Here is a 116550-nt window from a genome sequence, read left to right on the forward strand (position 1 = left end):
CCCCTTCACACTGAACACAATTTTATCTCTCATCCTCTTTTGGATCTAGTTAAAGAGGGCAGGGCTCCTGCAGCTTGAACTGTTGTGATGAAGAGGGAATTTCTCCAGATGCTGCATGCCTACAAATGACACCTGCTGGAATTTCCTTTTCTATACAACTGTTAAAGATACAGGAGCCCTGCCCTCCTTTCCATATGGTCACCCTATCAGACTGCAATAGTTGGGTTCTTTTAAATTCTCGCACGGACATTCGTACATATTTTCCTGCACATTCTCCCAAATGTACGCATCAGTTGTGTACATCTTTGAGATGTATGCATTATTTGCCCATTGATTAAAGCATCTTTGGCAGGATCTACACTACTGCTTTAAAGTGCTTTATAACAGTTTTATAGCGCTTTAAAGCAGTTAAAGCGCTTTATAACTGTTATAAAGTGCTTTAAAGGAGTAGTGTAGATCCAGCCTTTGTGTGCATTTTTTCATGCACATTTTTCTAATGTTTGCATACTGTCAAAAGCATTTGGGTGTTGGAGGGTTGCAAACTCCGAAATGTACGACTTCAAATACAGATTCAGCCCAACTGAGTATGTCCTAATCAAAAACAAACTGAAACTAATTTCTTGTATATCCCTATTTCCTGCCTGCCTGCCTGCCTGCCTGCCTGCCTGCAAATAGTATACAGCCTATTTTGCAAAATGCAAAAGTGCTCTTTTCGGATTCAAAGCAATAGCAACACAAGTGAGTAGAAGTCTACAGATTTAATAACTAACAGGCTAAAGGAGATTACATTTAATAAGCAGAGTAGAGCAAGATAGCTAGCATCTCCAATCTGTTATCAGAAGCCACATGAAAGCAACAGCAGTTGATTACGCAGCACCTCCACAGTCCCTGTCTCCGTTGAAACTCCCTCCCCCTTCCACTCTCTCTAGTGGAACTTTGGAACTTATACCTGCTCTCTCCAGGGACAACATGCAGTTCTGTACAGCACCTTAATTGATAGCACCTGTAGCCTAAGTCTAGGGTGACCCTGTGGAAAGGAGGACAGGGTTCCTGTATCTTTAACAGGGGCATAGAAAACGGAATTTCAGCAGGTATCATTTGTATGCAGAAAGAGAAAGGAAACCCCAGATAACGAGTGATTTATTATTGCCAATAATAAATCCTTTCAGACACACAACCCCTGGTTCCACCCCATGCCTTTTGGCTTTTTTGCTCACTAGTTGTTTGTATGCATGCAGCACCTGGTGAAATTCCCTCTTCATCGCAACAGTTAAAGCTGCAGGAGCCCTACCCTCTTTCTGTATCTGGTCACTCGAGCTAAAGAGGGCAAGGCTCGTGCAGCTTTAACTGTTGCGATGAAGAGGGAATTTCACCTGGTGCTGCATGCATACAATTGACACTTGCTGAAATTCCCTTTTCTATGCAACTGTTAAAATTACAGGAGCCCTGTCCTCCTTTTCATATGGTCACCCTAGATGTTGGATTTCAGCCTGGTTATGTGTTTTGGCACCACAGTTCCCCATAAGAAACTTTTTTTAGTTTCTCCAGAACCATCAAAAATAGGGAAGTGAAATTAACAAGGCTCTTTATAAGTATAAATATAAATCAAGGATATCTGTTGTGGTGTTCATGCCTGACATATGTCTTTCCTAGGCTGTAACGCAATTATCTTCTTGAGTAGCTAAAATATTTTCTCCTGCGGAAACATTACTTAGAAAGAATATAGTAGGGTGACCATATGAAAAGGAGGACAGGGCTCCTGTATCTTTAACTGTTGTATTGGAAAGGAAATTTCAGCAGGTGTCATTTGTATATATGGGGAAACTGGTGACATTTCCCCTACATCACAACAGTTAAAGTTGCAGGTGCCCTGCCCTCTTTTAAATCTGGTCACTCTAGTGTAGCTCCTGCACCTTTAACTGCATGATGAAGTGGGAATTTCACCAGGTTCTCCATATCTACAAATGACACCTGCTGAAATTCCCTTTTCTATGCAACTGTTAAAGATACAGGAGCCCTGTCCTCCTTTTCATATGATCACCCTAAAATATAGACTACAAAAATGTGTGGACACTTGTGGGGTGTGTGTGTGAATACATCCTGTGTCCACATCCCATTCTTTCTCTTACACACATTCTAACACTCCCTCCTTTCACTCCTGCCCTCTGTACCAACAGCTTCATTGGATCTGCAAGCCTGCTGTGCTCAGAGTTCGTTTGTTGTTTTCTTTCAGAGCAACTGGAATGTTCATCAACATTCCGTAACTCCTCAGCATCTGAATCAGAGACGAGGAAGTCCTTACAGCTAAAAGCTATGGAGGACTCAAAGACAGACACTTTGCCTCCCTTTTTTTGGTCATGTTTATCAGTTTTTATAAGGAAAATTATATGTGGTCAAGAGGGCAGGGCTCCTGCTGCTTAAACTCTTTTGATGAAGAGGGAATTTCACCAGGTGCTGCATGCATGCAATTCATTCACAGAATACAACGTAGGGTGCCAACAATTATCTTCTTCCAATATCTGTTTTTAGGAAGAGGGAATTTCACAGATGCTGCATGCATACAAATGACGCTTGATGAAATTTCCTTTTCTGTACAACTATTAAAGATGCAGGAGCCCTGTCCTCCTTTCCATACGGTCAACCTAGATCATTTAGTGGTTTTGGGTAGGGTGACCATATGAAAAGGTGGACAGGGCTCCTGTATCTTTAACAGTTGCATAGAAAAGGGAATTTCAGCAGGTGTTATTTGTATATATGGAGAAAATGATGAAATCCCCTCTTCATCACAACAGTTAAAGTGCAAGAGCTATACTAGAGTGACCAGATTGAAAAGAGGGCAGGGCACCTGCAGCTTTAACTGTTGTGATGAAGAGGGGAATTTCACCAGGTTCTCCATATGTACAAATGACACCTGCTGAAATTACCTTTTAAAGATACAGGAGCCCTGACCTCCTTTTCATAAGGTCACCCTATGCTGTTTGTCATGCAACTTTTAGAGGTAGAGAAGTCTTGACAGAAGAAAAGAAAAATGGCAACCTGACAGTCAGAAATCGCTTCATTCTGTGACACACTTGACATCTCCCCTTTAGCTGAGAGGTGTGGTGATTAGGTGGCCAAGAAGGGTTTTGGTTCGGGAGCCAGGCTTTTTCTTTGCCTTGTACTTCTGGATCTATGAGGAAACGGACGGAATAAGTGGGGGATTTCCCTTGTGCCGCCTCAGCTATTTAACTGGCAGGGCGAAAGACACACTCCAGAGAGAGTCTGGCAGGCACAGCAGGCAGAAGTGAGCATCCTGCCTTTCTCTGCCATCCATCTGCTCTCTGCTACAAAAAACATGGCACTCTCCAGAGTCCTCCCTCTGCTCCTTTGCATGGGGGTGGTGAGCGGATTCCGTCCCAACCACGAATCGGGGGGCATTGCTCCATCCGACTTCACAGATGCCGACATCACGGAAATGGGTGCGCTGCGGGCCGTGGCCTGGTACATGGAGAAGAACCCCTTGCCCGGAAAACTTCCCATGAGCCCAGGACAGCTAGAAAATATGACACCGCTGAATGCCACTGGGCTCTTCAAGGCCTATTTCCAAGGTAGGAGATGTGAAGAACAGGGCTCTGTTCTTCCAGGCCTCCCTACAGGGATGTTGTAGAAACGAGGGTCTAGTGTCTGTGGCCTCCCTCGCAGGGCTGTTAGTGGCTGGCAGCAGACTCATATATTCTAAAAACCACAGGGACTTGTTGCTAGGGAGACTGTCCTTGACTGGGAACGGCCAAGCCTGTTTGCAATCACCACCTGGTCCTTGTTATCAGAAATCGTTGGAACAGGCCAGAGGCTCAAGGCCACAGCTAATTGAAAAGATTAATCACAGCTATTCTGGTGGGAACTGTCCTCTGGTTGGGACGGAGCCGGAAGGAGCAGCAGAGCCCATTTGGCTGAGGGCATAAGATGAGTTGGCAACCTGAATCATTGGTCTCCTGGGAAACCTCAAGGCATGTTAGGCATTATAAGAAAAGGAATTGAGAATAAAACAACCAGTATCATACTGCCCTTTTACAAATCTATGGTGCGACCACACTAGGGTGACCATATGAAAAGGAGGACAGGGCTCCTGTATCTTTAACAGTTGCATAGTAAAGGGAATTTCTGCAGTTGTCATTTGTACATATGGAGAACCTGGTGAAATCCCCTCTTCATCACAACAGTTAAAGTGCAAGAGCTATACTAGAGTGACCAGATTTAAAAGAGGGCAGGGCACCTGCAGCTTTAAATGTTGTGATGAAGAGGAAATTTCACCAGGTTCTCCGTATATACAAATGACACCTGCAGAAATTCCCTTTTCAATACAACTGTTAAAGATACAGGAGCCCTGGCCTCCTTTTCATATGGTCATCCTAGACTACACTTAGAATACTGTGTACAATTCTGGTCACCACACCTAAAAAAGGATATTATAGAGCTGGAAAAAGTGCAGAAAAGGGCAACTCAAATGATTAAGGGGCTGGAGCATCTCCCCTATGAGGGAAGGTTACATCAACTGGGACTGTTTAGCTTGGGGGAAAAGGAGGCTAAGGGGAGACATGATAGAGGTGTACAAAATGATGCATGGTATGGAGAATGGGGATAGCGAGACATTTTTCTCCCTCTCTCAAAATACTAGAACCTGGGATTATCCCATGAAACTGGTGGGAGATCCAGGACAAATAAAAGGAAGTACTTTTTCCACACAGCGTATACTTAAATTATGGAACTCAGTACCACAAGATGTAGTGATGGCCACCAATCTGTATGGCTTTAAAAGGGGGTTGGATAAATTCCTGGAGGCGAAAGCTATCAATGGCTACTAGCCCTGATGGTTGTGTGTTATCTCCAGTATTCGAGGTAATAAGCCTGTGTGCACCAGTTGCTGGGGAACATGGGTGGGAGGGTGCTGTTGCACCCTGTCCTGCTTATTCATCCCTGGCCGATGGCTGCTTGGCCCCTGTGTGAACAGAGTGCTGGACTAGATGGACCCTTGGTCTGATCCAGCAGGGCTCTTCTTATGTTCTTATGAGGGTGCGTGCTGGAGCTGGGGACCCCTGCGTGGCAATGTATTAGCGCAGGCAGCCAGGATTTCTTGTTTTTGTTCGGTTGCAATTGGTGAACAGCTCTTCCTTTTACCCTGCACTCTGTTTTATTGTACTTTTATTGCAGCACTAAATTTGTCCCAGTCATTCCTTTTACCGACTTAGTTTTAACCCTTTTACCTCCCTTCCTTTCTGCCTTTAATAAACTGCTCTACAGCCTTAAATTGGTATGGTTTACTTCAGAGTATCTCCTGGTTCTAAGTCCTGGTGGCTGGCTGGGTGAATGGTTGGGCTTTGCCTGGCTTACCTGGTAGGGAGGGCGTATGGACTGCACTCTTCCTTCACAGGAGATAGAAGACCGTAGCTCAAGGTAGGAGATAGAAGACCGTAGCTTTGCATGCAGAAGGTCCTAGATTCAATCCCTTGCATCTCCAGGTAGAGTTGGAAAAAATCCTACTGCTGCCAACCAGTGCCGACAATACCGGGTGAGATGAACCAATGGTCTGACTCAGTATAAGGCAGCTTCCTGGCTCCACGTGGCTACTAGACTCTTCCTTCCTCCCGGAGGGAACTACTTTCAGCATTTCCCCCTGCTAGAGATCTGATGCTATGCTCAAGGCCATTGCTCGCATCCTTGCGCTACAGTGGTCTGCAGTCCCCGACATTTATTTATTTATTTATTTATTATTATTACATTTGTATCTCACATTTTTCCTTTTTCAAGGAACCCCATGTGTCTTATAAGGTCCTCCTCCTCTCCATTTTTTATCCTCCCAACAACCCTGTGAGGTAGGTTAGGCTGAGATTCAGTCACTGGCCCAAAGTCACCCAATGGGTTTCAATGGCCGAGTGGGGATTAGAACCTGGATCACCTGAGTCCCAGTACAGCACTCTAATCACTACATTGACTCTCTAACATTATCTCTATCATCTGCTCTAACACACTAGACCTCACTGCCCCTCCTGTTGGACCTGGCTGTCACGGCTCTGAGCCTGAGTTTTCGCCCATTAACACCTGTTAGTCAATTAATAATAATCATTGCCAACTCCAGCCGGGTCTAGCCCTACCATTAGGCCGAGAGAGGTAGCTGCACTGGTGCCAGAAGCTGGGAGAAGAGCAGGGAAGCAATATCAACTTACTGGAGGGCAGAGGTGTGGGTGTGTCACACAGCCTGCTCTGTGCCCCATAAGATATCCTGCTGCCCTCTGGTGCAATGGGAGATGCTGTTTTGTCAATCAATCAATCTTTATTTACAGTCAACAGGCCATTATTATAGCATATAGGTATACAAATGTTAATAAAAATACATGATGGTAAAAGGAATGGATACACAATCTGTAAAAATGCTAATCAGTCAGTTTAAAATTATTATTATTATTATTATTATTTATATAGCACCATCAATGTACATGGTGCTGTACAGATTATACACAGTAAATAGCAAGACCCTGCCGCATAGGCTTACAATCTAATAAAGTTGTAGTAAACAATAAGGAGGGAAAGAGAATGCAAACAGGCACAGGGAAGTGTAAACAGGCACCGGGTAGGGTGAAGCTAACAGTATAGAGTCAGAACAAACTCAATATTTAAAAGCTATAGGAAAAAGAAAAGTTTTTAGCTGAGTTTTAAAAGCTGTGATTGAGTTGGTAGTTCTCAAGTGTTCTGGAAGAGCGTTCCAGGCGTAAGGGGCAGCAGAAGAAAAAGGACGAAGCCGAGTAAGGGAAGTGGAGGTCCTTGGGCAGGCGAGAAGCATGGCCTCAGAGGAGCGGAGAGCACGAGCGGGGCGATAGTGTGAGATGAGAGATGAGAGATAGGCAGGAGCTAGACCGTGAAAAGCTTTGAAGGTCAGCAGGAGAAGTTTATATTGGATTCTGGAGTGAATTGGGAGCCAATGAAGAGATTTCAGAAGTGGAGTGATCAATAATGATCAAACATCCATGAGTGGTCAAAAAAAGGTTCCGTCGGCTTCTGCATGTGGAATTTGGGGTGCCATCTTGTCCTTTGCCTCAGGCAGCAAAATCTCTTAGGCTGGCCCTGCAACTTCTCCCACTATAGCCACCTCTGCCCATTAAAACCCATTAAACCCTCAGCCCAGAGAAGACTTGGGTATTGTTCGATACTCCTAGAAGGCTTTGGATTCCTGTAAGGCTTTTGTGCTGCTCAGTCTTCCCACCCTGCTATTCCCCCGCAATCAGTCTTTAAGAATGGGCGTTCCTTGGGGCCAGGGGCCACTTTTGTATCATTGTACGTGCAACTCTGAGGGTTCTATCATCTTAACCACCTGAGCGCTCCATTATTTCCTTGCACAGCTGACGTCTCTCCCAATCGATTGATCAAAGCCCTTCAGGAAATTATCGATGGGAATAACCAAGTGGAGATCCACCACAGGGAGGACAGCAGCTTCTTCTTCTACTGCGAAGAGATTACCAAAAGTAAGGGGTACTGTGCCTTTTTTTTTTTTTTAGGGAAGGTATATGGTGCCGTGCTTCGGGTTCAATGTGGGGCCGAGCGTAAGACACGAATGAAAGTGGGTGACACAGCTTGTCAGTGATGGGCTAGGGCGGTAGCGGTGCTACTGTGATGCGGCAAAAGCAACAAAGAGTCCCGTGGTACTGTGGCGATACCCACCTCTTAGCATAGGTGCCTCCATTTTCTAAAGGAAGCTATGAAGTAGCCATTATACACCAGGCGAAGTGTCACGTACCCGAGGGCGTTTTCAAGGGTGTCTTTTTGTATCTGTCTTATCTAACTAAAACAATGGCCTCAGCTCCAGGCAGAAAGTTAGCTTACTGTAACTTACTGTGAGCAAAGGGATTGTTTAGCAAAAGATAAGAAGGCTCTAGTGTTATGTTCTGATTGGTTAATACTGCTACAGGGCACTGCCCCTTTCAGGCTTCAAATGCTGAGCTGAATTTCCTATTCTCTGTCTGACTGCTCGCCTTTCAAGAGACTCAGATCTTGATTATAATCAATACAGCGCTTTTGAACCCTCTGTCGCTGGAAGTGTGGAGTCGTGCTTGGGGGCTGAATTGGATCTCGTCCCTAAGGGCAAAGAAGTTGTCTAACACACCTTTCTGTCCCTTAGTTTGTATGTCTAGTGAGTGTGGAATGTTCCACTGTGATGCAGTGAGAGGGGGGAGGGAGGAGTATAAATAGGTTGGCTGAGGAGATTGTGAGTTAGTTTTAGGCGGTTGTTCGTTTGGTTTGAGCGGGAGTTTTAGTCTAGCTTGTGCTTCGTGAGGGTGTTTGGTGTGAGGAGTGAGAATTTTAAGGGACTTGGGATTGTTGTTCTGAATATAAAAATTGAACTAAATTGAAATACTAAAGAATTGTTAAATTTCAATAAACTTTACTTTGTGTTCTGTTACCACAAACCACGTGTCAGCTCGGAGTTACTGCTTGCTATATTGCACAGTGTAAAAACATCTAAAAATACACCTGCTGTTCAGTATCTCAGTAATAGAACCTATTTGCCAAAACCCTTTACCTTGTTCCCTCACATATAAGGGAGAGGTTGTGTTGTTTTTTACCCTTTCCTCAGGCTTTTCAAGAGGTAGCGCTTGGCTTGAGAGGGGCGTGCTAGGCAAGGCCTTCTGTATAAGGTCGGTGCCATCGCAGGTACTTTTAAGGCTAACAAATTAATCAGCATTCGCTTTCGCGGGCAACAGTCCACTTCATCAAATGCATGACGGCTACCAATGGCTACTATCCCTGATAGTTGGGTGCTACCTCCAGTATCGGAGGCAGTAAGCCTGTGTGCACCAGTTGCTGGGGAACATGGGTGGGAGAGTGCCGTTGCACCATGTCCTGCTTAGTGGGTCCCTGGTCAACAGCTGGTTGGCCACTGTGTGAACAGAGTGCTGGACTAGATGGACCCTTGGTCTGATCCAGCAGGGCTCTTCTTATATTCTTAAGAAGTGTTATCCTGAGTTGGCAGTCTTCTTCCTCGCACACTTCCCCCACACTAGAGGCCTTCAAGAGGCAGCTGGACAGCCATCTGTCAGGGATGCTTTAGGGTGGATTCCTGCATTGAGCAGGGGGTTGGACTCGATGGCCTTGTAGGCCCCTTCCACCTCTGCGATTCTATGATTCTACGATCCTCCCCACTCACCAAAACACCCCCTTTCCTCCCTCTCCGAGATTGGGCTCCTGACCTCGAAGAAGCAACCGGTGCAGTCCTTTCCATGCCTGCTGTGAAGGGGAGGGGGTTAGATTCTGGATTTCCCTCCCGCCGAGGTCGGACCACTGTCTCCAACCTTGGATCTGTGAATCTGAAGTATCCCATGGCCCCCCAGAAGCTGTCTAGGGGCCATAGGATTGCTCCCCTTTATACTAATACGTCTGTTACATCCTGCTTTCCCCCTCCAATGCTGACACCCAAAGTAGCTAACAAGTTACAAAACTTTAAAAACAATAAAAAGCAAAATAACAGTAATGACATCACCAGGCTAGAAAAGGAATTTGTAGAACTAAGGCCTTCATCACACCTACCCATTTCCCTCAAATTATCCCATAGAGTATGAAAGCTGTAGTTGTTGTTTTTTAGCCACCTGTGTAGGGAGAGGGGGAGGGAGAGGAAGAAAACTTTGCGCCCGCTAGACGATCTCTTTACAGGGAGGGTGGGGGTGACAAGGCAGAGACGCTCCCTCAGGGCCCCTCTGCTTTTCTGTGTGCGTTTTTATTTGAGAATAAGCACACGCTCACACACACCCCACACACTAGCAAACGCAACTTGAAAAGAGCTTAGTATTTCTGTGACTGGCAAGGGATAGAGGATCGAGCTGTTAGCCTCTTTACTCGAAAGTAAGCGCCTTCCTGAGTGCCAGAACGCTTACTTTTCAGTATGGAGGGCTCCGCGCGGCAATCGCTTGGGAGCTGCAGAGGGAGGCGGCTGGTATTGCTTTTAAAGATGCTAAGTTATATAGTGAAGTACAGTCCACCACCATTAAAGGCATCATTGATGCTCTTGTCATCCTCCTGCACCCAGTGACTGCTCGGAGAACAACAAAAGATTTGCTCTTAAAGGGGTACTAAAATACGATGCTTCTTTGGGCTAAGAAGCACAATTAAAGCAGGACGCCTGGGAGTGCTTCACAGTCAAAGTAGATTATAAGCTGGAAAACTTCGGAGTCCTCTGCAAGCAATTCGCAGTGCTTGCACAGTATAACGCTGGTGTGATGAAGCTCTAATACTTGAAATCAAAACTTGGCAAGCCTGCAGCCATTCCCCCCGCCCTCCCCCTTTGGATTAGAAGGAGGCATGGATTGGGATCTGACCTGGAATTTCTCATGTTACAAATTAAGCATTTGGGGGGAAGGATGGAGAAGCTGATACGAACGGGTTGTTCTCTACTATTGATTCCCAGGTATTCAACAACTGCGAAACCTGAGGGACTCTGTGCTATCTGGCCTGAAAGGCCACGTGAACTCATCCGCTTTGGAATCGGCTCGCCTCAGCGCGGGAAAAGCCCTCCACGTGCTCCAGCAATTCTACAGCAACACCAACTGGGTTGAACTGGGAAATGGTCACCCTTACGAATACCTGTGTAAGTCATGATAAAACACGGAATAGACTTTGGTTTTCTATGGTGATTCTCAGCTTTCCCTATAAGTAGAGTAATCCCCTTGTAAATTATTATTGCTTACAGAAAGCCAGGGAGGGGTCTGGAAATAAAAAGGCATGTGTGTTGCAGGGGAGGGAGGCTGTCTTGACGTCTTCTTTGCCCTAAAGGTGGCTCCGAATCTACATGGCGATGGTGAGATGATGCGGCCACAGATTTGAAGCCACCCCGGGGTAAAGAGCTGAAGATGCATGGCTGAAAAGTCGGGGACTTACCTAGACTTTCCCAGCCAGAGTGAGGGCAGCCTGGCTCTTCTGCCGGACTGTCCTCGCTCAGGAGCTGCTCTGTAGCCGCTCCAGCAGTGTTCCTGGAGAATAGCGACCCCGCCGATTGATCGCCTTCTGCCAGAGCAGGGGGCTGGGCAGTGAGAGGAATGGCCACCGGAACTCCCTGCACTGCCTTGCCATAAGGAGAAGACTTTAGGATACTAGATAATTTTCTTCCCTCCTCCTCCTCCTCCTCCTCCTCCTCCTTGTCCTACATCTTTTCTTGTCTCAGGGAGGGATGGAGGAGGGGGCAGATGACCGCCATAAACCCTGTGCTTGCTTCTTGGTGTTGGGATTATCTAGGGTGACCATATGGAAAGGAGGACAGAGCTCCGGTTTCTTTAACATTTGCATAGAAAAGGGAATTTCAGCAACACCTGGTGAAACTCCCTCTTCATCACAACAGTTAAAGCTGAAGAAGCCCTGTCCTCTTTTGTATCTGGTCATGAGGGCAGGGCTCCTGCAGCTGTTGTGATAAAGAGGGAGTTCCACCAGATGCTACATGCATACAAATGACACCTGTTGAAATTACCCATTCAATACAACTGTTAAATATACAGGAGCCCTGTCCTCCTTTCCATAGGGTCACCCTCTTTCTCCATTTTATGTGCTCTACAGTAAACACAACCAGTCCTGCTTTTCCTGCCGCCCCTGCCTCTAAGGCAACCTGTCGTGACTGCATCAGAGAATCAGGGTAAGGATATCTCAATCTAATACCCTAATCCAGGGGTGGGCAACCTTTTTTCTCTCAGGGGCCGCATTCCCTTCTGGGTAATATCTCAGGGGCCGCATGTCAGTGGTGAGCAGAGCCAAAGCCCAGTAGTGGACAGGCTCACCGCCAAAAGTGCTTCTCTCCAGCCCTTCTCTCCTTTCTACCATTCTCTTATCTCTCTCTTTCTGACAACCAGTTTTTCTCTCTCTCCTTCCTTCACATGCAGCGGGCTGCCAGAAGGGATGTCAGATAAATCTGGTTAGGGGGGTAGAGCACCGTCAAGCTTTCGGCGGCTTGTCCCCTCCCCCAGACTTCCGCCAAGATGTTCCACAGTGGCCTGGTTCAGTAGTCCAACACATCTGGAGCGCCCCAGGTTGAGGAAGGTTGCACAAATGCAACTGGATTTGGGGTGCTGCAAAAATTCATCAAACCCCAAAAGGGCCAGATTTCCTGGTGGCGGACATCCCTAGCTGCCAGGGAGGGAACTTCTCGCTATTGCCAGAATGCTGTACTGATCACATGCAGAGGGATATACTGGCTCTCAACTATTCAGAGAGAGGGAGACAGAGATCTGGTGTTCAGTTCCAGATCTAACCAGATTCTTCTTCTTATATTAATTATTAAATGTGGTTTGGGATGAGAGATCTTAGTCCCGAGCAATCCCACGGAACATTAATCCCAAGGCAGCGCATTTACCAACTTCAAAATTCTTTGTTTCATAGGGACCGGTACTTGTGTGATGGAAACATACTAACGAATGACTTGCTCACGAGTGGATACAAAGTATCACGAACATGCAGGATGAAACGAAGAGGTAAGACCAGTGATGATATTTGCCATTGGTTACGTTGTTGTTTTTAAAGGGGGGGGTTATGAATACATAGAGGATAAATCTAGCAGTGGACTGGAGACCAGACAGTCAACTTCTGTGTTCCCTGTGGGACTCAATCTGACTTGTACATGCTGAGGATAAACAGGGTCTAAATATCATAATGTCAAGGCCAGCCCTACTATTAGGCAAAGTAAGGCAGCCATATCAAGTAGTTGACTTCGGGTGTCAGAAAAGAGCAGCAAATGGTTAGTTATTTTCATAGAATCATAGAATAGCAGAGTTGGAAGGGGCCTACAAGGCCATCGAGTCCAACCCCCTGCTCAATGCAGGAATCCACCCTAAAGCATCCCTGACAGATGGTTGTCCAGCTGCCTCTTGAAGGCCTCTAGTGTGGGAGAGCCCACAACCTCACCAGGCAACTGATTCCATTGTCGTACTGCTCTAACAGTCAGGAAGTTTTATTTTTTATTTTTATTATTGTATTTTTACTGCCAGGGAGAGGGATTTGTGGGATTTTCTGTCTCAGATGTCAAAATACCTTGAGTGGCCTTAGGTACTGTGCGCTTTGACTGGGAGTGGGGTTTCATTCCCTGCTCTGCCTCAGGAAGCAAAATGTAGGGTGACCATATGAAAAGGAGGGCAAGTCTCCCGTGTCTTTAATAGTTGTCTAGAAAAGGGAACTTCAGCAGGTGTCACTTCTTTGCCCGCAGCACCTGGTGAAATTCCCTCTTCATCACAACAGTCAAAGCTGCAGGAGCCCTGCCCTCTTTTGTATCTGGTCACACTAGGCAGGGAGTTTACAGCTTTGACTGTTGTGATGAAGAGGGAATTTCACCAGGTGCTACAGGCATATAAATGACACCTGCTGAAATTCCCTTTTCTAGACAACTGTTAAAGATACAGGAGCTCCTGTCCTCCTTTTCATATGGTCACTCTATTAAATGGCCCTCGCAGTTGCAAATCTCATACTGAAATGAGCCATTGCTTTGGTCCAGCCCAGCAATTCATGTGCATACTCCAGAGGGGGCAGAAGGTAGATCTCTACATGTTTAGACTTCAATTCCCATAACCCCCTACCAGCATGGCCAAAGGTGAAGAATGCTGGGAGCTGAAGTCCAAAATATCTGGAGATCTTCCTTCTGCCCACCTCTGGTCTACAACTTTCTCTTTCCTCTGTTTTTTTCTGCAGGCAAATGTGGACATGGGGGGTTATATGATCCCACCCAAGATTTCCCTCCCACTGGTGGCATCAACAAAGAGACCTCTAGCCCTCTGCTCTCCCCGCACTATCGCTTTCATTCGCAAGCAGCTAAACTAGCCATACAAGCTACAAGGGACTTCTTTGTTGGAGTTGGTAAGTCCACAGCCTGATCCCTGCAGTATCTGAGTTTTGATGACTTGCTGCAGAAACCTACTCTGGGAATGGACCTATTGATCTTGTCCTCTCTACTCGTACCAGCTAGGGCAGCCTTCTCCAACCTGATGCCCTCCAGATGTGTTGAACTCCAAGTCCCATCATTTCCAGTCAACATGACCAGAGACCGGAAATGATGGGAGGTACAGTACAATGTATCAGCCTGAGACCAGATTTGGGAAGGGTGGTTTAGAACTTCTAGACAACAGCCATTAACACACCTAAAAACTTTGTTCTTTTGCCTGTAAAAGCAAGATGACCTGTTGCCAATTACAACAATCTGAGATGCAGTATGCCACAGTATAGATATAACCTGATGTTGCTCTGTATTTGTGCAGGATTTGGCCTTCTTAGCAAGATGGGTCGCGATACTTTCCAGAAGTTCTTCAACTTGGACGGCTATTCCCTCACCTTTGTAATAGACACAACTGGCAGCATGTCAGATGACATCAACCAAGTCAAAACCACATGCATCCAACTCCTCCGGGAATATTCTGGGTCCCCTGATGTACCTTTTAATTACATTCTTGTGCCCTTCAATGATCCAGGTGAGGAGGCAACAGAAAAAAATTCAGTTCTTTCTAGACTAGTCTATTTAAACGGGAATCACCGTCCATCATCTATTCAGTTCTTATGCAGAATCCAAACAATGTCATGGCTGATTATGTATTTTAAGAATAGCTTACCAGTGAGGGGGGATGTAGCAGGGTGCAGCTCTGAGAACATTTTTTTTCAGAGCAGGGAACATGATATCATGTGCTGGAAATGCCAGGATAACTGATGTGCCTCCATGCTCTGGGAAGTGATGGGAATTATTTAGTATTGATACCTCCTGCTAGAAAGGCAGGTAGCAAACGCAAAACAAAAAGCAGAAAAAGAATGAGTATTTACAAGTCCCACATGCCTACAAGGCTAAAAAAGGAGCCCACACCCTTCTTTAGTGAAGAAAAGGTAAAATAGTTTACTCGCAGTATTCTTGCATAAAAATGCAGGTGCAGTGTATAGTTTCAAACAGAGTTTTTCAGTCTATTTTGTGTTCTATAACATGGCAGGAGCAAGACAGCAAACACAACTACTCTCAGCAGTCGAGGGGGGAGGTAGGGAAGGAGCAAAAGAAAACAATCACAGGAAAACACACTGTAGGCTATAGAGATCCTATACCCCCAAATTCCCATGAATTAACTAACTTCAACAGCGCCCTCTTCCTGTAACTTGCAGACAAGGTTGCAATATTCCCAACAAGAAGTGCATGAGATGATAACAAGGCTTTCACGTTTTACTACATATGTCAAACTAGCATAAAGGAAGCTAGATGGAGGAAATGATAAAGTTGGGAATGGATGCTTCTCTCCTTTCCTTTGATGGGATTCCTACTTCATCACAGTAGTTTAGTCTTTGCAAGATTGTAGTAGTTTTTGCAAGATTGATTTGCATTTCTAATTCAAAGCTAAAGGTTGCATTTCAGATGGTGGAAACTCTTTGGTTAAACCTCCATGTATTAAAGTTATGCAGTCAGAAATAAGCACCCCTGTTTTCAGTGGAGCTTACTCCCAGGCAACTATGCACAGGGTTGCAGTTATGCCCTGTGAACTTTACTGTGGGCTTTGATTAATGGTTTGCTTGGGATGTCCATGTTTTATGATGGAGTTTTCAACTCCACTGTTTGCTCCTTTGAGTATTAGATGCATGACTATGAATTCTCCTTGAGGGCAAAGCTATGGGAATGATGATCTCCTGCATTTCAACATTTACCACTAAACCACTGCAGCTTCCAAATAAAACAATATAATGCAAAGTAAAATACATGATAAAACAGGGTAACAGCAGCACAGATAGCTCAACAGGAAGTTAGCACTACTAAAGCCAAAAATAAATATTCTTATTTATTTTTATTTATTTAAAATTATTTTTAGGGTACCTTTAAGGGTTGAACCCTCTCAAGGTGGTATATTACTGAAATGCTCCCTAATTGTGTGTTAATTACTCTGTTATTTTCCTGTTAGGCAGAGTGTTTTTGTTTAGTTTCCTCTTCGCAGCCAAAACAATTGCTCATTTTATTTTATTTTCATCTGTTTCTTTATGTATTAAATTGGAGTGTTGTAATTGCTCTGGAAAGTCCCATCTCCAACAAAGAACAGAAGCTGACTAATTATGTGAACCGCCCAGAGAGCCTCGGCTATTGGGTGGTATAGAAATGCAATAAATAAATAAAAGTGCCAGTTGTCCCTATTGTACAGGAAGCAATTACAGGGGCAGAACTCACAAGAAGGAAGCTTCTAATTAAAGTTACAGTTGCAAGGGTCCAATATTGAACAGGACGTACTTTCAAATTAACTTCATCGCAAGATCATGGGCATGGATATTGCTGGATAAGTCCACACTTGAATTTGCACAAATTTAATTGAATAAACACCATGTAGATTTACGCAAACTAAGCCAGCCTTCTTATCTCTGTGACAGCTAAGAATGCTATTTTTTATTTGTGGTATGTGTTTTTTAAAAACCTGTTCTTATCCACTTGAAGCCCTGAGATGTGGCAGGATAGAAATGGAACTAATTCCCAGGGAGAGCAATCCTGTGGCTCCTGGAGAACGTCCCAAGGACCACGGGATCCTTTGAATTCCTGCCTCTGAGGCTACAGACACTGCAATGATCTCAGAGGGGGACTCCGGAATCCTCCCCTTCCGTCTCATAGCCTCTGCATTTTGAGGTTGCAAAAATTGCCTCGGAGGATCTTGGAGAAGTCTGAAAAAGGACATTGCGGTAGACAGGGAGAGAAGGGGAGAGGATTCCAGAGTCTCCCTTCTGAGGCCATTGCAGTGTCTGCAGTGTCTGCAACCCTCCAGCCCCAGCCCCACCAGCACGCCTCTCCTAGATGGGATCAGATACCCATCTAGAGGGAAAACAAGAACAAAGGAGAATGGGGAGGTTGAAATGGCCTCCATCACTCCTCCCACCCTGCCAGCAGCAGCCCTGGCAAGGCAGCAGACACTCGGAAGCTTTTGAGATCGGAGGCTTCAGTCCGACAAGGGTGCAACCCGTACAATTGTGCCCTAAATAGAGTATTTCCATAGGTTCCATAGGCATTACCCCACCGTTCTGTTCCCTTAGATATGTCTGACTTTGTATGTCTAGCAAGTGCAGAATGTTGGACTGAGTGGGTGTGGCTGATGATGCTGTGAAAGGGGAGGGAATATAAATGGGGGAGTCTAGAGCAGGGGTGGGTTGGTTAGTTGGTTGGGAGTGGGGAGTGTCAGTTAGGATTGTCAGTGGTGTGGCGAGTGAAAGGAGATAAGGAGAGACTTAAGATTACTGTTTTTTATTAAAACTTGTAGATTAAGCAGGTTAACTTGAATTTGAAGTAACTAAGATCTGTTAAACAAAAATAAACTATTTTGTTTTATTACCTCAAACCACAAGGGAATTTACATGTCGTACTGAAGGCGCTCGCGTGCGCCTCCAGTGCGCCCTCAAAACGATGGTGTGTAAACGGAGAAAGAAGAGACGGCGGAGGAGGAGGAGGAGGCTGGGGAACCGGCCGCATCCTTGCCGCCGCCGCCTCCCCACCGGCCTCCTGCTGCCGGGTTAAGAGCCACCCAGGTCAGAGAGCTCGGCGGAAGCGGAAGCCGAGCTCTCCGACCCGGGTGGCTCTTACCCCGGCAGCAGGAGGCCAGCGGGGAGGCAGCGGTGGCAAGGACGCGGCCGGTTCCCCAGCCGCCTCTTCCTCCATCTCTTCTTTCTCCGTCTACACCATCGTTTTGAGGGCGCACTGGAGGCGCACGCGAGCGCCTTCAGTACGACGTGTAGATTCCCTCCCAGTGTCTGCTTGGCTTTATCACCTGCTCTACAGTTACTGTTGTAAACACCTTATATATAACCTTCAGCTTATTACATACACAGTAAAACCTTTTCAGATTGTAGCCTTTACCCTCTCATATGAGGGAAAGGTTGTGTTTTACTCTACCCTCAGGTTGTTCAAGTGGTGGCACTTGGCTTGAGGAGGGTTTGTGTGCGACAAGCAGGGCTGGGCAGAGGGGGGGCAGTGGGGGCAGTTGGCATGGGCCTACTTTTTTGAGGGGGCCTACTCCAAGTCCCCCTGGTAGATGCAAAGATGTCTTATATACATCTTGAATAAAAGTGCTTGCCATTACCTTTTTTATAAATCGTTCTAGTTCATGTGTATTTAGAACTGATTAAAAAATACTTAATGAGCAGTTTGAAATAGCGCCTACATTTCCCATCTGGCCCGGGCCTACTACCAGCTTTCCCGGCCCTGGTGACAAGGCCTGGTGTGCGAGGCCTGTGTCGTGACATTATGTCTGCGTATGCAGCTTTCGGTTGTATGTTCATGTCTTCACGGCTCAGCCCCCTACTCATATATCTCCCTGCAGTTGTTGGCCCAGTGCAAAAGACTCGTAACGTGGATGAGATTGAGTCCTATATCTCTAACCTCAGAGCGACTGGTGGAGGTGACTGTCCGGAGATGTCATTATCCGGCCTGAAGTTGGCTCTGCAAGAGAGCTTGCCAAGGTAATGACTTAACCCTTTCTGCCCTGACGTCCCGATATGCCTCCCATGACCTTTTCTCCTCCTGTCCTACCATGTGGCGTTAATGACCCAAAAGTCAGCCGCTCTCTTAAATCTCTCTGCCAAATCTCCCACCATTGGCATGATTCTCTGCCCACTGCCAAGTTTTAGACTTTATGTTCCTTGGGGCAGGGACCTTCCACTCCCCACCTTTTTCTCTTCACGCTGTAAAGCGCTATGTACATTGATGCTGTATGGATAGCAATGAATTCTACTGAGCTGTGTCACATCCAGTGTCACTCCAACCATCACCCTAACCCCTTTCTGCCTTCTCCAGATCCAAGATCTTCACCTTTACTGATGCTGGAGCTAAAGATGCATCGATGAAGGATGAAGTCAAACTCCTGATTGATTCCTCTGGGTCTGAGGTGAACAGCATCCTCACAGGATATTGTGACAGCCGGAAACGCAGAAGTATGTAACTACTGGCAGCGAAGCTGACCTTGATCAAAAGAACATGAGGCAGAAAATGAGATGAGCGATGGGTTGATTCTTATGCAATGCAGGGAGAAACAGTAGCTGCTGAAAACAACCTCCCTTCAGCCTGTCATCAGCCTTGTAAAAAAGTCTTATTTAAACAGGGCTCCACATTTCTTGAAAAAATAATGGAGTCTAATGAAGGGATTTTTAGATCTTTGTACCTGTTTAAAAAGGGGGGCTTTCACATGCAAAATTATGTAAATATGACATAATTATCTTAGACCAGTCCATTCATATGCAAAATTATACAAATTTGACATTGTTTTAACAGGTCTTTTCTGTTCTCAGTGACAGACAGAGGCGCTAACGCATGGATAGCACCAGCTCCTCTTTTGCATACCACCCAGAGAACTTTGGCTATTGTGTGGTATAGAAACATAATAAATAGATAAAATAAAAATAAAAACGGATCTAAGAAGAGTCCATTTAGTTTAGCAAAGATATGGGTGAAACTTGTTCAGGTTCTGAGTTTTCCACTGCTACGCTTGTTCTGTCCCCATTCCATGCAAGCTTTTTACCCCCCTCACACAGAAATTCAAACTTATTTTGGGGTGCATATTGTAAATGTATGGATTTTTTAATTTTGTATGCATGCATCCATTGACTAAAACATGTTTGTTTATTGCATTTTTATACCGCCCAATAGCCGAATCTTTGTGTGCATTTTGGGGAATATTTGCATTTTTCTTTATGGATTTCTGAAATGTGTGTTGAACACATCTCAAGATCGGAAATGGATATCTGACTGCATTTGGGCCTGCACTCAGTTCCTGGTGGTGTTAAATTGTGCAATCTTGCCTTAAAGTGCAAACCCAGTACAATTCTCACCAATCCTTAAACAGCATCCATTTTTTATTTTTTATTTCATTAGCCAGACAGATGCTCTCAGGAAGCCTATAGAGAGGGCATGATGTCAAATCAGCTGGTCACCCTAGGCGAGCAGAAATTCCAAGCATGTATAATTGAGGAACGTACCACTGTACTTAAGAGCTTGTGAACTGAGTAGGAGAGCAAAGCCACAGAGATTCTGAATAGCTGTTGCTAAAACAGCAAAAAAAAAATTGCCTTTCCTGATGTGAATGCAAGAGTAGAGAGGAACAGGTTTCAAGGGAGAGAGAAAAAATCCCCACTTAATCTTCACAGGTACTTCTAAGGAAGAGCCGGAGGCTTCTGGGAGAAGTTACGCTAACCTCTACGAAGAACTAGCTGCTTATTCCGGTGGCTACTATGCGAGGACTACAAAAAGCCAGCTCAGCCAGATCCTGGGCATAATGGAGCTCTCCCTGAATGCTGCCCCTGTTAGGGTGGCCCTTGCGCGTCTGGATGGGACGCAGTTCCCCTTCCCGGTGGATGAGACCCTCACAGAAATCACTGTCTCAGTCAAGCATCTAAGCTCCTCTGCATTCACCATGACTGTGCTGCAGCCTTCAGGTAGGGGGCGCTGCAATACAGGGTCTCTGTAGATGGGGGGCGGGAATGGCATTTCATTACCGTGGCGCTCTTCCTGGTTCTCTTCCACGTTTGAAATGAGCACAATTACACAGAGAAGAGAGCAGAGGCCACGTGGCCTGTAGATTTCAACGGGACAGTGCTAGGGTGACCATATGAAAAGGAGGACAGGGCTCCTGTATCTTTAACAGTAATGTAGAAAAAGGAATTTCAGCAGGTGTCAATTGAAGAGGGTGAAATTCCCTTTTCATCTAGGGTGACCAACTGTCAGGATTTCCCCGGATTTGTCCTGGTTTTTGTTCTTTCCATGGTGTCAGGAGGGATTTTCTATAATTTTCAATAATGTCCTGGAATGACACACCTTCCTCTTTAAGGCTGCCATTAGCATGGCAGGAGGGAGTGACATGCTTTCTTGAGGCACATCATTCCCCCACCCCGAGCTCCAATTGAGGTCTTAAAGGGGAAAGTGGGTCATTCGTGGACGTTATAGAAAAGGCCCCAATTGGAGTGGATGGTGGTGGTGCAGAATGAAATCCTTTCCCCTCCTCCACTCCAATCGGGTTCTTTAAGGTGGCGGGGGAATAACGTACTTTCTGCAGGACTCAGAAAGCTGCTTCCCCACACACACACTAGGTGTCCTCTTTTTTGGTTTCCCAAATATGGTCACCCTATTTCATCACAACAGTTAAAGCTACACTAGCTATAGGAGAGTGACCAGATACAAAAGAGGGCAGGGCTTCTGCAGCTTTAACTGTTGTGATGAAGAGGGAATTTCACCCACTTCAATTGACACCTGCTGAAATTCCCTTTTCTACATTACTGTTCAAGATACAGGAGCCCTGTCCTCCTTTTCATATGGTCACCCTAGACAGTGCCCTCTAACAGGCATTTTATCGCGCAACGTCAGAAGAGTCGGGTTTGCTGAGGTTTATTTTGTGATGGTAAAACTGGGAGAAGGAGCAGGAGGCTGACGTCGTCGCCAAAAGGAACTGCGAACATCCGTGAGTAGCCGGTAATGAGCGTGTGATAAATCGCTCATTTTCAGAAGATTTCAGAGAGCAGAGTAGTGTGAGCACTGCAGGTAGATAGTGGGAGAGCGCAGCCGGTCTATTTTGCCAGCTCGTCCTCTATTCTCCCTGCAGCTCTGTCTCCCTTTGTGTCCTCCCGTTACGGCAGGGGCCCCCGTGGCTTCCACTCACAGCGTGATCAACACGGACAGCCACAAGATTGTGAAGGTGTCTCCTATCACGGAACGGGGTTCGTGGAGTGTGTCTGTGTCTCCCAGTGGCTCCTATGAGGTGGAAATCGGAGGCAAGAGCTTGCTTGATTTTTCCTACCAGATAATGGAAAATCAGGACGAATACGTTCTTCCTGTCCAGGGACGACCAGTGAGAGGTATGTTTCTGGGGTGCGAAGCAGCCACCTGGAGGGCGGAGCTACATACGATGTGTGCTGCGTAAAAGAAAAGCCCAATTTTATAGGGAAAAAGTACCCACTGGAGTAACAGTGGGTATAAAATTACTATTTGATTACGGCCCCATTCAGACGACATGCTAAACCATGCTGCTTAACCACAAAATGGTTAACAGAATGCATTAACCTTAATTTGTGAACCGCCCAGGGAGCTTCAGCTATTGGGCGTTATAAAAATGCAATCAATCAATCCAATCGATTTACCACGTTATCTGAACGTGGAATGTGGAAATGTGAGCCAGCCTCCCCTCCCCTGGCTCCCTCGAGTTGTATTGGGCTACAAGTCCCATCAACCCCTGCTAGCAGCTGGCCGGAGATAATGGGAGTTGTTGTTCAACACAACTTGAGTGTGCTGGATTGGGGAAGACCGTGCTGGCAGGGGATGATGGATCCTATAATCCAACCCATCTGCAGGACACCGGTTTGGGGAAGGCTGGGTTGCACTGTGACCATTTTGTAACATAATTCCGCAAACGTTGAGAACCTGCCAGTACATATCAGTCGGTTGTGGCATGGCATGAGTTTCCGTTTGTGTTGCGTTTACACCTGTTCACTCATTAAGGGTGCGATCCTACGGTTTGCTCCCTGATGATCATAAGCCCCGATCCTGGAGGCTTATGACCATCCTATGCAGGATGAGAGGAGAGGCGGAGGTGATCTTCACCTTCACATCCTCCCACCCTACATTTTCCACAAGACCAGCTGGAAGGTGTTTCAGAAGGCAACCAGGATGATCAGGGGTCTGGAAACAAAGCCCTATGAAGAGAGACTGAAAGAACTGGGCATGTTTAGCCTGGAGAAGAGAAGATTGAGGGGAGACTCAAATACTTAAAAGGTTGTCACACAGAGGAGGGCCAGGATCTCTTCTCGCTCCTCCCAGAGTGCAAGACACGGAATAATAGACTCAAGTTAAAATAAGCCAGATTCCAGCTGGACATCAGGAAAAACTTCCTGACTGTTAGAGCAGTACGACAATGGAAGCAGTTACCTAGGGAGGTTGTGGCCTCTCCCACACTAGAGGCCTTCAAGAGGCAGCTGGACAAGCATCTGTCAGGGATGCTTTAGGGTGGATTCCTGCATTGAGCAGGGGGTCAGACTCGATGGCCTTGTAGGCCCCTTCCAACTCTGCTATTCTATGATTCTATGAAGGGGAGAGGGAGGAGGCTGGAGAAGTCTCCAGATAGCTCCCCAGTTTTCTCCCCTCGCAGTCCACCAGAAGGACCCCTTTCCCCCTCTCGATGTCATTTTTCTGACCTCGGAGGCCAGCCAGCACAATTCTTCCACACCATCTGCAGGGGGTTGGAGTGCCGATTCCCCCCTCAGAGCTGTGAATCCGAAGTATCCCATTGGCCCTTCAGACACTGTCTAGGGGCCATAGGATTGCCCCCTCTGTTTGTTCCATCCCATTTCCACATTCATCAGTGATTATCTATCTAATGCATAAGTGCAAAAGCTAGTAAATAACTAAGGCATAATCTACACCAAGCAGAATATTGCACCATAAAAGCAGTGTATAAGAGGCAGGAGCCACACTACTGCTCTATAGCGGTATTGAAGTGCACTGACAACTGTTGGGGCCCATGGACACATACCTTATACCTCTTTCATGCCGCTATATCCTGCTTGGTGTGGCTCCTGCCTTTTATATATTGCTTTCATTCTGCTTTCATAGTTCAGTATCCTGCTTGGTGTAGATTAGGCCTAACTTCAGTTCGCACATTGGCCTAGGGCCTAATCTACACCAAGCAGGATATTCCACTATGAAAGCGGTATGAAAGGGGGATATAAAAGGCAGGAGCCACACTACTGCTTTATAGCGGTATTGAAGTGTACTGACAACTGTTGGGGCCCATGGACACAAACCAAATACAGCTTTCATAGTGCAATATCCTGCTTGGTGTAGATCTGGCCCAGGAGGTGCAGTTCCTGCTGGAATTCACAAGAGATTCAATTCTTGAAGCATCCCTGCTTTCCTGTGGGACTCTTTTCTATCACCTGCTACCTGGGAGATTTCTAACTTAAGGTGTCCAAAAGGTTGGATCGGGGACCTTCTGCAATCATCGCAGGTCCTCTACCACTGAACTGTGGCCCATTTCCTCTCCTCCAGTTTACGAACCACTCTGAGTCTGATCGCCTGGATGAAGGTGGTATTTTTACTCGCCACAGGTGACCAGAGGCAAGTGGCTCTTCTTACGCCTTTGCTCTGCTGCTCATGAAACTACAGCAGAGGTAACGGAATGACTAAACATAATATATAGAAAAACATGCTCATTTCCAGACTCTTAAAAACACTCCAAAGAAGCTTGAAATGGACCCATACGTCCCAGAAGGGAAAGCCCAGGAGCTCAGGAGCATTGGGAGGATGTTGATAAAGGGAGAATGCAGGCCAGGGAATTCCAGGCGTGCCCGGCTAACTTTGGTCCATCTTTGCCAGGCTCAAACTACACCGTCTCCATGAAGCTGATGGGGGATGCTGGCGGTGTTCAGCTCCAGCGCTTGGTCTCCATTTCTGAACTAGGGACCCCCATAGACTCCATCGCTCTGAACCAAATCTTTGATGCCCTCGGCAACCTCTTGGCCATTGCTCCTGTTTACTTGTATGCCCCGGTACGTGCCAATTCCTGCATTCACTTGCCATAGCAGGGATGCAGAACCTCTTTCAACCGAAGGGCCAAATTCCATTTCAGAGAAGCTCTTGGGGGCCGCATTCCGCTAGCGGGGTGGAGCTAAAGGCAAAAAGGGTGTGGCCAAAACTACCAGCATATTATCAAGTGCTTACTGCCAATAACTAAGCCTCAGGAGAGGCGTTGCAACCTTTTAGAAAGGGGTGGGGGGGGACCTGTATAAAAACCAGGAAACTATCCCATGATTGGTGTTTGGGAGGAAGTGGGTGGGGCCAGAGGAAGGGGCGGGGCTAGCTGGGAAACCCCAGAGGACCAGATTTGGCCCCTGAGTCTGAGGTTCTGCATTCCTGCACTATAGAATGGTGTCGGGTGCAGCTTACCAGTATCTGTGGATGGGGCAAAACCTTTTCCTTTATCTCTACGGGCGTTTGGTCTTTGCCTTCAGAGGATGGGCACAAACTTCTGCCTGTGTCCAAGGAGCCATGATCCACGTCTCAGCAAGACCAGAGTCGTCGTTCCATGTCCAGCTGAATAGAGCGCATTCGCTTATGTCTGGAGGAAAAGGAGTTGCACTCTGGTTTTGTGTGGTTTTCATATGCGATATTTAATGTTCATGATGTAAATGGAAAATATTTTTAATTATTACATTTTAATGTAGCTGTAGTTGTTGTTGATAATAATGACGTCATCATTAACAGTGTGGTGTAGTTGCTAAAGTGTTGGACTGGGAGTCGGGAGATCCAGGTTCTAGTCACCACTCAGCCACGGAAAACCACTGGGTGACTCTGGGCCAGTCACAGACTCTCAGCCCAACCTACCTCACAGGGTCGTTGTGAGGATAAAATGGAAAGGAGGACAGGGTTTCTGTATCTTTAACAGTTGCATTGAAAAGAGAACTTCAGCAGGTGTCATTGAAATGCATGCAGAACCTGGTGAAATCCCCTCTTCACCACAACAGTTAAAGCTGCAGGAGCCCTGGCCTCTTTTGTATCTGGTCACTCTAGCATAGCTCTTGCAGCTTTAACTGTTGTGGTGAAGACGGAATTTCACCAGGTGCTGCATGCCTACAAATGACAGCTGCTGAAATGCCCTGATCTATACAACTACGAAAGATACAGGAGCCCTGTCCTCCTTTTCACATGGTCACTCTACCTTATGCAGAATCTGATTAGGGGTCCATCTTGCTCATCGATATCTACACCAGGGGTGGTTAATTTGTGTCCTCCAGATGTTGTTGGAATCCCTATGCAGCAGGGTCTTGCTATTTACTGTTTTACTCTGTACAGCACCATGTACATTGATGGTGCTATATAAATAATAATAATAATAATAATAATAATAATAATAATAATAATAATAATAATCAGCCCCAGCTAGCATAACCAATTAGTAGGAATGATAGGAATTGGGCTACAACAACTAGAGGGTCACAATTTCCCTTCCTGGCCTTATTATTATTATTATTATTATTATTATTATTATTATTATTATTATTTCTTACCCGCTTCTCCATTCTGATCGAGGCGGGGAACAACAATAAACGATAAAATACATAATACTCAATTAAAACATAATATACATTGTTAAAAACATCCTAAAAAACATCCTGAAACATTTTAAAAACATCTTAAAATTCCACTGGATAGGCCTGCAAATAATAATAATAATTTATTATTGTGGCAGAAGCTCTCCAGGGTTTTAGACCAGAGTCATTTTCCAGTGCTACCTGGAAATAAACAACTTGGGACCAGGATACCTGGGAGAGCACCTTCTCCCTTATCAACCTGCCCGGTCGCTGAGGTCATTGGCGGGCCTGCTTCTGGTGGTTCCACATGGACACCAAGAGAAGAGCCTTCAGTGTGGTGGCCCCCTTCTTTTTGGAAATCCCTGCCCCTGGAGGTCAGGCAGTGCCAAAACTAGGCTGCTTCCGGTGATTCCTGAAAACAACTCTTATTTCGAGAAGTGTTCCTCAACTCAACTGACTGGCCACTGTTTTTACTGGTCCTCTGTGTTTTAAATTGAACAATTTTAATTGGCCTTTTTTTTTTAGTCTTCTTTCTTTTTACTGTTTATACCTATGTGTATTGCTCTGTGGTGTATAAATATTGTAAATAAATAAATGAATGGGTGCGGATTGAACCTGGGACCTTCTGCATTGAAAGCGCATGTTCTACAACTGAGCTGCCCCCTTCCAGGGAGCTTGGTGGGATTCTTTCCCATTCGTCTCCTGTGCACATCAAAACGCACGGGGATTGTGCCAAATATCTCCAGTAATTATTCCATCTCCTTTGCCTTCTAGGTAACCCTGCTGAAGGTGGAAGGTCTGTCTCCGGGCCATCTGCCGTTCGCACGAGTCAACTCCGACCGCATCAGCACAGAATCTGTGCGGGTCGTGCCCTTGCCAGACCAAAACAGTGAGTCTGTGGTGAGGCGGAACAATATGCCAATAATAACCTTCCTTCCACTCACTTCACACTGTAGTTCCCACCCTAGGAGAGTCGTGGACATCTCCCAGGGCTGACTGAGGACATTTTCATGGCTGACATGGAGAAGATGGTACCCGCCCCGCCCCCATTTCTATTCCAACAGGGATTGCAGTTAAATCTTACTTCAACCCTGGCAGTGGGATAGCATCAAATGCAGCTCCATCCTCGAAGTTTCCAGAAGTTTCAGGAGGAAAAGGCTGCTGCCACCACTCCCAAGTATCTGCTGCCTGAAGCACTTCTCTCACTCTGTCAAATAATAGTAGGGCCAGCCCTGATATCACCAGTGCAGCTGCCCTGTTCCATCACACCTCCCATCTCCTCCAGTAAGAGCTGTTAATCATAAGAACAGCCTGTCTGTCCTACAATTAAACCAGGAATTCTGGGGCACTTCAGCAAAACATACCTGGTGAATCTCATGAATCATTCACAGGTGTATCTATGAAACCACCCATCTAGGGCGGAGGCAGGAGGAAGGTAGATTGAGAGCTGCTGGTAGATCTCTGGGTGATTTGCAGCAGATCAGCAAGGGGTTTTGACTCCAGATGGATGCGATAGGTGGTCAAACAATTGTGGCAACAAAACTGTGGAAATCCAGAAAGTTTGGGAGGAAGCAGGAACCGATGTGTGTGCTCGAGAGGATTTGTGTGCGAGCTCCAATTCTGACCCTGAAAATAAATTCTTGGGCTGAGCATTGCTCAGTGGCACCTTGTTCTGCAATTTTATGCCCCCCTCCCTGATTCCCTACTTTGTACCTGGCTCTAGCTGGTGGACCTCGGGGTTGTAGTGAGAAAGCAAAGTGGATTCTGGCTGCTCGCCCCTGCTTTAGATTTGCTTAACACCTGGAAGGTTTCTGACTGGTCTGCCCAGTATGGCGTGACCATATGAAAAGGCGGACAGGGCTCCTGTATCTTTGTGATGAAGAGGGAATTTCACCAGCTGCTGCATGCATACAAATGACATTTCTGAAATTCCCTTTTCTATACAACTGTTAAAGATACAGTAGCCCTGTCCTCCTTTTCATGGGGTCACACTAGTCTTGTAGCACCATTAAGACTGACACCTTTATTTTGGCATAAGCTTTTGTGGCTACTGCTCGCAACATTCGATGCATGAAGTGTTCAGAGTCCATGAAAGTTTATGCCAAAATAAATGCGTTAGACTTTAAGGTGCTGCAAGACTCTGTTGTTTTTGCTGTACGGGGCAATTTCCTCTGATAATTGGGGAAATTAGGCTTTGAAGGGGAATTTGAAGGACAAGAGAAGGTGGCAGTACCTTAAAGAGAAAGATCTAGATCAGCCTTCCTCAACCTGGGGCACTCCAGATGTGTTGGACTGCATCTCCCAGAATGCCCCAGCCAGCTGGGGCATTCTGGGAGTTGTAGTCCAACACATCTGGAGCGCCCCAGGTTGAGGAAGGCTGATCTAGAGGATGTACTTGGATAACATCCAAAACTCACCTGCAACTGCAGGATATCAGCCAGGGACTTCCCTGCTAGATATATGTCAACAACTGTCTGCCTTGTGAGCAGCGTCTTGACCTCTTTTCCCCACAGGCACCTTGTCACCTGGAGGGACTTTGAAGATCTCTGTCCTAGTGTTGAATGACGGGCCAGATGCTTCATTCACTTTTAAAGTCTGGGATAATCTGGGTTTCCTGAGTAGCTTCACGCCAAAGACAATGTTCATAAATTCAGGAAGGAACATCACCCTCACTGCAACCTTTGTGGCAACTGTAAAGAATGACAGTTTTGCCTCCAGGTGAGGAGATGGCAGCATACCCAAAGGGTAGAACTCGTGGGTGGTCTGGGGCAGGGGTGGGAGCCTGAAGTGGGAGAGTGGGGTGTGTAGGGTGGCCGTTTATGCATTGCCAAAAGAGGATGGACGCCATCAGCAAAATAAAAGAGGACAGAAGAGGATACAGATTTGCGTAGAGTGTGCTCATGCAAATATATACGTATAGATGCAATGTATACATAAGGACTACAATTTAGATGGAAATACATCTCACCAAAGTGTGGAAGACAGTGTCCAGGTGACCTGTGTGATATGCCTGCCCAGGTACTGCCAAGTGTGGATGGATAATAATTATTATTATTATTATTATTATTATTATTATTATTATTATTATTATTATTTATTACCCACCTCTCCACTTGGATCGAGGCAGGGAACAACAGTGAATATAAAACACATAAAAACGGATTAAAAACATAGTATAAAATGATTAAAACATCCTTAAAACATCCTAAAAACATTCTAAAATTCCACTGGATAGGCCTGCCGGAACAGATCAGACTTCATTGCTTTTTTAAATGCTAAAAGTTGATGAATCTCCTCCGGCAGGACATTCCACAGTCTGGGAGCAGCAGAAGAGAAGGTCCTCTGGGTAATACCTGTCAGCCTAACTTTGACTGACTGAAGTTGATTCTTCCCAGAGGACCGGAATGTGGGGGGCGGATACGGGAGCCCCCTGCTGCTGCCCCTTCTTTGGGTTCTTTACTCTTTTAACCAAATTTGGGATTGGACAAACTTTGATTGGTGGATTAGGACAACATCTCAGTCGGACGTGGTAATTATCAGGCTGGATTGCTGAGGGGAGCAACCTGGGTGGCCTGGTGGGCACCCCTGTTAAAATACACTTCCCTGCCCTCTGGAGACACACCTTTCTGAGTGCTCTCTCTGAGTTTAAGACAGCTGCAAACACTAGTCTCTTCCGGCAGGCCTATCCAGATGAATTTTAAACCTAAGAATTTTAAGATGCTGTGGTTGTTATTTTAATATGGTATTGGTTTTATATGCTCTTTTAATTAATTTTATGTATTATATTTTATTTAGTGTTGTTCCCTGCCTCGATCCAGAGGGAGAGGCGGGGAATAAATAAATAAATATATTATTATTATTATTATTATTATTATTATTATTATTATTATTATTATTATTTGCTCATGATCCTCACCGGATGTCCTTCCAGTGTTGCAACTTTCACAGCTAAAAGCTCAGCAGCCCAGAACTACCTGAAACTGCCCATCACCGTCATCCCAGAGACCGCCCTGGTGAGTAATCTCTCATGCGCTGGGATCGTTCATACTTGCTGCTAACAACTTATCTTCAATGAAGAATTTTGTACTGCTTCCCAGTTTAGGAAATGTAATAGCTTTGTGACCCGTTTCTTTTATTTAAAAATAAATGTATGTGCATGTTTTGAAAAAAAATCAATTCCAAGCCAAATGTAGGGTACTACAAGGTGACCCTATGGAAAGGAGGACAAAGGCTTCTGTATCTTTAACGGTGGCATTGAAAAGGGAATTTCAGCAGGTGTTGTTTTTTATGCATGCAGCACCTGGTGAAATTCCCTCTTCATCACACCAATTAAAGCTGCAGGCATCCTGCCCTCTTTTGTATCTGGTCACACTAGGCAGGGCTCTATTGGCCATTGCGGAGCTGGGTCCAACATGTCTAGATTGTAAGCCTATGCGGCAGGGTCTTGCTATTTACTGTGTATAATCTGTACAGCACCATGTACATTGATGGTGCTATATAAATAAATAAATAAATAAATAAATAAATAAATTAATAATAATAATAATAATAATAATAATAATAATAATGGAGGGCACTAGATTGGCAGGGGCTGCCCTATGGAGTTCTATTTCCCCCCTCATACTATTAAAGAAGAACATAAGAAGAGCCCTGCTGGTTCAGACCAGGGGTCCATCTAGTACAACACACTTTTCACACAATGGCCAACCAGCTGTTGACCAGGGACCCAAAAGCAGGACACGGTTCAACAGCACCCTCCCACCCATGTTCCCCAGCAACTGGTGTATACAGGCTTACTGCCTCTGTTACTGGAGGTAGCACATAGCCATCAGGGCTAGTAGCCATTGATAGCCTTCTCCTCCAGGAATTCATCCAACCCCCTTTTAAAGCCATCCAAATTGGTGGCCGTCACTACATGTTGTGGTAGCTGTGTAACGATGCGCTGTGTAAACCAGCTATTTCCAGTGGGAGCCCGGGACATCTTATCTATGCTGGCAGATTGCAAGTTGAATTTACTGGCACATATGTCTATAACAGCCTTCCTCAACCTGGGGCGCTCCAGATGTGTTGGACTGCATCTCCCAGAATGGCATTATGGGAGTTGTAGTCCAACACATCTGGAGCGCCCCAGGTTGAGGAAGGCTGGTCTATAAGCTCCCTTCCATTGGGCTTTTATACCTACGCATTCATTGTGATATGGACTGATGGCTATTCATGGGTATTACTAACCAACCTGTGGTCCACCCAACAGGAAACAGACGAGATCCCACCAGTTCACAAGCTTCTTGACCTTTTCATGCCATGCATAGGCAAGAACCAGAACCAACCGGTCTGCTCTCAGCACACTTGGCGCATGAGGTTTTCCGCTACAGATGCTCACAGCGCCGTCACTGTCCGAATCAACGAAAATCCCTCTGGTCTGTCTTGCAGCCCACGAGGGGCAGCTGGCAACAAGGACGTCATCTGTCACTATCAGTATGTACACAGCCACAGTTTCTAGAATTCTGACTTGTTTGGAAAAAGGACCACTGAGGCACAGGAGGGTTAAAAATGGAAGGGGGAATTATTTGATTCCCATGTAAGGCCTTCATCACACCTACCCATTTCCCTCAAATTATCCCGTAGAGTATGAAAGCTGTAGTTGTTGTAAGCCCCATCACACCACCTGTGTAAGGAGAGGGGGTGGGAGAGGAAGGAAACTTCGCGCCCGCTAGATGATCTCTTTACGGGGAGGGTGGGGGTGACAAGGCAGAGACGCTCCCTCAGGGCCCCTCTGCTTTTTCTGTGTGCGTTTTTACTCAAGAGTAAGCACACGCTCACACACACCCCACACACACTAGCAAACGCAACTTGAAAAGAGCTTAGTATTTCTGTGCCTGGCAAGGGATAGAGGATCGAGCTGTTAGCCTCTTTACTCAAAAGTAAGCGCCTTCCTGAGTGCCAGAACGCTTACTTTTCAGTATGGAGGGCTCCACACGGCACTCGCTTGTCATCCTCCTGCGCCCCCAGTGGCCACTTGGAAAACAACAAAAGATTCGCTCTTAAAGGGGTACTGAAATACGACACTTCTTTTGGCTAAGAAGCACAATTAAAGCAGGACGCCTGGGAGTGATTCACAGTCAAAGCAGATTATAAGCTGGAAAACTTCGGAGTCCTCTGCACGCAGTTCGCAGTGATTGCACAGTATAACGCTGGTGTGATGAAGCTCTAAAACTCCATGGGTTGAAATTCATTCAGTCCACATTTTAATGCAATTTAATTTAACTAATTTCACACTTTCAATCCACTATGCGAACTGAAACTCAGTTATCCTCCGAAGTTCGCACTTCTTTGGATCTTAAAGTGGAGTTCTCCGCTAAAAAAAAAAAAATGCATACATCAATGTATATATTAGAGAAAATAACAAAAGACGAATTATATTTGAAAAAGGGGTTGCAAAAATGTGCACTATTAGGCGGAAATGCGTACAAAAATACATGAATGCGGTGGAATGTACACAAAAATGCTTATGAATTTTCATATGAGATTTTGTTCTCTTTTTTTCTTTTTAAGCGTTCTCTAACCCTGTGCTCCCACCTTGGCATCAAGATTACCCGACAGCACCCTATAGCACCCCATAGCTAGACGGGGCTTTATCCCGGGGCAATCCCCAAGATCGTCCCTGTGCGTTCACATGATGCACAGGGGATCCAGGGATCAAGGAGGGATGATCCCTCCCTTGCCCCAGGATATGGCCCTACAGTTTAGGCCCGCTTTATCCATGGTCTCAGGCTGATCCCGAGACCACAGAACATGTCGGCAGGCGTCACAATTTGTCCTGGCTCCTTGTAGTTACTCGCAAGGAGCTGGGACCCGCGCATGGGGGGTGGGTGGGTGGGACCCGGGGAAATTTAAAAAATAAAAAACACCTTTTGCGCCCAAGCGCCCGTGCGCTCCTTCCTCTTTTAAAAAACAGCAACAAAATGGCGGGCGTGACGTCCTCTCCCTCTGAGGTTGTCGCATGCCGTGTGTAAACAGAGGGGGAGATCTCGCGATAAAAATATCGCGAGATCTTCACCCCACTGTCGCGCTAGGCCCATAGGTCTAGCTGAGGCCTAAGTACATTTATGACATTTAACTAATGTTAATAATAATTGCCCCTTGCTGAAACTGAGGCAGGATCTACGCTACTGCTTTATAACGGTATTGAAGTGCGCTGACAACTGTTGGGGCCCATGACGCGTACCATATACCGCTTTCGTACCACTTCCAAAGTATTATAACCTGCTTGGTGTAGATCTGGCCTGAGTATCCTGTGTGTATTTGATTGATTGGTGGGGGTGTGAGAGGGGGATTCCTCAGTGACTGTTCCAGGCTCTGGAACTCCCTGCCAAGGGAAGCTAGGCAGACTCCCTCTCTGTCGTCCTTCCGCTGGCAGGCAAAATATTTATATTCATGTAAGCTGGTTTGTTGCTGAAGGGAAGTTTAACTGCTCGGGTTCTGTTTATTTTGTTTTATTGCTGCCTTTTAAATTGATTTGCTTTTTATTTTTTTAAGTCAAGATTCTGTTTTAATCTGCATTTTGCTCTTGTAGGCCTGCTCAAGCGCCTTTTTTTTTCCCGCAGAAAAGTGGGATATAATCTTTTTTTATTTATTACATTTATATACCGCTCCATAGCCGAAGCTCTCTGGGCAGTTTACAAAAGTTGAAAACCGTAAACATTAAAAAGTATACAAAATTTAAAAACCATCAGAAACATAAAGACAACAACAGTATCCCTTTAAAAACAACAGTTCTGGGGTCCGTTAAAAAAAACAAACTTAGTGTTGTTAAATGCTGTTAAATGCCTTTTAAAATAATTAAATGCTTCCTGAATCCTGCACCCCACATCTTAGAGAATTCCTCTATCCCAGGTTCATCTACCTCTGCTTCTTTGCAGCACTCATCAGAATTTATCGCACTCTGTTCAGCCCTCTTGCTTGTACCCCTTTGTAGGTCAAAGTGCTGCTCTCCTTATGCAGAGGTCCTGATCAGTGATGAGAATGGGAACACGGACTCCTTCACAATAGATTACAGGCGAACCAGTTCCGTTACAGACTAGTAAGTTACAACACATCTGAACACAGCAAGCTATCTTACTTTTTTTGTTTATTTATTTACTATTAATATTTTACCCTGCTTTTAAGCCAAAATCACTCCCACAGTGGCTTATACAGATCAGTAGTAAGTCAGTCCCTGTCCCCAGGCTTATAATCCAAAAGACATAACACACAAGGAAGAAGGGATGGGGAGGGAGGAGGAAAAAAATCAAGCTCAGGCACTAGTTCTTAAATTACAGTTCTTATAGTAACCAGCTGGGGTGATCAGCGTTCAGGTAGCCTGATGGAATGGCTGCGGTTTGGTGAAAGAAGTGCCAAAGGCAGCTGCTCTTATATAGACTCAAGACTATTGGCCTATCCAGCTTAGAATTTGTTGGGTTATTGTGCCAGAACTTTTCTCCCTCTGGAACTCTGTTTGTGCTCAGAAAACAAACACACATCACGCAGGTCTTACACAGCAGAGCTGGTTTATTTCCTTCAGGCTTCTGTGCAGTTCAATTCAGATCAGTTCAGATCAGCACACTGAGGCATACACAGAGAGCAGTGATCATAGAGTAGTGATCAGTTCCATTTTACACAAGTGAGAAACTATATACACATCTTACACAATTGTTATCTACATTACATACAGCTGTGATGAGGCTAACTTAGAATCTTGGCAAGGTTCCCAGAACAGCCTCTATCTCAAGGTAATTGCCCACAGATAGTCTTTCTCTATTTAACCCTGAAATAGCCATACACACACAATTTTAATGACTAAGCAAGTATTTCTTTTCATATACTTAACAGTCCTCCTCTTGCGCATGTTGTTTAAATTGTGTTACAATCTGAGACCCAGCTTTAAAAGCATCTCTTTGTGTTTTACCATTGATACTGGTTTTGTGAATAAATCAGCCAACATTATTTCAGATGGACAATATTCAAACTTAATCCAGCCCTTCTGAATTATATCTTTCACATGAGAATAACGAACATCCACATGTTTAGTTCTTGGCTTACACTTTTCAGATGTAGCCATACTAATACATGCCTGATTATCCTCAAATATGGTTACTGGTGTCTCAATTTCCAACCTTAGATCAGCAAATAATTGTTTATACCACTCAATCTCATTACAAGCCAGAGATAAGCTGATATATTCTGCTTCTGCACTAGAGGTTGCTACACAATTTTGTTTTCTTGTAACGTTCCACCTGTCCTTTCTCATTTTGTTTTACTTTGAATACCCATTTACAGGTAATGGCTTTACGACCTTCAGGTAAAGGTACTAGCTCCCACGTTTCATTTTTTTCCATTGCTCTGATTTCCTCTGACATTGCTTCATGCCAGCCCTGAGCTTCTGTAGGTTCCATTTCCTGAATTTCCTCAAATGAAGTAGGTTCATAGGCTATTAGTAAAGCTCTATGAGAAACCTGTTTGCTTTGGTATTCATCTGAGTAACGAATTGGAGCTTTGCGTTCCCTTTCTGATCGTCTTGGCATAGTTACAGGCATAGTTTCCTCCTCTACAGTTTCTTCCCCCTCCCTCTCTTGCTGAGATTGTTCAGGAATTTCTTCTGTTTCTACAGCTTTCTGTTCTACAGGCAAACTTACATACTGTTTTGTTTCCTGCATTTGTTCATGAAAAACTACATCTCTGCTCACAATTACACTTTTGTGATATGGAGACCACAAACGATAGCCTTTTGTTTGTGTATCATATCCCAACAGTTTACATTCCAAACCTCTTTGAGCTAGCTTTCCTGGTCTGTTTTCTTTCTGAATATGAGCAAAACATTTACTCCCAAAAACCCTTATATGTGACACTCTAGGTTTTCTTTTGTAAAACATTTCATATGGAGTTTTTTCATGTACAGAGTGGTAAAGCCTGTTTAACAAATAATTTGAGGTGGACAAAGCTTCTGCCCAGAACAGGTTAGACAATCCTGACTCTTTCAATAGAGCTCTTAACATGTTCTGCAAGGTTCTGTTTTTCCTTTCTGCAACTCCATTTTGAAATGGTGAATATGGAGCAGTAAGGTCATGTTGTATACCTTCATCACTGAGGAATTTTTTAAATTGGTTGCTAAGAAATTCACCTCCCCGGTCCGTTCTTAGATTAGCTATAGGTTCTTTAAATCTATTTTTACTCCACTTAACAAAGGCTTTAAACTTTCCAAAAGTTTCACTCTTCTGTTTTAACACATACACAAATCCAAATCTACTGTAATCATCAACAATAGACAAGAAAAATCTGTTTCCTCCTTGACTTGTCTCAAAAGGACCTGCAAGATCTGCATGAATTAATTCAAAAATTCTTTTTGTTGTTCTCTCACTATGTTTTGGAATGTTTGACTTATGACACTTGGTTTCACTGCATACATTACATTCTACATAGTTAGAACATGGTTTGATTTTCACTCCTTCACACAATTCTGGAATCTTAGAAATTGTTTTATAGTTGGCGTGACCAAACCTTTTATGAGTTAAATGGATACACTCTTGGTGTGGTTTGCAATTGGCTATTGTTTTTGTTGTGACTTTGCTGGCTACAACTTCATTTTCTGTACAAGTATTAATTACATACAAAGATTCTTTCATTATTCCCTGCACACACACCTTGTTTCCCTGTTTTATAGTACAATTTTCTTCAGTAAAACAAACCTCATACCCCATTTCTGTTAACTGAAACACACTTAGAAGGTTTGTTTCTAATTCTGGTACATATAAAACACTTTGTAGTTCAACTCCCAGACAATCAAAATATACATTACCCACACCACAAATCTGGATTTTTGTTCCATTTGCAAGGGTAACACACTTTTGCTCTGAAGTAGAAGTTTCCAAGGTTACAAATGAAAGTTTGTCTTTTGCCATACTTATTGAAGCCCCAGAGTCCAAAAACCAAGGATTCATTGTTTCTTTGACTCTTGCTAGAAGACACTTCTTTGTTGATTCAGCTTCATTCATGTTGTTTTCTTCTCTCCACTTTGCTGTTGACTGCTTTTTCTTCTTGTTGTTGCAATCCCGCCTTAAGTGTCCTGTGGAACCACAGTTAAAGCATTTCCTTGCCTTTAATGCAGCCACCACGTCAGAAGATTTATGGCTTTGTTTGAAATTCAGCCACAGGATGTTTAAGGCTCTGTTGTTTTGAAGCTTGTCTTCTTTCATAGGTTTCCAGTAGTTTTCCAGCTACATACTCGAGGGTTAAATTTTTCTCCTCTTGACTTTCCATCATGGTGACAACCGCGTCGTACGATGAATCAAGACTTGACAAAATCACATAGACTTGGTGTATAGTTGTAAACTCCATCCCTCGTGCCCTGAGTTGATTGAAGATTTCTCTCATGCTTTTCAAATGGTTTGACATAGACTCCCCTGGTTTCAGCTTCATTCCATACAGCTTCCGGGTTAGAATTACTTTACTGCCCGCTGTTTCTCTTTGATATACAGCTTGTAGTGCATTCCAGCACTCTTTTGATGTATTCAAAAACTGAATGAAGGAAATTTGAGAGTCTTCCACAGCTAATGCAATAACTGCCATTGCTTTTGCATCGTCCTTAAACCATTTAGCATTCTGTGGATCTGCTCTATCTGGTGGATCCTCTGTGACTACATACCACAGTTCAGCCTGAATCAGATACATTTGCATTTTGTAAGACCATAATGCATAGTTAGAGTCATTCAGCTTTTCTAACAATTGATGCAAACCAGACATATTAGCTCCTGCCATTTCCTCTGCTTTAGGAATTGGTATCTCACCGTCCTCCTGCTCAGAGTCCTCCTCAGAGTCAGCCGACTGAGATTCTTCCTCACTTTGCAGCACTGGCTTAAGCTTGATGTCTTCCTTCATCAACAGTTTTCTGTTTTAGCAGACTCCTGGTTCTGATACTGCACCGTTCCCACCAAGTTCTGGTTCTTCTGCCTGGGTTAGGCTGGCGTAGACTTGCCTAGATTGGACTGGGCTAGACTGGGCCCATAACCTTTTGTTGGGTTATTGTTCCAGAACTTTTCTCCCTCTGGAACTCTGTTTGTGCTCAGAAAACAAACACACATCACGCAGGTCTTACACAGCAGAGCTGGTTTATTTCCTTCAGGCTTCTGTGCAGTTCAATTCAGATCAGTTCAGATCAGCACACTGAGGCATACACAGAGAGCAGTGATCATAGAGTAGTGATCAGTTCCATTTTACACAAGTGAGAAACTATATACACATCTTACACAATTGTTATCTACATTACATACAGCTGTGATGAGGCTAACTTAGAATCTTGGCAAGGTTCCCAGAACAGCCTCTATCTCAAGGTAATTGCCCACAGATAGTCTTTCTCTATTTAACCCTGAAATAGCCATACACACACAATTTTAATGACTAAGCAAGTATTTCTTTTCATATACTTAACAGAATTGGCCTATCCAGTCTGATTCAGTGGCTCTCCAAAGTTTTGGGTCACAGGTCTTTCCCATTACTCGCTATCTAATTGAGATCCTTTAACAAGAGATGAAGGGTAATGAATCTGGGATCTTCTAAATGCAGAACATCTCATCTCGATAATAGATTAGGTCACCATGAACCAAGGCTCTTTGGTCCTCAAGGAAGGCAGCTGGACCTAATGGGATAGAGAAGAGAGTACTGTTCACTAGGGTTGCTTCCACAGTAGTTCTTTTTCTGGAATTGGTACCATTTGTACACTTCTCTGTTACTGGCCACAGTATTACTGAATCAGCCCTTTAACTAATCAACATTTGTTTCCTTTATGATTCTATTTTCCTCTTTGCAGACACAGGAATAGCTCCTTCATTTAAAAAAAGCCAAACCTAGTACAATTGTGTAATTTCAATAACTTTTTTTTTAAAAAAAAAAAATGAAACGGCAATTGTTACACTTAGGAGGAGTGGGAGCTTTGCTAAACAGTAGTTACTTCTGAATAAAAACTATATTAAAAACTGCCCCATGAGATAGGCTTTGTGGGGTTGTTATGGGGGAACACAGCACTATATGAATCGCCACGTGGAACCAGTTTTCATTGTACTTCCAGCTGAATGCAGAACAGCAGTGTGTCAGTACAACAAAATGGTGCTAGTGTGGAAGGAACGCCGAATACCCAGAGATCTCTGGAAGGCAAATAAAGTCAAGTGAGAAGCAGGGGGACTGGGAGTCAGCAGGGTTGCCACCCCTTTTTTCTTTGACCAGTTGCGGGAGAGGCAGCAGTTCAATAGTTTTGCCATTCTGCTTCTCTGCGCCAGAGTTCAAGCTCCACCTGCTGAACGTGTGCCTTATATATAGCTACTAAAGCTGTAGAGAGGAATGTGGCACTTGTACACCTGGGGGCTGTCTACAGTACACGCGGGGAAAGACCCGCAGTGGCTGTGGATCTGCGCCCTGTCGGTTAGATGACGCAGGCACAGGTTCGCGGCCACTGCGGGGCTTCCCCGTGATGCTGCGACTTGGAAAAGTTGGGGATTTACCCCGAGTTTTTCAAAGGGAGTGATGTCAACACAGCACTTCCGCCGTGTAACATCACTCCGCAGCCAATCCAGGGACCAACCCAGGGGCAGAGGTGATCAGCGATTGGTTGCCTTCCACCAGGAAGAGGGCAGGAGCAGCTCTGGGACCCGGATGGGTGCCCAGAAACCCCACGCTCCCTCCTCCTCAGTGTCGGGATTACCTGACACCGCCCCGGGAGAAGGAAAGTGCCATGAAGACAGCCTCCGCCCTTCAAGTTCTTAGCTTTTCTGGGGGAAGAGAGGAGTCTAGTGGATTGGAGCTTGGGGATGGGGGAGGGCACTGACAAATAGCTTATGCTTTTCATCCTGAATTTCTTTCTCTCTCTCTCTCTCTCTCTCTCTCTCAACTCTCTCCTGACAGCTGACCAGCATCACATGGATATCCATAGAAATGGAAGTTCTTGAATCTTATTCCTTGGTGCCATTTGTGCCGAGCAGAAGATATTATCCAGAGCCTAAGCTGCCAGGCAGTAGTAACCTGGCCACACCTGTCATCTTCATGATACACAAAGCCAAATAAAACAAACTTCAGAAAGCAATTGTGCCTGTTAATGCCACCTCTTATCATCATGTATATGTCTGCCTTAACAAAGCATCCATCAGACTCAGTTTGAAGGGCCAGCATATTGTGCATGGGATGATTTGGGGGTGGGAATTAAAGTGCTGACTGTATCCTATTTAGGAATGGGGAAGAAATTTGTTCAGTTCACATTTTGATGCAAACTCACCTAATTTCATCATTTCGGAACACTGCAAACAAACTCAATTATCCTTTGCAATTTACAGTCTGAATTTTGGAATGGAGTTCTCCAATCAAAAAATGCATTCAAAAAATAGGGGAAATAATTATAAAAATGCATTATTTTAGGAAATTTGTTTGCAAAAATGTGAATATTAGACAAAATGCATTATGAGAAATGTGTATTAAAAAAATGCTTACAAATACCCATGCCAATTTTAAACAAACAAACAAAAATCTCAACATTCGAGATAAACCATATTTAACACTTGATAAATTCTTAAAGTCCAAGGTGAACCAAATTTGAGATTAGAAAAATAAAAGGAACTGAGAAACACCAAAATTGACAGATTCATTCATAACTAATCCTGTTCCAGTGGTGCACTGGGAAACACAGAGAATCACAAGATGCCAGGAGTAGATGCATGCAAAAAGTAAAAACAGGCTGTGGAGCTCTCATATCACAGACCTTGTATGTTTTGCAATTCCAGAATAGCCCGGGGTGAACAAGCCTATTATTACTCAGTCTGCTATGGAATATTGGCAAAAATGGGGGAATGGACTCATATACACCACAGATTGCAAAGTCCACATAGATGGACTGGAGTCAAGGCCAGGCTGGGGTTATGCGAAACTTTCTGCAGAATTACGTGTGTTTGAATTGGGATTTCTACAGAAAATGCAAGGGGCAAAGGCTGAATCAGAGTGAGGAAAACAGTCCATCCAGGGACAGTGCCAGCTGGGAGAATGTAGAATCACCCATGCAATGTCTTTTGATCAATGGCTCTAGAAGCTGCCGTTTTGGAAGCACCCTTCAAGAGAGCTGGTTTTCCCATGAGGACGCTGGCAGAGCCCAAACTAGGAGCAAAGGCCGTGATGGGGGTAATAGTGGAAGAGAACAAATATATTCCAAGTTAAGATGGCAGCCATTTATTACAGCCCAAAAGTGAGTGGCATGGTGGGAATAAACTGAGGGGAAAAGATTTCTACCATAGATGGAAGGAGAAAGCTCTGTTCTCATACACAATTTTGTGTTGTCATTCACACGGTTGAAATAAATAACCATAGAGAAATTTCACACAAGAGACTTGAAGCCAAAACATTATTTTAAATCTGTATCTAGGGGGCAAGACATTACTTCCTCTTCGTTTTTACTCTAGGGCAGCCTGATCTGGGACAAGCCTTTGCAGAGGTGGGGGGAGGATTAAAGACACACACACACACACGAGTCCTGATCCAAATTGGGGGCACTGTGCCACCCTAGAGTAAAAAAATAAAAAAAACCTGTAGCTGCTACATACCGATTCAGTAATGTCTGTTTTAGCCCTGAGAGTAACCGAAGGAGAGAAGGTTGCTTACATCAAGCCAACGGAACTATTTAAAAAAAAAGGCGGGGAAAAGTTCAAGGAGAACGGAGGAGGAGAAATAAGAAACAAAAATTGGAGAATTCAGCAGAGTTTATTGACTGTTGCTGAAGCAGTATCAGAGGGAACATGGCTCTAAATATCAGTCGCTGGGAGAACGGGAGCAGAGGGATATTGCCTTCATGTCCCCACTTGTGGGCTACCCAGAGGCCTCTGTTTAGCCACTGTGGGAAGAAACAGGAAGCTTACAAGATAGGCCTTGGGTCCAATCCACCAAGGATCTTCTCAGGTTCTTTACAGATTTAAAAATGCAGAGCCCTTCAAACTGCCTAACACATCACTAATTTCCACATATGCAAACTGATGTGTGAAGATTACACAGCCAAACGTTTCAACTGTGAGGAAAGTGTTGATCGTTACATAATACGTTGTCATGACAGCTATACTCACATTCCCTCTACAGCAGCCTTCCTCAACCTGGGGCGCTCCAGATGTGTTGGACTACAACTCCCAGAATGCCCCAGCCAGCAGCTGGCTGGGGCATTCTGGGAGTTGTAGTCCAACACATCTGGAGCGCCCCAGGTTGAGGAAGGCTGCTCTACAGCAAGTGGAGAGGGAGCGGGATTATACCACATGGCAGGGTGGTGGGGGGCGGTCATGTGTCCTGTTTTACACAGGGCAGTCCTTTATTTGAATAGGCTGCCAGAAGACCACACTCAGTTTGATGGGCTGCCCAATGCAAGTCTGGTTTATTAAAGAAAAGATAAAGAACCGTAAGAGAACGGTTGCCCATCAACAGTTAGCAGCACCTGGACAGCAGACTGAAGAGTATAGATCACCTGGTCTCAATCTTCCACACATTGTATTTCTAATTAAATTATCATAATTATTTCTAAATGTACATCTATCAATGTAAGTGAGTATATGCAAATTTTATGCAAATTAAGTGCCTTGTTTTGGTGTGTGCATGTGTTTAATTGTTATTACATTTACAATTACCGCTTTTGGGGCGATTCATAAGCAGCCACACAATACACTAGCTAGCCATGCTCCATGACATCTGCACAGTGAGAACGGTGTTCCTAGCTGTGTATACTTGTAGAAACCCCTTTTTCGCCTTACATCAAGCATGCATACAAGAGCTGAGGGTTAGTTCTGCTTAGGATGACCATATGAAAAGGAGGGCAGGGCTCCTGTGTCTTCAACAGTTGCATTGAAAAGGAAACTTCAGCAGATGTCATTTGTAGGCATGCAGCACCTGCTGAAATGCCCTCTTCATCACAACAGTTCAAGCTGCAGGAGTACAGCTAGAGTGACCAGATACAAAAGAGGACAGGGCTCCTGCAGCTTTAATTGTAGTGATGAAGAGAGAATTTCACCAGGTGCTGCATGCCTACAAATGACACCTGAAGGAAGATAGATGCTTTTGAACTGTGGTGTTGGAGGAAAATTCTGAGAGTGCCTTGGGCTGCAAGAAGATCAAATCGGTCCATACTCCAGGAAATAAAGCCAGACTGCTCACTTGAGGGAATGGTATTAAAGGCAAAACTGAAGTAGAATCATAGAATCATAGAATAGCAGAGTTGGAAGGGGCCTACAAGGCCATCGAGTCCAACCCCCTGCTCAATGCAGGAATCCACCCTAAAGCATCCCTGACAGATGGTTGTCCAGCTGCCTCTTGAAGGCCTCTAGTGTGGGAGAGCCCACAACCTCCCTAGGTAACTGATTCCATTGTCATACTGCTCTAACAGTCAGGAAGTTTTTCCTGATGTCCAGCCGGAATCTGGCTTCCTTTAACTTGAGCCCGTTATTCCATGTCCTGCACTCTGGGAGGATCGAGAAGAGATCCTGGCCCTCCTCTGTGTGACAACCTTTTAAGTATTTGAAGAGTGCTATCATGTCTCCCCTCAATCTTTGGCCACATAATGAGAAGACAGGATACCCTGGAGAAGAGGATGATGCGAGGGGAAATGGAAGGCAAAAGGAAGAGGGGCCGACCAAAGGCAAGATGGATGGATGATATTCTGGAGGTGACAGACTTGACCTTGGGGGAGCTAGGGGTGGCGACAGCCGACAGAAAGCTCTGGCGTGGGCTGGTCCATGAAGTCACGAAGAGTCGGAAGCGACTGAACGAATAAACAACAAAAACATCATCACCATCATCATCAAGAACAACAGAAATCCTCCCAGGGGAACCCTCCTAAACTGAGCACGCTCAATAGGCATGGAACACTAAGTGACTATTGTGGGGTTGGAAAATGACAAACTGGGTGGGAGTGGGAATTGAGTATGCTGGCTGAGAGCCTGCCTGGCTGGCTGAACAGGAACACTCCACAGTGCAACATTTTCTTGCAGGTCCCAGTTGCTAGTAAAACAACAACAGAAAAGGGCTGTTGCCCTCATGGCCACTGATGCTGAGCCACAAAGGCCATTTGGTTTGATCCGGCAGGGCTCCTCTTTCGTTCTTAGGCTTGTTGTGCAGCTGTTAGAGGTACAGAGGCCCTGCCGGGAGGGACAGCAATGTGGCAACCTTGCAGAAGCACCATTTGTGACACAGCTCCCCTGCATCTGGGAGGTGTAATGATTACCAGAAGAGCAGAGGTCTGGGAGCCAGTTTACCTTGAGTTCTTTGACCAGCTGGCAAATTTTCCCCAGTCCCTCTCAGCTATTTAATTGGCAGGATGGTGGGGAAATGCTCCAGACCAGTGGCAGGCAGGCAGAGAGAGACCTGTGGATCCTGCCCTTCTCTGCCCTAAACCCGCTCTCTGCTGCAAAGAATATGCTGCTCCCCACAGTCCTCCCTTTGCTCTTCTGCTTTGGCGTAGCACGCGGATTCCGCCCCAACCACGAATCGGGGGGCATTGCTCCAACGGACTTCACGGATGCCGACATTACGGAAAAGGCGGTGCTTCAAGCTGTTGCCTGGTTCATGGAGAAGAACCCCCTTCCTGGAAGGCCTCTCATGGATCCAGGAGCACTAGACGATAAAACTGCGACTGAAATATTCAAGGCTTACTTCCAAGGTAGCGGCCAGAAGGCATCATGCTTATTTATTTTATTTATTTATTATTTATTTTTAACAACTCCCCTGTTAAAACAGCTCCACTGGCTTCCAGTCTGTTTCCGGGCACAATTCAAAGTGCTGGTTATGACCTATAAAGCCTTATATGGTTCGGGTCCAGGTTATTTGAAAGAACGTATTCTCCCTTATGAGCCTGCCCGTGCTTTGAGACCTTCTGGAGAGGCCCTTCTCTCAGTCCCACCTTCTTCACAGGCACGCTTGGTGGGAACATGGGAGAGGGCCTTCTCGGTGGCTGCTCCGGTGCTCTGGAACTCTCTTCCCGGGGAAGCTAGGCTGGCTCCCTCCTTGATGGGCTTTTGGAAGCAGGCTAAAACTTTTTTGTTCCAGCAGGCCTTTGGAGAATAATCCAGCCCTCCATCTATGTTAATGTCTTATAATTTTGTTGTGTATTTTAAATGTTTATGGTTTTGTTTCTCCCCCCCCCCCCATGTATATTTTAAACTTTGTAAGGCCGCCTTGAGGCCCAGCATAGGGCAAAAGGCGGGATACAACTAAATATAATAATAATAATAATAATAATAATAATAATAATAATAATTTATTTACAATATTTATATACCACTCCCCATTGAAAATTTCAGAGCGGTGTACAAGATAAAATAAAATAAAAACAGAATAAAACACATTAAAATTGATTTTTAAAAGAAGCAAAGTATGCTTAGCCTGTCTAACCCACTGGATGGTTGTGAGTTGCTTGCAAGGCCCCCAGCCCAGCCTCCAGCCCTGCCCCTTGCCCATCTGACCTTTCTCTCCGCATTATCTCACTTTGAAATGTAAACTCCTTGAGGCCAGCATTATTATTAAAAACAAACAAATAAACAAACAAACCTGGTATATTTGCATGTAAGGATTTGACAATACTGTAATCATCATCTGACCTTTCCATTTTTTTCTCTCTCACACACAGCTGACGTCTCCCCTAATCGGTTAATGAAAGCTATTCAGGAAATTGTCGACGGGAATAACGAAGTGGAGATGCACCACGGCGAAGACAGCAGTTTCTTCTTCAGCTGCGAAGAGATTGCCAAAAGTAAGGGAGGGGAGAGGCATGGTGCCCTTTTGAGGAGGCAGGTATAGAGGAGGAGGGGGTTCAGGGAGGCACTTAGGTGCAGAGAGGAGAGAGGCCATGAGTGAGAGTGGGTGGGACACTGCGCCGACACAGGCTCTGAACACCAGACCCGGCTGCAGCTACTCCTTGCTCAAGCCAAGCACCACCGCTTGACACGCCTGAGGCGAAGGATAAAAACCACCTTCCTCCAAACTATGTGGAGAAAGGGGTTAAAATTGGAGAATGGATTTTAATATATATAATAATGTGCTGTGAGTTATATCTGCTTAGGTGAATGATTGTCAGAGTGGGTGTTAAATGTGTAAACTTCAGGTAATATATGCCAAACAGACACGTGGGATTTTTGTGGTAGTTAAAAATAAAATAATTAAAATTTATTTTAAAAGTTCACAAGCTTTGTTTCAAAATAAAACATTTAAAAACCTTTTTGAAACCTTTCATCCAATCTTTTCACCCATTCACATATGCGTAGGGTGACCAACTGTCAGGATTTCCCTGGATTTGTCCTGGTTTTTGTTCTTTCCATGGTGTCAGGGGGGATTTTCTATAATTTTCAATAATGTCCTGGAATGACACACCTTCCCCTTTAAGGCTGCCATTAGCATGGCAGGAGGGAATGACATGCTTTCTTGAGGCACATCATTCCCCCACCCCGAGCTCCAATTGAGGTCTTAAAGGGGAAAGTGGGTCATGCGTGGACATTATAGAAAAGGCCCCAATTGGAGTGGATGGTGGTGGTGCAGAATGAAATACTTTCCCCTCCTCCACTCCAATCGGGTTCTTTAAGGTGGTGGGGGAATAACGTACTTTCTGCAGGACTCAGAAAGCTGCTTCCCCACACACACACTAAGTGTCCTCTTTTTTGGTTTCCCAAATATGGTCACCCTACATATGCGCTTTCCTTTCTCTCACACAATCACTCCTGAGCTTTCTCAAATATACAGAGTTCTGCCATCTGCCCACCCCTGAAAGACAGGATGCCTTCAGATATCGAGGACTGTCCTCTGTAAAACAGGAAACGTGGCAACCCTAGACTTGGCAGTGAGTGCCCGGCTGGGGTATGGGCCTTGCAAATGCCCAACTGTGCCAACCGTTTGATGCAGGCCCTGCTGATATTAAAAAGGTTCTTACGTCCATTTAATTCCCAGGTATCAAGCAGCTTCGAGTTTTGCAGAAGTCTATGTTCTCCAGTCTGGAAAAAAACCCTCTGACCACAGCAGATTTGGAATCGGCTCGTCTAAGTGCTGGGAAAGCCCTCCATGTGCTCCAAAAATTCTACAGCAACACCAACTGGGTTGAAATGGGAAATGACGAACCGTATCACTTCCTGAGTAAGTCACAACGAAGATGCCAAGCAGGCAGGGGGGCCTGGTGGCTCCGATTTCGGCGGGGCTGTGAATCCATTCAGGATTTCAGTCGGAACTGGCCGGAACTCTAAAGGATCTGTCCAAGGTTCTGAACTCATAAGCTTGAGCCCCTTGGACAGATCCTTTAGAGTTCTGGCCAGTTCAGACTGAAACCCAGAATGGATTCACAGCCTCGCCGAAATCGGAGCCACGAAGGTGTACTGCATACAAGGAACAGGCTTCACCTTGTTTTCTGTGGTACTTCCTTCAGCTTTCCCTAAACGGAGAATTTGTAAATCATAACTTTTTCCTCCTCTTTTTTTTTTTTAAAAAAAAGAGAGCATTTTACAAATATTATTGCACTTTTATTTATTTATTTATTTATTTATTACATTTCTATACCGCCCAATAGCCGGAGCTCTCTGGGCGGTTCACAAAAATTAAACCATTCATAATATAAAACAACAGTATAAAACCATAATATAAAATACAATATAAAAGCTCAACCAGATAAAAGCAGCAGCAATGCAAAATTACAAATTTAAAACACCATGTTAAAATGTATTTATAGATTGTTAAAATGTTGGGAGAATAAAAAGGTCTTCACCTGGCGTCTAAAAGCATATAATGTAGGTGCCAAGCGAACCTCCTTAGGGAGCTCATTCCACAGCTGGGGTGCCACAGCAGAGAAGGCCCTCCTCCTGGTAGCCACCTGCCTCACTTCCTTTGGCAGGGGCTCGCGGAGAAGGACCCCTGAGGATGACCTTAGGGTCCGGGCAGGTACATATGGGAGGAGGTGCTCCTTCAGATGGCCTGGCCTCAAGCCGTTTAGGGCTTTAAATGTTATACCAGCACTTTGAATCGGGCCCGGACCTGGACTGGCAGCCAATGAAGCTGAACTTTTCTTCATACCAAGTCTGTGAGAGCCCACCTCCATGTTCTGTTAAATATTTTTTTAAACAATGGTTCTTTTTCAGGACAATAACTTAAGACTACAAACATATAGCCGCTTACAAGTTTATTTATTTATATTTATATAAATTTATATAAGTTTACTGCTATACCTTTGCTTGGGAAGTCCTGGAAACTGGGCTTAACTATTGGTCACGTCATCAGAAGCTCCAACTGCAGGAGCTGCAGGGGGGCGGGTATTTTAGTTGGGACCACAGTCCTCAAAAAAAAATCCCTCCCCCTCCCACCCCTGCTATAAGCATTAGTGGGGGGTGGGGACACAATAGAGTACAGCAGTTCCCAATGTTTGGGGGCTGGTGGGTACATTTGGGATTTTGAGAGTGTCACGGTGGGCCTGGCCAGTCATAAACCACTCATTTCCCAGAAGGCAAACTAGTGAGACGAAAAGAAAAGTAACTTTCCTAAGAACTTAATTACAAGGCAGACGTGGAGTCTGAGCACCAAAAGCACTGTTTTGAACCCAAATAAGGATGGCACTGGAGGACAGCAGTTTGTTTTGCAGCATACCAAAAAAACCTCAACCATGTTTAAAAATACTTTTTAAAAAAAATCTTAGGGAATATAAAAATCAGGAGGAACAGTGGACTGGTGGGCACCAAAAGAGGTGTCCCCACACTGAAGACCTCAGCAATAGCAGGTGATATGCCTAGCATCACGTCTAGTTTGGCCCTCTGTGTTCAAGGAAGAACATTTTCAAAGGAGATGTCAGGATTTCAGGTATGTTTACTCTTGATACCAGGTATTCTGAAGGATACCGGGCCTAATCCACACCAAGCAGGATATAGCACTATGAAAGTGGTATGAGAGCAGCATGTAGGAGGCAGGAGCCACACTAGTATGTCACATTGAACTCAATGGGACTTGCTTCTGAGTTGACATCCATAGGATTGGACTGTAAGGTAGGCACCAGGTGAATCCCTTTGGGGAGAGCTTTCCACAACTAGGGTGCCAAAACCAGGAAGGCCCTCCCTCAGGTAGCCATCCCTCTTTCCTGCAGCAGGAATTCTATTGAATGGGTAGGTATTTAACAGTCTATAAATAATTTTTAACTTGGTGTTTTAAATTTGTAATTTTGCATTGCTGCTGTTTTTATCTGGTTGAGCTTTTATATTGTATTTTGTACTATGGTTTTATACTGTTGTTTTATACTTCGAATGTTTTTAATTTTTGTGAACCGCCCAGAGAGCTCTGGCTATTGGGCGGTATAGAAATGTAATAAATAAATAAATAAATAAATAAATATGAAGAGAGGCGGCCCTTCAAATGCTGTGAAAGGCTGTAAATGTCAAAAAGAGTGCATTGAATTGGGCCTCAAAACAGATTTTGAGTCAGTGCAGTAGCACTGCATAATATAGGGTGACCATATGAAAAGGAGGACAGGGCTCCTGTATCTTTAACAGTTGCATAGAAAAAGGAATTTCAGCAGGTGGCATTTGTATATATGGAGAACCTGGTGAAACTCCTGTAAGGGAAAGGCACGGGTTAACTGGGAACAAGTTTGTTTTAATTTAGTTTTATGGTTTCATAGGAAGATAAAGATGCCAAAAGGGGAGACAGCCATCTGTCCGGGGGAGAAGAGACCGGAGCTAGACCAGCCATATCTGTCAACTGGCCTTGAGTGATTAAGCATCCCGGCCGAAGGTGTGAAGACTCTGCCAGAACAAAGCAGGAGGGAGGGGGGAATGAAAAGTATAAGAAAGCCCCTGTGAGAGCAACAGGGTGGTTGTCGGCTGGAAGCAGAGCGTGGGGTGACGTAAGAGTTATTAGAGTGTAGTTTTATTATTGCCTATACTGGGTTCTTATATTATGCGTGCTTTTTATTAAGATTTTGCTTAGTCTATCCCATGTATCCCTACCCTTAGCCTGAATAAAAGGTCTTAAACCTCACGTTGTGAGCTTGTGAGTGTCTATGCCTGGGGATCCGTGCTAAATCCAGTAGAGAACCGGCTGGAGCGCTGGGGTCTCTTCCTTTACAACTCCCTCTTCACCACAACAGTTAAAGCTGCAGGAGCTATACTAGAGTGACCAGATTTAAAAGAGGGCAGGGCACCTGCAGCTTTAACTGTTGTGATGAAGAGGAAATTTCACCAGGTTCTCCATATATACAAACGACACCTGCTGAAATTCCCTTTTCAATACGTCTGTTAAAGATACAGGAGCCCTGTCCTCCTTTTCATATGGTCACCCTACATAATATGATCATAATACCCAGGGGGGATCTACACATCGTCGTGAAGGCGCTTGCATGCGCCTGCAGTGCACCCCGAAACTCATTGTGTAGATCCTGCCCTATCCTGGCCAGAAGAGGAGGAGGAGGCGGAGGCGGCCCCGCATTGCCCCTCGCGGGGACGGGGCGAAAAGTTTCCGGGCTCGGCGGCTTCGCTGGGGAATCTGGCCGCATCCTTGCCGCCACCGCCGTCCACCTCCCCGCCAGCCTCCTGCTGCCGGCAAAAGAGCCACCCGGGTCGTAGAGCTCGGCGGAAGAAGGCGGGGCGGCGGCCAGGATAGGCAGGATCTACACAATGAGTTTCAGGGCGCACTGCAGGCGCACGCAAGCGCCTTCACGATGGTGTGTAGATCCCCTCCCAGGGCCCGTCTACACTTGTCTAGATGAAACGTAACAAGTTGGCAGAGATGACGTCAGCAGCCACGTGATGCTGTTGTTGTTACGTTTCTTCTGACTTTTAAAACCGTTCCACTTTCTGTTAAAATCGTTTTAAAACTAACAATGTGCCCCAACCTTTCGTTGTTTTCAATGCCGTCTTTCAAAGTCATGTCGCGTGACCATGGTCTTTGCTTCCTGATTAGGACAAGTGAGGGCTTTTCTAGGGGAGGGGAGGGAGAGCTGGCACAACGTGACGAGGGGGAGGGGGAGGGGGAGGGAGGGCAGTGAAAGAGGGGACAGAGGCTTAATTTTTTTAAAAAAACGCTTTTCTTTCGGGGCGCACGTGGCCCCTTTAAGACGCTGCAGGGCTTCCCTCGTCCCTACACGTCGCCCCGCCTCCCTGCCGGCTTATCCCGGCAGGTCTAGCTCAGAGTCACCAGAAGAAGGAGGTTTACTTCAGAGCCGGTATGAGCATAATGAAGAACGTTCTAAAGAAGAGTGTGCCGGGGTAAAACAATAGAAGAAAAGGTATTTCGATTGACTGGGCTCAAGTTGCATTTTGTAACGTAGCAAGGGAGGACGCAACAATGCACTTAAACAACGGTGTAATGAATAGTGTAGATCCTGCCCCAGTCCAGTTACTAATCTAGCAGCTGCATTCTGCATGAACTGCAGCTTTCAAACAGTCTCCAAGGGCAACCCGAAGTTTAGCACATTACAGGAAGTTAGCAGAGCATGGATTACCTGCAATCTGACCCTGTTCAGACGGCACGCTAAACCACCATTTTGAGCTAAACATTATTATTATTATTATTATTATTATTATTATTATTATTTATTTATTTATATAGCACCATCAATGTACATGGTGCTGTACAGAGTAAAACAGTAAATAGCAAGACCCTGCCGCATAGGCTTACAATCTAATATGGCTTAGCGCGTCGTGTGAACCATTCCAAACCATGGTGGCTACCTAACCATGGTTTAAAGACACTCACTAACCATTTGCTGCAAAAGGGTTAGCAGCCTCACCATGGCTTAGCGTGTTGTCTGAACAGGCTCAGTGCTTTCAAATGGAAATCACTGTTTAATATGTCATCTTAACAAAAGACCACGCACCACCAGGCATATCTCAAAACCCTATCTCAAAAAAGGTAATAGTACACTTCCTGTTCAAACAGTTGATCACAAAGAGACAAAAAAACTTACAAAAGAGCTCGTTGTATTTGTACTGCTTATTTTTAAAATGTCTGCTCCATCTTTCCACGTAGAGGCATACAGAACTATCACAAAAGGACAAAACTTGCTAGATTTCAGTTTTCTGTGGAGTTCAGCTGTACCTAAACTTGGAATTCTTTCTCTCTGTGTGCCCCACAGTAAACGAAGATAGTTCTTCTGCACCTGTGACACCTCCTTCTGAGCAAACGTGCAGAGACTGCATCAAAGAAATAAAGTAAGATCACTGGGGTGGGGTGGGGACACATTTTAAGGGGCTCAAGCAGATGGTGGCCAGACAATTCCAGTTATTCTTGGAGGTGATTACAGCATCCGTTTCACTTTGGTTTCAGGGCTGAGTTTGGCACAGTGGCAGAAAGAGAAAACTCTCTCTTTTGGCTCTGGGCCTGCTCACCCCCAACAGATCATTCGCAAGGGAATGCGGCTCATGACAGAAGAAAGATTGTCCACCTCTGTATGAAGCCTCCCCCCACTTCCACATGGATGACAAAACAAGACTTGTCTAGAGAAAAAGGGAAAGATAGTAGGTGGAAGAGGGCTCCCTGAAGACTGAGATCAAAAGTGGCGGGCAGATTGCCCGGCAGTTGGCAAATGACACACAAAGAGGGTCTTTCTTCCGTTTGGGAATCGTGCGTTTGTTTACAAGTCCCAGGATTAGGAAACGAGATGCACAGGGTAATTTGCAGCCATTTGAAGCCCATTTTTTCTCTTCCTTTCATTTAATTTTTTAAAAATACATACTGTGCCGTGCTTTGCTCTCATGCGAAGAGTACCTTTCGTAAATCCCATTTTGAGGAATTCCCTGTAGCCACATAACGACGGCTGCCTCCGCCCCTGGCAGCAAAATCTTGTCTGTCTGAAGCAGACTTCTCCAACCCAGCGCCTCCAGGTGTGTCGGACTACACCTCCCATGATCTCCATCCTGCTTAGCCAATCCATAACTGTAGGGCTGCAATCTAAAAAAGATATGAGGCACAAGGAAAAAGGAATGGGAAAGGAAGAGGGGGGGAAATGAAGTCTTTCAGCAGGGCAGGTAGAATGGCCCTACTTTCTTCCCCTTCTTATCCCAGTATGGTCTGTTGATGGCAACAGAGGATGAGGATGAGGATGATATCCTGCCTTTCCCCCCCCCCCAAAGAACTCAAGGCAGCGTACATAATCTTCCTCCTCTCCATTTTCTCCTCATAACCCACCTATGAGGTAGGTTGGGCTGAGAGTCTGTGATTGGCCAAAAGTCATCCAGTGGGTTTCCATGGCTGATTGGGGACTAGGGCGGATCTACACAGCGCACTGAAGGCACTTGCATGCGCCTGCGGTGCGCCCCGAAAGCGACTGTGTAGATCCTGCCCTAAGAGGCGGAGGAGGAGGAGGCTGGGGAATCCGGCCGCGTCCTTGCCGCTGCCGCCCACCTCCCCGCCGGCCTCCTGCTGCCAGCGAAAGAGCCACCCGGGTCGGAGAGCTTCTTCCGCTCTCCACCCCGCCTTCTTCCGCCGAGTGGCTCTTTCGCCGGCAGTAGGAGGCCGGCGGGGAGGTGGGCCGTGGCGGCTGCGGCAAGTACGCGGCCGGATTCCCCAGCCGCCGCCTCCTCCGCCTCTTCCTCCGCCTCTTCCAGGGCAGGATCTACACAGTCGCTTTCGGGGCGCACTGCAGGCGCATGCAAGCGCCTTCAGTGCGCTGTGTAGATCCGCCCCCAATCCCGGATCTCCCGATTCCCAGTCCAACACTTTAGTCACTGTACCACACTAGGGTGACCATATGAAAAGGAGGACAGGGCTCCTGTATCTTTGACAGGTGTATAGAAAAGGGAATTTCAGCAGGTGTCATTTGTATGCATGCAGCACCTGGTGAAATTCCCTCTTCATCACAACAGTTAAAGCTGCAGGAGCCCTGCCCTCTTTTGTATCTGGTCACACTTGTATATATCCTGCAGCTTTAACTGCACCACAGTTGAGGGAGGAGGAGCCTTTCTGAAAGTGGACTTCCATCAGGCTGTTATTGTCTGCTGTTGTCTTAAGAGCTATTTGCTCTTGGTTACACCATTGCCCTATCCACACCACAAAGACCACTAGTTTGATAGTTATTCCATCTCCCTAGGGAATCCTGGGAAGTGTAGTTCTGAAAGGGAAGCCAGGAATCTCAAAGCGAGGAATCTCTGCCCATTTGGCAAGCTGAAATTCCCAGAGTTCTTTGGGGAAATCCATGGCAGCTAAACTGGTATAAAACAGTTACATTTCAAGTGTAGAGATATAAGGTGACCATATGGAAAGGAGGACAGGGCTCCTGTATCTAACAGTTGTATTGAAAAGGAAATTTAAGCAGGTGTCATTTGTATATATGATAGAATTAAAGCTACATGTGCCGTGTCCTCTTTTAAATCTGGTCACTCTAGTACAGCTCCTGCAGCTTTAACTGTTGTGATGAAGAGGGAATTTCACCAGGTTCCCCATATATACAAGTGACACCTGCTGAAATTCCCTTTTCTATGAAACTGTTAAAGATACAGGAGCCCTGTCCTCCTTTTCATATGGTCATCCTAGATGTACTCTATGAGTCCATGGCAGGAGCCTGTCTTGGAACATAGATCCATGTCCAATGAACGAATCTCTGGGTTATACCAGTGTAGAAGGAGTAGAGATTTCAACAATTTTTGAGCTAGGAACAGTGCCATCAACTTCAGCTATGGCTTGATTGTTTTCCTGATATTTAGCAGATTCTTTTAACGTGACTTAAGAGGGGAGGTCTTGGGCCTGAGCAACTACCCCCCTCCCTACATCTTGCCCCAAGAAACTGTTAATCTCAAAGCAGTTCAATAACCTACTTCTCCATTTAACAGCGGCAAGTACTCATGTAAGAATAACCTGGTGACTGTCAAGGAGATCACAAGTGGGTACAAGTTATCAGCAACATGCAAGGGAAAACCACAAGGTAAGACCAGCTTCTCCTGCTGCTAGGATTTATTGCCAGTTAGTAGTATGTTTTGTTTTGTTTTCCTTTAAGCATGTGAGTAATACATGGAGTACGGAGGGTTTAGCGCAGGCCAGTCCAAGATATTTTGCTACCTGCGCCAAGAACAAAATGGCGTCCCCTGCCATTCCATGGACAAAAGCCAACTGGACTGTCAATAGAATCTTTCCTCAACACTGGTGATGGGTCAACATACCTCACCTGAAAACAGCAGGCTAGCTTAGGCAGCACAGGTCAGGCTGTGTGGCACACAGCTCTCTCTTCCAAGGCTTTGGTGCCACCTCCCAGTATCTGCCGCCTGAGGTAACCTTCTCACTCTGCCTCATGGTAGGGCTGGTCCTGATCTGACGGTGGAGACTAGACATGAGAGCAAACCTATATTTTCATGAAGAGGCTGCATCTCACAACTAAATGCTTAGGATTCACAAAGGTCAACAGGGACTTGCAAAGAGAGAGCAGCCTGCTGTCCAGGAGCTGCTAACTACTGAGAGACAATAATTCTTATGGTTCTTTATTTTTAAACTGGAATTGGACTGGACAGCCTTTCAAACAGAGCTGGGGTGATCAGACACCAGGCTTCTGGGGTCTACTTTGTTTTTGACTAGAATCTCAAGGTTTCAGGCCAGGGCACAGCACTGAAATAGTCTTGGTTGCTCTGACCGACGACCTACTTCGGGTGAAAGAGAGGGGGAGTGCTGCCCTGTTGATCTTCCTGGATCTCTCGGCAGCTTTTGATGCCATTAATCATGGTGTCTTACTGGATCGGCTCTGTGAGATGGGAGTAGAAGGCACCGTGTTACAGTGGTTCTGCTCCTACTTGCAGGGCCAATTCCAGAGAGTGGTATTGGGGGATTCCTGTTCCAACCAATGGCTATTAAGCTGTGGGGGACTACAGGGCTCTATTCTATCCCCAATGTTGTTCAACATCTATGTGAAGCCGTTGGGAGAGGTCATTAGGGGTTTGGGTGCCATCAGCATGCTGATGATGCTCAGCTCTACTTCTCCTTGTCGGACTCAGCTGGGGTGTGAAGGTGCTGGACCAGTGCCTGGTGGCTGTAATGGGCTGGATGAGAGCTAATAAACTGAAGCTGAATCCTGATAAGATGGAAGCTCTGTGGATTGGTGGTCCCCGAGTCCTGGAATTGGATAAGCGACCTGTTCTGGATGGGGTTGCACTCCATCAGAAGGAACAGGTGCGTAGCTTGGGAGCACTCCTAGATCCATCCTTGTCACTAGAGGCCCAGGTGGACTCCGTGACCTGGAGTATTTGGCATCAGCTTAAGCTGATCTGCCAGCCACTGCCTTTCCTGGACAGGGACACCCTAGCCACAGTAGTCCATGCGCTAGTACTTTGCCCAATTAGACTACTGCAATGCACTCTACGTGGGGCTGTCCTTGAAGACAACTCAGAAGTTGCAGCTGGTGCAAAATGCAGCAGCTAAACTGCTCACCGGAACATCCTATAAAGACCATATAACTCCAGTCTTAAAAGGCTTGCATTGGCTGCTTATACACTTCCGGTCAGAAAAAAGGGACAGGGTTCCTGTATCTTTGTATAGAAAAGGGAATTTTAGCAGGCATTATTTGTATGCATGCAGCACCTGGTGAAATTCCCTCTTCATCACAACAGCTCAAGCTGCAGGAGCCCTGCCCTCTTTTGTATCTGATCACTCCAGTATAGCTGCTGAAATTCCTTTTTTTATGTACCACTGTTAAAGATACAGGAGCCCTGTCCTCCTTTTCATATGGTCACCCTATGCTGGATCAGACCAAGGGTCCATCCAGTCCAGCACTCCGTTCACACAGTGGCCAACCATCTGTTGACAAGGAACCCACAAGCAGGACATGGGTGCAACAGCACTCTCCCACCCATGCTCCCCAGCAAAAGGGAACTTAAAAGGGAACTCATGACTAACTTAAGTCCCATTTATTTAGTGGATCTTCTTTATGTTGGATTTTACCGATAATGTGTGAACCAGACTTTAGACTAGGCCTATACTACAAGATGGCAACCTCCTGTCCATGGACCTAATCCGGCCTGCATTGGGGCCCAATCCAGCCCATGAAAGCTTGAGCAACCTCCGCAAGCCCCTCCCCTGTCCTCTCCAAGCCCTGTCCCAAAGGAATCCCCACATATTTCCAATTGGATTCCCCTTTGCACTGCTCACCTTCCATCAGAAATAATATGGTTGTCATGCCCTACCTGGAGAAGGATTCCTCTGATGAAGAAGAGGAGAGCGAGAGCCTCCAGTTCCTCACCTGGCTCTCCCCTTCCTCGTCTTCATCAGAGGAATCCTCCTCCAGGTAGGGCATGACCATGAGAATTCCCCCACCTCACTAGGCGAGGGCTTTGCAAGCACCAGCCAAGTCCCTTTCTCCATGCAGCGAGATGGATGGGTGGGGGGAATAAGTGGGTGAAACAGCGCAGATCACATCATGGGAGAGGGCAGGGCTTTGGGGTAGGTAGGACCCTACTCCTTTGATGTCAGTGGGCCTGTCGACTTTGGCCATAGCTAGACCTAAGGTTTATCCCTGGATCGTCCAGGGGTCAAACCTGTTCATCTAGGTGACACACAGGGGATCCCGTTCTCAGGCAGGGGCAAACCCTGGATGATCCCAGGATAAGCCTTAGGTCTAGCTGTGGCCTAAGTCTGAGGTTTATCCAGGCCCCGGATCAAATGTGGTTGCCCTCCTCTAACATAGGGCATCACCTGGCTAGGTGCTGCACCTTATTTAAAGACTATATGCTAGGGTGACCATATGAAAAGGAGGACAGGGCTCCTGTATCTTTAACAGTTGCATAGAAAAGGGAATTTCAGCAGGTGTCATTTGTATATATGGAGAACCTGGTGAAATTCTTTCTTCATCACAACAGTTAAAGCTGCAGGAGCTATACTAGAGTGACCAGATTTAAAAGAGGGCAGGGCACCTGCAGCTTTAAGCATTGTGATTAAGAGGAAATTTCCCCAGGTTCTCCATATATACAAAGGACAACCGCTGAAATTCCCTTTTCAATACAACTGTTAAAGGTACAGGAGCCCTGTCCTCCTTTTCATAGGGTCACCCTACTATATGCAGCCCTCATTAGGGACGAGCTAGAATTTCATTTCTATTCTTTTTTCTTTTTTTAAAGAATTAACGAAAGCTCACCAATTTCTTCATATTTAGGATGGGCTGGATTTGAGATTTAATATATAGTGGGGGAGGGAACCAAAAAGGACAGGTTTGTCCATCCAGGCCATCATAGGGTGACCATATGAAAAGGAGGACAGGGCTCCTGTATCTTTAACAGTAATGTAGAAAAGGGAATTTCAGCAGGTGTCAATTGAAGAGGGTGAAATTCCCTCTTCATCACAACAGTTAAAGCTGCAGAAGCCCTGCCCTCTTTTGTATCTGGTCATTCTACTATAGCTAGTGTAGCTTTAACTGTTGTGATGAAGAGGGAATTTCACCCTCTTCAATAGACACCTGCTGAAATTCCCTTTCCCACATTACTGTTAAAGATACAGGAGCCCTGTCCTCCTTTTCATATGGTCACCCTAGGCCATCAGCTCTTAAGGTCTGAGTGTGGATCCCTGTATATTCAGACATCTTACTGCTGAATTAGGGTTGCCACCTGTTTTCCTGAGAGGCTCCCCATCTTTAACAGTTTTATATGGCAGGCAAGTACAACAGGGCCCTCTTCATGCTAGGAATAGTTGTACCTATTGAATTTGGTGGGTGAGAAGGGTATGAATTTTGTTCCTGTCCATTTATACACTGTATTTTGCAAATTTCTTCATCTCTGGGATAAAAAGAACTTGAGATTTAAACATTTTGAACGCAGGAGAAAGCGAAACTGAGATCGTCCATCCCTGGACCTCATTAAGTGAACCCTCTAAATTACTCTCGTTCACAGAGATTTCCACTGATCCAAATCAACCAGACACTCTCATTTCACTTTCTTCTTTCTGCAGGCAAATGTGGACATGGTGGGAAAGACGATGTGACCCAAGATGACTTTCCCACTGGGGGCATTAACAAAGAGACCTCCAACCCTTTGCTCTCTCCACATTCTGATTTGCATTCCCGAGCTGCTCAGCTAGCCATAGAAGCCACAAAGAATTTCTTTGTCGAAGATGGTAAGTCCAGAGCCTGGTAGCTTGTGGACCTGGGGTGTGTGTGTGTGTCTATATGCTCTGGAAGCCCCGAGGTGGCTGCACGGTGGCACTGCATCCATTATACCGCGCAGAAGTCACCTCAAAGCCACTGCAGGGATTCCCTACGAAGCTCCGCATTTAAAAAGTTGGGGACTTACCCAGACTTTTCTCAATGGGGCGGGGCAAATCCAGCGCATCCAGCGTCTACCCTTACTCCAGTGTCACGGCAGAGGCATTCCTGGGCAGAAAGCCACCCCTCCAGCTAGGCAGAGGGCAGGCCGGTAAGACGAATGGCTGCTGGAATGCCCACATTGCCTTCAGCGAGGGGATTAGCTGCCACCACCCTCAGCTGCGAAAGCACAGGGTTTTTGCAGAAGCGGCAGCTACCCAGCGCCTTAGGGCAGCCCCCTGCAATTTGGAGTGATGCTTCTTTAGTCACTACTGGGAATTGCTGTATAGATTTTGCCCCTGGTAAAGAGCCCTGCTTAAACTAGCTAGATGCAGAGTTTCACAAACCACTGGTGCTTGCAAGCTCCATTCAGGTGGTCCACAGGCAAGTTTAATAATAATAATAATAATAATAATAATAATAATAATAATAATAATAGAATAGCAGAGTTGGAAGGGGCCTACAAGGCCATCAAGTCCAACCCCCTGCTCAATGCAGGAATCCACCTTCAAGCATCCCTGACAGATGGTTGTCCAGCTGCCTCTTGAAGGCCTCTAGTGTGGGAAAAGAGCCCACAACCTCCCTAGGTATAGAAATAAATTTCTATAGAAATAACCTCCCTAGGTAGAAATAAATTTATTTCTTACCCGCCTCTCCATTTTGATTGAGGTGGGGAACAGCAGTAAGTATAAAATACATAAAATACTGATTAAAAACATAGTATACATTATTAAAATGGAATGGCTTGCCGGGAGAGATTCGTTAACTTAATAGTCTTCCGGAATTTAAGAAAGCCATGAAGGCTGATCTCTTCCGGCAGGCCTACTCACTTGAATTTTAGATTTGCCTTTTAATGATGTGCTGCTTTTAGTGATGTATTGGTTTTAAATGTTTTAATTAGTTGTATGATGTTGCATTTGTGTTGTGACCCGCCTCAATCTGGAGGGAGAGGTGGGTAACAAATTATCATTATTATTATTATTATTATTATTATTAAAACATCCTTTAAAAAAATCCTAAAAGCATCCTAACATTCCACTGGATAGGCCTGCCAGTCTTTATGGCTTTCTTAAATGCTAAAAGACTGTTAAGTTGACGGATCTCCTGATCTTGGCCGTGCTTGCATTTAATTCACTTTTTCCGGGCAATGGAGATAGAGGCCATTTTGACCAGGGTTCTCAAGTGCAAATACAGAAGCAGGATGGATGTTGAACCTGAACTGAGGCTAAAGGTAGGGTGACCATATGAAAAGGAGAACAGGGCCCCTGTATCTTTAAAGTTAATAGAAAAGGGAATTTCAGCAAGTATCATTTAAATGCATGTATCACCTGGTGATATTTTGTCTTCATCATAACAGTTAAAGCTGCAGGACTCCTGCCAGTCTTGACCAGATACAAAAGAGGACAGGGCACCTGCAGCTTTAACTGTGGTGATGAAGAGGGAATTTCACCAGGTTCTCCATGCATACAAATGACACCTGCTGAAATTCCCTTTTCAATACAACTGTTAAAGATACAGGAGCCCTGTCCTCCTTTCCATATGGTCACCCTAGCTAAAGGTGACGGTGACAACAACAACAACAACAATTTTATTGCAGTCAATAGCCCATTCCAGCAAAAGTTACATACAAAAGGACTGAGCATACATTTAACTATTAAAAGGACAAGTAATCATAGAGGATCTAATGGAAATGGCCAAGTTCAAAAACTTGGCCGCTTGCTCGGCGATTGACTTGTCTGAGCTCTGAAGTAATAGGGACATTAGGAATTCAGTTGGGTGACCAGGAAGAGATTGTAAAATGGGGTTCAGAAGATCATTCCTAGCCCCTTGATATAATGTACAGAACAGTAACACATGTGATGCGGTTTCCACCTCGGTATTTTTACAGGGACAGCATCTGTTGAGGAGTGGGATTTTTTTTGTATCTGCCATCTAAAAGTTTAGAGGGAAGGACGTTAAGTCTAGCTAGTGAGAATGCTAAAGGTAGGGTGACCCTATGAAAAGGAGGACTGGGCTCCTGTATCTTTAACAGTTGCATAGAAAAGGGAATTTCAGCAGGTGTCATTTGTATGCATGTCGCACCTGGTGAAATTTCTTCTTCATCACAACAGTTAAAGCTGCAGGAACTATACTGCAGCTATACTGTGACCAGATTTAAAAGAGGGCAGGGCACCTGCAGCTTTAACTGTTGTGATGAAGAGGAAAATTCTCCATATATACAAATGACACCTGGGCAAGATCTACACTACTGCCTATAGCAGTTTATAATGGTTATGAGAATTGTTCAGGCCTAGGACACATTACATATACCGTTTTCATACCGTTTTTAAAGTGTTATATCCTGCTTGGTGTAGATCGGCCCCTGCTGAAATGCCCTTTTCAATACAACTGTTAAAGATACAGGAGCCCTGTCCTCCTTTTCATATGGTCAGCCTACAAAAGGTGATAAACATTATCCTTGCCCCCAACTTCGCAGAACGCCGCTCACAAGAACAGGTGTGTTCATCACACTATGAATGCAAGACGATGGTTATTAAAATAAGAGTTATTTATGTGCTTTGATTTGTAGGACAAGAGTAACATTGTTTTATCAAGGGGGTCCACTGAGACCCCCCAGCAATTTACAAGTGGTCCAAGGACAGGTGGCGTTTAAGCACTGCTGAGCTGGGGCGCTTGGAAAGCAAACCATACATAGCGCCTATCCTTTTCGTGAGCAAAATGAACACATCCCACCTGCAGCATAGAGGTAACATGATTTTGTCTTCATTCAGATGCTAGTCTCTATACCCAGGTGGGGGAAAATATTTTCCGGAAATTTTTCAACTTGCAAGGCTTCTCCCTCGCCTTCGTGATCGACACGACTAGCAGCATGACGAGTGAAATCGCGGAGGTCAAAGCAGCCTGCGTTGAAATACTCCAGAATTACTCCAAGTCCCCGGATGCACCCTACAACTACATTCTCGTGCCCTTCAATGACCCAGGTTAGGAGACAAAAGCGTTTCGGTCCTTCTAGAGTAGCCCAGTCTTTGCGCATTCAGTAATTTATGCAGAATCCAGATGATGACACTGCCAAATTGTTACATTCAAGATGTTCCATCTTTTTTCAGAACCGATTTGTCGTTTGTTTGTTTATTTTAGCATTTTTATCCCGCCCTTTAGCCAAAAAGGCTCGCAAGGCAGCTTACAAAAATATTTCTTAAGGCAGTCTCTGCCCACAGGCTTACAAGCTAAAAAACGTGACACAAAAGGAAAGGGGATTGGGAGGAAGGAGGGGGGGAAGAATAGCAAATTCAGGCACTAGATTCTTAGGCCATAGCTAGACCTAAGGTTTATCCCTGGATCATCCAGGGGTCAAACCTGTTCATCTAGGTGACACACAGGGGATCCAGTGCTCAGGCAGGGGTGAACCCTGGATGATCCCAGGATAAACCTTAGGTCTAGCTGTGGCCTTAGTTGCAAAGTTCAGCAGTGATAGAGTGACCATATGAAAAGGAGGACAGGGCTCCTGTATCTTTAAAGTTGTATAGAAAATAGGGTGACCATATGAAAAGGAGGACAGAGCTCCTGTATCTTTAATAGTTACACAGAAAAGGGAATTTCAGCAGGTGTCCTTTGTATGCATGTCCCACGTGGTGAAATTCCCTCTTCATCACAACAGTTAAAGCTGCAGGAGCTATACTGCAGCTATACTGTGACCAGATTTAAAAGAGGGCAGGGCTCCTGCAGCTTTAACTGTTGTGATGAAGAGGGAATTTCACCAGGTTCTCCATATATACAAATGACACCTGCTGAAATTCCCTTTTCAATACAATTGTTAAAGATACAGGAGCCCTGTCCTCCTTTTCATATGGTCACCCTAATAGAAAAGGGAATTTCAGCAAGTGTCATTTGAATGCATGTAGGGCAGAATCTACACTACTGCTTTAAAGTGCTTTAAAGCGCTTTATAACAGTAGTGACAACTGTTGGGGCCCAGGACACACTCCATATACAGTTTTCAAAACGTTTTCAAAGTGCTTTAAAGCACTTTAAAGCAGTAGTGTAGATCCCCTCCTCTGGTGAAATTTTGTCTTCATTATAACAGTTAAAGCTGCAGGAGTCCTGCCCTCTTGACCAGAAACAAAAGAGAGGAGGGCCCCTGCAGCTTTAACTATTGCGATGAAGAGGGAATTTCCCCAGGTGCTGCAGGCATACAAATGACACCTGCTGAAAATCCCTTTTCTCTACAACTGTTAAAGATACAGGAGCCCTGTCCTCCTTTTCATATGGTCACCCTAAGCAGTGACAGTCAGTAGCAGGAGGGAGGGGGTCATGGCTTTTGGAGGAGGGGGAATAGAATGCAAATTTAGCCCCAGATTCTCCAGTACAGACTGGCAAAGAATTACTATTGAGGCTTTTCAGAGTTACCTTTTTTTTAGTAACGGGTTCTTCGCAGTTCCTGACCCTATATCATATTATTTATTATAAATATTATATATATTTAGTGCATTTATATTCATAGCATAATTTTAAAATATCTCTAGGCAGTTTACAAAGAAGGTACATTAAAATAAAACATTTATAAAAACATTCATACCAAGTACTCACAACACCGATATAATTGCTTCCTGTTCAACAAAACTGCAGCATTATTGAATTTGCTCCTGGATTGGCTATTAATGACTTAGTTCTTGTTCCCTCTGGGAGCAGAGCTTTAATTACTAGTTCCATCTGTGTAGCCGGAGCCACCTCTCAATATCTGTTTTAATTCATTGTTTTATTAGCCCAATTTTGCAATGTCACATTTGCAGCCGAGAAAGAAAATGTGCCCCGCTGAGTACTTCCTCTTCCCTGCCGCTTCCTCCCTGCCAGCTGAAATGCCACAAAAGCCCACATAAACCAGAACAAATTCACTTGGATCAACACACGCAGATCTATGTGTATTTTTACTTGCCCCGTGCCCAAAATAAATAAATAAAATATCTGTTGTAACTGCACTTCTAATTCGCTGCAGTTCTAATTATTTTGTTCCTGCTGTTTCGGTCCCTACAGATGTTGGCCCTGTCTTTAAGACCAATAATGTGAACATGTTTGAATCCCAGATCGCTAACCTCACCGTTGTTGGTGGAGGTGACTGCCCGGAGATGTCGTTATCCGGCCTGAAGTTGGCTCTTCAAGAGAGCTTGCCAAGGTAATGACTTCACCCTTTCTGCCCTGACTTCCTGATATGCCTCCCATGATCTTTCCTCCTCCTGTCCTACCGTGTGGCGTTAATGACCCAAAAGTCAGGCGCTCTCTTAAATCTCTTTGCCATTATCCCTTGCTGCCACTCGTTTGTTTGTTTATTATATTTTTATTTATGTATGTATTATTGCATTTATAGCCCGCGTTTTTTCCTCCCAGAAACCCAAGGCGGCATACATAATCCTCCTCCTCTCCATTTTATCCTCACAACAACAACAACCCTGTGAGGTCGGTTGGGCTGAGAGTCTGTGACTGGCCCAAAGTCACCCAGGGGTTTTCCATTCCCGACTCCCAGTCCAACACTTTAGCCACTCTACCCCACCTTTCCATCAAAATGGAGCTCAGAGTGGCTAAAACAGTGCTCATGGTGACTAGGGTGACCCTATGAAAAGGAGGACAGGGCTCCTGTATCTTTAACAGTTGTATTGAAAGGGGAATGTCAACAGGTGTCATTTGTATATATGGAGAACCTGGTGAAATTTCCTCTTCATCACAACAGTTAAAGCTGCAGGTGCCCTGCCTTCTTTTAAATCTGGTCACAGTGTAGCTGCAGTATAGCTCCTGCAGCTTTAACTGTTGTGATGAAGAGGAAATTTCACCAGGTTCCCCATGCATACAAATGACATCTGCCGAAATTCCCTTTTCTATGCAACTATTAAAGATATAGGAGCCCTGTCTTCCTTTTCATATGGTCACCCTAATGGTGACGTATGCCTTGAATTTCTTCTGAGATCACCCACTTGATGCCACTTCTCTTCCTTTCTCTTCAAATCCTTCCTCAAAACACACACACGTGAAGCCCTTAAAAACTCCATCTTCATCCTCACCAGCAATGCTATCCAATTATGTATGACTGTATTTTCTCACATTACGTAAGAAGAGCCCTGCTGGATCAGACCAAGGGTTCATCTCGTCCAGCACTCTGTTCACACAGTGGCCAACCAGCTGTCGGCCTTACCTTTCCGCCCTGACTCCCCAGTGTCTCTCTTCCTGTGACTTTCATGCTGCTCCTGGGTCTGGAGGAGCTGCCATGTTAATCGCCCGACATGCCCCCGATGACGTGGCTCTGGGATTTTGTAGGAAGTTAAAATCTACATACAACACCACTTCTCCCTCACCCTGGCCTGGACCTTATCCATACCACATATCACACCACATTTGCTGTTCTAGTTGCAGAAAATACCACCCCATTGAAACCTCCAGTGTAAGACCTTTTTCACTTCTTCAGCTCCAAAATCTTCACCTTTACCGATGACTTTGCTAAGGATGCACACCTGAAGGAAGATATTGAAATCCTCATTGAAAAAACAGAATCGGAAGTGAACTACTTTCTCACGGAGAATCATTGTCGGAGCAGCCGAAGTACGTAAATTTTGACAAGGGATATGATCTGGCAAAGAGAATACTAAGGGGAAAATACGATGGCTTAATGCTTGATTCTCACATTACTGGGCAGAAATTGGTACCTATAGAACAGGGATGGGCCAAGGGTCCTAACCAGAACTCTGCATTTCCCCAGATGGCCACCCCCCTTTCCCTGACTGCACCCCTTTCCTCCAAGTGCCAATTATTTTGATAGTTTCCTGGCTTTTGCTGTTTTTTCCCCTTCTAAATGGTTGAAATGTCTCTCTTGTGACTTAGAGCTTCTTAAAATGAGTGATTTGTTGCACGCTCATGACTGACTACTCACAGACATTTGCGGGTCCATTGCATGACATTGTCAACATCCAGAATGTCTCCTGCGCTCTCCCCTGGTAATCCTGCTTTCAAAAAGATCAGAGATAATATGATATTTAAAGTTATCACTGGAATATCACAGGATCTCCCCAGTATTTTTCCCCTTTTTATTGTGAATATCAACAAAACAGAACAGAAAATACATAGTGTAAAGAAAAACATTACATATGTAGGAATATCATCATTTTTCATCACGTGTACCATTCATTCAAAAAAAGGGGGGGGGGGGTTATACGTAAGTTTCAAGAAAAGCAGACCAGATATCCAGGTATTTATCCACTCACAAGTTACGCCTATCTAACACCCATTCAAAAGTTGATAGTGTGGTTAGGTCCTCAGACAGGATCTTCCCAATATATAAAGTTGGGACCATGTACATTGATGGTGCTATATAAATAAATAATAATATATAAATAATAATAATAAAGTTGGCATTAAGCTATAATTCTGCCTCTAGATGGCAGCGTCTCATTAAACACAATGGTACCTTTCCTAGAAGGGAAGTTTTTGTACGTAAAGGAGCACATCACGAAGGTAGATAGACTGCAGAAGACAAAAGCAGCGGTAAGGCTGCAGAAGGGGGTGGGTTTCCTATAATAGGGTGATCATATGGAAAGGAGGACAGGGCTCTTGTATCTTTAACAGTTGAATAGAAAGGGGAATTTCAGCAGGTGTCCTTTGTATGCATGCAGCACCTGGTGAAATTCCCTCTTCATCAGAACAGTGAAAGCTGCAGGAGCCCTGCCCTCTTTTGAATCTGGTCAAGAGGGCAGGGCTCCTGCAGCTTAAACTGTTCTGATGAAGAGGGAATTTCACCAGGTGCTGCATGCACCATTCAAATCGCTTCGGCTATTGGGCGGTATAAAAATGTAATATTAAAAAATAATAAAATAAAATGTATCCAAATGACACCTGCTGAAATTCCCTCGTCATCACAATTGTTAAAGATACAGGAGCCCTGTCCTCTTTTCCATATGGTCACCCTATCCACTACCCTACTGTTGCATCCAGATGAAAGATTCCTAGCGCTACTGATCAAAAGTTATTGTACAGCTATCTCATCTTTTCCCCCTTAATGGTTTATTTTCTGGTAAGCAGTGGAAAATCACAGGAGGGCTGCAAGTGGAAAACATTTGGACCACGTGTAAATTTCTGTGAATTAAGCAGGGCGATTGCACAATAAAAAAAACTCATCTGGAAGCACCCTAGGATTCAGAAGCACGGTGTCTTTGTTCCTGGAGGTAGTAAATAGCCATTATGACAAGTAGCCATGATTTGTGATTACATTAAAAGCTTTAAAAAAAACTGATTTTCAACTAATTTTCTGACAAGTTTCTCCCAAGTGAAGGAGGATGGTTAAGGGCCCCCTGAAAAGAATGATCAGAAATCACCCCCATAGGACAGTGTTTAATTATTTGCATTTCTGACGATTTCCATCACTGAAGTCGATTCAACTTTGGGGCAGCATAATTAAACGGGAGAATAAAGGCACTTGATCATATTAAAACAGCTAACAGTGTTTGCCTTTCCCCATGTGATCTCAGGAGGGAAGGGGAGCAGGTTCAATGGGGAAATCTGGATTTAATTTCTGCAGGTACTGACAGGAGAACCAGGGTTCGTGAGAGAAGTTATGACAACCTCTACGAAGAACTAGCTGCGTTTTCTGGTGGCTCTTATGTGAAAACCAAGAAATCTGACCTCTCTCAGGTCCTGCGCATAATGGAGCTCTCTCTGAATGCTGCCCCGGTTAAGGTGGCTCTTGCGCGTCTGGATGGGACGCAGTTCCCCTTCCCGGTGGATGAGACCCTCACAGAAATCACCGTCTCAGTCAAAAGCATCAGCTTCTCCTCTGGATTCAGCATGACTGTGCAGCAGCCCTCAGGTAGGGGGCGCTGTGATACAGAGGCTACGTTCAGACAACACTTTAGTCAGTTATGGGTTAATAGTCAACACACAGTTGGTTATTTTGCGGATACTCCCCACACAACATAGAATCATAGAATAGCAGAGTTGGAAGGGGCCTACAAGGCCATCGAGTCCAACCCCCTGCTCAATACAGGAATCCACCCTAAAGCATCCCCGACAGATGGTTGTCCAGCTGCCTCTTGAAGGCCTCTAGTGTGGGAGAGCCCACAACCTCCCTAGGTAGCGGATTCCACCGTTGCACTGCTCTGACAGTCAGGAAGTTTTTCCTGATGTCCAGCCGGAATCTGGCTTCCTTTAACTTTAGCCCGTTATTCCGTGTCCTGCACTCTGGGAGGATCGAGAAGAGATCCCGGCCCTCCTCTGTGGGACAACCTTTTAAGTATTTGAAAAGTGCTATCATGTCTCCCCTCAATCTTCTCTTCTCCAGGTTGCGGAGTGGTTGGGGCTGGCACTGAGTGGACCAACAGTCAACCTGGCCTTTGACTGACACAGCCCCCGCCCCTCTCCCCGCCCTCCCTCCTCCCTCAGTCCTCCCGGTGCTATCCCAGCAGCCTCTGTAAGTTGTGCCGGCTGTAGCAGAGCGGCCAACACGGTTTTGGCCACTCTTGCCCAGGAACTCCATAGCCAGCTGAAATAGTTCACTCAACCCTGCAAAATAGTCCACTGAGCCCAACAGACAGCATCCTAACCAACGGTTGTGCAGAGTGTCAACTCTGCAGAGCGTTGGTTATTTCCGTTGTTTATTTTGGGGGAATAGTCAGCTGTGGGGTTGTTTTTGCCCGACAGACAACACAATAACCAACCATTGGCTATTTAACCAACGGTTGACTACTTAAACCACTGTTAGCTTTCATGTTGTCTGAACCCAGCCAGGAACTTTACTGTAAATGGATAGTGGGGGAGAGAGAGCCCGCTCACCTTCCCCTCCTCCTGCAGCTCTGCCTCCCTTTGTGTCCTCCCATCATGGCAGGTGCCCCGTTGGCTTCCACTCACATGGTGATCAACACGGACACCCACAAGGTTGTGAAGGTGTCTCCTATCAAGGAACGGGGTTCGTGGACTGTGACCGTCTCTCGCAGAGGCATCTTCGAAGTGGAAATCGGGGGCAAGAGCTTGCTTGACTTTTCCTACCAGATTATGGAAAAGCAGAAAGAATATGTGCTTCCAATCCAAGGACGACCTGTGACAGGTATATTTCCGGGGGAGGGGTGCTGTAGCAACCACACTGAGGGTGGGCATGTAAGAAAATAGAAAAGCCCAAAGGAAGCTGTTTTTCTTTAAAAAAAAAAGGGGGGGAGAAAAAGGGGTGTGTAGCGATACCCACCTTTCTGTCCCTTAGGTATGTCTGGATTTGTACGTCTAGCAAGTGTGGAATGTTTGACTGAGTGGGTGTGGCTGATGATGCGGTGAGAAAGTGGGAGGGAGGAGTATGAATAGGTTGGCTGAGAGGATTGTGAGTTAGTTTAGTTTTGGTTTTAGTCTGGGAGTTTTAGCCTGGCTTGTGCTTCGTGAGAGTGTTTGGTGTGAGGAGTCAGAAGAGATAGGATTTTAAGGGACTTGGGATGGTTTTTCAAATATAAAATAAGCAGGTTTGATCTAAATTGAAATACCGTATTTCTTCGATTCTAAGACGCCATCTATTGTAAGACGCACACTACAATTTCAGTACCACCAACAGAAAACAAGCTTTGATTCTAAGAAAAAAAAATTCTTAGATTGTAAGCCTATGCGGCAGGGCCTTGCTATTTACTGTTTTACTCTGTACAGCACCATGTACATTGATGGTGCTATATAAATAAATAAATTAATAATAATAATAATAATAATAATAATAATAATAATAATAATATCTTTTATGAGTAGAATTTCTTAGAATATCTCAGAATTTCTTAGAAAGAGCTGGGTTTTGGTGCCACTGGGCTGGGAGGGGTTTAGGGGTAAGCAAAAAACCAAGCGCTTATCCTCCCAGCTCCTCTTCACTTGCGCAGCTGCTGCAGGAGCGTCCTCTTTTGGCGGCCTACCTGTACAAGGAGGAGAGAGTTGACTGGAGCTGTGAGAGCAGCTTTGGCAGAGCAGCGCTTCCCGGCCAACAGCGCATGACCCACCAGAGCAACACGGCAGCTGGGGGGGTGCCCGGTGGTTCGTGGGGGGTAAGCCTTCTGACCCTTGGAACCCACGCATCTTCCGGGCACAGCTGACGAGGGCCACCCGGAGCCGCATGGGGCACGCTGTAGGCCTCAGTCGGGCCATGCGCCTCCCAGTCAACGTCGTGAGACCCGCCAAGGCTGCGTGGGCGTGCTCGCTGGTGCCTAGCCTAGCCGGGTGCCTTCCTGGAGCGTGATAACGGTGGCTCCACACTTGCAAAGCGATCTCTAAAAACCTGCCATTCTCTAGCCAAACAGATTTGGGTGGGTGGGGGGAACCTGCTTGCTCTGCTTTCTAAAAGCAATAAAGCAAGAGAGAGAAAGTTAGAATGGATGTTTCAGACAATTTTTTAATAGGATAGAGTCTTTTTGCATCTACTGTATTTCTTCTATTCTAAGACGCCATCGATTCTAAGACGCACCCCGTTTTTAGAGATGTTTATTGGGGGGGAGAAGTGCGTCTTAGAATCGAAGAAATACGGTACCAAAGATCTGTTAAATTTCAATAAACTTTGCTTTGTGTTCTTTTACCACAAACCACATCTCAGCTCAGATTTATTACCTGCTATATTACACGGTATAAAAGCATCTAACAATACACCTGCAGTTCAGTACCTCAGTAATAGAACCTATTTTTCAAAACCCTTTACCTTGTTCCCTCACATATAGGGGAAAGGTTGTGTTGGTTTTTTACCCTTTCCTGAGCGGATCTACACTGTGTACTGAAGGCGCTTGTGTGCGCCTGCAGTGCGCCCCGAAAGCGATTGTGTAGATCCTGGAAGGAAGAGGCGGAGGAAGAGGCAGCTGGGGAATCCGGCCGCGTCCTTGCCGCTGCCACCGCCGCCCACCTCCCCGCCGGCCTCCTGCTGCCGGTAAAAGAGCCACTCGGCAGAAGAAGGCGGGCGGAGAGCGGAAGAAGCTCTCCGACCCGGGTGGCTCTTTCGCCAGCAGCAGGAGGCCGGCGGGGAGGTGGGCGGCGGCGGCGGCAGCAAGGACGCGGCCGGATTCCCCAGCCGCCGCCTCCTCCGCCTCTTCCAGGGCAGGATCTACACAATGGCTTTTGGGGCGCACTGCAGGCGCACGCAAGCGCCTTCAGTACGCAGTGCAGATCCGCTCCCTCAGGCTTTTCAAGAGGTAGTGCTTAGCATGAGAAGGGTGTGCTAGGCAAGGCCTTCTGTGTGAGGTCGGTGTCATCGCAGGGGGAAAGAGCGACTTCAGGAGGGGGATGTTTTGAGCAGAGAAACAGTGTAAATTTTGTGTCAGGGGTGGGCATGGGGATTCCAGAGGCCCCCCCCCCCTTGCTAAGTTTCTACATCTTTCACAGGAATGAGCTACACTGTATCCATGAAGCTGCTGGGGGATTCCAAAGGCGGTCAAGTCCAGCGACTGGTACCCATTTCTGACCTGGGGATCCCCATAGGCTCTGTCTCTATAAACCAAACTTCTGATGCCCTCGGCAATACTTTGGCCATTGCTTCTCTTTCTGTTGATACCCCGGTATGTACCCTTTCCCATGATTTTTTGTTGAGGTGAGCAACTTGTGGCCCTCCGGATGTGTTGGCCTACAACTCCCAGCAGCCCTAGGTAGCATGGCCAACGATGAGGGCTGATGGGGGTAGTAGGCAAAACATCTGTCCACTGCTTTCTTAAAGAATGGTGTGAGTTGCAGCTTAAAGATGACTGAAAGTGAGTGAACTACTTTACTTTAAAGGAGGACAAAAGCTTTATTCACCGCAGTTAACCCATGGTTTAAGGCAGGCTTCCCCAACCTCATGCATTCAAGATGTCTTGGACTTCAACTCCCATCAGCCCTACCCAGCAGAGCCAATGGTGGGGAATGCTGGGAGTTGTGGTCCAAAAGATCAGGAAGGCACCAGGTTGGGAAAGGCTGGTTTAAGGTGTCTTTTGAACACGGCCTGGCTTTCTGGCTTCACCACCATTGTTAAAGACGTGATTTAAGGTGTCTTCTGAACGAGGCCTTCAGCTAATCCATACTGGTATTTTTGGTGCTGCCTCTTTGGCCCCGCCCACAACTGGAATGAGGGCCCCCTAGAGGTTCCCCGAAATGGAATTCGGCCCTCCAGGTGAAAGAGGTTCTGCACCCCTGCTGTGGATGGATCTTCAGCAATAACTCCTTCTCCTTTACCTTCCAGTCATTCCTGCTCAGCGTGGAAGGCCTGTCTCCAGGCGGCCTGCCCTTTTCACGACTCAGCGCCAGCCCCATCCGCGCAGAGAGCGTCCAGATCGTGCTCTTGCCAGGCCAAAACCGTGAGTGTAGAATAACAGGCCCATAATGATCTTCCCTCCAGTTTTCCCCCAACGGAGCCACGGACACCACCATTACTGATACACTTTGCTTTCACAGGTCCTATGTGTTCTTTCACAAGACTTCTCTAGTGAGAACTAATAATAATAATACCATATTTCTTCGATTGTAAGACGCCGTCGATTGTAAGACGCACACTAATTTCAGTACCACCAACAGGAAAAAAAAATCTAAGACACACCCATGATTCTAAGACGCACCCCATTTTTAGAGTTGTTTATATGGGGGGAAAAGTGTGTCTTAGAATCAAAGAAATAGGGTATCCATAGGATAGTTCAGATTCCCTGAGGTTGGAGACAGCGTTCAGACTTTGCCGGGTGGGTGGGTGATCAGAGCTCCCCTCCCCTTCCCCTCGCAGGAGGCATGGAAAGAACCATGCAGGCTGTTCTCCCAGGTCAGGAACTCAACAGCTGTCCACATGGTGAGCAGATCATCCTGGTTTTTCCCCCTGCAGTCACCGTATCAGCCGGCAGGACCTTGGAGATCTCTGTTAAGGTGGTGAATGCCGGGCAACCTGGTATGTTCAACTTCAAAGTCTGGGATGACCTGAATTTCCTGAAGAGCTTCAGCCCGAATAATAAATTCCTAAATTCAGGAAAGGACGTCACTCTCACGGCAACCTTCTTGGCAGCCATAGACAACAGCATGTATAACTCCAGGTAATAGGGCAGCATTGCCCAAAGGGTAGAAAACAAGACTCAGGAGTAATCTGGGGCAGGAGTGGGAAATTGGAGAGGGGTGTGTGTGCAATGCCAGGATTTGAGGGTTTACTGGGTTGGAACATTAGTCTCGAGGGTTTGACAAGTGTGGGGAAGCACTGATCCAAGACCAGGCTTTGGACTGGGGTGGGGTGGGGGAAGGGTGACCATATGAAAAGGAGGACAGGGCTCCTGTATCTTTAACAGTTGTATTGAAAAGGGAATTTCAGCAGGTGTCGTTTGTGTATATGGAGAACCTGGTGAAATTCCCTCTTCGTCACAACAGTTAAAGCTGCAGGAGCCCTGCCCTCTTTTAAATCTGGTCACTCTAGTATAGTTCCTGCAGCTTTAACTGTTGGGATGAAGAGGAAATTTCACCAGGTTCTCCATATATACAAATGACACCTGCTGAAATTCCCTTTTCTATACAACTGCAGGTGCCCTAGTCCTCCTTTCCATATGGTCACTCGATTCAGTGGGATGTGGTAATTACGCAGCCCAGTTGAGATGAATTGCTGAAGGGAGCAAAGCGGATGGGCTGTGATGCATGTGGGTTGTTGTTGAACTAATATGAACCTTTAACTTAAACTCTTCAAGAGTTAAGTTACTATACAGGCTGGATTTTTTTCAGGATCACTTCACTAATTATAGGATAATTCTGATCCTGAAAACTCCAACCTCAGTCAGGGAAAGTCTTGAGTGAGGAGATCTTGGGAGGTTCTTCTGGATGAGGTACTTGCTCTGTATTTGCCCTGCCTTATTCACCGAATTTTTCAGAGGGTCCTATTCTTAAATTCCTCCTGTTCTTAAAATAAGCTGTCTTATATATATATATATATATATATATATATATATATATATATATATAAATAAATGGAGGCTGTCATTTTCTGTCATATCACAAGTTAAAGCAACAATCCCCCCCAAAAAAATCCTGGGGTGTGGCATAAAACCCAACTATAATGGGGGAGGGGCAGTGTCAGGGCCGGTGCTACCATAGAGGCCACTCAGGCGGCCGCCTGGAGCACCAAGCTAAGAGGGGCGCCGGGCAGAGCGCAGCACTCACGCCCATTGGTTGTGAGCCGGCCTGGCCCGAGGATTCAGCTGGGCCTGGGTGAGTGAGATGGCACCCCGTGCCCACCCAGCCGAAGCGAAGCCAGGGACGCTGGGGTGGGGGTGGGGCGCCTCCACGTTCAGGCTTACAGAATGCACCCGGAAGAGAGAGAGAGAGAGAGAGAATGTGTGGGTGAATGGGGTCTTTGAGTGAATGCATGTGTTCATGTGTGTGTTTGTTTGGAGTGAGTGATGCTGATTGTGTGTGTGCGCACGCGCGTGTGTGTGTGAGTTGGGGGGGATGATTTGGAGGTGATATTCCTATTAAATAATGCATTTTAGACCCATAGACGTTCCTTTCCAATTTGTTTGCTATAATTGGCATGACGTATTTCTTGCACTTTAAAATAAATTTAGCAGTTTCAAGTTTCGTGCTTCTTATTTTTCCCAGGAAACGTATGTCCTTAAAAATCAAAGTTGGCATTTTTGGGGGGTGGGGGGTGAAAGTAGCTCACCTTGCCTAGGGCGCACGATAGTCTGGCACTGGCCCTGGGCGGTGTACCTATTTGCTCCACCCTGGCTACAGGGCTGCTCCGCCCCCCAGATATGCACATTTTGTTTATTCATAATCCTCACTGATTGTCCTTCCAGCACTGCAACGTTCCTAGCTACAAGCGTAAGAGCCCAGAACTACCTGAAACTGCCCATCACCGTCATCCCTGAGACTGCCCTGGTGAGTTGCATGAGTTGACTCCTGCAGGATCGCTCATGGCTATTGCAGAAAACTAAGATGCAGCAAAGACCTGCTGCATTGGAGAAACACTTCACTAGCCAAAAGGAAATTGGTTACTTTTATCTTTAAATGGTATTTTTTTATTCCCTTCTATACAAAGTCCAGAGAATTGTTTTTGACTTTTAGGCCCATGGGTCCAGTTTACCTGAAGGAGCAACTCTTCCAATACGATCCTTTACAGCAGGGATTTGGCCCACAGAGAACTCCTTCAGACAAGCCTTTTAAAGCACGTCTGTGACTGGCCACTCACGGATCTTTACGGGTCATTTTGATGATGCCGAGTTCCTCCCATGCGTCTCCCACTCATCTCCCACTCTTCCTGCTCTCTTCCTCCGTGTAATTTCAGCTCGTTGCAGAAGCGGGAGAGATGCAGCTTCAGAGCCAACAGTAAGGGAACACGATTTTCCCCCTGTCTGAAAGAGCTCCTAGTGTCCCAGTCTTGCCCTCATAACCCCCAATTATTTGGGGGTTTTCCAGGCTTTGCAGTTTTTTCCCTCATTCTAAAAGACTGAAATGCTTCCCCCTAAGGGGGGTGGAGAGGGAGGATCTTCTTGAATTGTGGAGCCCAGAACTGGACGCAATACTCTAGATGAGGCCTAACCAGGGCCGAATAGAGAGGAACCAGTACCTCACGTGATTTGGAAGCTATACTTCTATTAATGCAGCCCAAAATAGCATTGGCCTTTCTTGCAGCCATATCGCACTGTTGGCTCATATTCAGCTTGTGATCGACAACAATTCCAAGATCATTTGTAGTATTGCTGAGCCAAGTATCCCCCATCTTGTAACTGTGCCTTTGGTTTCTATTTCCTAGATGTAGAACTTGGCATTTATCCCTATTAAATTTCATTCTGTTGGGCCCCCTCCCTCCCTCCCTCAACGAATCTACCTTCCCACCTCCATTGTCACCACTGCTATTGCTCATCCTTTTGTTTCTCATCATTGCCAGCACTTGCTTGATGGGCAGGTCGAGAGCTAGTGAGCAAGTAGGCTGTGACCTCTCCTCCTCCTCCTTCTCACCACCACCGTGGTCTGAGCCAGGGCGAGGGGCAGGTGAACAAGGAGGTTGCAATGGGGAGGAGGAGTTGCAAGACCAGGGGGCTATTGTCACTGGACCCTTGAGGAGGCCTGGGCCCCCGGCAGGTGCTCAACCAGGCCTACCAGTGACACCAGCCCTGGGATTAATAGTGATCATTACTGATGGCTACTCACTGGTATTTTTAACCGGTATGTATTTGTATTCCACCCTACAGGAAATTGACAAGATCCCACCAGTCCACAAGCTTCTAAAATTCAACATGCCTTGTGCAGCCATCAGCCAGACCAGCCCCGACTGCTCTCACCACATTTGGCGGATGACGTTTTCCGCTAAAGGCGATCACAGCGCTGTCAATGTCCAAGTCGCCTCAAACCCTTCTGGTCTGGCTTGCTATCCAGGGGAGGCTGGTGATGCCAAGGATATCGTCTGTGACTATAAGTACGTATATCCATACTTTCTAGGAATATCCTTCATTGTGAATGAAAAGCACGGCCCTGTGAGATCGGCGGCTGGGGTGGATTTAAAAACCACAACAAACCCAGAAAGTTACTAGTTTGTTTGTTTGTTTATGTATTTATTTATTTATTTATAATACTTCTATACCACTTAAGAAGGAGCCTCGTGTGGCGCAGAGCGGTAAAGCAGCAGTTTCTGCAGCTGAAACTCTCCCCACGGCCTGAGTTCGATCCCAGCGGAAGCTGGTTTCACGCAGCCGGCTCGGGTCGACTCAGCCTTCCATCCTCCCGAGGTCGGTCAAATGAGTACCCAGTTAGCTGGGGGAAAGGGAATAACGGCCGGGGAAGGCAACAGCAAACCACCCCGCTATAAAGCCTGCCAAGAAAACGTCAGCGAAAGCTGGTGTCCCTCCAAGAGTCAATAATGACTCAGTGCTTGCACGAGAGGTTCCTTTCCTTTCCATACCACTTAAGAGATTAAAAACCCTAAGTGGTTCACATGAAAATATAATGTAACAAGATAATAATAAATAATTAAAATCAATTAAGTACATTTAAAAACTTTACAACATCATAACAATCAAACAAGACAGTAACAAAGTCCTTCATATGTCAGGGAACGCCTGTGTGAATAGGCGTGTTTTCAAGAGGCCTTCCTGCCTCTCGAACCTCCTGTGAGAAAGCGTGTTCCAAAGGGTGGGTGCCATCCCAGAGAAGGCCCACTTAGCTGCTGCCACCTGGCAACATTCCATTGGCTGTGGAACAACCAGTAAAGCCTCCTCAGAAGATCAACTGCGTATATCATAAATTTATTTATTTATTACATTTTTATACCGCCCAATAGCCGAAGCTCTCTGGGCGGTTCACAACAAATAAAGGAAGGTAGTCAGCTAGGTGTCATGGTCCTGAGTCATAGTTCTCAGGATTACAGGGAAAAAAGTATTGAAAATATATCGGCCGCTTCTGTCAAATGTTTTAAGAGCCAGAGAGGGTTTGAATGGAGCAAGGACTCCAGCCCAAGCATTCAACTGTCACCTTCCTTTGTCACCTTCCCTTTATACAAGAAGCAGACTCTTTCCCTGTATGTTCCATTGTGATTTCTGAGGTCCATTTCAAATGCGATGTCTTTCCTGCACAGAGAGCCCTTCCAAATAGAAAATAGCAAGCAAAACCACCTGTAGATTGGCCCACGGGACAATCAAAAGTAACTTCATAAGTCTCAAAGACGTGGGATCCGCCAAGAGAGCAAGTGTGGGATCATGTATTCATTCTGCATTTCCCCCCTATCCTTTTACAACAGGAGTAGGCAACCTTGTGCCCTCCAGATGTTTTGGACTACAACTCCCAACATGGCTGTGGGATGCTAGGAGTTGTAGTTCGACACATCTGGAGGGCGCTGGTTAGTGAAGGCTGCCCTACATTATGTAGAAGATAGGAAGCTGCTTTATATCAAGACAAAGTATTGGGACACCGGCATTCCCTCAGGGTTAATCTGTCAGGGCCCCCATGCTTACAGTGGGTGTGGCCAAACCCAGTGGCGGGCAGGGCCAGGACAAAAGTGGGTGAGGCCACCCCTTTGAACTCTTTTTTTTTTCTGACGCCCTCTTTTCTTTCTTGGGGAATGTCTTCACAGCGCCAGGTTGGCACTGTGTCCCTTGGAAATCCCGCACTTTCCCTCCCCCATCCCAATGCCGAGGAGAGAGCACGGGGTTTCTGGGCAGCCATTCAAAGACCAGGGTCACCCTGCCCTCTTCCCGGTGGAAGGCGACCAATCACAGGTTGCCTTCCACAAGGCACCACCCCCACTGTGGCTCTGGAGTGAGCGAGGGGCTGTCTTGACAACACCTTGGGCATCCCCGCCTCGCTCCGGAGAAAAAAGTCAGGGTAAGTCCTTGACTTCTTTTCTCCACAGCTTTGGCAGAAATCCCCAGGGTGGTTGCGTGGTTGCAGCAGCGTCGTATAACCAATGCGGTGCCACCAGGCACCCAGCCCAAGGCTTTCCAAGCATTTAGACAGCCCCTTGCTCTTTCCCATTCCCATCTTCCCTCTTTCTGATGCTTGCTCCTTTTTTGGCTCTTCCGCCTCCCTTCTACCCTGGCTCCCTCTTCCTCCCTCCCCATTGGGCTACCAGGAGGGGGACAGAGTGCTCATGCCAGAGGTCAGAACCAACCACTCGCAGGGGCTTTTGAAAGGAGGCTGGGTTTGCCCACCCATGGTCTACCCTGAGTGGCAGTGGGGGGGGGGCAGGATTTCAGACAAGGTCTTCTCCAGCCTTACCTGGAAATGCCGGAGATTGAACCTGGGACTGTCTGCATGCAAACCAGGGGCTACAGATGCTTCCGATGCCTCCTATCTGTATTGGGCCGGGAAGCCTATTGCAATGCGACAATATCCGGAGGACAACTCCCACCGTCCGTGACCATTGGCCATGCTGGCTGAGAATGATGGGAGCTGGAGTCCAACAACCTCAGGTGGGGCGAGGCTGTAGGTTCCCCATTCCTGGTCTGGAATCTTCCCCCTCTTTCTCTGCCACGGCTCCCTGTACCCGACATTTTCATTAAAAAAACAAAAAAACAAAAAAAATCTATATTATTTTTTGAAGAAAAAGTTACAACCAAAGATGTAAATTTAAGTACATTTAAATGATGTCTATTTATTTATTTTAGCATTTTTATCCCTCCCTTTAGCTAAAAAGGCTCTCAAGGCGGCTTACAAAAACATTTCTTAAGACAGCGTCTGCCCACAGGCTTACAATCTAAAAGACGTGACACGAAAGGAAAGGGGATTGGGAGGGAGGAGGGGGGAGAGAAAGAAAACCAAATGCAGGCACTAGATTCTTAGTTGCAAAGTTCAGCAGAGACAGTTGGTAGGAGGAGGGAGGGTGCTCTCAGCTGGAGCTGGACCAGGCGCGATGGAGAGGTGCCTGGCTGCTGCTTCCTCCCTCACTGGTGGCCTCTGCAGAGACAGTTGGTAGGAGGAGGGAGGGGGCTCTCAGCTGGAGCTGGACCAGGCACGATGGAGAGGTACCTGGCTGCTGCTTCCTCCCTCACTGGTGGCCTCTGCAGAGACAGTTGGTAGGAGGAGGGAGGGGGCTCTCAGCTGGAGCTGGAGCCAGACACGGTGGAGAGGTGCCTGGCTGCTGCTTCCTCCCTCACTGGTGGCCTCTGCAGAGACAGTTGGTCTCTGGTAGCGATGGAGAGGTACCTGGCTGCTGCTTCCTCCCCCACTGATGTTCCCTTTGCAGGATTTGGGCTCCCCCTCTGCTGGTGCCCAGATCCCATCCAAATTCTCTTCCTCTCCTGCTTATCCATCTTGTATGTTTGTCCTCCTTTGTAGGTCGAACTGCTGTTCTCCTTCCGCAGAGGTCCTGATTAACGATGGGGACGGGAACATGGACACTTTCACTGTGGATTACAAGACGCCCCATCTTACGGCAGCCTAGTGAATTGCAACACACACGAACATATAGGAAGCTGCATGTGTACTGACGCAGATCAGGGATCCCTCTAGACCAGGACTACCCACTGTAGGAGCTGGCAACCAGCTGCATGCAAGTCTGCCCGCTTAGGTCCTTGATGTCCCCATCACTGCCGCCACTTCTGCTGCTGCTTCTGCCTCCTGCCATGCTCAGCAGCTAGGAAACAGGAAGTGGGCAGATCAGGAGAATTATTTCCCTTTCTGCCGAGTTCCTGATTTCTTGCTGTTGAAGTGAGTTTGGTAGGAGGCAGAAGTGGAAGTATTGTGGGCGGAGAGGCAACAGAGGTCCTAGTGAGCACACTTGGGGGGGGATGAGTGGGGGGGACACAGCAGAGGTAAGAAGGGATGTAGCCGGGGTAGGGTGACCATATGGAAAGGAGGACAGGGCTCCTGTATCTTTAACAGTGGTATAGAAATTTCAGCAGGTGTCATTTGTATGCATGCAGCACCTGGCGGAATTCCCTTTCAGGGGATAAAAGCAGCAGGGGTGGGGATATGAAAGGAGAGGCAGCAGGGGAAAGCGATAAAGAGGGGAGGAAGAAGAAGAGGAAGGGAGGAAAAAAGATGGGAATCCTAGAAGAATGAGGGCAAGAAAATGTGCCCATGCAACTGGAAAAAAAAGTATAAGATGCCCACTCCCCACGTCCAAACATGTAAAATGGAACTCCCTTCCCAGGGAGGCTAGGCTGGCTCCCTCTGGGCTACAGTTTCAGAGGCAGGCAAAAACTTTTTTGTTTCAGCACGTTTTTGGAACTATACTGGACCTGTGTTAATGTATTGGATTCCCCCCCCTTTTTTTTTTTTTTAACCTATTACAGTTTTTAAAAATTTAACATGTTTTTAATTTTACTGTAGGTTTAATTCTATTTTAAGTTTTGTAATTTATATTTATATGTTTTAATCTTGTAAACTGCCTTGAGTCCCAGTACTGGGGAAAAGGTGGGATATAATAAAAATAATAATAATAATAACAACAATAACAACAATAACAACAACACCTGTAGCCCTAAAATAGGTTACCTACCACTGATCTACTGTTACTCTCCAAGATAGTGAGTGACTCCTCAAGGTCTTGCACAAAGTACTTCCCAATGCTGGCTGCATGATATTATTTAATTCACGTCGTCAAGGAATAAACTAGGGACATTCCACATCCAAAACACCCCCTCCTGTGTAGTGGATCAGGTGACAGCCGGAGCTTCTTGGTCCTCTGGGAAGCAGGCTGAGTCAAATGGGATAGAGAAGGGAGCATTGTTAACCAGGGTGGCTTCCGCACCAGGGATTGGATCCAGGATCTGCCTCCTGCAAGAGGTCCCTCCGGTGGAAGATCCCTCCACCAGATTGTGGGGATTCCCCTTCCCCAAAGTACACCCCAGCTCAGCCCATTCAGCAAGGTCTCCTGGCTTTTTGCATAGCGTTTGCAGGATGGTGGAGCTGCTATAGAGAGCAGGGGGCAAAGAAACCCATTTTCACTACTACAGTCGATGCCGGCCATGAAACAGGGTGAGGTGCCCACATCAGGTGGGAAGAACATGGAATTGCACCGCTCCCTCCCCACCCCCAAGAGGGCCCTCCACTGCTAGCCCACCTCCTCCAGCAAGTATGACAATGGAACCAGTTACCTAGGGAGGTTGTCGTACTGCTCTAACAGTCAGGAAGTTTTTCCTGATGTCCAGCTGGAATCTGGCTTCCTTTAACTTGAGCCCATTATTCCGTGTCCTGCACTCTGGGAGGATCGAGAAGAGATCCTGGCCCTCTTCTGTGTGAGTATTTGAAGAGTGCCACACTAGAGGCCTTCAAGAGGCAGCTGGACAACCCTCTGTCAGGGATGCTTTAGGGTGGATTCCTGCATTGAGAAGGGGGTTGGACTCGATGGCCTTGTGGGCCCCTTCCAATTCTGCTATTCTATGATTCTATGATTCTATGACATGCTCTCTGGAGAATCCTGCCAGCTGCTCTCCTGCTATGACATTTGCCGCAGTGAGAGTTCAGCAGGCGAGACTCTCAGGAGCAGGCTACACACCCTCTGTTTCCTCGTTGTTAGAAAAGAGCCCAGCTCTGAACCAGAGTTGCTATGGTAGTTGCTAAGGAGAAGTTGCAAAGTCGGAATATCTGAGAGAGGGCCGGAGCATTCCTAGATAACCAAAATCAAGTGAAAGTTCTCTCAAAGAACAGAGAGTACCTATCTCTTTGAGTAAATGCTTGCCAAAAGAACTTGTACTTTCTTTCCACAGCTAGAAATTTCCTGTTAGATGGTGCCTATGTATGCAGCACCAGAGAAGATAATGTATAAATACCTAGCTACCTCCCTTGCGAGGTGGGCACATGCTTTGCAGCAATTAGCTCCAGTGCCTCTTTATTCTGCAGAATAAACATTGTTTGACCCATACTTCATCTCCTCTCCTCCTTGTGTGCTGAATTGGACTTGGTACACCAGGGAACGAGCTATTTTTGCAATATCATGGTGCCACCCGCTGACTGCTGCTCTATGAAGGGGCAAAGGGAAGGGGAGCACGCAATGTAGTGGTGGTGGGAAGGGGTGCAATGCAGCGGTGACAGGGCATGTTCTCTTCGTTGGGAGTTAAATTCTCTTTCCAGAGACAAGCAGAGTCAGCGTAGAACACAGCAAAGACACAAATGAGGTTCGGGATTCTTTGCTTAGTTAAACAAAGCCTTTTACTGGCATGGAAGTTCAGTTACAGCATCACAAGTTATACTCACAAAATGATCATATCATATTATACAGCAGCAGCATTACAGATGAGGTAAAGATGGAGTGGAAGAGAAACATACAAAATACAGGCATTTATATAGGGCAAAACTGTACAGTCATGGTAATCACTAACTGAAAAACATCTCAAGCCAATAATTCAATAATCGTCCAGCTGAGGCCTTGACATTTAGAAAACACATTTCTTCTGATTTCTTCATATTTCTTCATGCCACCAGGCACTTCTAAGACAGTGGAATAAAGTAAAACCAGATCCATTCCAGGATCCAACAAATAAATATTTATTTATTACATTTATATCCCACCTTTTTTCCTCCAAGGAACCCAAGGTGGCATACATAATCCTCTTCCTCCTCTCCATGTTATCCTCACAACAACAACCCTGTGAGGTAGGTTGGGCTGAGAGCCTGTAACTGGCCCAAAGTCACCCAGTGGGTTTCCATGGCTGAGTGGGGACTAGAACACGGATCTCCTGACTCCCAGTCCAACACTTTAGCCACTACACCACACTGGCTCCCAGTGAGAGAGCTTGCGCCGGAGCTGAACACAACTGATCCATCTTAAAACCCACTCCACCTCTTTTCTCCAGACAATTAGCATTTGTTAATTCAATTTTTACAAAAGAAAAGAAAAGAAAAAAGATCAAAGCAACATCTTAGCCAACTAGGGCTGGATGGGTCAGCCTCTTTTTGGCCCATGTCCTTTTCCTATTTGTTCATTTATCTGTGTATTCTGTCCTGTTTCTGCAACCCAAAAATTATAAACAGACAAAAATTTGCATTATTTTTAACTTTCCCCCCACAAAATGCACATTTCTGTATGCATTTTACCCTAAACCGAGTATTTATGTACACATTTATTCTAAAATCTCTCTTTTTTGTTCTGTCACTGCCTTTTCTTTGTTTTCATCTTTGTATGCATTATGATACGGTGAAATACATTAAAAGGGTCTGATAAATAAAATGCATGCTGGAACAGAATCATCTTCACTGCCCACTGAATGGAGTGACCAACTGTCAGGATTTTCCCAGATTGGTCCTGGTTTTTGTTCTATCTTGGCTGTCAGGGGGGGATTTTCTGTAATTTTCTAGAATGACACACTGGAATGACACACTTTCCCCTTTAAAACCGCCATTAGTGTGATGGGAGGAATGACGTGGGTTCCAGAAGCCCCAGAAAGCGTGCTTTCCTGCCCCCCCCCCCCACACACACACACTGGCTGTCCTCTTTTTTGGTTTCCCAAATATGGTCACCCTACCACTGAAAGGCAGGTAGAGAATGGGCCGGGCCAACCTTTCCAGGCAAGCTGTTCCATCCAGAACAGAAAAGAGTGACCTTGCAGGAGAAATGTAACTGAAGTACAAACCTATACATGTCTACTCAAAAGCAAGGCCCATTGAGTCCACCATGCCTTACTCCCAGGAAAGTGTTTTTAATTCCACTTCCACTTAGAATAATAGAATCATAGAATAGCAGAGTTGGAAGGGGCCTACAAGGCCATCGAGTCCAACCCCCTGCTCAATGCAGGAATCCACCCAAAAGCATCCCTGACAGATGGTTGTCCAGCTGCCTCTTGAAGGCTTCTAGTGTGGGAAAAGATCCCACAACCTCCCTAGATAACTGATTCCATTGTCGTACTGCTCTAACAGTCAGGAAGTTTTTCCTGATGTCCAGCTGGAATCTGGCTTCCTTTAACTTGAGCCCGTTATTCCGTGACCTGCACTCTAGGAGGATCGAGAAGAGATCCTGGCCCTCCTCTGTGGGACAACCTTTCAAGTATTTGAAGAGTGCTATCATGTCTCCCCTCAATCTTCTCTTCTCCAGGCTAAACCTGCCCAGTTCTTTCAGTCTCTCTTCATAGGGCTTTGTTTCCCGACCCCTGATCATCCTGGTTGCCCTCCTCTGAACACGCTCCAGCTTGTCTGCGTCCTTCTTGAATTGTGGAGCCCAGAACTGGACGCAATACTCTAGATGAGGCCTAACCAGGGCCGAACAGAGAAGAACCAGTACCTCACGTGATCTGGAAGCTATACTTCTATTAATGCAGCCCAAAATAGCATTTGCTTTTCTTGCAGCCATATCGCACTGTTGGCTCATATTCAGCTTGCGATCTACAACAATTCCAAGATCCTTCTCGTTTGTAGTATTGCTAAGCCAAGTATCCCCCATCTTGTAACTGTGCATTTGGTTTCTTTTTCCTAAATGTAGAACTTGGCACTTATCCCTATTAAATTTCATCCTGTTGTTTTCAGCCCAGCACTCCAGCCTATCAAGATCACTTTGAAGTTTGTTTCTGTCTTCCAGGGTATTAGCTATCCCACCCAATTTCGTGCAATCAAATTCACCCAATTTTGATTGCAGAACAACTGACTTGGCAGCATAAAAGGGTGCTAGTGTGGATGGAACTCGAAATCGCAAAGGTATTTGGAAGGGGAATAGTCTAAAGTGAAGAACACGGGGACTGCGAAGCAGCAAAGTTGCCACCTTGTTTTCTTGACAGAGCCTCTCTAAACAGTCGCACGATAGGCAGAAATTCAACAGGTGCTGCTTCCCCCATTGCTGCTGCTTTGTACTAAAGTTGAAGCTGCACCTGCTAAATGTCTGCCTCACACACAGCTACTAACGGTTTTGCGAGGGGGGGGATACCTATAAAGTCGTGGCTCCTAGCTTCTTGGGCGTAGGGTGAGGAGTCTAAAGGATTAGAGCCAGAGAGGGCTTATGCCTTTCATGCAGAATCTCTGTCTCCTGACAGATGACTCTACATCACATATGGAGGATCTTGTTAATTATTTCTTGGTGCCATTTGTGCCAGGAAGAGGATATTATCTAGGGTGACCATATGAAAAGGAGGACAGGGCTCCTGTATCTTTAACAGTTGCATAGAGAAGGGAATTTCAGCAGGTGTCATTTGTATAGATGGAGAACCTGGTGAAATTCCCTCTTCATCACAACAGTTAAAGCTGCAGGAGCTATACTAGAGTGACCAGATTTAAAAGAGGGCAGGGCACCTGCAGCTTTAACTGTTGTGATGAAGAGGGAATTTCAGCAGGTTCCTCATCTATACAAATGACACCTGCAGAAATTCCCTTTTCAATACAACTGTTGATACAGGAGCCCTGTCCTCCTTTTCATATGGTCACCCTAATATTATCCAGAGCCGAAACTGCCAGGGGTAGAGTAACCTGGCCACATCTGCCATCTCCATCACACACGGAGCCAAATAAAACAAACTTCAGAAAATAATTGTGCCTGTTTACACCACCTCTTATAATATAGCCAGGTGTTTATGTAACCCCTATGGAGTAGATGGTTTAGTCCCTTGGGCGGGGCTTTCACTCAGAGGGAGGGCTAGAGAAGAAACAGCAGAAAGAAAGAGAACCAGTTCTGCTGAAAGCTGAATGTTATGAGAATTCTGTTTAATTATAAGCCCTTATCACCTTGTATAAGGGAAATTGAAAAGTTAATTGTGTACAGTAGCATTTCAAGGGGGTGGGGAATCATTCTTTTTGTATCGATACTTGTATTAATTATATTATTGCAGGGCTAATACTCTGAACTGTTGTGTTACTGGTTGGGGATTGCCCTGGGAAATAAAAGTTGAAAAAGTCTACAAAAAGGGACTCCCAGAGTACTCGGCGCACCACAAAGGATTGAGCTGCAAACAAGAGATTCATGCTTTGTTGTTGTTGTTGCACAAAGAAGGACAGACTATGGCATATTTCTGTGTTTGAATGTTTACTAAAGGGTGACCATATGAAAAGGAGGACAGGGCTCCTGTATCTTTAACAGTAATGTAGAAAAGGGAATTGCAACAGGTGTCAATTGAAGAGGGATGGAATTCTCTCTTCATCAACACAGTTAAAGCTGCAGAAGCCCGTCCGTCTTTCGTATCTGGCCACTCTACTATAGCTAGTGTAGCTTTAACTGTTGTGATGACGAGGGCATTTCACCCACTTCAATTGACACCTGCTGCAATTCCCTTTTCTACATTACTATTAAAGATACAGGAGCCCTGTCCTCCTTTTCATATGGTCAGCCTCTGCAAGTTTGTTCTAATTAAGCCCCATAGAACCCACACTAGGAGAAGTTATATTTATACTTTGGAGCAGCCCAGCATGCAATGTGGGCTGACCATATTCCAGCCCTTCCCGTATCAAGCCGCAATCCCCCTTAGCCCTCCTGTGCCTGTTCTAGCACAGCTGTGAAGTCTCACTTGGCTCCATTCACAAGATCTGTGCAACATGCCAAATGTGGCCCACCAAGCATGTATTTTGACCTACCAAATGTTTGATTCCCTCTATTCTTGTAATCCCAGGCATTCAACAAAAAGCAGATTTCTTGAGCCTTGGTAGAAAGTGATGCACATGGTGGACAGGAGTGTAGGGGCGGGGATGATCCCCACATATACACTGATAGGGTCTCAGCTGGTGGCAGTGAATGACTGCAGATTCCACGTTAGAGATCGCTGGGAAAGAAATTGAAAATAAAACTGCCAATATATTCCTGCCTTCATACAAAGCTAGGGTGTAACCACACTTTGAATAATGTGTCAAGTTCTGGTTACCACACCTAGAAAAGGATATTGTAGAGCCAGAGAAGGTGCAGAAGAGGGCAACCGAAATGATCAAGGGGTTGGAGCAACTCCCCCTTTGCAAGGGTTACAATATTTGGGGCTTTTCATTTTAGAAGAAAGATGATAATTGATTTCTTACATTTCTATACTGCCCCATAGCCGAAGTTCTATTAAATGTGAAGTTCTATTAAAGATTAAATGTGTAAGGTGAGTAAGGAGGGGACTGTATAAAATTATGCATGGTATGGAGAAAGTATCTCTCATAATACTAAAACCCAGTGGGGTCATCCCATAATGCTGATTGGTGAGGAAAAGGACTTCTATAGATGAACTATGCAGTGCATAGTTCATCTATAGAATTCACTACCACAAGATGTAGGGGTGGCCACCAACCTGGATGGCTTTAAAAATTCATGGAAGATAAGGCTATCAATGGCTACCAGTCGCAATGATCAATACCGGTTGCTGAAGAACATGAGTAGGAGGTTGCTATTGCTTTCAGGTAATGCTGGTGGGGTTCCCACAGGTAGCTGGTTGTGCAAAATGTAGCGACCAGACTGATAACTGGGAGTAGAAGGTTTTAGCATATAAGACCCACTCTGGCCCGCTTGCATTGGCTGCCTGTATGTTTCCGAGCCCAATTCAAGGTGCTGGTTTTAACCTATAAAGCTCTACATGGCTTGGGACTGCAATACCTGATGGAACGCCTTTCCCGACATGAACCTACCCGAACACTACGTTCAACATCTAAGGTCCTCCTCCGGGTGCCTACTCCGAGGGAAGCTCGGAGGGTGGCAACAAGAGAGAGGGCCTTCTCTGTGGTGGCCCTCCAACCGTGGAACAATCTCCCTGACAAGGCCCGCCTGGTGCCGACATTGTCCTCTTTTCAGCACCAGGTCAAGACTTTTCTCTTCTCCCAGGCATTTAGCAATATGTAATGACCATGGGTCTGTTTTTTGGCTCATTGTTTTTAAAGTTGTTAGAGTGGTTTTAAATGTATGTGTATTTTGCTTGTTTTTTGTGGTTCTTAATCTTTGTATATTGTTTTTAAGTGTTTTTATCTTATGTGAAGCGCCCAGAGAGCTTCAGCTATGGGGCAGTATACAAATGCAATAAATAATAATAATAACAATAACAATAATAATAATAATAAAAACAATGCTGGACTAGATGGCCCCTTGGTCTGATTCAGCATGGCTCTTTTTATTTTCTTATGAGTGTCCGTCATACAGGGCTGTTGGGCTGTATTTGGCTCGGTGAGTTACAAGTTGTGCAGACTTCCTGTACATTGCAGGAATGGAAGGAAAATGTGGTTCCTGCATGAGTTAAACATATAGACAGACTAGGGGTTGTCTTCAATGGGTTGTATCCAATGTTATTTTAACTCATTCATTTAAATGGGTCCATTTTAAGTAGGAATAACATTGGATAATCCACCTATAGTGACGCAGTTCAAGGGTTCAGTTCTAGAAGGAGCTTGTGAGCCTGCGCTCTCATGTCCAGCTTGGCTTGCTTCCATAAGCAAGCTAAGAGTGTGACCCAGAATCCTCTGCAATACTGCAAGGAATTCTGGGACCTTCAGTTCACAAAGAGATGAAGTTCCTGACAATCCTTAAGAATATGAGAAGAGCCATGCTGGATCAGACCAAAGGTCCATCTAGTCCAGCACTCTGTTCACACAGTGGCCAATTGGCTATCAGCCAGGGACCCACAAGCAGGACACGGGGCAACAGCACCCTCCCACCCATGTACCCCAGCAACTGATGCACACGGGCTTACTGCCTCTGATACTGGAGGTAGCACATAGCCATCAGGACTAGCAGCCATTGATAGCCACCTCCTCCAGGAATTTATCCAACCTTAGGGTGACCATAAGGACAGGGCTCTTGTATCTTTAACAGTTGTATTGAAAAGGAAATTTCAGCAGGTGTTATTTGCATATATGGGGAACCTGGTGAAATTCCCTCTTCATCCAATAGTTAAAGGTGCAGATGCCCTGCCCTCTGTTAAATCTGATCACTCTAGTATAGCTCCTGCACCTTTAACTGTTGTGATGAAGAGGGTATTTCACCAGGTTCTCCATATATACAAATGACATCTGCTGAAATTCCCTTTTCTATGTAACTGTTAAAGATACAGGATCCTGTCCTCCTTTTCATATGGTCACCCTATCCAACCTCCTTTTAAAGCCATCCAAATTGGTGGCCATCACCACATCTTGTGGTGGTGAATTCCATAGTTTAACTATGCGTTGTGTGAAGAAGTCCTTCCTTTTATCTGTCCTGAATCTCCAACCTTGCTTTTGATGACCATACTATCATTGCTACTACTAAACTACTACTAATCATCACCATAACCTTTCAGTCCTGTGATCCAGATTTCTCTGCTGTCTTTGCGACGTCTTTAAGAATTCTCAGCCGCTGTAGCCTGGCCAATAAATGGCTACTGTTGACATGGGTGAGTCTGCCATGTAGCCAAGCTCTAAGTACTACCATGGCATCTGCCAGGGTGGGTTGGGCAAACAATATCTATCACCAAGCTGCCAAGGTGAAGGGACATCCCAAGCTCACAGTGTCTCTACCTTTGCAATGTTCCCCCATGTCCTCTTAGAATTTTGTCCCTACAAAGCAGTTGATTTTGTAATAAGGTCGCTACTTCTGAATCACTGAAATAAAGGAGGAAATACTCCAACAAAAGAGAGAGAGAGAGATACAGGTTTGTATCAAATTTGTATATACTAATTTATATGTATCAGTGCCGAATTATTATTATTATTAGTAGTAGTAGTAGTAGTAGTAGTACATTTGTATCCTGCCCTATATCATTGGGATCTCAGGGCAGTGTACAGATAAAATCAATTCAGTATAAAACAATAAATAATGTACACCGCTAAAGCATATTATACTATTGACAAGCTAAAACCTGTTGAAAATTTAAAAGCAATAAAAACAATTAAAACTATGGGCAGCTTTTAGGCAAATTTAGTCCTCAAAAGCTTTGGCGTTTTAACTTGGCGCCAAAACAATGGCAGTGTCAGCACCAGATGGGCCTCCAAGGGGAAGGCATGCCACAACCAGGGTGCCACAACAGAGAAAGCCCTCTCCCACGTCCCACCATAATGGATGTCTCATGTTGTTGGGACACAGAGGAGGGCTCCTCCAACAGATCTCAGATCTCAGGCAGGTTTATATAGGGAGAGGCGCTCCGTCAAGTGTCGAGGTCTCAAGACATTTAGGGCTTTAAATGTCATCGCCAACACCTCGAATTCGAACCAAAAGCGTATAGGCAGCCAATGCAATTTAGAAATTGTTGTTATAATTTTACAGAAATATAGTTCATCACACCCTAGTGGGGAGGAATACGACCAGCGTAACCTGTGGGGGTGCCCAAGTGTTGATGGGCAACTTGAAGGCTCCTGTGCTTTCTCTTGTTGGGGTTCCTTATTTTTAAACCTCTCAGCGGCTTTCAATACCATTGACCATGGTATCCTTCTGGATCGCCTGAGGGGATTGGGAATCGGGGGCACTGTGCCTCAGTGGTTCCAGTCCTACCTCTCGGGCAGGTTCCAGATGGTGATGCTTGGGGATAGCTGCTCCTCAAAGAAGGAGCTGCCGTGTGGTGTACCGCAAGGTGCCATCCTTTCCCCAATGCTATTTAATATTTACATGAAACCGCTGGGAAAGATCATCCAGAGGCATAGGACGGGGTGCTATCAGTATGCTGATGACACCCAAATATACTTCTCTATGCCTTCGACAACAGCGTCAGCTAAGGGTAGTGTGTCTCCTCTGAATGAATGCTTAGAGTCGGTAATGGGCTGGATGAGGATAAACAAACTGAAGCTGAATCCAGACAAGACGGAGGTGTTTGCTGTCAAAGGCTACAACCTGGGTTTGGAGGTGTGTCAACAGTTCTGGATGGGGTTACACTCCCCCTGAAAGACTGTGTTCGCAGCTTGGGGGTGATTCTGGATCCGTCGCTCCAAATGACAGCCCAGATAGATGCGACGGCCAGGAGTGCCTACTGTCAGCTTCGGCTGATACGCCAGCTGCACCCCTTCCTAGAGTTAGAAGACCTAAAGACGGTCGTGCACGTGCTGGTAACTTCAAGGCTCGACTTCTGCAATGAGCTCTACATAGGGCTACTTTTGTGCCTAGTTCGGAAACTTCAACTAGTTCAAAATATGGCAGCCAGGCTGGTCACTGGTACACCTAGAGGTGACCACATTACACCAATTTTAAAATCTCTTCACTGGCTGCCATTAGTTTCCAAGCAAAGTATAAAGTCTTGGTTATCACCTTTAAAGCCCTACATGGTTTGGGACCAGGCTACTTGCGGGATTGCCTTCTCCCATCCAATCTGCCCCGCACACTCAGGTCCTCTGGGAAGAATTTACTCCAGTCAACAAAAACAAGGCTGACAACTATTACCCAGAGGACCTTTTCTTCTGCCGCTCCCAGTTTGTGGAATAGCTTCCCGGGAGAGATTCATCAACTTAACAGTCTTCCAGAATTTAAGAAAGCCATAAAGACTGATCTCTTCCGGCAGGCCTGCCCAGTTGAATTTTAAGATGCCTTTTTAATAATGTGCTGCTTTTAATAATGTATTAGTTTAAAATGTTTTAATTAGTTATATGTATGGTGTTTGCATTTGAGTTGTACCCTGCCTCGATCCAGAGGGAGAGGCGGGTAACAATTATTATTATTATTATTATTATTATTATTATTATTATTATTATTATTATTGAAAGCTCTCCCCAAAGGGATTCACCTGGTGCCTACCTTACAGTCCAATCCTATGGATGTCTACTCAGAAGTTTTTAACAATATATATTAAGTTTTAATTGAGTATTATGTATTTTATCATTTATTATTGTTCCCCGCCTCGATCAGAATGGAGAGGTGGGCAAGAAATAAAATTATTATTATTATTATTATTATTATTATTATTATTATTATTATTATTATTAAACGGGACAGCCCTTCAAATAGAAGACGTTCCTCTGGCAGAACGCCCAGAAAGCTTCGGCTGTTGGAAGGTATAGAAATGCAATCAATCAATCAATCAATCAATCAAAAGTAGAGGACTATCCTATCTAGAAGAAAGATGGCCACCCAATTTTGTAAAGGGTCTATTGTAAAGGGTCTATGCGGCAGGGTTTTGCTACTTTACTGGTTTACTCTGTACAGCACCATGTACATTGATGGTGCTATATAAATAAATAAATAAATATAATTTCATGGCAACTTCAGTGTGGAGGGGGGGTTGTCAACGAGCCCCTGCTGTGGTGTAGGCCCTTAGCACGTGCCCAACCACACCTACCCTTGACACCAGTCCTGCCCCAGGACACTCCCTAAACTGCCATTTGCCCACCCTGTGCACTGAGCGTTCGCTTTGCTGTTACTTCCTCTCCCGCATATTGTTCTCTGCAGTGCAACACTTCTCGAAACTTGTCTCATTCTCCACATGTTACCCGCCAGCGTTAATGAAGTGGTTTCTCAGAGCAAAAGAGGAAGCAGCCACCTCATATGTATATGTGTGTGTGTATATATATATATATATAGTCTCCCTCTGGGGGGAAGGGGACAGTTTAGAACGAAAGAGATCAACTCAGCAGGTCCAGGCGGGCCAAAAACGGAATCAGGGGAGCCAGCCAAAGAAGGGAGAGGACCAATGAACCCACAAGGTACCAACTGCTCAGGAACTTGCCTGAGTAGAAGCAACGACGGGGCTGGAAGAGGGCACTGGGAGGAGGGTTTCTCTGCCCTGGGGACTTGCCAGTAGAGCAGCAACGGGTGTGGGAGAGATTCAGATTTAGAAATTATTAACAGCGATCAAAGTGGAAGGCAGCCACTTAGCAACAGAAGGACACAAGGTGGGGCTTGAGATAAGCCAGGATAGCTTTTGCTCAGAAGCGGCATGGCAGGGGACACAAGGAAAAGTGTGAGAAGGGACTAAGGAAGATGAAAAGGGCGGGGGTTCAGAGGAGGGCAATGAGGAAGACCTGGAAACAAAGCCCCACCATTGGCCAGGCTGGCTAGGGCTGATGGACTTTGGAGTCCAACAACATGCAGACACCCATGTATTCCCGAGCCCCTAGCTTAAGATATATTATATCCTGCCCTTCTTCCAAAGAGCATGTTGGGGTGGGGACATCAAGGTATAGCATTTTATCTTCACAACTACCCTGTTATGGATGTTAAATTAGAGGCATTTGATTCTTCCTTTTCTTTCTTTCCTTCAATACTATTTTTCAGTGTTCGTTGACTTAAATAAGAGCATATCTAGACTAAATGCAGGGGGAACCCATGATCAGATCTCCCCTGTTGTTTTAAAATGGCAAATGTAATTTGGATGAGGGTTTCTGCACTCAAGGCATCGGGGTGGGGGGTGGGGGTATCCTTTTACCTTCATGCTTTTCTCCCAGTCTGAATCGCCACACTGCCAATGGCACATGGATGTCTTATCTCCTGCAGAGAAAATAGCCGCGAGCATCTCAGATAGAAAAAACAGTGTTGGGAAAGGATTAAACCGTCCTTCTCGGCACCACAACCTCCATCTTAATTGGGGGTGGGGTTTTATTTTTGACATAGCGGCATTTCCCCTTTTAAAAAAAACAAAAAGTGTGGGAGATCTAATCGGGAGTCTCCTGCTGACCAATTTCTGGCTCTCAGTAGCATAAGCAAGTGGGCAATGGACAATTTTAAACCTCAAAATTTGTGGAGCTGACAGCCACAAGCTGAGAAGTTCTGTTTTGACAATAATGATGCAATAGAAATGCAACCAGGACCGAGCTTTGCACCCAGAATTTCTAAGGCCTAAACTGTACAGTGTCACGTTCCTCAAGGTCTGTGGAGGTGTGCTGAGGGAAGAACTACACGTTACACTGAAAATGGAGTCATTGTGTGGAGTTCTCCCCCATAATGTGTAGGAACTTTACCTTTTTAATGGACCCCAGAATTGTTGTTGAAAAAAAATGGATACTGTTTTATACTGTTGTTTTTATATATATATATTGATGGTTTTAAATTTTGTATACTTTTTTTTAATGTCCACTGTTTTTAACTTTTGTAAACCGCCCAGAGAGCTTCAGCTATGGGGCGGTATATAAATTTAATAAATAAATAAATAAATATAAAAGAAGTAGCAAACCCCACTACCAGCTTTTTGCCGCCTGCCTGATTCCAGGATCTGCTGAAGACCCGGTAGCCTGGCCTGGAGCTTCCCTGCTCTACAGGGAAGAGCAGAGACGGGGGAACAAGGTCCTGCCTGGTATTTGTTCCCTCTCTCTTCTTCCCCTCCCCCATAAATAGATGTTCTGGATTTTCTTATACACAAACAGATGCAGGGAGAGAAAAACACACAGAGACACAGACGCACATCCATGCAGGAGAATTTGCGTGGGCAGCCATTTCACCCCAATGTATGAATGCATCCTGTCCATACAAACATCCAGTCCTAGCCGAATTCCCTTCCAGGATGACTGCGAACCATTGGGGCCTATAGGTTCTCAGATGAATGAAAATATTGTATCTCCAAATCGTCATTATTTTCTTTCTGAATGGCTAAATTCGTGTTTTATCCACCTTGGGTTCCATGAGCAACTCCCCCAGCAGTTTTGGGGAAACTTTGGAATTGTTTAATCATTCCTTCTGTTTCCCGAATTTGGGTTGTGAGTGTTGTGGCTTACATAGACAAAATGACAGCACCCATTGACCTTGGGGGAGCTAGGGGTGGCAACGGCCGACAGAAAGCTCTGGCGTGGGCTGGTCCATGAAGTCATGAAGAGTCGGAAGCGACTGAACGAATAAACAATAACCAAGAGGGAGGCATCAGCAGACTGGGGGGGGGGGGACCCAAGCTTCATAGAAGTATGAAAAACCTTTGGGGGGGGGGAATCCCTAAACTCAGGGGAAAACCAGAAAACCACCCAATGAGCACTGCACATGCTCAGTGGCCATGGAATGCTCAGCAGCTGGAATGGAGTATTCTGGAGGAGATCCTGGCTGGCTAAGTTGAACAGTGAGGGTGAGCATTCCACACTGCCATTTTTTATATATTTATTTATTTATTTATTTATTTGCTGTTGGCCCTATTTGTCAATTACCTCTTAATATTACTTGAGTACCAATTAATATTACTTGGTGTTTTACTTTGTGTGGGAGAGACAAGGAGAGAGAGGAGAGAGAAGGGGCCTGCAATATTAGACTGTAAGCCTGAGGACAGGGAATGTCTTTTTTGCTAACTAATTTGTAAGCCGCTCCAAGAGTCTTTTTTGGCTGAGGAGCGGGGTATAAATATAATAAATAAATAAATAAATAAATAAATAAATAAATAAAATATCATGACATGTTCCAAGGCCTGTTCATCCAAAAAGGCTCTGAAAACTACTGGGCTAAATATGTCATATTAAGAATATGGATCTTACTTATATGTTTCATAAGAATCTACATTTTCCTGTTTCAGTTTATTTAAATTGCATTTGGGAATGCAAATTCAAGTGTGTGAATTTCTGAATAAAAGTACAGTCCTCTTCTCCATCCCAGACTCTGGACCAGGTTCCCACAACCAGGTGTTCACCAGGTACTTTAGACTGCAACTCCCATTATTTCTAGCATTGCTGGATGGGGACGATAGGAATTGTAGCCCAGTTGCTGAACATTCCACGGCCACTGAGCATGTGCAGTGCTCATTGGCCCCAATATCTGGAGGGTATCAATAGGGATGTCCATCATGGTGAAATATGGCCCTTTGGGGGTCTGACAGATTCCCACGGCACCCCCCATCTCAGATTGTATTTGCAAGCCAAGTCAGGGATTTGTTCCCCAAATCCAGAAACTTTTTCAGGGTGGGTTGGGTTTTGTTTTTGGGTTTTTGCATAAAAAGCAATTTGCGCCTATTGCAACTGCAATTTGTGTGATTTGTGTGGTGTAAACTGCAGAAATTATGGAAAATACGGCAGGAATTTGTGCAAATTATGACTGAAAACTGTGCAAATTGCGATCCCAAATTGTGCAAACTGCAGCCGAAAATTCTGCAAATTATGGCCGAAATTGCGCAAATTGTGGTTGAAAATTGTGCAAATTACAGCCAGAAATTGTGCAATTTGTGCAAATTGTTCTACACAGATTTTTTTCAAAAATGGAAATCTGTTAGGGGTGCCATTTGACGCAACTCAAATCAGGACAGCTCATAGAACAGTAAGCTGAAGTCCAGGGAGCCAAACTTAGTAAAGTTCAGTGAGCTTCAACCCCTGGACAGATTCCACTGACATCCCTAAGGCACCATGCCGGCGAAGGGTGATCTACTCCAACCCCACACCTCCCAAGCCATGACTATAACCTAGTTGTAGGATCTTATGCTATACGCTAGCCGCCTTCTCCCATTACAGTGAATGCGTGCTACTTCATTCCAAAGGACAGTCGTCTATTTGAAAGCATTCTCTATAACAGCCTTCCTCAACCTGAGGCACTCCAGATGTGTTGGACTGCATCTCCCAGAATGCCCCGGGCTGGGGCATTCTGGGAGTTGTAGTCCAACACATCTGGAGCGCCCCAGGTTGAGGAAGGCTGCTCTGTACCAAGGGTGTTGAACCTCAGGACCGTGGGCCAAATATTAACATCTTGGGGGTCTGTATCTGGCCCTCTCGAGTTCCCCAGATGGCCATGCCCTCTTCCCCTGGCCCTACCCCCTTCCCAGAAACTCAAAGGGCTGGATCAGGACCTCTGTGGGGGGCCCTAGGCCTGAGCTTCTCCATGCCTGTGTTAGACCAAAACAAAAACTCTGAGCAGTTTTGCATTTTAGGTTCCCTTAAAGCAAAACACCATAATGACTCCAGGAATAAAATGGACTTTGCTTCTCCTGGTCTGGTGCTAAACATATTTACCTGTAAATAAGCACCATTTTCTCATAGAAAAAAAAGTTAAAGTAAAAATAATAAAATGAGTTATGTAAATAACTCCTCAGCTGATAACCCCCAAGACTATAAAATGAATTTTAAGATAAGAACGAAATGATGATGCAATCAGCATTCAGTCTACCAATATTAGGCCGACAGGTATTACCCAGATGACCTTCTCTTCTGCTGCTCCCAGACCGTGGAATGGCCTGCCAGAGGAGATTTGTCAACTTAACAGTCTTTTAGCATTTAAGAAAGCTATAAAGACTGATCTGTTCAGGCAGGCCCATCTAGTGGAATTTTAGGATGTCTTAATAATGTATACTATGTTTTTAATTCAGTTTTATGTATTTTATATTTATTGTTGTCCACCGCTTCGATCCAAACGGAGGGGCGGTTAAGAAATACATCATCATTATCATCATCATCATCATCATCATCATCATCATCATCATTATTATTATATTATCCACCACAGTTGGCCCCGGGATGCTCATGCCAGCCTAGGCACTGACAATGGGTCTGTTTGCCATTTCGTCCATCGCCTGCTTCTCTCTGGGTGTCCCCCTGGGACGGGGTGGGGGTTGTGTGGACTTCGGCCCTGAGGTCCTGGCCTTGCTGTACCCCAGCCATGGCATCTCTCTTGTTCTGATAGCTGTTTCTCCCTCCCTCCCATTTCCTCTTTGCTGTTGAGAGTGGGCCGAAAAACCCAGAGTCATGAAATTTGGTTTAGTTCCTCTTTAGTTTCCCAAACAACAGTTTGACCCAAATGCAAAACCATCTACAGATGTCAAACACACACCTCCCCTGCTGCCCCCACCACCTCTGCCGGAGTCAGGAAATTGCATTTGAAAGAGGAAACGCAGAAAGTGGGAGCCTCCAAAGGGACGCACGCATACGTTGGGGACTGGGGGGGGGAGTGGTGGTGATGTCTCAATAGGCCCATTAATCTTTTCTCCACTTCCTAGGAGGAAAGGCTTTTGGGGCGCTGAAGACTCAGCAGGAGGAACTCCTCGACTCCCTCAATAAGGTAAGGCTGTCCCCTTAACAGTGTGGATGACAAAGAGTATGACATTGGAACTAATTTGCATTCCATCCTCAAGGGACCATATGTACCTCCAGTATCAGAGGCAGTATGTCTGTGTATACCAGTTGCTGGGGAACATGGGCAGGTGGGTGCTGTTGCACTCATGTTCTGCTTATGTAGGGTGACCATATGACCAGATTTGCCCGGATTTGCCCGGGTTTTTGATGACAAATCTGGGAGGGGAGGGGAAATCCGGATTTTTTTCCCCAAAGAGCAGCTCTAATGGGAATTAACAAAAATGCTTATAACTCCATCATTTTTTAAGATAAAGACATGAAACTTGGCACAATGGTAGCTCTTAGGAAGGGCTTTAGTCATACCAAATTTGAAACAGATCTGTTCATCCATTGAGTTTTTAGGAATTTTTTTAAAATTGAGGTTTTAAAATTATTATTTTTAAAATCATCATTTTTAAAGATAAAGAGATGAAAGTTGGCACCATGATAGCTTTTAGGCAGAGCTTTAGCCATACCAAATTTGAAACAGATCTGTTTATCCATTGATTTTTAGGAATTTTTTAACATTTGAGGATTAATTTTTTTTAAAAAAAAATATTTTTAAAGATAAAGAGATGAAACTTGGCACCATGATTGCTCTTAACAAGGACTTTAGCTATGCCAAGTTTGAAACAGATCTGTCCATCCATTGAGTTTCAGGATTTTTTTTAAAGTTTGAGGTTTTTAAATTATTTTTAAAAAATAATTTTAACATGGCGACCATGTTGTCCTCCTTTTTGGTTTCCAAAATATGGTCACCCTAGCTTATGAGTTTCCCATGAGCAACTGTGTGAACAGAATGCTGGACTAGATGGACCCTTGGTCTGATACAGCATGGCTCGTACAGGGACTGTTCACACAACACGCTAATTCACAGTCTGTGGTTGAGTGTAGGTTATTGGTGAACAGTGGGTTGTTTGTTGAACCACGAATTAGCGTGTTGTTTGAACCCAGGACATTTTCTTCATGGTCTTATTAACCATGCAGTGTGGCTTGTTAAACACCCTGAACAACACAACAACAAACCATGGGCCTGTTCAAATGACACACTAATCCACCGTGCATCGTGTTTCTCAAAAACCTCCTGCCTTCTTGGGAGACAATAACGAGGCCTGCTAAGTAATCCACAAAGCGTTATTTAAGCAATAAACACATCTTCCCACCTGCAGAGAGTCTAATCTCTTGGAACTTTCCTCTAGGCAAAATTATGCAAATTAAGCGAGACAATCGTCCTTTCCTGGAGAATGGAAAGCCTTTTCCCAAGATGCATTAATTTCAGAGAGACTAGTTCTGAGGCGGCTTCTGATGTGATGCGAGCCGGGCTGACTTTCTCTCGCCTTCCTTTCGCTCCACCCATTTTAGTCTGCAGCATACTCTAAGATTGGCTAACCTGTCGGTGCTCTCTCCTTCGGAAGAATGTTGGCTTCCCACTGACTGTGTATTATTTGCCCTTGATGATATAAGCTCTGGAGAGGGTTCACCACCAGCTGGTGAAGAGCCCGTGAGAGCTTTCTCCCCCACTGGTTCAGGCTGGCCTGTGTCTGGCGCCGACTCCTCTACTTCAGAGTCTGATTCTGATTGATTACCTGAAACACCTTCTTCCAACCGAGGGGGAACAGAGCTAGACATGACACTGTGGGACATTCAAAAACGGTGATCCATGGTGGGTTATCATGTCATGTGGTGGGAGAATTCCCTCCCCATGATGGCCAGAGTACCCACACACGCTAACCATCTTCCAAAAGATGGTTAGCGGGTATCCACGGTTGTTCCTGTGTCATCTGACAGGATCCCCGTGTGTTTTCAGTGCGTTTCAGCAAAAAAAACAAAAAATGGTAGCGACAATAGAGTCCACCAGCATGAGTAACCACCATTTCCAGCAACGCATAAAGTGGTCTGCAGCCATTTTTTTTCCATTTTCCAAATGGAGTGGCTACCAGTTGTTGATTCAGCACGCAGAGGATTGTGGGATGCGCAGTTAAACCGTGCAGAGATAAGTGACCTAACCATGGAGGGTGGGTGGGTAGCAGAACCACGGGGAGCAGCATGGCTCCCGTTCAAATGGCAGGCCCACTTGTTGTCATTCTGTTACCCCTACCCTCCCTCTCTTTCCTATCCACCCACCTACCCTCTGCACATGTCTGAACAGTCCCCATAGGTTCTCAAGGTGGCTTGTTCAAGAAAAACAGGCCATGCTGCATGGTTAACAAGCCACCCTGTGGGAAATGACCTGGATTCAGATGTGGTAGTAACAGAGCACAATAGATAATAGCTTGTTGTATAGATAAAGGAGCAGGGATGGTGTGAGAAAGGAATGTGCTGAACATTGCTGTTGATAAGACGTGCAGGATACTTGAGAGGACACACAGGACATGCACAAAAAGTTTGCTTGCTACATGGTGTAGAAGAAAATCCAAAATGGAGTCTGTATTGCTGTAACATGTTTATTTGGAAGTCAGTCCCATGGATTTCAATAGGGTTGACTCCCTAGTAAGTGGGTTGGATCCAGGATCTGCCTTCCATAAATAGGAGGGACAAATACACAGGGCTTTTTTAAAAATTTGATATATGTATATCCCACCTTTCCTCCAAGAAACCCAAAATGGTGTATATGATCCTCCTCCTCCTCCTCTCGATTTCATCTTCATAGCAACCCTATGAGTTAGAATAACTAGGAACTAGAACCCAGACCTCTGCAGTCCCAGTCCAACACTCTAACTCAGGGCTCAACCTTTTTAGATCTGTAGGCATATTTGGGGATTTGAGACCATGCTGTGAGCAGATCGCAAAATCAGTAGGTCGCCAGTTTGATGTTATGAATCTTAGGCTGCCTCGTATTCTGCGAAACCTTTTCTCTCATGTCTATTGGACACCGCAACATCTCTTTAATAAGAGATTGCCTAATTTGGCTAATTGCTGGTGAAACAATACAGCTTATGCTTCTTGCAAAACACATGTTTAGTCGATGCTCCCGTACTTGCTTCTTTTTGGGCGAAGGTTATTACACAGATAAATTTTGTACTGAACCATCTTTAATATTCGCTGATGTACGCACTTTGTTAAATTATTTACCTGCTTCATGGAAATTAACAAACAGAGTAAATGGATTCTCTGCACCCTTTTGACAGCTAAAAGACTGATATTACATCACCAAAAGGATTAACGCTCACCTTCTGTAATGCAATGGATTAAAAATCTTTCAATGTTTTCAATATTTGAATGGGTGGCACACAGACGCCACCTTCAAATGGATACTTATTTTAATATTTGGTCCACTTTTTGAAACCCACGTATAATTGCTAGAAAGTTGTATGGAATTCATACAAATCTGTGAACAGAGATTGGGGGGAAAGGGGGGGGGAATAAAATTGAAAAAAATGAACATGGGAAATTATATTTTTGGTGCCCATGGCTGCCATGGAGGTGCTCTCGTACCTGCGGTCATTGTGTTGGGGGACCCCTGCTCTACCCACTACTCCACACTGTCTCTCGTGTAAACATGTTTTCTTTTGAGTAAATATGCTTAGAACTGCATTGTGAAGCGAAACAAAAAAGGAGAACAAAGGAAAATAATAATTTATTTATTTACAATATTTATATACCGCTCCCCATTGAAAATTTCAGAGCGGTGTACAAGATAAAATAGAATAAAAACAGAATAAAACACTTCAAAATAGATTTTAAAAGATGCAAGTAATAAAATATATGTAATATAATTAAAAATATAATTAAAAATATTTTAATTATATATTGTAAATAAAAATATTTATTTACAAATATTTAGTTACAATATTTATATACCGCTCCCCATTGAAAATTTTGGAGCGGTATACAAGAAAACATAAAATAAAAACAGCATAAAACACTTTAAAATAGATTTTAAAAGATGCAATAATTAAAAAAAATAGCACCAGGTAAAATGCATTAAAAGGGTCAGATTAATGAAATGCATGCTGGAATGGAAAGCAGGCAGAGAAACAGCCAGGCCAATGCATCTAGGCAAGCAATTCCATGCAGAACAGAAAAGGGTGGACTTGCGTTAGAAATGGGCTGGACAGTGCCATCCTATACATGTCTATTCAGAAGGAAGCCCCAATGAGTACAATGGAGTTACTCCTACTAGGAAAGTTTGTGTAGGACTGCAGCCTTAGGATGTCCCTTTTATATTGTCACCGGAGATGGGCAGGGACCCACTGGGATACTCTGGCATGCTGATCTCCCCCATAACCATGTTTTTGTCCCCTGCCTTCCACAGGAATTTCTGGATGACCCCAAATTCAGCACCGATGAAGACCTTGCTGAAAAATTAGAAATCTTTAAGAGTGAGTGGCATCGATGGAAGACTTGTGGTTATGGGGGGTGGGTGGGGGTGGAATGAGATTTTGCAGTGTAACAAAATGGGAGGAACCAGATCTAACCATTTTAAACAATCTCATGATCGTTGTGATAGGTGGCTTTTAGAAAAAGAACAAATGGAACCCTGCAACAAAATGTTGTAGAGTGGGCTGCTTCTGCTTAGGGTTCCAGCACCTATCTTACATTCCACTTCCCCCTTCTTAGTTTTGCCTTCTTCCCCCCCATCGCCCCCTCCAAGAGTCATTCAGCATTCTGAGCACTCTCTAAGAATGCTCAGGCCACAGCTAGACCTAAGGTTTATCCTGGGATCATCCAGGGTTCACCCCTGCCTGAGCACTGGATCCCGTGTGTCACCTAAATGAACAGGTTTGACCCCTGGATGATCCAGGGATAAACCTTAGGTCTAGCTATGGCCTCAGTCCACCTTGTCCTGTTTGCTGGGGGGGGGGCTTCCCTTTTGGAGGATTTTCTCCATTTAGGGGCTTCCGTCCAATCCTATTCTATTTATCATTTTATTCATTATTCTATCCATTGACACTGGTGGATTCCTGCATTGAGCAGGGGGTTGGACTCGATGGCCTTATAGGCCACTTCCAACTCTGCTATTCTATGATTCTATGACTTACGGGCAGTTCTCGTGTTCCATCCCAGGGGACATTTTAAAAGTTCGAACCAAGAACTGACCTATTGTGACAATGAGATGATTCGTTCTACCCTTTTTGTGTATCTATCTTCCTCCCTTTCCAACCATACCGTTCTATTCCCCCTCCCCATCTGGTTGTAAGTCCACACACACCCACACCCATTCACTCACTCACTGACTTACTCAGCATTTGGTACCACTGAATTATTACGGAGCAGTTTGGAGTGGGTTCATCTCCTAGCGCTTATTTTCCTAACGATTTTCAACATATATGAAAACCTCCAGGTTACCTTGAGTCTGCTGATACCTCCCTGTTGTGCATGGGTGTGTGGGTTTTGGTTACAGCTGCATGAACCCAGAAAGACTGCAATCTGTGTTAGAAGGATGGATGATGGTGGTTAAACAAGTCCATTCAGGATAGATCTATTAATTTGTTTATTTTAAAAAACAGAAGTAAGAATAGAAGCTCTATGTTCAGAGACAGTATATATCTTCAAATACCCAATGCTGAGGACAAATTATGCAAGCACACCCCATTTGTGAACTACCCAGGGGGCATAAAGCTGGCCATTCTTATAGGGTGACCATATGGAAAGGAGGACAAGGCTCCTGTATCTTTAACAGTTGACTAGAAAAAGGAATGTCAGCCGGTGTCATTTGTATGCATGCAGCACCTGGTGAAACTCCCTCTTCATCACAACAGTGAAAGCAGCAGGAGCCCTGCCCTCTTTTACATATGGTCACTCTAGTATAGCTCCTGCAGCTTTAACTGTTGTGATGAAGAGGGAATTTCACCAGGTTCCCCATATATATAAATGACACCTGCTGAAATTCCCTTTTCTATGCAACTGTTAAAAATGCAGGAGCTCTGCCCTCCTTTTCATAGGGTCACCCTGCAATCTTAGAGATGGGGTGCTAAGCAAGATAGTCTGATCTATCAGGGCAGTTCTTGTGTTCTTATGTTAGCCTGCTCTCTTTTGCAGAGAAATACATGGACTTTGACCTCAATGCACAAGGTGATATAGGTGAGTTTGGTTCATAGGTTGGATTCACATTGGTGTGTGGGTGAGTCTCTCTTTGTGCCATGGGTGTTCCTGCTTCCTAAATAACGGAGATCAGAGGAGGGCACTCAGCAGCCAATAGTCCAAAGACAAGATCAGATGCTTTTTTTTTCTGCCTATGGCAGCTCTTCCAAAAGTTAAAAAAGGGATAGTTAAAAAAAAAGTTTGTCCACAGGAAACAAAAATACATTCCTAATTTGTAGAAAAGTGAAAAATCCCTTCCAACAATTTCATATGGGGATGGCTGGATTTCCCTATTCCCTATCCATGTCTATTAAACGTGTAGTCATATTCATAAGTCCATTCCATCCTGTTTCTACATTAAACTGCAATTTTTAAAAAAAATCCACTCAAAAATTTGTATTTAAATGTGCATTTTTGATAGGGATAGACAAATCCATTTCTCTCTGTTTCTAATATTTCTAATCCTATTTTGGTTTTGTCGTCTTTCCACATCCATTTGCATTTTAAAGTTGACGTGAAAACATGTCCACATTTTGTGTGCAAGGCTCCTAATATACACATTTTTGTAGGCATTTTTGCCTAGAAAGTGCATTTTGCAAGCATACTCTCCTAGTATAATGCATTTTTGTATGTTATTTTTACTAATATGCACAGATCTGTACATGATTTTTCTCTAATATATGCATTCTGACCACATTTGGATTGGAGAACTGCATCACAAAATTCTGAAAAATCAAAGTGTACTTATAACTGTGTCCCATTTTGTGTTCCATTTTGTGTAATGTATTTGTGTAATGGTTGAGGAAGTGCAAATTAGGTAGGTTCACATTAAAATACAAACCCAAGGCACTTCTGCCCCATCTTTAACTTTTGAACCTATTTTCAAACAAACGTGCTTCCTGAACATGTTTTCTCCCCAAGTTCACATTTCTAAATGTATTCCTTAAAAGCTAAAATAAACATTTTTGTATGCATTTTGGTACTTTTTTTTTCAGTCAAGGACCTCATTACAAAATGCGGAGAAGTGCAAAATTTCAAAGGAGACTTGAGCTCCAATGCACACATTTGTCCAAGAGGTGTGGATCGAGTCAGTTCCTGCAATGAGCAGGGGGCTGGACTAGATAGCCTTGCAGATCCCTTCCAACTCTACTATTCTGTGATTCAATGAGTTCATATCAAAACTTAACAAAGAACAAATTCCTCAGGAAGCTCTACTTTAATGATGACCTCTCCTTTATTTTTTTATGTAACATGTGTATAACATCTAAGTGTGTATATGTATGTAAGTATATATGAATATATGTGCAGTGGAGGCTGGTGGCTCCAACTTTGATGGGGCTGGGAATCCATGCTGGGTTTTGGTCAGAACCAGCTAGAACTCTAAAGGCACTAATGGGTTCAGCACCTTGGATAGCTCCTTTAGAGTTCTGTCTGTTTCTGACTGAAACCAGGAATGGATCCACAGCCCCACCGAAATCAGAGCCACCAGCCTCCACTGTATATGTATGCTTGCACGTTGAAAAAGCTAGGTGCAGCCAAGACCCATTTATATGTACATATATGGGTAACCTGTAAAGGCATGTGTGTAATGCTTTGCCTGATCTCCGGTCAGCTGTCTAACTCAGTCAGAGTGTAGTAAAAATAAAGCCATGTCTATGGGTTTGAAGCTCATGGTGGTCTCAGTGGGTAGAAGAAAGCCTGGAGGTTCTGTTTGTGCAGCACAACCCGGGTTCACTCCCTGGCAGGAGGTTGGACTCAATGGCCTTGTAGGCCCCTTCCAACTCTGCTATTCTATGATTCTATGATCTCCAGTTAAAAGGGTGTGGTTGTAGGTGGTGGTGGGGAAACATCTCTGCCTGAGTCTCTGGCAGTCAAAGTGTCATGATTCCAAGTCTTCCTGCCAAGGTGAAACAATAAAGAGGTCCGCCTGTGCCATCCACAAAGCTTTATTCAGCAAATAGACATCTCTTCACAGCTGAAGGGAGTGTGCAGGGCTGGTGCTACCATAGAGGTCACTCAGGCAGACGCCTAGAGCGCCTAGCTAAGAGGGGCGCCGGGCGCAGCGCAGCACTCACGCACGTTGGCTGTGAGCCGTCCCGGCCCGAGGATTCGGCTGGGCCTGGGTGGGCAAGATGGCGCCCCGCGCCCACCCAGCCGAAGCGAAGCCAGGGACGCTGGGGTGGGGGTGGGGCAGCTCCAGACTTCCGGAACGCACCCGGAAGAGAGAAAGAGAGAGAGAGAGAATGTAGGGGTGAATGGGGTGCATGGGGTCTTTGAGTGAATGCATGTGTTCATGCGTTTATTTATTTGGAGTGAGTGATGCTGAGTGTGTGTGCGCATGTGTGCGTGCGTGAGTTGGGGGGGGATGATTTGGAGGTGCTATTCCTATTAAATAATGCATTTTAGACCCATAGATGTTCCTTTCCAATTTGTTTGCTATAATTGGCATGACGTATTTCTTGCACTTTAAAATAAATTTAGCAGTTTCAAGTTTTGTGCTTTTATTTTTTCCAGGAAACATATGTTCTTAAAAATCAAAGTTGGCATTTTTTTGGGGGGGGGGGGGGGTTTGAAAGTAGCTCACCTTGCCTAGGGCACAAAATAGTCTGGCACCGGCCCTGGGAGTGTGAATGCTAGAAGCTATCCTCTGAGCTTCATTAGACTAGCAAAGCAAGGCAGTTGCCTATCAACTGAAAGGGATCGTTTTTCTGCAGTGCCAACAGGCATTTTCTTACTTCAGGGAGGGTCTTTCAGTTGAAACCTCTGGTGAGTGGCTACCCTAACGAACAACCTCTCACCTCCTCTCAACTCCGCCCACTGTGGCGGACTCTGGGATCTGCCAACTCTGATGTCCCCTCCCTCTCTGACAGAGGCTGAGTTCCCAGGGGTTGGGAGGGGAGAATGGTCTCTGAGCCTTCAGCATCCTGACCAATAAGCTCCTGGAAAGATTCATCCTTGACTCCTGAAGAGTCCTGGAGAATCTCCTCCCCTGCTTTCTGTCTTGACTGGCATACTTCTGGTTCTTCTCCGCCAATCTCCAAGTCCAATACAGCCCCCAAAACCCAGTCCCCCACATGAGAGAGAATGGGCCTGATCCTGACACAGAGTAGACCAGACTTCTGCAGCCTCAGGGGACTCGGCTCAGTGACTAGAGCACCTGCTTTGAATGCAGAAAGTCCCATGTTCGAGCCCCAGCATCTCCAAGTAAGGCTAGGAAATCCCCTGCCTGAAACCCTGGAGAGTTGCTGCTGCCAACCAGAGTTGACAATACTGGGCTAGATGGACCAAGCGTCTGAATTATTATTATTATTATTATTATTATTATTATTATTATTATTATTATTATCCGACTCTCCATTCTGATTGAGGTGGGGAAGAGCAGCAAATATAAAATACATAAAACTGAATTAAAACATAATATACATTGTTAAAATATCCTGAAAACATTCTAAAAATGTTTAGAGGCAGCTTCCTATGTTCCTCTCTTCCTATGTAAGACATTATGGCTCTGAAGCGTATGCTGGAAAAGCTAGGAGCAGCCAAGACCCACCTGGAACTGAAGAAGATGATCACCGAGGTGACAGGAGGCATGAGCGAAACCATCTCCTACCGGGACTTTGTCCGTATGATGCTGGGCAAGCGGTCGGCTATCCTTAAGATGTAAGTACTGTGTGCCGTCCCCACTCCCACCCCCATTCCCAGTATGCAATTTTCTCTTCCCCAGGCTAGTACCTTCGGACTACAACTCTCATCATCCCTCACCAATGGCCAGGCCAGCTGGGACTGATGGGTGTTCAAGTCCCAAACATCTGGATGGCATCAGGTTGGGGAAGGCTGCCATATTTGTGTGTGTGTGTGTGTGTGCGTGTGTGTGTGCGGGCGCCACTAACTCTTTTACAGGAAGTGATTAGTGAGCATGTTTAAACTAGAGTGCCCATATGAACTAGGGTGACCATATACCGCCCAGAGAGCTTCGGCTATTGGGCGGTATAAAAATGTAATAAATAAATAAATAAAAAGGAGGACAGGGCTCCTGTATCTTTAAAGTTATATAGAAAAGGGAATTTCAGCAGGTGTCATTTGAATGCATGTAGCACCTGGTGAAATGCCCTCTTCATCATAACAGTTAAAGCTGTAGGAGTCCTGCCCTCTTGACCAGATACAAAAGAGAGGAGGGCACCTGCAACTTTAACTGTTGCGATGAAGAGGGAATTTCACCAGGTGCTGCATGCATACAAATGACACCTGCTGAAAATCCCTTTTCTCTACAACTGTTAAAGATACAGGAGCCCTGTCCTCCTTTTCGTAGGGTCACCCTATTTAAACTGTGGTTATGTAGCCACCATGATTAGGAATGGTTCACATGAGACGCCAAGCCATAAAGTTTAGCTTAAAACGCTTCACTATCATGGCTTTAGCCTGTTGGTGATTGGCAGTAGATCAGAGTTTTCTGACTCACAATTATTTAACAGCAGCAACAACAAAATGGTGTTGCTACGTTTTGCTGCTGATATGAAGAAAGCTTGGGAGGAAAACCAGGAGCGGACTTTTGTACTAAAGGAGTGTGAGTTCAGTTCAGGTTTTGGTACTGAAAACCAATTCCTGGGCTAACAGAGGCACCACCCTGGTCCCGCCTTCTAAAGGGCCTGTCTTTTGCTCCTGCTCTGATTGATGGATGTCAAGGTTCCAGTAAAAGACAACGTAGATCCTGCAAGGTCCTGCCCAGTTCTGCTTTTCGGAGTACCAGAGGGCCTTTTTCCTTATCCAGTGGGTGTAAAAGCTATAATTCAGGAAAGCAGAACTGTTTTAGGCCTAGTGATGTTAATGAGCGTGGCACTAGCCTCATCATCAACACACACACAGAGGCATCTGTGGGATAGCTAATACCCTGGAAGACAGAAACAAACCTCAAAGTGATCTTGATAGGCTGGAGTGGTGGGCTGAAAACAACAGGATGAAATTTAAGAGGGATAAGTGCCAAGTTCTACATTTGGGAAATAGAAACCAAAGGCACAGTTACAAGATGGGGGATACTTGGCTCAGCAACACTACAAACGAGAAGGATCTTGGAATTGTTGTAGATCGCAAGCTGAATATGAGCCAACAGTGCGATATGGCTGCAAGAAAGGCCAATGCTATTTTGGGCTGCATTAATAGAAGTATAGCTTCCAAATCACATGAGGTACTGGTTCCTCTCTATTCGGCCCTGGTTAGGCCTCATCTAGAGTATTGCGTCCAATTCTGGGCTCCACAATTCAAGAAGGACACAGACAAGCTGGAGCGTGTTCAGAGGAGGGCAACCAGGATGATCAGGGGTCTGGAAACAAAGCCCTATGAAGAGAGACTGAAAGAACTGGGCATGTTTAGCCTGGAGAAGAGAAGATTGAGGGGAGACATGATAGCACTCTTCAAATACTTAAAAGGTTGTCACACAGAGGAGGGCCAGGATCTCTTCTCGATCCTCCCAGAGTGCAGGACACGGAATAACGGGCTCAAGTTAAAGGAAGCCAGATTCCAGCTGGACATCAGGAAAAACTTCCTGACTGTTAGAGCAGTACAACAATGGAATCAGTCACCTAGGGAGGTTGTGGCCTCTCCCACACTAGGGGCCTTCAAGAGGCAGCTGGACAACCATCTGTCAGGGATGCTTTAGGGTGGATTCCTGCATTGAGCAGGGGGTTGGACTTGATGGCCTTGTAAGCCCCTTCCAACTCTGCTATTCTATGATTCTATGATCTCCAGTGGAGGCTGGTGACTTCGATGTTAGTGGGGTGGTGAACCCGCTCTGGGTTTCAGTCAGAACCAGTCAGAGCTCTAAAGGAGCTGTATCTAAGGTGCAAACTCCGCCCCACTGACATTGAAGACCACCATCCTCCACTGCCTATCTCCCTGCCTTTCCCAGCATGGAGCCAGGGACTTCGGTGGCCCTTGGGAGAAGCAGCTACTTTCCCTGCTGGCATTGACCGAGTCAGTGGCGCACAGCCTGTGAAAGGACTTGGCTGAACGTGGAAACAGGCGAGACACCAAATTCGGGACTTAAGGAGGGATGTCACTGGTGAATTCATCTGCCCTTCTTTCTTACTTTATTTTCTTTCTGCAGAATTCTGATGTACGAAGAGAAAGCCAAAGAGAAGGATGAGAAACCAGCTGGGCCCCCTCAAAAGAAAAAAATTGCAGATCTTCCTTAAATATCTCTGGCTGCTGTGATTGACTCCAGCCTCTAGATGGCGCTCTTAGAACAGAGAAGAGCCTCCCTTATAAAAAAAAAAAAAAAAAACTAAACAAGTCCTGAGAAAGGAGTTCATTTAAAATACCGTATTTCTTCGATTCTAAGACGCACTTTTTTCCCATATAAACATTTCTAAAAACGGGGTGCGTCTTAGAATCGCAGGTGTGTTCATTATTTCTTAGAATCAAAGCTTTTTTTTTCTGTTGGTGGGACTGAAATTAGTGTGCGTCTTACAATCGATGGCGTCTTAGAATCGAAGAAATACGGTACTATTTTTTGAAGTCCTCTCATGGGAGAACCAAGTCTCATTCATTTAGAGGGCAGAGTATTTTGCCTACAAGATGATTTGCGTTTCCACCCTCTATTTTAAAAAACTGTGGTAAACTCACTAAATATAATAGCCCACTGTACATACAAAAAACATTGTCAGTGCAATCCTATGCAGATCTACTTGGAGGTAAGTCCCATTGGGTTCAATGGGACTTCCTTTTATATCCACTTACTTCGGAGTAATAGCATAAGAAGAACCGTATCAAAGGCCTTATCTAGTCCAGCATTCTGTTCCCACAGTGGCCAACCGAATGCCCCAATGAGAAGCCCACAAACAGGACTCGTTGGGGCAGGGGGTGGGTGGGTGGACACGCGGGGTCATATGAAATACCAGAGCGTGGAAAACTAAGTGCAGCTGATCTGTGTGGCCAGCCTCTTCAGGTGCTGCTAACCATTGAGGGGCAACAGTTCTTATGGTAATTTATCTTTAAACCGGAGTTGGACAGGGTGGTCTTTTCATTTTAATTTTTGTGAACCGCCCAGAGAGCTTAAGCTATTGGGCGGCATAGAAATACAAATAAATAAATAAAAGAGGACCCATGACCACATTAAACATGACACCAATAAGCACCTTCCCACTCGTGTTTTCCAGCAACTGGCATTGGGGGGCATCCTTGCCTTTGAAACGAGTAAATATACAGCCATCATGACTGGTAGCCACTGATAGCCCACTGAGCTTACTTCCGAGTAGTCATGCATAGGATTGCATTGTATTGTAAGCCTGCAATTCTGTCTACGCATATCTGGGAGTAATTCCCATTGAACACAGTGGGACTTACGTCTGAGCAAATACGTATAAAATTGTACTGTAAAACTCTTAATTTCAGCCGTGAATGCAAACAGATTTCACTTTGTCATCCGCCTCTTTCTTGTCTCAAAATGGCAGCTGCAGGAATAAAGAGATCCATCAGGGAAGATTTGGGGGTAATGATTTAAAGGTCTGGGGGAAGAGAACTGGAATTCTTAAAAAAGAGAGAACAGGGTCCTGTTTTGACAGCGGCGCTTTGGTGCCATGAGGCTTCTGGCTCCCACACTTGCGTTCCTTCTGGCCACTGCTGCCCCTACCCTGGCCACCAGGAGGGATGGGGGAGGAACGAGGCAGCCAGAGGACGACGATGAGAGGGACACAGGGCACCTGAACCACCTCTCCTCCCTCTGACCTCCCTCTGGCTACCCGTTCCTTCCCCTCGCCCAATTTTTTTAAAATATTATCTGTATCTGCGCTGCTTCGCAGGTTCAGATGAAAAAAATCGGGGTGGGGAGGAATGGGCCCCGTTCCTCTCCTCCCCCCATTTTTTAAAAATTTAGCAAGGGCCTCTCCTGAGCTCTAGAGGTCTGCCCCCTTCCCTGTCCAGCTGATGGCAACCAGTCAGGGAGTGCCATTGGCTGTGACAAGCCTCTGCAGACAAAAAAAACTCAGGGAAAGTGCTCGACTTTTTTTCAGCAGAGTTTCTGGGGTTTGCCCCTGGATGGCTTCACAATGGCGGCTGCGTCATGTAGATGACCTGCCGCTACTGTGAATCCATCCCAGGGCAAAGCCTTTGTCAAGACAAGCTCCAGGTGAGGTGGCACAAGACTGGAAGCCCACGAACATTGTCCTCATCTTCAAAGACGAGAATCAAGAGGATCGAGGAAATTTCTGATTGGTCAGCTCGACACTGATACCAAGAAAGGTTCTAGAACAACCTTCCCCAACCTGGTGCTCTCCAGTTGTGTTAGTATACAACTCCCAGAACACCCCCCCCCATCCATTAAATTCATAGATGACATCAGAGGGGGCAGGTAGGTAATACCTTAGAAGACAGAAGCAGGATTCAAGCCAGATTCATGATAGATAAGCCTATACTGGCTGCAGAATTCTGGGAATTGTAGTCCAAGTTATCTGGAGGGCATTAAGTTGAGGAAGGCTGTTCTAGAACGAATCATTAAGCAGTCAGTCTGTGAGCATTTTGAGGCAAGGATGAATCCTATGAACACAAAGAGTTGACATCATTTTCTCAGGAACAAGTCATGCCAGATTAACCTCTTTTGAGTAGGCTCGTAGATCAGGGGAATGCTGTGGACATAGTTTACCTTGATTCCATTAAGGCTTTTGACCTGGTTGCCCATGATATTCTTGTTGGCAAGATGGAAAAATACGGGCTAGACACTGGTAAAGACAGGTGGATTTGTAGCTGACTGGAGAACTGTACCCAACGATTGCTCATCAACAGCTCCTCATCAACCTGTTGAGAAGTGACAAGTAGGGTGCCACAGGAATGGAACAACTGCCACCAGCCTATAGTTATTAAGATTTTCCGGGTCCAGGGAAGATTTCTTCAGGCGTGGTCTCACTACTACTTCTTTCAAGTGGCCTGGGACCACTCCCTCTCACAGATAGGCATTAATCACTTCCCTGGCCCAGCCAGCCATTCTATCCTTGCTAGCTTTTATTAGCCAAGAGGGGCAAGGATCCAATACGGAGGTGGTTGCTCAAACCTGTTGAAGCACTTTGCCGTCCTTGAGGTGTACCAGCTGAAACTCATCCCAGAAAACAGAACAAGGCTGTATTATGCCAAAGGTTTTATTCTGGAAGTGCCTAGCAACAGGCCTCAGATGGTTTTACAATGTCCCTGGGTCCAGCATGTAATAGCCCCCGGACAACTCTGAAAAGCTCTGCTGGGCGGCAGATTGATGATTAGTGGCAGAAAAGTATTGCTCTTTTTGCCGCCCTCACTGCCCCTGAATATACCTTACCATAAGCACAACAGCGTCTGATTGCATCCACTAGTTTTTCTCCATCTGCACTCAGGCCGTCTCCTATTTTGTTTCATCGCTCTAGGCTCTGGAGTGTACCATGGACATAGCCATACTTATGGGGATACCTTCCTGAATATGAACTTTCCTAAGCAATCGTATGAGGCCTTGCTTTGTGTGGCCTCTGGTGGATGACCTGGATGCTACTTTTACTGTTTGTAGATTTTAGCTTTTGCTCTGTACACAAGAAGAACATAAGAAATGCAATACTGGATCAGACCAAAGGTCCATCTAGTCCAGCACTCTGTTACACAGTGGCCAACCAGCCATCGGCCACAGATGAACAAGCAGGACATTATTATTATTATTATTATTATTATTATTATTATTATTATTAATAATAATTTATATAGCACCATCAATGTACATGGTGCTGTACAGAGTAAAACAGTAAATAGCAAGACCCTGCCGCATAGGCTTACATTCTAATAAAATCATAATAAAACAATAAGGAGGGGAAGAGAATGCAAACAGGCACAGGGTAGGGTAAACAGGCACTGGGTAGGGTAAAACTAACAGTATAAAGTCAGAACAAAATCAAGTTTTAAAAGCTTTAGGAAAAAGAAAAGTTTTTAGCTGAGCTTTAAAAGCTGCGGTTGAACTTGTAGTTCTCAAATGTTCTGGAAGAGCGTTCCAGGCGTAAGGGGCAGCAGAAGAAAATGGCCGAAGCCGAGCAAGGGAAGTAGAGACCCTTGGGCAGGTGAGAAACATGGCGTCAGAGGAGGGAAGAGCACGAGCGGGGCAATAGTGTGAGATGAGAGAGGAAAGATAGGAAGGAGCTAGACTATGAAAAGCTTTGTAGGTCAACAGGAGAAGTTTATATTGGATTCTGAGGTGAATTGGAAGCCAATGAAGAGATTTCAGAAGTGGAGTAACATGGTCAGAGCAGCGAGCCAAGAAGATGATCTTAGCAGCAGAGTGGTGAACAGAAACCAACGAACTGATGTGAGAAGAAGGAAGGCCAGTGAGAAGAAGGTTGCAGTAGTCCAACCGAGAAATAACCAATGCATGAACAAGAGTCTTGGCAGAAGAGACAGACAAAAATGATTGAATCCTGGCAATATTATACAGGAATAATGCAACAGCAACAGCGCCACCACCCATGTTCCCCAGCAACTGGTGCACACAGGCTTACTGCCTCGAATACTGGAGATAGCACACAACCATCAGGGCTAGTAGTCATTGATAGCCTTTTCCTCCTCCAGGAATTTATCCAACCCCCTTTTAAAGCCATCCAGTTTGGTGGCCATCACTACACCTTGTGGTAGTGAGTTCCATAATTTAACTCTGCGCTGTGTGAAGAAGCCCTTCCTTTTCTTTGTCCTGGATCTCCCACCAATCAGCTTCATGAGATGACCCCATTGGGTTCTAGTATTTTGAGAGAGGACAAAAAATGTCTCCCTATCCACATTCTCCACACCGTGCATCATTTTGTACACCTCTATCATGTCTCCCCTGTAGCTGGTCATGCGTGTGTGTGTTCTGGTTTGAGAAACATTCTCTGCACGTCTTCACAGAAATAAGTCTCACTGAGTTCACTGAAGCTGACTTTACTCCCAGATAAGCTAGTATAACGTTGCACTCTTAAACTGCAATTCTATACAAGCTAACCTGTAATTCCCATTGAATACAGTAAGACCTACATCTGAGTAGACATGAGGAGGCTTCCACTGGTAATGGCTATTTAAAATGGAGATTTGTATAATGCTGTAAGCCACCTTGAGGGATCTTTGGATCCAAAAGGCAAAGGTATCCGTTCATAAATTAACCCCTTTCTCTTATATCAATCCAAATTTCAGTCTGCACTGCAGGGCCGGGCGCTCTTTCCATCTCCAGCGGAAGGAGCTCAGTTGCGGGATTTCCTATAGGTGGCACCACTGTGCTGTGTCCACCCACCTGAGCACACATGTGACAGTTCAGGGGCACCTGGGACCATCAGCGCCCCCTCTTCCAAGGTTAGGGCTTGTTTTTATATTGGTATCAGCACCCGCCTCTTCTAAGTTTAGTTCTTTTTCTTCTTTTTTTAAAGCTGTAAACGCAAAAGGTCGCATTTACAGCTATATGGGGGAGGAAAACAAGGGGGGAGGAACGGGGTGCTCCCTCCCTCGCAGAATAGCCACCCCCCCCTTTTTTTTTTTTTTTTTGAACAAGGGTCCACAGAGGCACAGAGCCTCGCTCCAAGCTAAAAAAAAGTCGGGTTAAGTGCCCAACTTTTTTAGAGTGGAGCTTTGGGGCTTTGCCCCTGGATTGCTTCAGAGTGGCGGCTGCGTCATGTAGATCACCTGCCGCCACTCCGAAGCTACCACAGGGGAAAGCGCCCGTCTAGCCAAGCCCGTTTCTCTTTCTCACCACTTCCATTGTCCGGGACAGAGCAAAAGGCTGGTGAACAAGCAGGTTGCAATAGTTAAGAGGAACAACTCCAGGGGGCTTTTGTCAAATGCCCAACCGTGTCTGCTCTTGACAGTGGCTCTGTTCCAGATGTTTTGCCTAAAACAGAGTGCTAGACTACATGGACCCTTGGTCCGATCCAGCATGGCTCTTCTTATCAGTTTTTGTGAACCGCCCAGGGAGCTTCAGCTATTGGGCGGTATAAAAATGCAATAAATCATCATCATCATCCCTAGCCAGCACAAAAAATTTCAGGGGTTCTGGACTACAAATCCCACCATCCCCAACCAGCACAGCCATTAACCATGCTGGCTGGGATCTGTAGTTTTCAATAA

The 116550-nt window shown here is 45.4% G+C and overlaps 3 protein-coding genes across 3 annotated transcripts; all 3 read left to right on the forward strand.

The window, feature by feature from the left end:
* Positions 1–3334: 3334 nt before the first annotated feature.
* LOC134396912 (von Willebrand factor A domain-containing protein 7-like) lies at positions 3335–40134 on the forward strand. Its single transcript, XM_063123518.1, has 18 exons — positions 3335–3587; positions 7371–7493; positions 10427–10606; positions 11566–11641; positions 12382–12473; positions 13681–13845; positions 14244–14453; positions 18297–18435; positions 18770–18906; positions 20116–20403; positions 21598–21816; positions 24329–24501; positions 26818–26932; positions 28557–28761; positions 29975–30056; positions 31295–31518; positions 34019–34123; positions 39970–40134. Exons 1-18 carry the CDS (start codon positions 3335–3337, stop codon positions 39971–39973), a joined length of 2790 nt encoding a protein of 929 aa, XP_062979588.1. The 3' UTR covers positions 39974–40134.
* Positions 40135–44377: 4243 nt separating this feature from the next.
* Positions 44378–81154, forward strand: LOC134396031 (von Willebrand factor A domain-containing protein 7-like). The gene is made up of 17 exons (XM_063122357.1): positions 44378–44734; positions 45701–45823; positions 47011–47193; positions 52163–52238; positions 54855–54946; positions 58942–59106; positions 62065–62274; positions 64324–64462; positions 65744–65877; positions 67847–68134; positions 69149–69367; positions 71647–71819; positions 72476–72590; positions 73103–73307; positions 75051–75132; positions 76446–76669; positions 80023–81154. The coding sequence occupies exons 1-17, from the start codon at positions 44404–44406 to the stop codon at positions 80126–80128; spliced, it is 2865 nt and encodes a 954-aa protein (XP_062978427.1). The 5' UTR covers positions 44378–44403; the 3' UTR covers positions 80129–81154.
* Positions 81155–93044: 11890 nt separating this feature from the next.
* Positions 93045–111319, forward strand: AIF1 (allograft inflammatory factor 1). Its single transcript, XM_063123519.1, has 6 exons — positions 93045–93153; positions 98334–98395; positions 102704–102770; positions 104431–104472; positions 107970–108132; positions 110573–111319. The coding sequence occupies exons 1-6, from the start codon at positions 93141–93143 to the stop codon at positions 110658–110660; spliced, it is 435 nt and encodes a 144-aa protein (XP_062979589.1). The 5' UTR covers positions 93045–93140; the 3' UTR covers positions 110661–111319.
* Positions 111320–116550: the final 5231 nt, after the last annotated feature.

The sequence above is a fragment of the Elgaria multicarinata genome, chromosome 3 (assembly GCF_023053635.1).
Source record: "Elgaria multicarinata webbii isolate HBS135686 ecotype San Diego chromosome 3, rElgMul1.1.pri, whole genome shotgun sequence".
Taxonomy (NCBI): Eukaryota; Metazoa; Chordata; class Lepidosauria; order Squamata; family Anguidae; genus Elgaria; species Elgaria multicarinata.

Excerpts from the sequence above, each read along its gene's own strand:
- LOC134396912 (XM_063123518.1), top strand. The coding sequence starts at position 3,335 with ATGGCACTCTCCAGAGTCCTCCCTCTGCTCCTTTGCATGGGGGTGGTG. Across the intron at positions 11,642-12,381 it reads GACTGCATCAGAGAATCAGG|GGACCGGTACTTGTGTGATG; the intron begins GTAAGGATATCT and ends TTTGTTTCATAG. Across the intron at positions 20,404-21,597 it reads GACTGTGCTGCAGCCTTCAG|GGGCCCCCGTGGCTTCCACT; the intron begins GTAGGGGGCGCT and ends CCGTTACGGCAG.
- LOC134396031 (XM_063122357.1), top strand. The coding sequence starts at position 44,404 with ATGCTCCAGACCAGTGGCAGGCAGGCAGAGAGAGACCTGTGGATCCTG. Across the intron at positions 54,947-58,941 it reads ATGCAAGGGAAAACCACAAG|GCAAATGTGGACATGGTGGG; the intron begins GTAAGACCAGCT and ends TTCTTTCTGCAG. Across the intron at positions 64,463-65,743 it reads CTTCAAGAGAGCTTGCCAAG|CTCCAAAATCTTCACCTTTA; the intron begins GTAATGACTTCA and ends TCACTTCTTCAG.
- AIF1 (XM_063123519.1), top strand. Across the intron at positions 98,396-102,703 it reads TCCTCGACTCCCTCAATAAG|GAATTTCTGGATGACCCCAA; the intron begins GTAAGGCTGTCC and ends TGCCTTCCACAG. Across the intron at positions 104,473-107,969 it reads CAATGCACAAGGTGATATAG|ACATTATGGCTCTGAAGCGT; the intron begins GTGAGTTTGGTT and ends TTCCTATGTAAG.